The 121,896-nt window shown below is 42.6% G+C and overlaps 3 protein-coding genes across 7 annotated transcripts; 2 read left to right on the forward strand and 1 right to left on the reverse strand.

Moving 5' to 3' along the window:
* Positions 1–10,981: 10,981 nt before the first annotated feature.
* Positions 10,982–29,850, reverse strand: HACD1 (3-hydroxyacyl-CoA dehydratase 1). Of its 3 annotated transcripts, none has more exons than XM_035129587.2 (7): positions 29,694–29,850; positions 27,147–27,264; positions 23,931–23,949; positions 23,760–23,842; positions 17,722–17,843; positions 14,296–14,474; positions 10,982–13,476 (listed from the first exon to the last, which is right to left on the reverse strand). In XM_035129587.2, the coding sequence occupies exons 1-7, from the start codon at positions 29,831–29,833 to the stop codon at positions 13,394–13,396; spliced, it is 744 nt and encodes a 247-aa protein (XP_034985478.1). In that variant the 5' UTR covers positions 29,834–29,850; the 3' UTR covers positions 10,982–13,393. The 3 variants fall into 3 exon arrangements, with proteins under 3 accessions (XP_034985478.1, XP_034985477.1, XP_034985476.1); XM_035129586.2 differs by having other exon boundaries at positions 23,760–23,845; XM_035129585.2 differs by having other exon boundaries at positions 23,760–23,848.
* A 2,453-nt stretch (positions 29,851–32,303) lies between these two features.
* On the forward strand, positions 32,304–55,196 carry STAM (signal transducing adaptor molecule). 3 transcript variants are annotated; one of them, XM_060280792.1, is made up of 15 exons: positions 32,305–32,517; positions 39,987–40,164; positions 40,739–40,823; positions 43,755–43,830; positions 43,927–44,022; positions 45,248–45,394; positions 47,230–47,320; positions 47,608–47,800; positions 48,373–48,467; positions 50,055–50,143; positions 51,491–51,578; positions 51,815–51,869; positions 52,764–52,917; positions 53,503–53,678; positions 53,997–55,196. In XM_060280792.1, exons 3-15 carry the CDS (start codon positions 40,756–40,758, stop codon positions 54,235–54,237), a joined length of 1,569 nt encoding a protein of 522 aa, XP_060136775.1. In that variant the 5' UTR covers positions 32,305–32,517; positions 39,987–40,164; positions 40,739–40,755; the 3' UTR covers positions 54,238–55,196. The 3 variants fall into 3 exon arrangements, with proteins under 3 accessions (XP_034985337.1, XP_060136775.1, XP_060136774.1); XM_035129446.2 differs by lacking the exon at positions 39,987–40,164 and having other exon boundaries at positions 32,304–32,517; XM_060280791.1 differs by having other exon boundaries at positions 39,987–40,823.
* Positions 55,197–65,829: 10,633 nt separating this feature from the next.
* Positions 65,830–121,585, forward strand: LOC118091810 (macrophage mannose receptor 1). The gene is made up of 30 exons (XM_035129236.2): positions 65,830–66,132; positions 74,483–74,884; positions 77,371–77,544; positions 79,324–79,488; positions 80,866–80,979; positions 81,514–81,660; positions 83,409–83,591; positions 87,949–88,106; positions 88,214–88,327; positions 90,529–90,644; positions 93,053–93,201; positions 94,503–94,702; positions 96,843–96,967; positions 97,803–97,890; positions 99,381–99,525; positions 102,323–102,364; positions 103,211–103,374; positions 104,112–104,179; positions 105,092–105,192; positions 105,355–105,497; positions 106,975–107,089; positions 108,135–108,292; positions 108,938–109,040; positions 109,950–110,179; positions 111,549–111,714; positions 114,354–114,503; positions 116,142–116,258; positions 117,811–117,978; positions 119,516–119,557; positions 120,535–121,585. Exons 1-30 carry the CDS (start codon positions 66,072–66,074, stop codon positions 120,783–120,785), a joined length of 4,359 nt encoding a protein of 1,452 aa, XP_034985127.2. The 5' UTR covers positions 65,830–66,071; the 3' UTR covers positions 120,786–121,585.
* Positions 121,586–121,896: the final 311 nt, after the last annotated feature.

Consider the following 121,896-nt stretch of genomic DNA (forward strand, 5'->3'; position numbering starts at 1 on the left):
GCCCAGGGAGGGCATTCCAGAGCTGAGGTGCCACCACTGAGTAGGTATGATCCCTCATCCCCACGAAACTCACCTCAGCTGGTGGGGCACCTCTAAAAGGGTCTCCCCAGATTCACTCAAAATTTTGGGCCAATTAATTCAGGGACATGCAGCACTTCAGACAGCCTGGTTGTAAACCATGTTCAGATTTGTGTAGAGTACTTTGAACTTTTCCCAACAACATATTGGAATCCAGCACTGTATGACTGTTTTGAAACTGGAACAATGTGCTGCTGTTTTGTAGGCTCGCTGAAGTACCCTGCACCCTGAATTTTCTGGGAAATCTTCCAAGGTAGCCCCACACATGGCATAAGGCAGTAGTTGTTCCTGGATAATATTAGAGAATGGCTACCTCTTGAGAGTCCCATGGACTGCAAGAAGATCAAACCTATCCATTCTGAAGGAAATCAGCCCTGAGTGCTCACTGGAAGGACATATCCTGAAGCTGAGGCTCCAATACTTTGACCACCTCATGAGAAGAGAAGACTCCCTGTAAAAGACCCTAATGTTGGGAAAGATGGAGGGCACTAGGAGAAGGGGACGACAGAGGACGAGATGGTTGGACAGTGTTCTCGAAGCCACCAACATGAGTCTGACCAAACTGTGGGAGGCAGTGGAAGACAGGAGTGCCTCGCGTGCTCTGGTTCATGGGGTCATGAAGAGTCGGAAACGACTAAATGACTAAACAATAACAACAACCTCAGGCTACCTCTCTCTGAGAGCTGCTGAAGTTGTGCACCAGCTTAAGCTTACAAAAGGCTTTCATGCCACCAACACCCAGTTCAAAGTAAGGGCTGGATCTAGCAGCACTCCCAAACTGAAAACCTCAGGACTGGACCAAGGAGTGCGCAGCAGCCATCACTGCTACCACGACAGCTGTCACCACCACAGGTGGTGATGCATTCCTTGGAGGCTGAATCTGCTGCCCTTGTGGATCCTGCCACCTGAGGCGATCACCTCGCCTCGCCTCAGGAGTGAGCCAGCCCCTTGTGCAGGCATTGGGAAATAAATCAGGTATTGAGCATTAGGTGAAGACAAACCCCTTCTGAGGTGCACACAGCAATGTAAATACAAGATTTCAAATGCAGAGGAGAGAAAGAACCTCGCTGCATTTTAAGCCAATAATGTATACACAGCTCTAGTCAGGCTACAGTTTATACAGAATCCTTTTCCACCTGATGAAGAAACACGCTGAGATTATATTTGTGAAATATGGTTGGCAGGATAAAACAATCCAAAATGTACTTTGGCCTTTCCCCCTTGTTTCAGATTCTAGTTTAAACCAATTGAGAAAAGGGCCTCAAAAGAAGAGGGGAAATGAAGTGGAAATAAGATAATATTCCCTATGCAACTAAATGGGTTTTATTGTTAATTATGTTGCACTTGTGAGCAATTTGTATTTATGGGTGTGTGGGTGTGTTTCTTTGTTTTTAGTAAATTTTGCACAGAAGAGCAGGCTCGTTTTCTATGGTTATGATGTTTCTCCTGTAAAAGATCCTTTGGGGAATTATTATAAAAGCCCGTTCAATGTTCTGAGGGCATATATCATACATTGTCAATGAAACATTTGCAGTGGCTTCCAAAATCAAATATATTGAAGCAATATTAAGCTTGCATTTTCTCTTTCTCTCAATTTATGACTATCTATTCCAGATTTAAACACACTACATAGGACACCACACTCAAGTTATGTTTATTTTAACTTCTTTCTCCTTGGGGTCCCCTGTTCTTTGACTGATAGAATAGCTATCCAGACCTCAGCATCTATGAGTTCCCAGCAAACTAACTTGTGTTCACCTCCTCCAGCCAACAGTGTGTCCTTTCTCTTGTCCCTTGACACTATCCAAACTGACCCTTCACATTCTTCACAGAAGCTGTTCCATAATCAGACCTCTTCAGAAAATGCTACGTGGATTTTTATCATGTTCTTGACTTATCTTATTGGCTCACCCACTTAGCTTACCTCACTGTGTCATAGCTCATTCAGTAGAGCATGAGCCTCTTAATCTCAGGGGTCATGTGTTTGGGCCTTATGTTGGGCACAAAGATTCCTGCATTGCAGGGGGTTGGACTAGATGACTTGTCGTCCATTCCAACTCTACAATTTTGTGATCTGCACCAGTTGTACTTCTTTAGTTTCCTGTTTCCTAATTGCAATTTAAGCTCCCTACACACACACACACACACACACACACACACACACACACACCATTTCTAAAAAGAGATGGGAAAATGGTACAGAAAACATCACTTCAATGGTTTGTTAGTGATCATCTGGATCCCCTACAAAACATGACTGAGTGAACAAACAGTATCCATTACAGATAAAACAGCTGATGTGGGAGAATAAAATACTATTCATCTCAGTACACACATGGATAGATAGCAAAACACAACAGAAATATTGTGATTGTTCCAAGTCTGGGCTCTCACAGTGGCACCTGACTCAGAAGACAGTTTCCCAGCGTCAACTCATTGAAGAGTTCCAAAATTTCTGCTCATTCTAGAGCACAGATTGAGGGTCACTAATGCAACACCTATGGGTGCTAATGTACCCACCTACGGTGCCCACGAAAGCCTTAGTCAATAGCCCCTAAATACCCAAAGATCCTGTTTGCATTGGCTTGGTCTCTCCTACACTGAGCACTCCCCCTTAAACATGCCCATATTTCATTAGATGCCCACCCCTTCCCTTCCATTCTGAACAAAGGAGAGATGCAAATAGCAATGCTGGCTAACGGGGCCTTTACCCCATTGATGTGAGGAGCTGATGACAGCCATGCCCATGACATTTTATGCCCCTGCCTCTTTTCCTCTTCTTTTACATGGGACCTTCTGCTACGCCTTCATGGCAACCATTTTGCATTATTGTTGTTGTTGTTTAGTCGTTTAGTTGTGTCCGACTCTTCGTGACCCCATGGACCATAGCATGCCAGGCACTCCTGTCTTCCACTGCCTCCCGCAGCATACCTCCATAGCAGTCATTTTGCATTATGCCACAATTCCTTGGTGGTTATTTTGAGACTGGTGCCGATAACGCTTTCTCAAAATGTGTCCACACTGGCTCAAAATATCTGGCAACCCCTGTACCGTGTGGCCATTTCTAGTTCCTCACCCTTGTCTACAAAATGCTTCCCAGAATGCCCCTCCTGTGCATTTGTGTTGGTAAAAACTAAAACAAATTGGGAAACATCATTTGCTGCTTTAATGTGTAACAATTTGCTTTCATTAAAAACAACTTGTTTGTAGCCTCTCTTTATGCAGAGCAAATGCATTAGAATATGCATAACTACATCATACGTTAAGAGCTAGTAATGACAAGACATTAGCAAGATCTCTCAAATTCCGCAAGAGCTCCTCTAATAGGAAGTGCCAGGCTTTCCATTATCATATCTCCAATCTGCTCTGCCAATTTACTTTATTTTTGCCCTCAGCCTTAATAGGCAGAATGAATGAATGAATGAATGCCAGGACAAAAGACAATCGCTGAAAATATTCCAAAAGAAGACTCTGAATTGGTATTCAAGGTCATGATGAGAGCTATTGTGCAATTTATTTCTGACTTGCCTAGTCCGAGGTTAGGGATGGATGATTCTGTCAATGCAGGTTTCTCTGTTTTCCAGTCTTAAGTGCAATTTGTCACATTTCTGCATCAGTTTGCAATTTTCCTTTGAAAAAAGAAAGTCCCAACAAAAATTGGCCAGCATTTTAGTGCACACTGCTCCTGGTGTCCTCATTTTTGTATGCAAGTTTGCCTAATATGCACATTTTTGCATTTTCCCTCTGATATAATGCATTTAAATGCTATTTCCAACAATATGTGCATTTTTATGCCCACTGTCCCCTAAGATGCATGCTTTTGTACATAGTTTTTGGATTGTAGAAATGCTTTGCAAATTTCAGAAAAGGGTGGGATTTCTTTCGGTTCACATATTGTTTTGGGAGGCGTGCATTGGGTAGGTTAGTACTGAAGTGAGAAGCAAACCTATTTCCTCATCCTTCCGGGCCTTCCATTTCTGGTGTGCCAGGAATGGATGCCTCCTTCGACATCGCAGGGAGAGACAGACAGAGATAAACAAACATTGACGGGGGAAACTCATTATTTGAATTCCTCCTTGGGTGGGAGAGGAATGGGCTTCACCCGCAGATTGTCCTACAGTCTGATACCGCTTCCCATGGAATGCCAGAGCAGGCAAAGGCACTGGGCACAAGGAGCACTCCGACTGCCTCAACCCCCCAATCCATTCCTGGAAGCAGAGGTGGTCCTGCTAATTGGATTTTAATTGGATTAAAGCACATGTGTATGCTAGAAATGATGAGACTACAAACTGCAGAACAACAACCCAGCTGCATGGATTTAAAAGTTTGAATTGAGATGGGATTTTATTCGGTGGAGGAGGGAGGGGAGCCCATGGTTTGCTTATCCAAAGTCTTTTTTTCTACATTTATGATATGGCAACCCTCCCCGGAATGCAAGTTAAAAAATCATATGTACAAGTGAGGTTAGAAGAAATTAGATTATTGATATGAAATTTAACAACAAAAATGGAACTGTTTGTGTGAAAAAGGGAAAAAGGGGGAAGCTGTGCTCTGCGAAAGAATTATGCTGAAAACAAAGAGCCAACCTACTATCTACAAAGGGAACTGAAAAAAAAACTTGGAATCTAATCTAACTTGAAGGCTAATTGGTCATAAATCTTCAGCTGTAAGGATGAAAAGATTCTGTGGGCTGTTGAGAAAGTGTGTGGAGGTTTTCTTACAAAATCATCTGCAGTCTGACAGACCACTCTACCTAGGCTGGGGGGGGGGGGAGGGAATTGGAGAGAGCAGCTTATTTACTTCTAGAGTTCCCTGTGCAAAATAACTAAACATGAGACGGAGTGATGGAGATACTCTTGGAAAACAAAGGGACACCCAAGTCATGATGGGTAACAGCAACAATTGGAGGGAAGAAGGACAGAATACCATACATGGACAGTAAGAAACATCATGGACAAAATAATCGCTGCACATAGGAAAAAATAATGATAACACATTTCCTAACTTAATTACTTAATGTAGCAACACGAAGAGAAATCATCAAGATTGCAGCTGTTCTATAAAGGATTATAACTGGAATGTAACCGAAATTAATGAGATTTTGGACCACAGGGAGGAAAATTAGCAAGCCATCAAATCCAGCATGTGGGGGGGCACTTTGGTATTTGATTAATTTATATTAATAATTGTATTATTTGGATATGAATTGGCATTGTTATAATGGGGCTATTATTGGAATAATATTGGAAAACTAATTATTATTTTTTAAAATCCTCATCCTTCCCTATCCTAAACTACAAAGCCCTATTACACCCTGGGACCAGAATACCCAGATCATCACCTCATCCCTTATATACCTAGCTGATGGCTGCACTTTGCAGGAAAAAGCCTCCTACAGATACCATCTCATTAAGAGGCCCATCTCATGCAGAGTTGAGCTGTACATGCAGGAACTGGGCCTTTTGTGTAGTGGCACCTGCCCCTTGAAACTCCCTCCTGTTACACATCAGATAAGTTGCTTTTTGGTACCTACTGATGTCCTCCTTCTTTCAACAAACCTTTTAAGTGGAAGCATATTTCTTCATGTCCCAATCTGTATCAGGATTGGGTTTGAAATTGTTTTTACTGATGAAATTGATTCAATTGGTTTTACATCGGAAGTGGTTTTACATATGCTTTTTATTGTTGTGGTTTCTGTTGTTAAATGGCTTTGAGATATTGACCAGGGGTCCCCAAACTAAGGTCCGGGGGGCGGATGTGGCCCAATCGCCTTCTAAATCTGGCCCACAGAAGGTCTGGGAATCAGCATGTTTTTACATTAGTAGAATGTGTCCTTTTATTTAAAATGCATCTCTGGGTTATTTGTGGGGCCTACCTGGTGTTTTTACATGAATGTGTCCTTCTTTAAAAAAAATGCATCTCTGGGTTATTTGTGGGGCATAGAAATTCATTCATATATTTTTTTTCCAAAATATAGTCCGGCCCCCCACAAGGTCTGAGGGACAGTGGACCGGCCCCCTGCTGAAAAAGTTTGCTGACCCCTGTATAGGAAGCATATACTGAAACTAACTAACCATGAGGGAAGGGAGGGGAGCATTCCATTGCCCCCAGCAGTCCACTTTCTCACGCACAACCTGGTACCTAGCTCATCACTGAAGCGTCTGCTCTGAGAGAGTCTAGAGAGGAAAGGAAGAAAGGTCAAGCAGCTCAGCTTACTGATGAACTGATGCAACGATGTGGGGTGGGGGGGTCAACTCTCTGTGCAGCACTGTACCTCATAGCCCTGCGCTAGCCTTTCTAATGTCGTCTTGCAGAGATGCCGGCAATTAGTGGGATAGGGGAGATGAGCTTGCTCACCCTACAACACTGGGGCCTATCTTGGCAAGATAACAATGTCAACATGAAGCGCTCTTTAACCACAGTAGCTCAGTTATGTGTAAGGCCCTTGTCAGTTCTTCTGGGAAGTGCTGGCATTTTACATCAACCCCAGAAGAATTGCATTAGCTGCCTTTTTGCTTCTGAGACTAATTCAATCCAGTTAGGCTCAGGTAAAAATTAGCAAAAAATAAAATACAAAAATTGAGAGTGCTTCTCCATTTGTATGATCTACCAGAGTCTGCCACCTCTCTGTTCTACCACTTGAGACAGGGATGGTGAACCTGTAGCCATTCAGATGTTGGACTCCAGGTCCCATCTTCCTCAGCCAGCATGGTCAGGGAGGATGGAAGCTGTATTCCAACAACACCTGGAAGAACAATTACATGGCCATTCATCCAGCCTTACTTCCTGCCACACTCCCCATGCCCATGCTCTGCCACTCCAGCTTGAAAACAATAGCCAACTGTCAAGATCCTGGCCGATCTCCTGGAGAGACCTTGGAAAAACTTGGGCTCTCAGGAAGAACCATAGCTGCCAAGTCTCCCGTATTCCCCGGGAAATCCCCGTTTTTCCAGCTGTTCCTAGCTGGAAAAAAATGGATTTTTTTTGTTTTTCCCCGGTTTATTCTGGCGCGGTGGCCATTTTGGAACTGGACGGAGCATGCTCAGAAGTGACTTTTGATGCTGCTCTGCCCAGTTCCAAAATGGCTGCAGTGTGACTTCTGGCGCAGCGGCCATTTTGGAACTGGGCAAAGCAGCATCAAAAGTCACTTCTTAGCATGCTCCGCCCAGTTCCAAAATGGTGGCAGCACTACTTCCGGTCTGCTACTTCCGCCCGGTCCCTTATTTCTCCGACAGCAACTTGGCAGGTATGGGAAGAACCCCTCTCGCTCTGAAGACATAAAGGAACCTGCACCAGCCCAAAGCCACCTTGAAGAGCCCCAGTTCAGAGATGCCTCCCCTGTCCTGAGACCCACCTTGATCCCTGATTCTCCACCATTGTCCCCTCAGGCCTCGGGAGCAAAAGCATTGGTAGTCCTAGTCCTACTACTACTACTACTACATTTTGTTTGATCATGACTTGGGGAGCATTTGATGACAATGTTGTGTACTTGGTGGGCAGGAGAAGATTAAAGGTGAAGAACCACCGGTCGGCAGATTCTTTTAAACGTGTCTGCATTCTCCTCTGTAACCTGCCATCTGCTACATCCTGTAGCTGGTTGCACTGCCTTCAGGACAGGCAAAATGCCATTATGTTGGAATGGCATGAGCGAGAGAAAATTAAGGAGGTTAACTAGGTACAGCATTCCAAGCTGGGAACGTCACAGCAGCTGTGACTTGTACGGCACTGCCTATTTTTAATAGGATGTGTCATTAGACTTAGACTCCTCGTAGAGGATTGCTTTTTGAGATGATTTCTGTAGGTGTGTGGGCCCAAGTGTTTCCTCCTTTGCAGAATAAGCAGAAGTGGATTATCTCAAAGTCACACAGACATATTTTGGTCATTCTGCCAGACCCGCTTCCTACAAAACATCCATGGGATGGTTACCACTTAGCTGGATCACAGTAATGTTAGCGCAGTGTCACCCAGCTGGCCATTTCACTGAAGCGGCTCCCAACTTAGAGTTGGGAGTTTGATAGTTATAGAACTATCAAATAAACCATCAGAAATCTTATAACTGAAGCAGCAATCCCCTGCTCTATAGATCAGAACCTATATGGAAAAAGAACACCCTTCATGACATCAGCACCCCTTCCAAGCTCTGCTGTGAGTTTCAGGAGAATCTGGATTCCAGCCATCCTGGTTTCCTGCTGGCGTAAACACCATGTGACCTCATCTATGTTCTCAGAAATGTAGTCCCTAGCTCCCTTCTCTAAACCCACCTGGGCTCCTTGAGTGACCTCCCAACTGCCACATTAAAGTTCATAGATGACGGTGCTTAAGGTAGGTGCTTGTGGTGGTTCCCCACCTTGCCTGTACTTTGATTCAGAAGGATCTCAAGATGCAGTGTCTTTCCTCCTCCTAGGTACAGTTTTACTCTGAGCTCCAGCCACATCCTTTTGTTACCCCAAGCAGCAGTAGCCCATAACCTGAGGACTGAAGTCTCTCAGCCCCACTCACCACACAGAGTGTTTGTTGTGGGGGAGGAAGGGAAAGGAGAATGTTAGCCGCTTTGAGACTCCTTCGGGTAGTGATAAAGCGGGATATCAAATCCAAAGTCGTCTTCTTCTTCTTCTTCTTCTTCTTCTTCTTCTTCTTCTTCTTCTTCTTCTTCTTCTTCTTCTTCTTCTTGGTGGGAAAGGATTTAGCATGCTCTGTGGCGTAGCACAGGTTCCTGCAGCTGATTTATCGGATTTCAATGTATTCTTTGGGACTCCTACAAGCAAAGGCATCATTCCCAGATGAAACATTGGAAGAACAACTTGAAATGTGAGTTGGATAGAAATCTTACATACTGTACGACTGGAGAGGGATGCAACCTACGTAGAATAAATTATCAAGTATGACTGGATGCATTCTAAGAAATGGGGGAATAGTCACTAGATAAGTGAAGAGAAACTGAGGCCCCAATCCTTTACTCAGTTCCTGAGAGCAAGCCCATTGAACCCAGACATGCATAGGATTATGCTGAGAGAGGCCAAACAGAAAGACTTGGACCTATGTTTAGTTACAAAACAGGAATGGGAGAGAGACAGACTTCAATACATACACAGCAAAATGACTGGTTAAAGACTAATTTACAGATCAAAACACACACGAGAGAGCTTTATTTGAGGAAAGGAAGATAAATATCCATGGCCCATTAAGTGAAGGTTGTATCAAACATGCAAAAGTTACTATTGGAGGAAGGGATCGTTCTTGAGAGCTCCTGAAATCTGTAGCACTGGAATGTGCTTGGTATTTAACACACGACGCAGCAGCACATTGCAGGATCAGACTCATGTGTAAGTCCCTAGGTAGTTAGTAAACAAATAAATGGTTATCAATAAGGTTTAACAAGTTTGTGTGGGTGTTTTTAAAGGCTACACAAATATAAGATCTATTTGCTAAATAAGGTAGTATTTGCATTTAAAGGGGAAGGATATTGCAGGAAGGCTATAAGATGGATATGTGCCAAAAAGTGTGCTGTAATTTATTGCAGTTAGGATTTCAAGGTGAACTTGAGTGTGCAGTAATCCTGGTTATGGAAACATAATATTTGTATCCATGCAATGACTGCTATAACCTTCTGAAAAACTTCAGCTGCATAAACCGACCGGTGCCCTTTGGTCAATGCTTGGTAAAAGCAGACATATCTAAATTAACAGGAAGCACAAATTTTAACTGAATTGTTAAGTTAATTAGCTACAGTACCAGAAACAATATGCTTTAGTTTGCAGGCTAGTATGCAGTCAAATCCCCAAAATGGTGCTATGTAAAAATTGTGAAATTAGCTTGTTTAAAAGTTCGGTTTTTCTGTTTTTCTCAAAAAACAAAACAAAAACCCATTTCGAGAACTGACATTGTACAACAGTATTTGGGGAAATACACCTTGGTGAACTTCAAGTTTATAGACTGAGTTAGGTTTACAGCATGAAATACCTTTACATGAAATGATTGGATTACATCTAAGCAGAAGACCTCTGAAAACAAAAAGGGGAAAATCACTTGTTATCAAGTGAAGGCACAGAATATACTCAATACAGGACACTTAGCATAGGAGCCAACTGAGGTCCCCTCACCCCCCACTCAATAAAGTATCTGAGGGGGGGGAATATGATGGGCATTGCCATTCAAACAGTGGGTGTGCACTGTGTCTTGTGATCGGTTATGCGGGTCGGGGCTTATCTACCCCCCACAATATTTTATTCAGGTTCACACCCCTGCCACTTAACTTGGGGATCTGATTCTCACAGATGGCGAGCAACCACAGCCTAAAGGGATTCTATAAGTAGAGTAAACCCACATACATTCAGTGCTCAGAACTGAGACAATGAGACAGTTATGAGAATAATATTGTGTGAATGCAACCAAACATTGTTTACATTTACCATCTTTTCTTGGTGGGATCTGTTTATTTCCTATTGCCAAAATTAAGCAATATGTTCTATGTAAATGGAACTATTTACAGAGGTTTCCAGATTGTTTAGGATGTATTGAATTCATAATTTCCTAGTCAATCTGGAGACACAAAGTGTTGTTTTTCCTGTATTTTTGTTGGAAGCCGCCCAGAGTGACTGGGGCAACCCAGTCAGATGGGTGGGGTGTTAGAATTATTATTATTATTATTATTATTATTATTATTATTATTATTATGTTTGAAGCTAATAACATATTAGTGGCAGTATCACATCAGTCCTGCACTGAAAAACCTTTATGTTCTGTACATCTGGAAACTGCAGAACTATAAAAACATTTGGATGTGGATTTAATAGTTTATTTGAAGTGCAATTTTGCAGAGTAAAATCACCTTAAAATGTTTTCTTCCTTAAACTATAACCCATGGCTACTACATGGCTCCTCTGCGGAAAATCAGAAATCATGATTGCAAGAAATTGTATTATTTTAATATTGGATGTACAAAATGGTAAAAAAAATACCTACAATATTTCCTTGTTTACTGTATGACAACATCCTCAGGTTTAACAACAGCATACATGAGAACCAAATATTTCTACTTAAAGAACAGCTGCAGAAAATCCAATTTCGATCAGCTAGAATTACAGGATGAGGCACATAATATACTTAGGCATTAAGAAGTTAAAATGCTAGAAAAGGTAACCGTATTAACCATTGAAAAAATAGTAGATCTTCTCACATAGTTCTTCTCCGTACTAATTCAGAAACATGTACCAAAGAGCTGCCTGGATATTTTGTAAGAAATAGTTTGATGTTTTTAAAAGGAAAAAAAATCAGGCTTAAACAGCAACTGCAAAAATATAATTGATGCAACTTGAAACCCTTTAATCTAAACACAGCTGAATGATTTTGTGTGATACTATATTTTAAAGCTTTATATAACATGAAAAATTGTTAGAGCACCTTTGTGGGGTTTTTTAATTGCAGAGGCCCCACCCCCAAAATAAAATTGTTATATTGCCGGAAAAGCACTTACAGTAAAAAGTGTACAGTAAAGAACCTTGCTCAGCTAAAACCTTGCTAATACACAATTTGAAAGGACTAGACACATAAACTCAAGTATATTTGAAGAAAGTTTTCACCACAAGCTATAATCACATCACAGCTTGGATCCAAAGATCCTATAGCACAAGCAGAAAGCAGAAAGGGTTCACACACCCCTATTGGCAGCTTCCCAAGGTCAGGTGCTCTGTAGAATCCCCTGACCATTGAGTCAGATTTCAGAATGTGTGAGACTAGACTGCAGGTGCTGGGTGGAGATATCCATTGTTTTTCTTTCCCTGAATTTCCTTTACTTGTGCTTTATTTATCATGATTTTACATTCTTTTACAATAAGGCACAAAGGTTGGGATCTAAAGATCTGCATAATGCACATGCAATCATTTGACTCCACCCCCCACCAGTTTTTGAGCAGAAAACCTTCTGTTTCAAAACTGGTTTTCTATATTACATAGAGAAAAATAAAAGCCCAAAGGTCCCATGGGTATATTAGTTGTGTGGTTCTTTGGATCCTGTCTACTGAGCAAACTGCTAAACAGTTGTGTAAACCAAAGTGAACCAAAATTTCATGTATCACAGATTGCTAACGTGCAGAGGGCAACCAAATTTCAATACACTTTTCTCTTTTTGATTGTATTTTGGCACATAGACATTTTTTCAAAATGAACAAAAACACCTCTTGTCCTTAAATTATCTGGACAGCTGAATTTTTGATCTGATCTTTTTGTGTAGAACATATTGCAGGTATCAAGTAGTGAATTCCTTTAAATAGGACAACTGCCTTCCAGGAGCTTAACAAAAAAATTATTGCAGCATTTAAGACTGAGCTCATTCCCATCTCCATTTACAATGAACATCCCACGTGGCATCAGTTTCAAGAAGATGCTTCTGAAAACCATTCAGGTTTTGTTTCTTTTTTGCAGCCATTGAAATGGTCTTAAGTTTCTAATTTATTATATGTACACAGATAAAAGGTAAAAGATAACAAATTCTCCTTATAAGATATTAACAGGCGGGAAATCTGATAGGCCTTTTATTATTTTTATTATTTTATACCCCGCCCATCTGGCTGGGTCTCCCCTGCCACTCTAGGTGGCTTCCAACAAATACCAAAATACATTAAAATATCACAATTAAAAACTTCCCTAAACAGGGCTGCTTTTAGGTGTTTTCTAAATGTCAGGTAGTTGTTCATCTCCCTGAACTTCGATGGAAGGGCGTTCCACAGGGCGGGCACCACTACCAAGAAGGCCCTCTGCCTGGTTCCTTGTAGCTTTGCTTCTCACAGTGCGGCAACCGCCAAAAGGCCCTCGGCGCTGGACCTCAGTGTCTGGGCTGAACAATGGGGGTGGAGACGCTCCTTCAGGTATATAGGATCAAGGCCGTTTAGGGCTTTAAAGGTCAGCACCAACACTTTGAATTGTGTTTTAAAGGAAGACACAGGCCAGGCTCCCATGGGATGTGTGTGGTTTTCTACAGCTCCCCTCCCAACAGCATTCCTGCATTCCCCTGAAAAGCTCTCCTAATGGCTAGGAGCCTTCCGCAGAAGAAAGGAACCCCCTCCAAGTACATGCAATGCTTTGAACATATGAAAAGGCTCCTAAAACTGATGAGTGGGGGTGGAGACAGTACCAAAAATTAATGCAGACTTGAAATAGTGAAGTCCGAAAAATATTAGCGTTACTAAATAATATGATCTATGTTGGTTTTGTGCACTGGTTATTTTTGTTCCATGATTTCACACTTGGACTCGTGCAACACGTTCTGGATTTTGGTTTGTTACTCTGAAAAAGCACCATGGTTAAAAAGGGCTTGTTTTTAATCGTCCTTTTCTACAAACACTTCGCCGTGAAGCACTTTTCTTCTTTGACGAAGCATGTGGAAGTACAGTTGTGGAAACACTATTAGGAAAGAAAAGAAAGAGCAAGGATGTGTAACTGTAGCAAACAGGACTGGGTGTTTTATGTCATCCAAACCCCCCACCATGGCTGCAGTAGGGTCACTATTGCCTTGCTGTTCACATTGGTCCGGAAGCAAGGCAAGGAGGGGCCAGGCAAATCAGAGCTGGTGTGGTGATCAGGCCCAAACTGAGCCTGATAGTAGTGGGGCTGGCTCAGTCTGTCCCCACACCTGGAATGCCCAGTTTCAGGGATCCAAAAGCAGCATTTCTTATAGGGACAGAACAGGGAATCACAGAGGCATTGTGGCATCGCTCCATGGGGTGGAGGTGGGTTGGGTGGAGGAACGGCTCCACCCCAGTCAAAGTTTGAATTTCAGCCATATCCTTTTTAAAGGATTCAAGACAGCTTACAAATAATCATACCATAATTTTTAAATGTATACATCAGCCAAGTTCTAAAGCAGCAGTCTTAAAACCTCCACCAGAGAATGGTGGAAACAATTTCTAAAAAGAGCAATCGTAAAAAGAACAGTTCTCAACGAAAATAAGCCGAAAGAACATGTAGCCCAAAGTCGTGTTTCATCCTGAGGAATTCATTGTTTGGAAATTTTGCTAAGCAGGGCACAAGATGAAGGCAAAAAGCACAAGATGGTTAGCGTGATCAAATTTGGAAGAATAGGGATGGCTTGGCTTTATTACATATTACTTTGTTATGGAAAGATGCAAGGTATGGTAGCTGAGTAATAAAAGAAGATAGGATAACCTTTTGAATGACACTTTTAAAAGACAAATGTTTCCACATGCATCTATTGATACCTACGTGGTATGTAGGACGCCATGACGATGAGAAGGAAATAGTAGTAGTCAAAAGAGACATTATACTTGTTGGGAAGCCTCACTGAAAACATCCCCGATCTCTTCACGTAAGGTAAGGCAGCATAAATGGTTAAAAGCTCACCGATGACTCCCGCGGGATATAAGATGATGAAAAAATTGTACCTGGAAGAAACAATATAACTAAACAAATCACACCAACAATTATCTTTCTGATATTCTGCTTTGGATTACAACACTTACCTGGGAGTAAGCTCCCCTAGATGCAATGGAACTTACCATGCATAGGCTTGCTGCCCACGTGTTCTGGTTGAGCAAAATGCTGTAAATTCCTCAAAAGCTCGGGTGAATGAGCCAGCCAATTGAATACACACCTCTGTCAACTGTGGGCAGCCATGGGTCTCCCTACTGTCTTCCTCAATTGTGTTGGCTGTCAGCAATCGCAAGGGACCAATGGAACAACTCCATTTTGGGATGGAGTTTTTAATCCCCATGAAGAATTCCTTGGTGGGGGGTTATTAATATATTGTTATTTCTACCTTTGCAATCAGGTTTACCTAAGCCTGCATTGGGAAAGATGGTCTGATTTGCCTAGTATTTCATTTCATTTGCAGATTCAGAACTTTTATTTATTGAACATGGACATGTTCAATCAAGATATTAATTTAAACTTTGGCCCTGAAGATCAGGCTTAAAATATTTACCCTGAAGATACTAAAAACACGCACATCATCAGCCAACGCACTTGTGTATACAACTGCTGCTGCTGTGTGGACAAAGGAGCACCATTAAAGTAGCAGCAAACAGTGGTGGGATTCAACTGATGTGCTTGTGCTCATGAAAGAACTTTTGATCAAGTAGATGCCAAATGGAAAAGGGGGCAAAGTGATTTTTGCCTATTCCCCCTGCAGTCTTCCAAGCCCCCAGCCACCTTCCACCCTGTTCTGGAGGGTCCTCCAAGTCTCTGGGGCTGGTTTTTGGAAGTCACTGAGGGATGCAAGGGGAAGGGTGAATTGGCAAAAGATCCTCTTGAGAAGGCACCCATTGGATCGAAAGCCCTTCCATGATCCCAAGAGAGCTAACTAGATTCTACCCTTGTACACTCATCTGGGTTGCTTTATAGTTAAAAGTACAACTGTGTTCAAAAAAAGTGAAAAATAATGAAGTCGGGAACCATCCTTTTGAAATATGTGAGTGTACTGTAGACATTGGGCAGAGCCCATGGTCAATTCCGAACTATAAAAAACACTGGTCTTGAAAGCCGCAACTGCTTTATTCAGAGCATTGGGGGGGGGGGAGTATTCACTGGTACAAAATACTGGAACCTCTTTTTTCCTGCTAGCCATGGAAACAATTTTGAGCACTTTTATCAATATATCTGCACCTCATTTTTTACACACACCCAAAAAAAGCACTGGCTTTAATAAACATGATATTATCTTTTGTATATTTGTCACCTTACATGCTGGACACTTCTTTAAAAAAGAAGAAGTTATAAATACTTTGACAGAGTTTTTTGCACAAGGTAAAAGCATACAAATGCAGCCATTCATAAAGAACCAGCCTCTTGAACACGAGCTGGAAAAGGCAAAGATGGTTTGCTCCCAGGGTCAGAAGGAAATGCACAATATGCATTCCATGATCAAAACTGGTGCAGCCAGGGAACCCGAACCCCTCGAAAGAACTCACGGCCCTCGAAAGAGCTCAACTTGAGTAAACTGTATGGGGTGCACAAGAGAACCAAACACATTAGCGGCATGCAAAAAGAAAGAGAGAGAACTCAATAATGCTGTCTAGGCACACCAGAAGCCAATTAATGAAAGGAGAGTTTTCATATAGCTAAGCTGCACATATTCTACTATGCACAAAGCAGCAAAGCTCCTCTGGCAGCAAACACAAGAGGATTAGAAAATCCCAAACTATTACGAAGAAGTACAGCATAATAGTTTGTCACATTTTTTTTAATGCACTGAAAGGCAGGGTGCTAAATGAGTTCCTTTGAATTCTGAAATCTCATTTAAGAGATAATACACAATGGAGTGGGGCGGTGGAATCAGAATATGGTTGTCTGGTTTGCTTTGCAGTGTTTTTGCAGCAGGCCGGGGGGGGGTGTGTGGAGATGCGAAAACTCAGTGATGGAACTCATCATGCTTTGTATGCAAAAAGTCCCAGGTTCAAGCCTTAGCATCTCCACTTTAAAAGTAGTAAGTGATGGGAAGGACCTGTACCGAGACACTGGGGAGTGACTGCTAGTCAAGAGTATATGATGCTGGACTAAAAGGAGAAATATACTGTCCTAACATGAGTTTCTTATGATTTGGCATACACATTGTGTAACATTAAACACGCCACGTATGTAACTGAATGCTCAGTTTAGAAAAGAACTCTAGATCAGTGAAATCTTATCCAGCAGTATTTTTTTTTAAAGGAAAAATATCTATCCTGAGAGAAAAGAGCTGCAGGTGTTGCAATTGCAGAAGCTTTTACCATGTATGTGAATATGACTGGGTCTCTAAACTACCACATGCTCACCACCAGAGTGGAGTTGACAGTGTCTGTTTCAGTTGACGCAAGCTGTTAAACAAAATGGCTACAGCACCAGCCATTGAAACTGCCAATAATATGCATTTACCAGGGAGAAGCCCACTGAACACACACACACACACACACACACACACAAACACACACACATGAACCTTACTTCCAGGTAAATATTTGGGTCAATGTTTACAATACAAGCACATTGACCAACAGCAGCAACATGGCAAAAGGCTAGAACAGCAGTTGCCAACGGGACACTTTCCATATGTTGTTGGATTCCAACTCTCCAGCTCGCATGACCAATGTATCAGGGAGGGAGTTGGCCCAACAATACTTGGAAGGCCACTGGTGTAGGAAGATTTCCGGTTAAGGTTGGAGCTGCCTTCCCCCAAACTTCATCCCTTGCATTTCTTTTACCTAGTCTACTTTTGCATCGAATTCCAGCAGAATTATATCCCCAAATAGACATAACAGAAAGACTCGCACAGGTGTTGCATTTTGCAAGCTTTTGCACTTTCACTTATAAAAGGCCTTGTTTATCTACAGGGAATCCCAAAATAGTATATTATCCAAGCAAAAGCAAACCACCTGTGAACAAACATTTTTTCTATCTTATTCAATATGCAATTTTCAAATGACACACAAGAACTCTCTAGAAATATTAATGGCATTAACACAGGACAGATTAATTTTTAAAAGACAGCAAACTCTGCATTAAAAAACAGATCCAGAAGTGCAAACACAACTTCTCAGCTTTAAAAACAAACCACACACTAAGCTCTCACAGCTGTTTATTTCCTTGCCAATTTAGCATGCATGAAAATTAGCATGCACAGAACAATGAGAAACTAAACTGCAAGGCATTCTCCACCTGGCCCATTTTATGAAGTATGGCATGTGGTTGAGCATATTGAATGTGTAGAAGGAATATCGAGTAATCTCTGTCACAGTCCATACGACCAGAAAAAGAATAACGCTGTCCTCATTCTGGATCTGTAGAAGTATAAAGAACCAACATTTTCTGCATCCTTAAATTGGAAAGAAAGCCTGCAACAGAATGGCAAGGCAGTACACCCAAATCCATGTTTCTTAAGAAGAATGCATGTTATGCTAAATATCCCACAACAAACTGATAGATGGCCTATGGAACAGAGCAATAACTAAATACAGGAAATTCACATATGCACATGGTGCAATTTGTGAAAACTTGCAGTCCCCCCCCCCAAGCAGCCTTTTAAGTTACCTTTCCAAATAATTCTTCTTCGGCCTGATTGCTCTGGGAGCACCCTCTACATGTCTACTCAGAATCCAGCAGGGCTTACTCCTAGGTAAGCTGAAGCCCTAGGAGCTAATGGATGCAATATTGACACAATTTAAATCAAATGTTGCTGAACTACATTTCTGATAACTCCGAACCATTGGCCATGCTGGCTGGGACAGATGGGAGATGGAATCTGACAACATCTGAAGGGGCACAGGTTCCCAACCTTGATTTAAATCACTGACAAAACACATCTGTTTTCAACCCAGCTACTATTTTGCTTGCAGAGCCTTTTTGACCTTCGTGCCTCTTCTAGTATAGGAAAACTTCTAAAGTATAGTCTCTTCTTTACAGTGCTTGATCTAAGAGTTGGGGGGGGGGACCCTTGGGCGACCCTAACCTGAAAGGGGCTGGACATACAAAGTGAGAACTCTCTTAGGCTGCACCCAACCTGCTAGTTCTGTTAGCAATCCAGTTACAGTTAAGCATTTGAGCTTAAGCTCATATGTAGCCATATCCCACAACTCTCTGCACCAGAAAATTAATGGCTTAGCATACAGCATGTAGACCAATATCCTAGCACAATACAAAACATGGCAAAGATGCAGAAATGCAGCTACACTTCTTTTTTTTTATTTTTTATTTTTTTTAAACATACTTTTTATTAATTTTACAGAATACAAAAAAACAAAAAAACAAAAAAAAAACGGTACATACATAAACACCTTTTCCACCTCCTTCCTACCCACCCACATGGGTCCTCCCCTGCCACAGAAGTATCCCATGTATGTGAACAGTCAGAGATGTTCCATTTTATGCTTGGATTTCTGTCCTCCTCCCCCTCCCCTGACCCCAAAGCCCCCCCCCTGCCACCAGGGAGCTCCAGCAAACCAGGGCAGTACGCAGGAGGCCATCCATCCAACCATCTATTATCATACCAAAAAAAAAAGAGAAAAATAGAAATAGGGAAAAAGAAAAAAAAAAGAAAGGGCAAAAAAAGAGAAAAAAAACAATACAAAACAGAAAATTTTTTCTTACATTCATGATTTTAAAACCATATTTTGTGGGCTTCCCCTCCCCCCCCCTTCCCCGGTTTTCATCCCTTTTTTATCATCTGCAACAGTTTCTTACTTTATAGAAATACACCTTTGTATCTTATACAACTTCAAATCACTGAAAAATCAAACTCCCATTTTATCTTCCCGTGCCTAATTTTTTCTCCCTCTATAAGCCTCCATATTTTCACACTTTCCAAAATCCATTCACTTTTAAAACTATAACTATTCTCAATTTAACCTTACATCCCCGATTACCGGCTCCACCCCCCCAATCCAGCAAATTCCATAATCAGCAGACCAGTTATAAACCTGTTAATCCATCCATGTAATCACAACATCACTTTCCCTTCACCCCACCCCCTGTTTACAGTCTTTTGCCATCCAGGCCACCATACAGGGCCCCTGAATTTCTTCTCTTCTCTGCATATTTTTTCCTTCTTCCCTGTGGGCGTTCTGGAGTTCCAATAATACCAATCGTGCCCCCCTCAAAAGCGGGGCACTCCATCCAACTTTTTGTAGAGTAAAGTCATCATTTTTTTCGTGGTGTGCTTCATTTTGTGTTGAATCATCACAGTCCTCATCTTCATCTTTTCCTTCCAAATCACAGTCATCATCATTGTCATTCTCACATTCATCTTTTTCAGTGTCAAAAGCTTCATCTCCTAAAAAATCATATTCTGCCATCACCATCTGAAATTTTTCCTGTAACTCTTGCCGTCGTGTCTCCTCTTGACATAGCTCTATTCTTGTTTCCCACATTAAGGTCAAAACAGACCGCTGGAACTCAGGGGAACACTTTTTTGTTGACATAATTCAATCCTGCCAAGGTCAAAACTTGTCACGTGGGGTGGAATATGATCACAGTTTATTTTCTCGACTCCATTTTAACAAGCTGGCTGCATTCTTCAAGTCTTATTAACAATAAAGTTCGAACTCACATTTCACAAACATTTAAACCAGAAAAGAAATTCCACAAAGTCCAGAAATACAAAATGAAATAAAAATTGACTCATAAATCCTGATCAACTCACTGGGTTGCCTGGGCTGCCGGCTCCCGAGGAAAAGAAAGATTTTTCTCAGTCTTTACCTCTTGCTGCAGGGCAGTCATAAACCACAGTCTCTCTCCCCTTCTCACCCTGCATCAAAGGGGAGATTCTCTTTGATGCCTTTGAGGGATCCTTTGAATTGCAAATCTTCTGTTTATGGCTTCGGGTTTCTATTTACTGTCTCTTTTGTTGCCGTGGGGGGGGGTGGCTTCCTCTTTTCTCCCCTCTCTCCCAAATCCAAATTGTTTTATAATCCAAATCGTGAGGTTACTTACAATCTTTTCCAATCGTTTTATTTTCGGAAGAATCCAGCGCTCTCCGCCTTCGGCTTGAAGCTTCTCCCTGCTAGAATAACGTTGCCGCTCAAAATGGCCCCCGCGACTTCTACCCTCCTCGCTCCGGAGCTCTTATTAGAGCTAACCGAAGAGTTGGGGAGTCCGGATTTGGGCTGTGCCGAGCAAATTGCCCCCGGGACGCCCTTCCCGGGGTTCTAAGGGGCGCAGCGTCGCTCTCGCTGCCCTCCCCACTCCTAGCAGGGACGGGCCGTCTCGGAGACGAGACGAGACCCCGCCGATCGGCGCTGGCGCTGAACCCGGAAGCCCAATGCAGATACACTTCTTTCTACAATCCCAATGTCATCAGCTTATTTTGGATAGACTGGCTGGTTTCCCTCCTGCAAGAGGAAAAATGCAGATCCCTATGAGCAAAAAAGTAGTTTTTGTGCCCTGCCCAACAAGAGACCCCTGCGTTTCGATTAGTGCTAGATGCAGAACGGAATTGCTGTCTTTTATGTTTCATGTCTTTTATGTTGCAGTGAGAGATTTTACTTTCTTGGGCTCCTTGATCACTGCAGATGGTGACAGCAGTCACGAAATTAAAAGACGCCTGCTTCTTGGGAGAAAAGCAATGACAAACCTAGACAGCATCTTAAAAAGCAGAGACATCACCTTGCCGACAAAGGTCCGTATAGTTAAATCTATGGTTTTCCCAGTAGTGATGTATGGAAGTGAGAGCTGGACCATCAAGAAGGCTGATCGCCAAAGAATTGATGCTTTTGAATTATGGTGCTGGAGGAGACTCTTGAGAGTCCCATGGACTGCAAGGAGATCAAACCTATCCATTCTGAAGGAAATCAGCCCTGAGTGCTCACTGGAAGGACAGATCGTGAAGCTGAGGCTCCAATACTTTGGCCACCTCATGAGAAGAGAAGACTCCCTGGAAAAGACCCTGATGCTGGGAAAGATTGAGGGCACTAGGAGAAGGGGACGACAGAGGACGAGATGGTTGGACAGTGTTCTTGAAGCTACGAACATGAGTTTGACAAAACTGCGGGAGGCAGTGCAAGACAGGAGTTCCTGGCGTGCTATGGTCCATGGAGTCACGAAGAGTCGGACACGACTAAACGACTAAACAACAACAACAACAACATGTTGCTCTTGGTAGGGTCAAAAATCCATTTTTACACCTAGCATAATCTAAGTTATTTGCGTTTGAATAACACCTTCCCTCCTTTATTTTAATTATCAGTTGCAGACTGGGACTTATTCATCATACCTAGCAACATTATCATTATTTATCTCTCCTTGTTTTCTTTCTTTCTTTTATGTTAGACCTTATTTGTGGTTTATTTTTGCTTTAAAATCCAGCCTCTTAAGAGCTTAGATCAGGAGTGCGGAAGTAGATTCTGATGCTGTCCATACCTCGAACTTGGCCACCCTCCACAGACCACTCTGACGGGTGGGCTGGGTTGTCCACCTGCCAATCACCTGATGTCATATGACACCAGGTGATTCAAAATTCAAGATGGCTGCAAAGAGCTGAAAAGGGGGATTCTTTGTTTGCATCCCCTGCTGGAGTGCAAGTCACATCTACAAAGGAGAATCCTTTGCATCCCTGGGTTGAGTTCAAATAGGATGTGAGACCGAGGAAGGGTTGGCATGGTTGGCCCCAAATGGCCTGATGGACCAACCTCTGAGTTCCAGCAGACCTTATTCGGTCTGTGGCCTAGAGGTTCCCCACCATGGGTTTAAATCAGGCATCCCCAAAGTTCGGCCCTCCAGATGTTTTGGACTACAATTCCCATCTTCCCCAACCACTGGTCCTGTTAGCTAGGGATCATGGGAGTTGTGGGCCAAAACATCTGGAGGGCCGAAGTTTGGGGATGCCTGGTTTAAATTATCTCAAAGGCTGCTTTTCAGTTGTGCTAGTAAATGTATTACATGACTGTTACTTAGGAGAGAATTCCTACTAGGCAGGGCCTCTTCCCAAACTTGCTGATATATGCCAATGACTGCATGAATCTAGCCCCTCCTTCTCCTCAAATGGTGACATGGCATTTTAGGGGGAAAAAATGGAAAACATTTGTACCAAGGCATAAAAATAAAGAAAAATGAGTTTGAATGTTAAACCTGTTCTATCATTTAAAAACAAGCTGTTGTGGTTTTGAGCAAACTGCACACAGTTTGGGATATCAATTTTTTAAAATACCGTAATAATCAGCCCAAGAGTTCTCACCTGCAAGCATGTTTAAAACAAACATAAAAAAGAATGAAGAAATTATGCCGTTCATGACTATAAGCAGATAATCAAAACTGCCACCTGCTGGTGATACAGTTTAATGGCTGGGCCCTTTTCAGCAAATGAATATAGAAATGAAATTTTAAAAAAAGCTAGGGTTAATTTTGGTTGTAACCATTAAGATATTCAAAACAAAATTGAATTGTGGAGCAACTATCGCAGCCTGAAATTATGAACTATTGTAAAGCACATTCTACACTCCGTGAAAGATAGGGCAGCCAAAACACCACACTTTCCAGGGCAACCCTAAGCAGAAGTTAAGTTTGGTGAGTGCGATTTGCCTTCCTAGTAGGAATGCTTAGGATTCCTGCACAAATGTCCAATGGAAGCACATCCTAAACATTTTCCCCAATGGAAATCAGTATGAAGTTGGTTAGCAGTACTTAACATCAAGCACTAGGGTTTCACATAAAATCACTCTGGTCCAATTTAACTTTGTAATATTCACTTCACCAGCCTCAGCTAATTTTCCCTGAGAGCTTATAAATGGTAGGAGACTTTCCTTATACCTATTATAAGCACTTACTGCACATACCTAAGAACAATGACATTAATGCTAACTAGGAAAACACCTGCACGAAAGATTAATTCACATGCATTTAGCTTAAGGCTTACTTTCACTTAGTCCATTCAACATGTGCTAATTTTAAGTCCTCTCTGAAACAGGAACAGCCCAACAGCTTGGTGAATAGGTTGCCAAAGAGATGTGTCAGCCTTTGATCTTGTTTCATAGAGAGAGCAAACTAGGCAGGAGGCCAACCTGGCTCAGATATCCATCTCCAATGGCCTTTAAGTCCCCATCTCCCAAGCGTAAGGCAGACACAAATGAGGAACTTTTAAGTTCTGTGCTGTTACAAGTCAGCCTCAGCCCTCTGGTGAAGACACATCTCTGCTGACTTTTAGAAGACTGCAAATTGTTACAAAAAACACGCAGAGTTGAAGAGGCAAACAGTTTCATGACACTTACCTGCTTTACACTATGTGTAATAAACCACACCATGAAGATTCTGGAACTCACTTGGACCCCAGTCACAAGCATAGAAGTGTGCACTACTCCTTAAAAAGAGGAAACAGGTCACCTTTGTCTCACAGGGCAGGATTCTGTTTAGTTAACTGAGAAACTGAAACAATGACTCACCAACTGCACAGTGGATTATCTGTAAATTTAAAGAGAGAGAGATGGGGAGGATGAACAATTGAGTATTTCAAAAGCAAAACCGTAACTGGTCTATTAGCATCCTAGTCATGTGAGAAATAAAACACAGGAATGGAACTTCTAGGCTGGGATAGACTTTAACATGGAAAATACAAACTATAGAAGACCCACAGCAATAATGGAGGAATGAGCGTCAGGAGATGACTCTACTGGCAGGTGGACACATGACAGCATGGAGAATATCACCACCCTGTTGCAAAACTAGGCACATCATAAACAGCAAAACAATAAAAAAAATTTTTTTAAAAAATAAGTTGCACATGTAGGGGCAGGAGAGGTAAAACATCTGTCAACTGTTTCAACCACTCCACTGGAAAGCATAAGGCTTGGAATACAATGAGCACCTAAGTGCTAATAGTATAACCCACTTAGAGGTTTCCTTATGATTAAGCAGCATATGCACTCTGTTAAATAAATAAGCATAAAAATAAAATAAAGATACTAGAATTTTTAGCTGCACTTTTTGGGTTGTACAATGTTCTGCTATTTATCTCAATATATTTGTATGACCGCGAACTGGCTGCTGTTAAGTGTACAGTCATGCATCCCTTGACCAGCCATTGCACTAGAACCCAGAAGCCAAATAGCTCACTACATTTGCAATGTTAAAGGGCCTTGTAACTCAATTTCAAATTTTGATTGCTGCCTTAAGTTGCTTAAATTGGGTTGTATATGCAACACAAGTCATATTCTCAATAGAGCCACTGAAATTAATGGTCTGGAGGTTAGGCCTGGAAACAAACTTGCAACCAGTGCAGTTGTTTTAAAGCAGGGGTTATGTGAGATCTAAATGGATCCCCAGCCAGTAATCTGGCTGCTGCATTTTGGACCAGTTGAAATTTCTGGGTCTTCTTCAAGGGCAGCCCCATGCAGAGGATATTACAACAATCCAATTGTAATAATCCAAGTTACCAGAGCAGAGAGTACAGTGGCCAAATCTTCTCTTTCCAACAGGGGCCACATCTGGTAAACCAGCCAGAGCTGGGAAAAAGAACCCCAGGTCACTAAGGCCACTTGAGCCTCTAGTGACAGTACTGAATCCAGGAGGACCTCCAAATTGCAGACCTGCTCTTCCCAAGGAAGTTCAACCCTGTCCAGGGCAGACCACCTTCCTACCTCCTGGCTATGAAAACTTCAGACATACAACACCTCTGTCTTTTCAGGATTCAGCTTCTGTTTGTTGGCCCACATCTAACCCATCACTGCCTCCAAGCTCCTGTCTAACACCTCACCTCTCACCTCTCCTGCTTCAGATGGAAAAGAGATAGAGCTGGATGTCATCTGCATATGGATGACACTTCACCTGAAATCACCTGATGACAGCTTGCAGGGACTTCATATAGATGTTAAATAGCATGGGGGACAAAATGGAACTCTGTGGGACTATTTCAGAATTTTATTTTGGTGTCCTATTTTGGCAATAGGATTTCCAAATGAGAAAGTGAGATTTTTTTTAAAAAAAATAAAATAAAATCTATTGTTTCAAAAACACAGGAGTGTGTCTCTGAAAATAATGGTACTGCTAAATAAACATTGTACATGGGAATGGCTGGTGGGCCACATCTGGGTCTATGAGGTTTCCTAAAAAATTGCCATCCTCCAAGCTCCAGGGAGGTTAGGAGGGCTGGAGCAAGTCTGAGATCAAAAGCATGCAAGCTGTATGACATTCATTGACTGTACTGTACAATGTTGCACATCTAAGGAAGAAAACTGGTTCTGGCCGGTGGGGCAGATTCTTATGTACACACACACACACACACATACACACTGAGAGAGAGACAGAGAGAGAGAGAGAGAGAGAGAGAGAGAGAGAGAGAGAGAGAGAGAGAGAGAGAGAGAGAGCCATGTTTGACAGGTGGGTGGCGTCGCTCACCTGCCAATCATTCATCACAATAATATAAGGTGGCTCCTTCTGTCCTGCACAGTTTGAAATCAATCAATGCAGGCAAAAAACTGTGAGCAGTGCTTTCCAACCAACGATCAGCTGATAGTAGACACTTTGGAAGTGCTGTAATTGGGCTTTGCAGGCAGTGCCAGTCAGCGGTACCTGCAAAGCCCCGCTTTAATTTCCCCACACCTGATGTCATATATAATGTCAGGAGAAGTGCAGGTGGGTGTAGCTACCCACCCCTATTGGAGAGAAATGCCATTGTGTGGTGCACTTTAATTCCCTCCCTCTCAGCTAGCATTGGGCCTGTAAAGCATATTCATGCTCAGGATCATACTATGGGACAGAATCACAGCATGGGGAGACAACTTCAACACCACCATGGGAACTCATAGAGCTGAAGTCACACACAAAGTGTAGGCAACAGATATAGAAAAACAGCAGGGGTTCCATGAATAACTGCCAGCAAACTATATGGAAAAGAGGGTGAGAAACTTAAAATTCAATTTCAAATCAGTGGGAAACTCAAAAGACTGGTGATTTACAAAAAGCCCAAGTTAAAGTGCCTTTCTTCCAAATTCTGCATAGTTTGCAAGCTATTTCACAAAGTGTTCATCATCACTCTAAATTATTTAGACATTTATTATGTTTAAATAATGTTTAGCAAATCTATGCTAGCTTTGTGTCAAGAATAAATCTGTACGACCTGGTTCACACTAGCTGGCAGCCAACCAACCACATTGAGTGCCATCAGAGCATGTTTTAATATCTTAAAACTGTAGGCTGTCTTGGATGTTGTGGCAGAAAAGTGGTGTCAGGGTGTGTGTATGAAATAAATGAATAATAAAGTTGCATAATGATCACAGATCAGAAAAAGGATCACCGCAACCGCAACCATACAAATCATACTCCGTGAGCTACAAATACAGCCTCCATGAGGAGACACCCATTGATACAAATGGCACCTCCATACAGGCCCAGAGTCAGCATGTCACACAGACTGGTAGCTGCCAGGACAGGGGCTGATCCCATCTCTATGTATGGAGCTTCTGACCTCAAACTCAGCAGTCAGAGACAGTTAATTTAGGCTGCCTAATTTATGATAACCATTTCCTCTGGCTGAAGGTATGGGAACTTCTGTTAGCTTGACAACAGACTAAACTTCTTTGGGTCCGTTAATGTTTCATTGAAAGTATTTTCCCAGACCACCACTGTCCCATTAGAAAAAAATGCATTGCTTAAAAACTTACCTCAAGCAAAGCAAAAGTCTGGAAAAATTTAAGTGTCTTTTGAATGTTTTTGTATAAGCCTTTGTGTGTTCCTTTTTCCATGTAAAACCGCACCATGGCAATAGCCAAAACCAGCCACCTAGAAAGAGGAGAAGCAGTATTCTTAATGGAATAATCAATTCATGCAGTTAACTTATTTCTTACCAGACTTCTACCAAGCAGTACTACTTTCCAGTCAGGCCTTTGAGACAGGAGTCTAGCACCCCATTCCAAAGCATGAGCAGAATGGCCTCCCAAACTTTTTGGCTTATCTCATTTTGAAGTAAATGACATAAAATATGTTGCCATCTAAACAGCAGCTCCCCTATAAGTCCACTGAGTTCAGAGCGTAAATTACCTCACTGCACCCTTGACACAATATCTAATCTACCTCGGCTGACATTTAATAGAACTGCTACAATTACAAAAGTTTCCTCACAGATATTTAGGCTCATCCGCATTGGATTGCACTACTGAATGAAAGGTGGGATGCAAATGTATATGTGTGTGTGTATATATTAGAAATTCCTTCCATAGCTGATATAAGACCCCTTAGGTGTTCAAAGGAATGTGTGAGAGCTCAGACTTATGTAGGGGGTTGTACTGGGTCTGCGCTGAACATCTATGTGCATACCAGCCCTGGCCACACCTCTCCTGACCTGTGCTTTGTTGAATATGGTTAGAACCCACCCTTGAATGGGGAACCCTGAATATGCAGAATTCCTGATCCCAATGAGGATTCTAAGCACCTTCAACCCAAAGCATTTTAAATCCCCCTTCAGACCTTCACATGCTAAAAGCAGAGCTAGAACATGTGTGGACATTGAGGGGTGAGGCTTGTGATTATAACTCCCCCGTGTTCATGTGGACAGAGCTACCGTATTTGCCACCATTAAAAAAAGAATTCATTCCACATGTAGGTTTCCTTGTGAAACATCTAGAAACCATGGTCTCAACCCCACTCCAAAGTCCAACCAACCAGGGCTTTTTACTCTAGTTCTGGAATACAAGATGTTGAGGCCAGGGTTTGCTCAAATTCCCATGGCCAATCCAACACAAAGAGCCACTCTTCCAATGCAACTTTCCTATGATAAGCGTGCAATAGGATTTCAAGATCCATCCTGCTAAGGCATCTGTACTTTATCAGGACTGTGGTGTGCATTCAGAAGGTCCATGATCAAAACAAAAAGCAAATACAAGACACCTTGTTCCACAATGATGAATGTCTATGGCACTTCTATACCAACTACCCTGGATTCTGTAGCTCCTGGCCCTGTAGTTCCTCTTCAGGCTGAAATTTCACATATACAGCCCTCTTGGTCTTGTGATCTGCATGTGGGAGGCGCTTCTGAAAATGCTGTTGCTTACTAGCTGACATAGCACAGAAGGACCAGCTCCTACAGACATTGAAGATATTCCAGGCGAAAAGCACCAGCATGTTCCCCTAGTACTCCTGGTTACAAAAGAATGAAAGAAGAGTCCCAACCAGAGACACATCCATCATTCTGGTCTCACAGTGGTCAATCGGATGCCTACAGGAAGCCAAGAAGCAGGACATGAGCGCAAGAGCCCTCCCCCACTTGTGACTCTTGCCAACTGGTTTTCAGGGGCATACTACCTTGGATACTGACGTTGGTCCTTAGCCATCATGACTAGTTGTCAGTGATAGCCTTATCATTCATGAATTTGTCTAATCCCTTTTAAAGCCACCTAAGCTGGTGGCCATCCCTACACCCTCGGTCAGTGAATTCCATAATTTAACTAGGTATTTTACTTCCGGATTGGATTACCCAATGGGAAAGTGAGAGAAAAACTATGTCTATTTTACCGGGGAGGGGGGTGCAACAGAATCCTTAGTGCAGCAGCCACGTCTAGGAAGAAGCTGCCCATAAAATAAGAGAGCTTTGCCGCCGCTCTGCTCTTTGATTTGAGTCCACGTCGAAAGCTCAAGGTGGCACAAGACTCTTCTGTTTTGGAGGGTGGCTGAAGGGTTGGCTTGTGGCGTAACCCGCAGTCTGTCCCCGCTCAGCTTCGGTTCCCGTCTGGCACCGGCGGGCAGGTGTTCTTCGCAGGACCCAGCAGCCTGCGCTCCTGCGGGAGTGGGAGGGGAGCGCGGCTCGCCAGGGGAAGCGAGCGGCCGCCAGTGGCCGAGCGGGGATGTGCCCTGCGCTGCAGCCGCCGTAAATTATGCCGAGGGAAGCAGTCTGCCCCATGCTGCTGCTGCCGCCGCCGCCCCAGTGCACCCCCGCCCGGCATTCCGGGCTCGGGCTATACTTAACCTCTGCGGCGGGTTAGAAGCATGACGTGCTCGCCTCGCTGGAAGGCTGCACCGTATTAGGAAATGCAGGCAAGCCAGGGCTTAGCCCCCCGCCGCCGCCGCCGCCCTTCTGTGCCGCCCGCCGCCCGCCTTGTCCGAGGGCACCCCGGCTGCCCATCTCTCCTCCCCGGGCGAGCAGAGAGCGGCCGGCTACAGAGCCCCAGCCCCGCTGCTCGGCCAGCTTCGCCAGGCGCGCGCTCTCCCTCACTCACCCCGCCGTCATGGTGATGTTGTAGAAGATGAGCCAGGCGGTGGTTACGGAGCCGCGGCGCCGAGGGGCGGCCGCCTTGCCGCTCTCCTTCTCCTCCAGCGAACCGTTGCCGGCTCCGCCGTCCTCTTCGCTGGACGCCATGCTTTCCCTCCCCGCAGGCCAGGCGGAGACAGACGGACACACGTGGGGGGCGGCCGGAGGAGGCGGAGGCGAGGCGGAGTCAGGCGCGCAGGCAGGCAGGCAGCTGGCTCTGGCGCTCGCCCCATCCGTCTTCGCTGAGCCCGTCGGCAGCTGCTGCTTGGACAGCTGCTCCGAGGCTTCGCCCGGCCCCCTCCCGGCCGCGCAGGGGCTCCGGAGGATACCAGAGATCTGGCCGCCTCTGTGAGCCAAGGTGACGAGACTCGCCTCACAAGCTGGGACTCGTCCTCACCCTCCCCGCGCCACGTTGCTCTTTCACTCTAACAGGTGTACCTCTTGGACCATCCTCCTTGACAACGACAAGTGTGGTGGAAATATACATTTATTTTACTTTTAATTATTTTTTAAAATAAAACATATTGTTGCACGTTCCTCCTTGCAATGAGGAACAGCAGAGACTGTGTTGTCTTTAGGATATATGGTTTATTTACACATGTAGCTACAGTATACAACTTGCGATGGTTCACAGCATTAACATCCCAGAAGGTCTTGCTTCTCCCATAGTCACAGCTTTGGATTGAAGCAGAAATCAGGCATGGGCTCTCACTCTCTGGTTTCTGCCTGTCTGTAGCCCAGCTTTCTCACCGATTTCAACTCTGGCTTTTGTCCTTCTCACTACCAGCCACCCATTGACCGTCCAGTATAAAGCAACATCCTTTCTTATATGTACTAAGGACCACTACTTAGGGTGATTAACTCACCAAGAAACTTGCCTGGCTCCTTCAACAATGGAATCTCCCAAATGCACAATATTTATAAATTACTAACCCATATGAAATATCAAGGTTTCTCACATGCATATTGTTGGCCACTGTGAGAATGCAACATATAGGACGGGCCTTTGGTCGGACCAGCAGGACCCTTCTTTTGTTCCTAATGCAACGGTTGCCAAACCATTTCCGCCCATGGGCCTCTTGAAAATCGCTTGGTTCTTCTGCAATCGTAATGTGCTGGGCTAGGTGCTGTATGATTTTTAACTGTATTTTTATTGCTTCTTCTATTTCTTAAACGTTATTGTCTTAGGTTTAGATTCCATAGAATTCAACTGTAATACAATAAAATGCAATATGAGAAATAAAAAAGGAATACAAATACAATTATAAATTAATATAATATCAGCATGCTGCAGCCAACCTAAATTAAGATAAGGGACCACAGCTGGGGAATATATGTGCACCCAGAGAGACTGAACATGTGTCAAATATTCTTTTTTAATGTACAGAGCAATCCTAATATAAAACAGAATCATGAATTTTTGTTTCTGGCTCATCCTAAAGTTCCCTTCCTATAGTATTTCCAGGAGTGAACATTCGGACATCCTAGCTGAAAAATGAAATTGGCACACTTCAGTCTCATTGAACATGTGTTTCTGCCCTTAGGTTTCTGCCCAATAAGAAGGGCAGGTAGCAAATCATTCAGCACACACCTTAATTATGAGAGTATAGGATCCCTAACTACCCCAAAGCCTGAAGAGTGAGTGTGACAATTTGCTACAGTACTCACTGCTAAAGTAAAGAGAAAGAGGGAGAAGAAGAATATACCTGTTCTGTCCTGAGAAAGCTGAACCCAAGTCAGCTGTGACCTCCATGTGAGAGTTATGCCCTCCCTCTCAATATCCTATAACAGCAAGGCTACAGTGTCTCTCACCCGTTCTTTGGTCCATGGTCCAGCAGCACTGTGGGCAACAATGTAAGCTGCTGTCTGGCCACATCCCTGAGGCTCAGGCATGCTGGACAGCTCCCAGAAATGTCAGACGCTGCAGTTTTCAATCTGCTGGCCACTAGCTTGTGCCTGGCCTGGGATGGTGTGTGTGTTGGAGTTTCCATGCTTCCTTCTTGCCTAGCCCAGCCACAGTTTGCTTTGCCCAATAGTGGAATATCATATCATATATTCATTTAGCCCATTTTCTTTGCGAGTGGTGGCTGTCCCTAATGTCTGAGTTTCTCCTGGTTGTTGAGAGAGAGTGTGTGCGCATACAGGTTTGCTATGCATTTACTCGGGTCCCACTTGCCTCGTCCAGGCTCCGCATCCCCACCTGGCAGACCAGGGATTCTTACAGACCTAGAACCCAGGAGATCTCATTGGAGGGGACGCAGCCGGCTTTCCTAAGCGCGCCTGAAGGGCCTTTTACTCCATTAACACATCCACACATTGTCTGGCAATCAGAAGCAGCCACGGAAGGTTGGGAAACTTGGGGGGGGGACGGGGAAGAGAGAGAGAGAAAAAAGACCGCTCTTTCCCAGGCGCTTCCCGTTGGGAAGCCGCGCTGTGTCCGCCTCGTCGTCAGGCAACTGCGGTAGACACCTCTTTTACCCCGCCGATCCCCGTCATGCACCGCGTGCCCGGAAGCGTCGGCGACTGTGGAGAACCAAGTGGACAGAGGGGGCGCGAGGAGGAGGAGGAGGGGGCGGCGGCGAGGGCGAGTGGGGGCGGAGCCTAAGCCTCTGCGGGGCCTCGCTCCGTCAGTCGCTGCTCTGAGGCGTCTGTTGCTGTTTGTTGTTTTCCGCCCAGGAGGGGCGGCAGGGAAGCTCGCCTTGCTCAGCCGCCGCCGCCGCCGCCGCTGCTCTCCCCCCGCAGCCCTGGGAAGATGCCGCTCTTCACCAGCAACCCATTCGACCAGGATGTGGGTGAGTCAGGAAGGAGGCCCGGGCAGTCAGCCGCCTCAGTCTGGGCCCGACCCACAGACTCCTCCTCGCCCTTCTGCCTCCCCCCCCTCCCACCCCATCGCCAGTCCGTCCTTCCTTCCTTCCTTCCTCCGTCGTCGGTACGACCCCCTCCCCATCTCCTCGCGGGGGTCGACCCGCCTCCCACCTGCCTGTTTTATCCCTGCACGAGGGTCCCGCCTCGCCTTTGTCAAGTTCCCTTTCCCATATGTCAGGCGGGGTGGGGCTTAGCTGTTGAAAGGCGCGTCATGTGCCTTTCCATCGCCTTTATTTTCATCTTTTAAAGCTGTTAGGTGCTAAGAGAAGACAAGGGGTCTCTTCCCCACCCCACCCCGCCACACTTTTTTATTTTACAGGGTTTTCTTTTAGGTTAAAATCCGCCCCAGAGCTCAGGAAACGTGTGGGTTGGTTCTCCTTTTATCGCTGCAGCAAATCTTAGGAGGTAGCTTAGGCTGACAGAGTGTGACTTGCCCAAAGAAGTGCAGTACATTAACAAGTTACACGTTCTTTCTTTAAATAAGTTGGTTACACTTGGTAGCTCTCAGCCCTTTCTATCTTTCTATCTTCTCTTCTCCTACTAAAGTACAGTGGTACCTCGGGTTACAGATGCTTCAGGTTTCAGATGCTTCAGGTTACAGACTCCGCTAACCCAGAAATACTACCTCGGGTTAAGAACTTTGCTTCAGGATAGGAACAGAAATCACGCGGCAGCATAGCTGCCAAGTTATCCCTTTTTAAAGGGATTTTCCATTATGCTGAATAGGCTTCCTCGCGAGAAAAGGGAAAACTTGGCAGCTATGCGCGGCAGCGGGAGGCCCCATTAGCTAAAGTGGTGCTTCAGGTTAAGAACGGACCTCCAGAACTAATTAAGTTCTTAACCCGAGGTACCACTGTAATTCCTCATTGAGTGCCTATCCAGTAACTTCTTGTTGTTGGGGCTGCTTCAGAATTCCTGTAAAAAGACGGATGTGATTTTTAGATGGGCTGCATACACATCATTTGTTTAAAGCCCTGACACCCCTCCTGGGAACTGCAGTTTGCTTCATGCACAGGTGCAGTTCTCAGCATCCTCAGCAAACTATGGCTCCCAAGGTTCACCAAAGGGGAAGCCATGGGCTTTAACTGTGTGCGGCTTCCTGTTCCAGTGGTTTGCCAGGCTGCATTTGCAGTTGCACACTGTTTTGTAGAAGGTCTTATGGGTTATAAAATCCTTACCCCCCTGATTAAAATTACTTGTCATAGATAGGGTTGGCTATGCACTTGGAGGTTACAGCCATCTGTGACCTACCAGTGTGTATATATATGGCCAGCTTTCTTTCCCACATACACAGGATCATTGTATGTTATGGTCTCTATGGTACATTCATAATACAATGTCTTCATTGTAGGAATTGTTTAAAATGACTCTGAATTGTTACCCATTCATATTTGGCTTACTTCTAAAATATCTTCTCTTTTTGGTAAGAGAAAGGGGAACTAAAGATCAAGAGGCTTGGGGTAGATAGGGTCAATACTGCACAGAATTTAACACTAATGACATTAATATGTTGGAAGCAGCTATATAATATGGAGAGAGGTAGCAGCTTTCGCAGTCGTAGTTTGATGACAACAGAGCTTTAGCAAGATTTTTTCAGCTGTAAGTTGGAATTCATTCAGCTCATGACTGGCTGACTTCAGTACAGTATTTATGTAGAGTCATCAGTGATTCATAGAAACGTGGATGTTTGTCACAAGGTCACACCTGTTAATGTGGGATAGTCTGAGAGAGCTGAAACAAAGTATGAATGCAACATGCAGCTTTTGTATTATGTCTTTAGATGCAGAAATCCAGGGAAAACTATTGTTTCTGAAGAGACTGAGCATAGAATGTCCAGCAAATAAGAACTTCCTTGTTCTGTCACTCCAAAGAGGGGCCACTGGACAGCTGAACACACAGTCTTATTCAGATGTTATTTTTTTTATCAAGATTTCCCTGGGGAAAGATTGGGAACAGACAAGTTCATATAGCAACTTTCCTGCCTGTCCTACACTTTCTTCCTACAGGGGAAATTAATGTGTCAGCATCAGGGGAGCTCCTGTGTTAAAAGAACTGGAATTTTAAGCTTCAAATGTTTGTTTCTCCCATAGTACAGAGAAGCAGGGAGAGGGAATGAATGTGTTTGCACAAGCCTTGAGACCTTCCAGTTTCGCAGTATGTGTCAAAGGGATGTCCAGACAGGCCCTAGAAGTGGTCAGCCAGATGCTGCTGGGAACCTCAGAAATGAGGTGTGGTGGATGTAATGGCTGATTCATCATGGATCGCAATGAAGGATTGTGCACTACCATAAAATATATTTGATTTGTTTAGTATATCTCATGTAGCTCACTTATGAAGTTGTCCAGCACTCTAGTAATGTTTGAATTGAAGGTAGAAGAAACTGATGACATGCAAAAAACGTTTGTTTTTGTCAGAGCTTACACGGTGCTTCATTGAATTCCTTCTCTCCCTCTGTCCCACACTGTGTAGTGCTGTATGGATGAACTGTAGTGAGTCCAAGCAAAGCATTGGGTCCACAACTTTCATCCATCTCACTTTTCAGAGATTTGGTTCCCTTTCAGATAATTTTTGGTTGTTCCGTTACACATGCTAGAAAACCCAGTTTATGATAAACACTAGTAAGTTCCTAAAACAAGCCAGCTTCAAACCATTGCTTGCTAAGGTGACTTATGTAATTAACCTGTCAGCATTCCTTGTTCAAACAACATGACAAGCCAACATTATTTGAAAAGGATACTTTTTAACATTACTTTGTGAGCACAGTCACTGAACTCAAAAAGCTCACTACAGCACTGTCAAAAGTTGGTCCTTTTGGCTAAACATTTATAGTAAAAGGCTACATCTTGCATTAATAGTAAGTATTTAATTTTGTTTGGGAAGCAACACTGCAGATTCTATTCCTGAGAATGAATTCCATGGAGCAGCTAGACGAGAAGTCATGTAGCTTCAATATGACCGTCTTTTTCTTTCTTCAACTGAAAGAGCATTGTGGTGGTAGCCATAGCTTTCTTACCAGAGAAAGTTGTTGCGTGTCGAGACCCTGTAACCACCCCCTCAAGGAGGAATAAAAACACTAGGACACAGGATAAAAGGTTAATGTTAATGGGCAAATTTAGGCCACAACTTTATTGGTTACAGAATGTGAGCTGAGCGGAATTGGCTTAGGCATTGAGTAGACCAGGCTATATGTGACTCCTGCCTGCTGTGCAGGAAGTCTGGTAGGGTAAACCACCGGTAGGGGGAGCCCCGTCAATGCAAACCAACTTGAGCTCACCCCTGGGTTCCCGGAAGGGTCGTGGCATGGCCCTAGCCCCGCCCCGGGCTTCGGACAAGATCCACACCCCCAGATTCCTTTAACGGAATACACCTACGCATGGAGGGGCAGGCGATGGCCAGGCCTCCCCTCCCCCATCAGAAGGTCACCCAATGCCTAACCGCAAAACCTTACAAAGTTGTCACGATGTTGTTTAGCAAACTGGGCTTAACCAGGAAATCTGATCAGTGAAAAAAATATAGTTGTTTAGGTCAGAAGAGGGCAGAAAGTAAATCAGGATTTGCAATAGATTGGCAAGGATTCCTCACTTGGTTGTTAATTGCAACAACAAAATTTCCACTTATAATAGGCTGCTGGAATAAAAAAAAGTTGACTGGGCTTGGGGTTTCATATGAAAGGACTGGGAGTTCAGTTCTGGTAGTGAAAATTAAGTTCAAAGCCCAAAAGGTATTCAGAAATACATCCTGTTATTTAATTATTACTGTATATATTTTGCATGTGGCACTGCTTGGTAGATCCTTGTGTTGAAGTAAAAAAAACCAGGCCTGAAGTCTTCCCACAAGCCTGTGGGCAGAGTTTGATCCTTTTTAATGTAATTATTTTAATTAAATAAAATAAAGCCTCAAATTAATTTAGTGCTGCTTTGAATAATGTGTTGGTGTACCATAGTATACAGCATTTATAAGTTTTTAAATTAATAATACCAGGGATTATAGAAATAATGCAGTATTACATATTTCTAGTTTTACCACCATTGGGCTTCTGGCCTTTTTTGGTGTTGAAACACTGTGATGGCAGTCAAATGCTATTAAACCCACAAGGCTCACATGTCTTATTCCTGGGTCCTTGAATGCTATCTTACATTTTTTTAAAAAAAAATGTATAGGTTTTAACTTGCAGTTAGAATACTTAAGGTGGCTTTTTATTGCAAGGATTTATTTTGTTACAGATTTGTTTATTGTGGACAGCTGGTGCTTGACCTAATTACTGTTGAATATATATTAGTGTTGGTAGACAGGACAGTGCTTTGTTCTTCCTCTCCTACTAGAGGAGTGAGCCAGTCTGGGCTGATAGCAGTATTAGCATCTTGCAGGTTTACTATAGTCTGGAAGCTTTCAAAGGCAGAAATGCTGTTTTATGTCATTAGTCCTGGTTGAGGGAAGGTAAAGCATTTACTTTAACTTAAGTGGCAATAATGCCTGTCTTTGGGCAAGCCATGATGATATTTGGATGCAAAAGCTGTATTGGATATTAAAGTTATAGAAGACCCTTGCACATAGTACCCTTGCACATAGTACAAAATGGTTTAGTTTAATAATTCATGTACTAATAATTATTTATTTAAAATATTTTTAACTTTGTTGTGTGTGAAATATTATATTAAAAGATTAAGCAAAAAAATGGTAAGCTTGTGAAAGATACATGAGAATGAAAGCATGTGCCCAACTGCCATAGTGCTGAATTGCTGGTTTCCTGGCAGAGCAGGATATGCAGAACGGTCTCAGCTGCCTCAGCAGACTTTAAAGGGAAGGAACAGTAATGATAAGAAAGCAGTCTAATTCGGACTTCTGGTCTGCTGCGGAGGGAATGGCGGCGCACTCCGTGTTGTCCGAGTAAAGGATGACACGGTTCTGGCTGTTAGGGCTCCGGGGATGAGCGCCAGGGCTAGGCGCCCCCCCGAAAACCCCCACGGTTGAGTGGGGACCCCAGGGGTCCAGCAGAGCATTGGAGAATTTGCCGAAACTCCGACCTTCCCGTCACCGCTTTTGCGAGGGGGAAGGGGAAGAGGCTTGAGTCCGCTCACGGCTCCATCACATCCTACAGCCAAAGCCACAAGCTGTCACCATAAGCAGTGGAATTTCCAATTAGAGGTAAAAGCCAAATAAAGCTTTAGAGAAGAAATTAGGCATAAATTAATTGATTTGGCAAAACGGAAGCTAAAAAGGAAGTCAGCTTCTGTTTTCTGCGGACAGGCTCTGCAAGGGGACTTTTTGTGAATGGGAGCAGAGCACAGTAGCAGCAGCTAATGGAGACTTTTTAGCAACTTTGAAATACAAGAGATCTCCCCTCTTTTGGATACATATTGGTTACAATTATGTCTGGTTGCTCTTCAATAGAGTAACATTGACATACAAGCTGACAGTTGGACAGAGATACAATTTGACAGATTGATATCTGGCAGAGCAGCAAAAGACTCCTGTTTAAAAAGAGTTTTGGAAATGCAGGAATTAAAACTTTAAACCCTGGAATTTGGAGGCACAAACCGAAGCTAAGCAGGATAACTCTCTACCTATTTTGGGGGAGGAATTTCCCAGAAAGGAAAGAGAACCTGGAACAACTGGAGTTGGGTAACATGAAAATGATTACAGATGGTATATTACACCTGTAAAAATGGCAAAAATGTACAAAACCGGGTCAAACATATGTTGGAAATGTAAAGAAAAAGAAGGTACTTTATATCATATGTGGTGGGGATGTAGAGAAGTCAAAAAAATTGGGAGATGATATATAATGAATTGAAAAAGATGTTCAAAATGACATTTGTAAAAAAAAAAAACCAGAAGCATTTTTGTTAGGGATTCTAGGACAAGACCTGTCAAGGAAAACAAAGAACGTATTTATGTATGCTACAATAGCGGCAAGAGTCTTGTTAGCACAAAGATGGAAGAATGAGGAAATCCCAACAAAAGAACAGTGGCAAGAAAAACTGATGAGCTATGCGGAGTTGGCAAAGTTGACATATAAACTACGTGAGAAGGAAAACCGTGACTTCAAAGAAGAATGGGAACTTTTTTTTACAAACTATTTAAAAAGACAATAAAAGGATCTGGACTCCTTGGCAGGTTTTGAATAAATATCCACAATTTATTAGTAGAACCCATGATCTTATTGCCACAGAATAAGGCAATGATATGTACGATTTGATAACATGCAGAGAATAATATCTATAAACAACCCAGAGAGGGGAGCTGTCAGGAGACCACCAGGGATCAGTCTAATTCAACCCAGCCCCTGCCAAGACTCTTGTGCCTATATTACTGTTCAATCTGCTCTATATCTTGGAAATAAGGCAGGCTACAAACTGAAATGCATTCTTTTGATTATCAGTCTTGGAAGTTCTAACAGGTCATAAGACAGCTTTCTGACTTATCTTCTTCCCAGATTTTTTTTTTGGGGGGGTGGATGGGGGTGAAGTTTAATTTTTAGTAGAGATCGATGTAGCTTCATCTGGCTGTGTGCTAGTAGAAAGGAATTGATTTGGAAAGGAAAATATTATGTGTGTGCATAGCTGTCAACCAGAGGTTTCTTGAAGAACTAGAGCCATACAAGACTGTGTCCAAGATTGTTTGGAAAGCATTCTAGCCAGCTGACATTACAAAAAAATAAATCTGTCAATGAATTCATAAAAATAGTCTTGCTCATTGCAGAAGCAGCACTAACATTATACTGATGGCAGATCTTTGATTTCTTTGTAGAAAGACATACAAATTTGAGTTTATTATGCAAATCAAACCATTATCATCTTAATTCTGTTTTTAATGTATATTTAGGATTGTATATTGGGTATTTAACAAACTTAGGTTTTACAACTTAACGTTACTCCAGGACATACAGCAAATGGTTTATTTTTGGTAGTTACATTCCACTTGTAGCTATGTTGGATGCAATAGCATATGTATTGCAGAACACCTGAGGAATGCTTAAGGGCTTAAGTTCATTATGTACAGCCAAGTTTTGTGACTTGGAGGAAAACTGTTTTCTTTTTATTCTAGAACTGTATGTATTCAGAGGTTGAATTAGCAAACTGGCCAGCTAATGATAGCATGGGATTATCCAATCAGTTATAAAATGTTGAAACAGCTGGGAGTAGTGATACTACTGAATTTCAGAAACAGGAATGAAACCGTGAACTGAAGGTTTTGCTCATTGCTACTGCCTCTGGGACCAATTCCATTCCCCACTTGCAGAACTGATATGAAAGCATAACTGCCAAGTTATCCCTTATTTTAAGGGATTTTCTCTTATGCTGAATAGGCTTCCTCGCGAGAAAAGGGAAAACTTGGCAGCTATGTATGAAAGATGATTGATTGATCATTCTCCTTCCCCCAAACATATCCTTAGGAAAGAGAATGACAGTATGGAGAACTCCTGGATGTAGAGAGTTTCAAGCCTTGCCTGAAGCCTCCAATGCTGCGAGCTGCTCCCCATTGCTGTCCCTGCTTGTAAGGCAGTGATGGAGACCCTGTGGTCCACCAGATGTTGATGACCTCTTAATTCTCATAAGCCTGAGCCAGAAATGGTAAGAGTCCAACATCTGGAGGGCCACAGGTTCTTCAACTCTGTTGTAAAGGTTAGATCTGGAAAGAAGGAAGGGCTGGTAGCAGCAGAGGTATTACACAGTGGGCGAGGTGGTAAAGCCCAAACTGAATTGGCCTGTCCTAACTTGTTTCAAATTTTCCTAGCCCCACCTTTGGATCTGACTATAAGTCAGAGGAATTGTGTTTTTGAGCTACATTTCAAGGCAAAGTTCAAGCAAGTACATGATAGTGTAGATGATTATGATTGGCTTGCAGGATCTACTGGAGCGGCTGCAACAGAAATGTGTTGACTTGACAAACCAATGTGCTAATGTCTTGAGTAATGAGATGCCGCTATTGAACATGTTCACACCCTCAGAACTACAAGCGTGCTATGTTTTCTTCAGAGTTCATATATTGCTTTGTTTCAACCTGAATTTCATACAATGCTACATTAGTGTCAACATAATTCAGAGTAGAATGACCATATCAGTTTTGATGCATTTATATTTAGAGTTGATACTGAAGTTTCACTTACTTGGTAAAGTTCACCCCAAGCCTTTTTGTGTCATTTAGAAAAAGCTACCAGTGAAATGAATACTGCTGAAGACTGGGGGCTCATCTTAGATATTTGTGATAAAGTTGGACAGTCACGAACTGGGTAAGTATCCACTTCTTGTTTGAAACACTTCATTATTTTATTTGGAAGAAGCAGAAATAAAACTAGATAAGATCAAACTGCACGACACCTGCTGGGAAAACTAAGAAAACCAAATGTGTTAATGCCAAGTTATGTACACTGCAGTCATAGCCCTAGAATTTTCGAAAGGCACTGGAAATTTGGAGAGTGCTTTCAGCAGAATTGCTTATGTGACTAATGCATAGTATTTTCTAAAAAGTTTCATTAGAGACTTTATGTTGTGTTTTGCAGTATTTGTGTAACGCACTGCTGAAATCGGTTTGATATTTATATCTTGTTTCATCACCTTTTTTTGGCAGAAATTAAGCTCTTCTTGAATCTTCTTTCTGAAATGATCAAGCAGTCTACCATCTAAATTTTCCTCTGAGTTATCTAAATATTGTCACCTGTTGAATAAAGTGCTTCTTTTAAAAATAATTTCTCATACCATTTAAAAGCACTTTAGAAAGAGAGCTTAGAGCACACATCTCGTCTTAGCAGAACCATTTGGTTGATTGATGTAATTTATCAACTCAGTTTCCTCTCCCCTGTACCAATGTGTCATAGTATTGGCATGTGTAAGAATGTAGTGCGCTTTACAACTTGGTTCTGAAACTTTTTTTTTGCAGTTCTATATTGTAGGAGTTTTTAAACAAAATGTTTGGGATGTAACTCAAACCCATCATTACTGACATAATTAAATTGTCCTAAATTAATTAATTTTATGTCTAGCATCTGCATTATTCAAAAAAAAAAATGCTGAAAATGAAGGTTGCTTTGCCTAATTCCACCCTTAAAATGCTGTGCTACAGTCTCTCTAAGTGGAGTTTTAGTGAGAATATTACTTATGGTCTGTCTAATTTCCTTTCATCCAATAATTAATAACTTTTTCTTATCTGCAAGTGTTCTGTGGACTTAGTTCTGCTTAGTGCACTTAAACTTGAGCAATTTTAATCAATCTGGGAGTTGGGGGAGAAGGATGGATGTTGATATGAGAATTATCCTTTAGCTTACAGATTGGATAGATGGCAAATAGATCCCTTCAAATCTTGTCACTCCATGAATCAACTTTGCCTTACAGCATGAGAGTTTATTTCATTTAATATATTGTTAGGTTGCCTTTTAGGGTCAAACCTAAGGCAGCTTCAAACATATAAATACAGCCATCTGAGACTCTGGCTGATAATTTGATAAACACTTTAAATATAAGGCCTTGAATGTCATATTATTTTTTATAACTTAAGACTCAACAGGTTTGCTGGCTGCAAGAAAATGAAATATGTGCTGCTTATGGAATAGAGCATATATTTTAATTAAAGTATCACCATGAATGCTAGTTTTTAGTGCTAGCTTAATAGATTGTGATTATAAAGTGCTGGTCTATGGGCCTAATAAACTGATTGATTGATTGATTGATTGTGGTTATATTGATAAGTATTTTAAGTTTTGTTGAAGTTTTTTCCTATTTATTTGCATATGAGTTAATAAATGCAAATTATTCATTTTCCTTCTAATTATTTCTATAGAAAACTTGACAGCTGCTTCTTGGAATAAGACAAGTTCACAGTTTTGTACAGTGTGAAGTGACCATGCTATGTCACAGCATTTTCTATAATTAGTAGTGTTAAGTATGAAGCAGTGGTTTGTAAAACAGACACCACCAAATATAGATTACTCAAAGCTGCAGTGTAACTTAAACTACAGCTTCCTTTATGTGGCAGGGTATCAGTGCTTTATGTTAAAATGAAATCATGAATACACCCCCCAAAAAAGCTGCAAACATTTTTTTTTAAAAAAAGGAATCTCTTAAAGATAGAAATCTAAATGTTAGCTGCTATTTGTCATATTAGTCAATATTGTGCGAAACAGCTACCGGTAAATTTCCTCATTGGAGTTTTTTGAAAAAGCAGATGGGCCACATTTACTCTCCTTTTGCTCACTAAAACATGGCATGTATAATTGCATCTCCATACTTCAATAAATGCAGTATCTATTTCCTTCACATACAAAATATCTCTTGGGAGCAGTTAGTTACACTCTGACAGTAATGCAGTCTGTTAGCTTCTGGTCTTCTACAGTGACCTGTGTCTTCTCATACTTTCTTAGATGCTGAAACCTCTGTAAATAGGCTGCTGTCTGGGATGGCTAGAACATTGGCATTTGTACCTAATGCCTGAATCTTAAGTTTATCCATCCTTCTGTTTGAGTTGTTTGTCATTCAAGCCCTTTGTTGTAGAAGTTGGGCCAGGAAACGACTGATCTCTTGCTATTTTTGTTAGGTAGTGCACTCTGTGTGCTAAGAAACTCCAGATTCTAGCAAAGCCTCCCAAGTTCTACAGGGAGCTAACTTTGATACAGAATTGAACTGTTCATCTTGCCTAGAGAAAATTTGTTATGGAAAGTCAGGCTACAAAAATTCCCTGGACTGAGATGCCATAGGAGGATATACATAGGATAGAAGTACACCAATTTTGGCTTAGTGCATTAAACCAGTCATTATTTGTGGTCTCCACCAACCAAGACTTGCTACTTGCCATTGCCTTTTTCACTGGAATATTCTTGCATCAGAAAGCAAAAAAATCTCATTGAGGGAAATGAATACTGTATTATCTTTGCACAGGTTTTGTTGTTGTTGCAGAAAGCAACATCAGAATCTTGCAAAAGCCCTTGATCATTGCATTGAGGGTGTGCCACAGGAACTCTTGTGGCAAATTGTGTTATGGAGTGCCTCAGTCATTTTCAAACACATTTCCCTTAGCTGCTAGATTGTAAAAGAGGGTTTTGCTACCTCCCAAGTGGCTGAATCAAAAGCTTGCTCTTACTCTCTTGTTGTGTGTGTCCATCCCTTTCACTGTATTGCATATTGTTGTTTATGCCAGTATATTAAAAAAACCTGCTTATCTTATTTATCAGGCCTAAGGACTGTCTTCGGTCTATTATGAAGAGAGTGAACCACAAGGATCCCCATGTTGCTATGCAAGCGCTGACCGTATGTGGCCTTTGAAAAAAATAACTTTGCTTAATTTTCACGTTTTACTATAAAATACTTTAGTTCTAATCTCTCTCTCTCTTTCTCTCTCTCTAGCTTTTAGGAGCATGTGTCTCAAACTGCGGTAAAATATTTCATTTAGAAGTATGTTCAAGAGATTTTGCTAGTGAAGTAAGCAACGTGTTAAATAAGGTATTCTATTTTGAGTCTTTTAAATTTGGTTATGTCAAGTTAAATGAATCCTGAAGTGGGGTAAAATATATTTGGGCAATGGAGTCATAATATGGATGAAAAGAACCTTGTTTGTTGTTACAAAAACAAGAAGCATTTTGTGGCCCTTTAGTCCTCAAAAGCTTGTGCCATAAATTTGTTAAGTCTTTAAGGTACCAGAGGGCTCTTGCTTGTGACTTTAGAGTGGTTTCTGAGATAAAGTTGTTAATTTATAACACTTCCTCTGCCTTCTGATTTAACTTCTTGTTGTCAAATGAAATAGAAGTACTTTATTGTCACTGTACCACTTGTTTACAGTGAGATTAAACGAGCCCCCTCCCCCCATCTCTTAGTCCTTCTCACTCTGTGTGCTGTCGTAAGACCAGCAACCCCTAACATCAGCTGCAATGTTGCTGTCTTCCATTCAGCAGCCTCACGGCCCATGGGTAGAAACTATTCTTTAACCTGTTGGTGCGGCTGGCCCAAACTAGTGTTAGGTGGGTTTGGGTGATCTCCCAGAGACAGAATCTCATACTTGTCAGGACATCTCTCTTTCCTCTTGTCATCTGAATACAGTGTGTAGATGGCTGAGGATTAAGACTACGAGGACTCTCAGATTTTAGGGAAGCAGGTCACACCTATGGCTTGGGAAATCTGAGCCATTTTAGAGCTAGTTTGATCTGTAAATAAATGGAAAGCCTTTCTTAAATCCCGAAAGCTGCTAACTTAAATATATATCCTAGTATTGATTTCACATGGTGGCTCTATTTATATTTTAAAGGAGCGCTTAATGATTTGAAGTGTGTGTGGGGGGGGTAGATTTTAAACTGGTTTGGGGTTGATATGAACAAACATGGCAAACAATTTGTGCTTCTTTTTGAGGGTTATAATAAACAGCACTGAAATCAGTGTGAAAAGTTAGTCATTATGTTACATCAAACTGATTTAAGTGGGACCCAAGTGCAGTTAACATGGGCTAAAGCCAGTTTTGTTGCTATGACTCTGGAAATGGTTTTTTGCTAGTTGAATTTTTTTGGAGGGTTTTTTTTTTAAAAAAAAATTCTGTTCAGATTTTATTACATTATTTTTATACTTGTATTTTATTTGCCTTATTCAGTGGACATAGTCCAGAATGGCTGCTTATAAATAAATGGCTGCTTACAAATAAATATATTTGTAAACTATATTAGCATTATCCTTTTTACAGGGTCATCCAAAAGTCTGTGAAAAATTGAAAGCACTCATGGTGGAATGGACAGACGAATTCAAGAATGATCCCCAGCTTAGTCTGATATCTGCAATGATAAAGAACCTTAAGGAACAGGGTGTTATGTTTCCAGTTATTGGTTCACAGGTAAAGTGCTAATTTGCAAAAACTGTGGTTAATGTGAGATGTAATACTAAGAAGGCCTACGAATTATCAGTCTGCTGTTCTGCTTCCTGAATATAGCTGTTGTTGATTCTTTCCCGTGTCACTGTTCATAGAAATGCACACCAAGTCATTGTTCTCAATGAAGCATCTCTTTCTCATTTTAAAACTCTCATCTTCTGATGCAGACCCTTAACAATGCCAGATTGACTTGGTGGCCATGGAAAAGTTAGAGAAGAAGGTCCAAACATTTTGTCTGCCAAAATGGTGTTGCTAGATTACAGCCTTAATTTACATGAGCGAAGATGAGAGCTTTGATATGTCAACGGCTTTCACTGAAATAAGTTTGAAATCATTAATACAGTGGTACCTCTACTTACGAATTTAATGCGTTCCGAACGCACATTTGTAAGTAGAAAAAAATTGTAAGTCGAATCCCATAGGAATGCATTGGGAGAAAAAATTCATAAGTCGAAGCAACCCTATCTAAACCGCATCCAAGATGGCGGACGGAGCTCCATTCGTAAGTAGAAACATTCGTAAGTAGAGTTATTCGTAAGTAGAGGTACCACTGTATATGGGTGGGCAACATGATTCTGAAAGTGCATATAGTCTCAATTTTTGAGTGGTGGAAATGTCAGCCCTACCCATCATTCTGAAGAACATCCATGTGGCTTCCAAGTTCATATCCTTTGTAATGGTTTAAGTTGTTATCTGAATATGGCTCAAGCCTACATCTTGGAAGGCAATAAGTGCAAATGATGCACGCTACCAGTCCATGTTTTCTTGATTATTTTCATGGCAAGGGGACGTGTGTGTAAAGCAGTGGTAGGCAATTTGTAGCTTTCCGATGTTGTTGGCCTGCAATTCCCATCAACCCCATTCAGTATATCCAATGGTATGGGAGTTGTAGTCTGGCAGTATCTGGGGGACTACAGCTTCTTAAAATAAGTAAGTAAGTAAATAAGTTTGCTCGCTTGCTTGCCAAATAATTAAATTTGGCAAGCCAAGGGCAGTTCACAATATAAAAACACAGAAATAGATAACTGACAAAACAGGTGCCCCCCTCCCAAGTTTAAAAGGCCATGGATTGTTTAATTAGCCACAGGTCTGGGAAAAGAGGAATGTAGAAATAATAATAATAATAATAATAATAATAATAATAATAATAATCATCATCATCATCATCATCATCATCATCATCATCATCTGTCCACTCTGGGCGGCTTCTAGAAGAATATAAAAACATAATAAAATATCAAACATTGAAAACTTCCTGATACAGGGCTGCCTTCAGATGTCTAAAACTTGTGTAGTAAGCTTCTCCATGATTGCCCCCCCTCCACTTCTTCACTGATCAGAGATTACAGCATCTGGGAGCAATGTTTCTAAGAAGAGAGGAGAAAGGGCCACAGAAAAGGCTGGTGAACCAGATGGCAAACCCACAAACCAGAGGTTCCCCATTCCCCAGCAAATACCACCTTGCTAATTTAACAGACCATTCACAAAATGTTCTATGACTTGTCAAGAATACTGTAACAGAAATTTACCCATGATTTCTAGTTGCCAGTTCAGATGTAACATGAGATGAGTTACACAGCTCATTTTGAGGAAGGTTTTTCATTTGCGTGCGCTGAGGTGACCACTAACCATTACTGCGAGATGAACTCTTAAAAGGTCAGCTTCCCCCGCCCCTTTCTCAAAATAAGCTGATTATTCCCCCCCCCCTAATATTTTTCTGATATGGTCACAAATGCTGGATTTAATACATTGCATTGAATTTTCAAATAACATCTACCCTCCCTCTTTGCTCCTGTAAGGCTGCAGAACAAGCAAAAGCAAGCCCAGCTCTAGTAGCCAAAGATCCTGGGATAGTAGCAAACAAGAAGGAGGAAGAGGATCTAGCTAAAGGTTGGTTATTGCTTGATCAGAATCTTCAAATGATCACATCTCATGATCGGGGCTCCAGATTTCAACCCCTCTCCCCACGGGCTGGATCCACATACTGTGAATAGAACAGTACCATTCCGATAGAGACGGAAGAGGGAGGTGATTATAGCAGATTCCCCCTGCCCTTTGAAGCTTCCAGCACCCCCTCAGTGCTGTCCCATAGGCTTCCCTCATGTGAATAAATTCAGAGAGAAATCCTTATTTTGTTTTTCCTGCTCTTAAGTTAGATTTATTACTTTTTTTCCCAGCTATTGAATTGTCACTTAAGGAACAAAGACAGCAACCAACGCCGCTTTCCACTCTTTATCCAAGCACCTCAAGCCTCTTAACTAATCACAAGCATGAGGGCCGAAAGGTTCGGGCTATTTATGACTTTGAAGCTGCTGAAGATAATGAACTAACATTTAAAGCTGGAGAACTTATCACTGTACTTGATGACAGGTAAATCTGCTGGAGTCCACAAATCACATTTGCATAGTAGATATTTGGGGCAGGCAGACTCGTGAAGCTGCAATTCACAGCTGACACTCTTGCAAGCTCCATTTACTAGCGCTTCTATTTTGTCAACCGTACAGGATTGTGATATAAATCTTGAAGCCCTTTTTGCATGCTTACTTCCAAAGAGACCCAGGAGTTTTATATCTTAACTTCATTGGATTGGATCCAGAGTATGTTGTCATTTCCATAAAAGTGAATCCTGTATTGTCTTTCTTTCCATATTGTAATGAACCAGAAGAAAAATCAAAGGCCCAAGTGGCTGCTAGAATGATGAAAGGGCCTCTTGAAATTCGTCCTTCAAGGTGGATAATGTTTTTGACCATTGAAATCTTCCTCTCACATGCATAGAATCATAGACTTGTAGAGTTGGAAGAGACCGTGAAGATCATCTAGTTCAGCCTCCTGCAATCCAGGAATCCTTTTGGCCAATGTGGTGCTCGAACCCACAACCCTGAGATTATGAGGCTGATGTTTTCCAATCTTTTATTTGTAATTCTTTTATTTCTAATCTATAGTGATCCAAACTGGTGGAAAGGTGAAACACATCAAGGGACAGGATTATTTCCTTCCAATTTTGTAACTGCTGATCTTACTGCTGAACCAGAAATGAGTGAGTAATGTAATGTTCACATAGAAAAGTGCATTGCTTTTAGCACGTTAAAGCTTAATACATCAAATGCAAGTCCCTGTTTTACACCCCTCTCTACATAGATTATATAATTTTACAAACAGTCTTAATAGTTATTTCTTGAATTGTTGGCTTTATTATTTGATGGGAACTTTTCATAATTTTGCCCTCTTAGAATAATTTATAATTTCATAATTTAGCCCTCTCAGAAGGACTATCTCATGTAATAGAAAGCTTGATACCCCCCTCTGCATATTTTCAAATATTGTTACAAATGCAGATAAGCAAAGAGGATGCCTTTTGTCTCCAGGAGAATACCCTGGGTAATGCTAGATATGGTCTATTCCCTTCACTGATCCCTTGATGCAGGGGGAAAGAAACATCAAAGAAAAGTATTCTGTAATTTTTTTAATGTGGGAATCTCTGATCGTGTGTGCCATCTTGCAAAGTCAGACAGGTTTTGTAAAAGGCTCCTGCTTCCACCATTCACTTATTCCTATTACGTTAGCATGCTATCCCCAAGACCCAGTCCAAAGGCAAGTTAGGGTTGTATTCAGTATAAGTCTTACTCTGAGTAGACCCATGGAAATTATTACCCACGACAAAATTAAGGCCGGTAATTTCATTTGGTCTACAGTAAGTAGGACTTAGTTGTCTACAACCCTTGGTTTAGAAAGCCTAGATATCCAAAACTTGAGTCCTTCCTAGCCTGAGTATAATATGAATAAAACATGAATGTCTAAACTTATGTGACGATGACCCATTTTATCTTCAATCTTATTTTCCCCCATTGGCTTTACTGGTGTGTGTGTTAGGTGGGTACTTCTACTTATCTTTGCTTAATTCTAAACGTGCATTGAGGCAGTACTGCATGTAATTTCAGTATTGTACAACTATACATGAAATATGTTTTTGAAAACGATTCCCTCATTCTCCCCCCCCCCCATTTTTTTTTGGAAGATTCCAGTTATTGAAAACTTCAATATTAGCATAACGGTGAAGAGGCTTGAGTTATAACTCACTGGTCTGAATCTTAAATCTGCCATGCCCTAGTTGGTTTAACTCAGCACACTCCCTCTGAGCCTGTCTCCCCATCTGCAATGTGGGAGATTGCGATATTGATTAAACTTGTTATAACAATGATAAGAATGCATGTGAAGTGCGATGAATACTTGAAAGTACCTTGCAAATGTTAAGATGGTGATGATCATTTGTTAAAAAAACAGAAACAAAAACAAATATCTATAGACTAGCATCTGGATCCCGAGTGACTCCTGCACTCATGCACAGAGGTCCCACTTATTATACTCCCAAAGTCACACCCACCCAAGCTTTGAGTGGCACCATAAGAGGTGACTGTCAGAAATAAAATTTGTTCTTGCCACCATGTGTGAACAGCAGTGTTTTCCACTTGCTGGTGGTGATGCAGTATCTTGTTCACAGAATCATATTGAGACCAAATACCTTTATGTCATGAACTATAAACAAAATCCCTCGATTACATTTTTTCCCCCTCAGTTTAAAATTTTGTGTTTCTGTTCAGTATTCTGTCAACTTATATTTTCGCAGTGAAAACCGAGAAGAAAACCGTGCAATTTAGTGATGAAGTTCAAGTTGAAACAATTGAACCGGAGCCTGAACCAGCTTTTATTGATGAAGTAAGTACAAAAATGTAGACCAATAAGGGGTGTATGATATTATTTATAAAAAGTTTCAGTTTGAGACTTGGAAGCTTTTTTTTTTCAACTTACGCAAATACTAATGCTTTTCTTCATTTTTAAAATGTGATTAGATTTTTTATAATAACTTCAATTTTTTATAATAACTTCAAATATTTTTATTTTGAAGCAGAATATAATGGCTTTCTTGTGTCTCCCCATCTTTGTGCTTCACTTTCTGTCTTAATTTAAAGAGGTAAAAAACCAGGGGAAAAAAACCCTTGTCATATTCATAAATATTTGCAGTTGCAACACTAGGTGGCAGTGATGCTAGTATAAGTAACATTAACTACTGGCACTCCACTTCAGAAATTCTTATAGAGTGACAGTTGAAAGCAGCTTATGTGTGTGAACTTCTTGCGCAGTGTGTTGTGCACGTGGATGTATTATTATTTACTTGTATATCAAAATACTTGCATATAAAAAGTTGCAAAGAACCATGTTAGTAGATGTGCAGTTTCCAGAGAATGCTATTTCTATTGTATTCCAGTTAACTAATCAATTTAAATTATTTTAGTTTAGAAAAGTCTCCAATTAATTGACTCATTTATTTATTATTGTACGAACTTACAAAAACTGTGGATGAGAGGCAGCATCTTCGAAGAGGGAATGCTTCTTGCAGCACTTTAAAAATAAAGTGTGTGTCCCCCCCCCCCTTCAGAACTATAATGCTGTGCAGTTTAGTGAATTAAGTAATTGAGGTCCGTATAATTTTAGATTATTTGTTTGGGTAACTACAGTATATGCATTACAAAAAATTTAGTTGGAAACTTCCACCAGGTGTGCATTAGGCAAGGCTCTTCATAGAAAGGACATCTTTATTGTTAAGACCCTGAGAGGAAAACATGCCTATTGTCAAACCTGCTTGTAGAATGTATTGTCAGTGCTGGCACTGTTTCTCTCATAGAATGACAGAACATTAACAGTAAATAAACAGTGCATGTAATGCGTTTATTAGAACACTTCAACTGTGCCCGTAGGAAAATGCAAATAGTTTCTCATGCTGAAGTGGACCCTGCACTTAATATTTCCGATTCAGCAGCCACCCATATGCTACATGCCAGACAACTTGTTAGAATTGAAAGTTTCTGATCTTTTGAAAGCACTTTCTGATATGTCATGGAGGTCTCCTGTTGGGAATTTTTTTTTTTTAATGCTGTTGGCTGTGCTGAAGTCATTGCGTGTGCTCAAGTTGCTGGGAGTGCCTAAAGTAATTCTTTGAAACATAAAATTATGGACTGCTCATAGATCTAAACCCAAATAAATAATGTGTGTGTCCTATTCCAGGATAAAATGGACCAACTGTTGCAGATGCTGCAAAGTGCAGATCCAGGTGATGACCAGCCAGACCTCCCAGAGCTGATCCACCTTGAAAGTAAGCTTTCTTTCCCCCTGTTCTGTCCTCATTGTCACAAACAAGTTCCCACCTAAGGACTAACAGGATGCTAACTCCATCATTTCTCTCAAATCTTTACTTGATTATCTCAAGTCATCTTGTTTGTTTTGTTGAAAGTCTTCTCTTTTGTATAATTTTTTTCTTAGCTAGCTTGATGTTCGTTATTAAAAAATTCTTGTGATTTATAGTTTTTTCTATTTACATTGTGTTTCTAGCAATGTGCCATCAAATGGGACCTCTCATTGATGAAAAGCTAGAAGATATTGACAGGTAAGAACAGATATCGAGAGAGAAACACCTGATATTGCAAAGCAGCAATTGTTTTGTTTTAACCACTTATGTGTCTTACTTCTGAACTTTGTAAGCTACTCTTGAATCCTTTTTGGACTAAACAATGGAATAAAAGACCCTTTAAATTAAATAAATAACTTTAAAATGAAATGGGTTTATAGAGATAGGGTAGCTATTTCAAAACAGAAGGTCTTGTGCATTTTCAGTAATGACAGCTAATGCCGCTTTTTTAAAGTTATGGACCAGACATTTGACCAGTATTTGTACATAGACAACTTTCTTTATATCCTGTAGTAATTCTTCATGGTAAGGACCACAATTCCATGCCCCCCCCCATTTGTGGTCATTTTCTCATAGTAGGAGGTATGGATGGCTTCCCTGGCAACTATCTGTTAGTTATCTTTGATTGCCTGTGTACTACTTTAGGCAGGCATTCAATTCTCTGTGTTACCTCCTTTCATGAAGTTTCCATGCCTGGTTCCCTGACATAAATTGAAACATCTGCTGTCTCTGTGTGGCATTTCTGTTCTTTAGGCAGTTGGAGGAAGAGGATGGAAGGTGCCTTAGTTGTTGCTGTCAAAAAGCATGAGAGCTCTCTTTCTCTTTTAAAGACTTGTGACTGCAACTTTACCCTTCCTCCATTTGCAGTAAAATGATGCCTCCTCCAGTGGATAATTCAGGGTTGGGGAGCCTGTGGGCATCCCAATGTTGTTGGGCTACAGTTCCCATCATCCCTGATCATTGCCTAGACTGGGGCTGATGGGAGTTGTATTCCAAAAGCACCTGGAGGTCCAGCCACCCTATGATTAACTATAAAGCTAGTATCTGTTTTGCATAAAATAATGTTCATTGATATTGAAATATTTCACTCAGGAAACATTCTGAGCTGTCAGAGCTCAATGTGAAAGTTATGGAGGCACTCTCATTATATACCAAGTTGATGAATGAGGATCCAATGTATTCAATGTACTCAAAACTACAAAACCAACAATATTATATGGCTCAGTCCGGTGTTTCTGGCTCTCAGGTATGTATTTGGAGGCCGTAAAGATATGAGGTAGATAATTGTGTTGTGCCATTGGTCCAAGAAACTGGTGGATAATGCATATAATTCAAGTGATAAAGCCAGTTATGTATAGTTGAACCCTTCAACATTAACATTTATAAATTAATAACCTGTGAGGCCTATGTTGGGTAATTATTTTCCTTCGTATTGTTGGGAAGCACTTAAACCTTAGTCTGGAGACAGCAGAGGGCTTCTGTACCAAATATGAGGAGGTTATATTATCTAACAGATTTCACAAAACATCATTTACTATGCCTCCCAATTCAAGAGACACAAGAAAATGCAACTTCCGTGCATTCTGGGAGGAACTGATCCAGGCTTGGAGTTTGTAAGGGTGGGGTTAAGCCCAGTGGTGTGGGGATGTTCACAATGGGGGGGGGTGTTAGAGTCATTAGTTAGCACTGTTTACATAAACTAGCTTTTAAAGTGGTGACTATTAAGATGGTTTCGAATCTTGTTTTTATGGCTTTAAGTGGAACAAAATAATAAGCATTAGTTGACATTAGCTTATTCCTGTGTTTATCTCTTCCCAATATGTGTTCTTAGGTTTATCCAGGACAACCTCAAAGCAATGCATATTTGGTGGCAGGAAATGCACAGATGGGTCATGTTCAAGCCTACAGTCTTCCATCAGAGCAACTACCACCTCTGAATCAAGGCACAATTACTCCAGCAGCAAGCTCTGGATTACCTAGTCAGCCAGTTCAGACATCTTACACAAAGTAATTGTGAAACTTCAAATATCCAAATCTTGCATGTAACGTTCGCTAGAAATGCTTAAGGGAAATAATAATTGACAACTTGATCTCTAAAGCTATCTTTGTGACACCTGCAGTATGTTTCGATTGGACATTGTGTTTCAGGTTACAGAAACCTCTGCTTTCCTTAGGTTTGCAAAACAGGATCAAAGCATGCGGTGGGGTGGGGTGGGGAGACCTGTTTGTTTGTTTTTAAATGAAGGGTCCAATTTTCATTTTTTTTGTTTTGTACCTATTATTAGTCTACTTACTCTTTTTTTCCCCTCTCACCCTTACCTCTAGCACAATGGTTGGTTCTGTTCCAGGAAGCACATATTCTAGCCAAGCTTCAGTCTACAGCCCACCCCCAGCTGCTACTGCTGATGTTGCTGCTTACCAGAATTCTGGAACTATATCTCAGGTGCCAAACTATAACTTAGTCGCCTCATCTCTGCCGCAGCCACCAGGCAGCCAACCACCACCACCACAGCAACAACCTCCATCATCACAACAAAATACTTATTCCCAGAAGGCACTACTATAGGATAGAGGACTTCTGATTCCTAATCTACTCTAACCTCTGCTGACGGCAGTTTACAATGTTATGAGTTTATTCCTTTAATATCTTAAACGTGGGTTATCCTCGGCTTAATAGGAATCTTTCTTGGTGAACAAGTATAATGATTCTATTTGCACTGACTTTTTAGGATTATTATTTTTTTAATTTGCAAAGGAATTAAAATACTTAGGACATTTAATTCCTTTAAAAATGCCTAAAATTGGTACAAGGTTATTTATGTCTGCTGAAACTGGCTAGTTTGTGACGAGTCAACTTGGCAAACTGTTGTGGCATATATGTTTATGTACATATAGTGTGTTTGTGTTAGTGGCCGTTTTGAATTACTATGGTGATCATGTGCATATATAACACAGTGTTAAAATAATTTACTGTTTTATTAATCATGAACAGATGGAACATGTTCATGGATTTTATAAGGATGTTTGTTCAAAGTGTAGGAGAAGGCTCTAACCTGCATATCACAAATACTTACTGGCTATGGATATGCTCTTGAAACTGAACTGCCTAGTTTTTTCATTAGTTGTACATTGAATGTGAGTGTGTCCTTCCTTCCCGTAGCCTTTGGGTGCTACTAGATGACACTATCTACCAAAGTAAGGGGTCTAGAACTTCAGGCACTCTGCATTCAGAAAAGATTCTGCTTTTATGAATAATGGTTTCAAAATAATAACTTGCAAGCTGCTAAACATATGGGACCATGAAACACATCTGAACCATTTTATCTTTATTGTTTAAATTATGTAACTTACATTTCCATGCTAGTTTTGTGTCACCTGAATGCTGAATAGTTATATTCTGTGTATGTTGGTGGAGATCACACCAAAGACAGAGAGGGGGCACTTTGGATGTGAGTGAGTGGCGTTTTTAAACTGGAACAAGAAGAAACACTACATTTATTAAAGTCTTGTTAAGGACTGCCATAATTGTCAGATTGCTTCGTTATGTGTATGGTGTTAAAATATTGTGGCCTTTTTATCCTTCGTAGTTTCTGTGTAGTCCCACAGTATGTCTTCTGCACCTAATGCAGATCATCTCCCAAGTACATCCGGAAGTTCTAGCCATGGAAATGGTGTTTATGCCCTCTGCTTTCATGGGGAGACTTCTGGTTAACTGTTCATGCCTTGAGCGGTGGAGCAAGCTTGGTTCTCTCTTCACAGCAGCTTGGGGAACATTTTCTGTAGAATTCATCAGCGAACTTTAGCATTTATCTGAACATAGTATAGTGGGTACCTCTTTCTCTCTTTGTTTTTGTTTTTTTTTAATTCCACTTATTTCTTTCTACCTGCAGGTTTGGCTGTTTTCCTGCAGGTATTTGTCTCTGTCTCTTGCTGCACACTTAGGGCATAGCTTTTTAGAAGTAGTGCCTGATAGGCATTTAAGAATTTCCCACCTTGCAGGAAACAATATTGGGCATTATGAGATCAATCAAACAATGGGTCTTTGATCTGTGAGTACAGAGGAGATAATCTGTTCACTATTGGCTCATTTGGCACCTGTTGTGGTACCCACCACATCTGTTTCTGCTATCCCTTTTGCTGTTGTATCTGCTTCGAGTGCCAGCATAATAGGTGCTTTGGGTTTGGGTTTCTAAGTTTGCCTCAATAAATCAATATCTAATAGGTGATGAATAAAGATTGTGAATGACCTTCTGACTAACCAGGAACCTACACAGAGGATGGAGGACATATACCCCTTTGAATTCCTCTCCAGGACCATAGGATGACCTTGGATCATATGCTCCTCTTGGTCTTCGAGAATGCTGAGAATGCTTCTGCCTTCTCTCAGCCGGAGGCACCTATGTCTCTATTTTGCCCGATATTGTTTAAGTCAGTGGTTCCCAACTCTTCCCCCCCCCACTCTGACCTTTTGAACATTGCTGAGAGTCCTTGCGGATTTTCTGTCTGTTCTAGCAATGAGAATGTGCTGTGCTAAGTGCTGTGTGCTTTTTAATTGTATTTTTATAGACATGCCATGGGACCACCTGAATGAAGCTTGTGGACCACAGTTTGGGAACCTCTGAGCTTTGCCACTCCTCTTAGCTCTTGGGACCACAAATCCAAATTTCAGACACAATTGGAATGCCGAATCAGCATTCAGATCATTCTATCACATCTGCAATGGCATTAGTGGCTTGGGAAGAGCAAGATCCCAGTGGTGCTGACTAGGATTGGTCCTCTGAAGCATTCCTGCTTACCTTGCAGAGATGCAGCATTGAGAATAACGCAACACTGAACTTGAGTTACTTGCCTTTATATAATAGAATTGCATAGTGTTTCTTCCAATTCTGACTGATCCAACAGCTGGCTCTTTCTTGGTATCTACAGTGGGGATTCCAAGGTCACTGTTGACTGCTAGGCTACCCACTTCTTTTGTTCCAAAGCTCTTTACTCCTGCTCTTGATGTGTACCCTCCACTGTGTTGCATGGTCCTAGCGTTGAACAAAGTAGACTGTTACCTTATCCCTCCAAGTGCGATTCTCGTATAAGTGCAGGCCAGGGCTAGCTAACCTATGGCCCTCCAGATGTTAGACTCCAATTCCCATTAGCCTCAGCATGGCCAGTGGTCAGGAATGATGGGAGCTGTGGTTTAGCAGCATCTGGAGGACTGCAGGTTTCCCATTACTAGGTAGAGCTTAAGAGCCTTGCTGGATGAACCAAAGGTCTGTCTAGTCAAATATCCTGTTTCTTATAGTCACAAATTAGATGCCTCTAGGGAAGCAAAAAGAAGTAGAGTGGGAAGGCAAAACCTTCCCCCATTGCTATCCTCTAGCAACTGATATTCAGTAGCATATTCTCTTGCCCCCTGGAGTTTGGATGTAGCTAGCATGGCTCATAGTCATTGGTAAAATGATCCTCCATTAATTTGTCTTGCCTCCTTTTAAACTATTTTAAGCCTAGTGGCCATCATCACATCTAGGGCAATCAGTTCCTTAATTATGTGATGTGCTTTATTTTGTCCATCCTGAATCCTGCCAATTACTTCCAACACTTGGTATTATGAGCAAGGAACAAAAAATTCATGTTCTTCTCACGCAAATAATAATCTCAACCTCTCATGCCTTCCCCACTACCACCCCAGTGTATTTTTCAGAACTGAAAAGCCCCAAACACCAGTTTGGCTTCATCTGGAATCTGCTTCGATCGCATGATCATTCTTGTTGCCTTTTTTTGGTCACATTTTCCAAACACAGTTGTACCATGGATTTCTCTGGGGTCGTTACAATACGGTCTGTTTTATTTTAATAATCTCACAGTTGCTGCCCACTTATTTTCATTGAGCTATTCATCATGACCCCAAGATCTTTCAGACCCTATTAGCCTATACACACAGCCACATGCAGCTTGTTTGCTACAGTATGCATAACTTCATTTATATTTAACTTCACTTGCCTTATTATTGTCCATTTCCCCAGTTTGGAGATGCCCTTTTGGAGCTCTATGCAGTCAGCTTTGTTTTTCACCATTCTAAACTGGTGTCGTGTGCAAGCTTGTCCATTTCCCCCCCTAATTGACTTAGGAACAAATTAATTAGCACTGATTCCAGTACAGAGCTGTAGAAAGTCCATATGTGTCTGTCTTGCATTTCAAAAAGTGTTCACTTACAGTTCCCTGCTTCCTGTTTTTCAATGGATTACTAATGATAAACTTCTAGCTCCATTGTATCAGTTCAGATAGAGCTTTGGAGCTTCCACCAAACTGTTGTCTAACTCATCTTTCCACAGTGATGGTCTATGTTTATATGTGGAACAAGTAAACCCCATGGATTGTCTCTAATCCTCAGAAAAACAGCAGTCATGATCCTTCGTCAATGACATAGTCTTCCTGTGTGTCCAGTCTAACCACAACTTAGCAGTACCCCTACCATCTGCTCTGCTTGAGGTGGGCAAGGACTCTTGGAGGAGAATAGTGACGATGATACCTGCCTCATGACTCTTGGGAGAATATCTACTGAATACAGCAAGATGGAAGACCCATAAATCACTCGCAAACCTTTTTTGCTACGGAACTCAAGTACAAGAGCTAGGAAAGACTTGCACCAGAGACCTCTGAGCCACTGCCACCTGGAGTAGGAAATACTGGTCTTGCATGGTACAAATTGTCAGGACTGACAATTTATTGCAATATATAGTGAAAACATTTTTACTTGGGTTTACTATCGCAGTTTACTAAACAACAACCAATGTCTAAAATGCAAAATGTTAAACACATTTGCAAAACGCTATTGTTATTCTGAAACGGCATAATAAACCTATGGTCAGTATTGATGTTGAGTAGTGATTCAGTGATCTTCAGATGAAGATCAAGCTAGTGGTTTTCAGCAGCATATAAATGGCAATCACCGTATTTTTCGCTCCATAAGACGCACCTAATTTTTGGAGGAGGAAAGGGGGAAAGCCCTGGGTTTTTTTGGGGGGGGGGAGCTCAAAGTTGTGCAGCTTCTTTTGCAAATGGGAAAAACCCAGTTTTTTCGAGCATCAGCTCAAAGTTGTGCAGCTTTTTTGCAAAGGGGGGAAGCTCCATTTTGGGGGGGATCAGCTCAAAGTTGTTGAGCTTACCTTGCAAAGGGAAAAAATTCTCTTTTTATGGGGTTCAACTCACAGTTCTGCAGTTTCTTTAGGAAAGGAAAGGGAGCCATTTCTACAGTTTCCAGACAGATAATCTAATCAGCCAGTCACATGTCAGCTGGGGAAACACAACAATGGAGGCCTGGGCAAGGGGGTGGGGCAGGAAGGGAGCTAGCGTCTCTTATCTCCCTCCCCAATCTCTTGCAATCAGCTGCTGAGCGGGTTCCTTTAAACACCCTCCTTCCCTCTTGTTAACCTTTAGCTCTTTCAAAATAATAATAATAATAAGCATGATCTGCTTTTCGCCCCTGGGCAATTCAGCTCCAGGGACCATGCATTCGCTCCATAAGACGCACAGACATTTCCTCTTTTTAGGAGGAAAAAAGTGCGTCTTAGGGAGCAAAAAACACGGTAGTGGATTAAGTGCTTTAAAGTAGAATTGGATTCAAAATTACATAATTCAGGAGTCCTGTTCTTGAAATAAAACACTCATTTCTTTGTGTACAAATCTTACTTGCATAGTAAAAATACTATGAGTTGGAACCAGATCAAGTTAGTGAACTTGGGTTCCACTAAAATCATTCTCAGAACCATAGAATTATAGAATTGTAGATTTGGAAGGGACCCTAAGGATCATCTTGTCCTACCCTCTGTGATGCAGGAATATGTAGCTGTCCCATGCGGGGATTGAACCTGCAACCTTGGCATTATCAGCACCAACGCTCTAACTAACTGAGCTATCCATAGGTCATGCTATTCACTATTTAAGTTACATTGATTTCTAAGGGTGCAAGTTAGGCACATAGGAAACCAGCCCAGTATTGTCTACTGAATTAGTTCAACTCTAAAGCTGGACAAAAAGCTGGTCTAATTGCGATTCCTGATGTTCAGATGCAAGTCTGTGAATATGAATGCACATTTTTTTTAATTAAAACCTTTTAAAGATGTAGTTGCCACACAATATTAGTCAGTTTCTCTCTTGCAAAGATGGAGCTATTGCGCCATTTCTTTAAAAAATTGAGAACCAGCTATTATGAAATATATTCACAGAACTTCCCCCTTGAAGGAAGTTTTCTAATTTTTTTCTTCCCCCTTGAAGGAAGATTTCTAATTTTTTTCTTTCGGGGATTTGTAAACCGCAGTGACTTTTCATTTCTGATTTAAGTCTCTTAAAATTAAACTGACTCCCTCCTTGTTATCTTTCCACCAGCAGGTGAAGACATTCTTGTTCCAAGAGGCTTTTGAGAACTGACTTATTAAGGAAAGGGCTGGTGCTGTGATATTGCAATGCTTTGTTTGTTGAGATGATAGATAGATAGATAGATAGATAGATAGATAGATAGATAGATAGATAGATAGAGATAGTTTTTAATGATTGCTCCCCCCCCCACCCAGCTGTTTCTATTTTAGCTGCAAGCCACATTGAATCCCTGTCAGGGAAAAAGGTGGAATCTAAGTAAACATAGTAATGATAAAAATAAGTCCTACTGAACTCAATGGGACTTAATTTCTGAGCAAAAATGCTTAGGGTTGTTGTGTAAGGCTGCAATCTTTTTACCCAGTTACATGGGAATAAGTTCCATTAAACTCAGAGAGGCTTGCAGTGTAAGGATCAATTTGCAATAAAGGAATAAACACTCCACATGCTCTGTAAAAAATGCAGGATATTGAACCATTGCAATTAAAGAATTTGAAGTGGATTGGTTACATTTTCCTTTGAAATAAGGGATAAAGTGCTTTGTATTCATCATTGCCTTCATTGGGTGCAGGCATTTGTGTGGCGATGCCCCGAGCCCTCCCCGCGAAAATAAAGACACAAGACACAAGGTATAGGGTTAATGGGCATGAAAGGCCACAACTTTATTGATTACGACTGTAGAGGGGTATTGGCATAGGCATTGGATCTAACCGACTATATCTGACTCCAGCCCGCTCTGCTGGCAGTCTGTGAAGGGTTAGCCACCGTTGGATGAGTCCTGCGATGCACATCAACTAGGAACTCATCCTGGGGCCACCATTAGGGGCGTGCCCTCAGGCCCTCACCTACCACGGCTTCGGACATGGCAACGCCCCGGACTCCTTAGGGGAGTACCCTTCTGCATTTGGGGGAGGTGATGGCAGCAACCTCCCCCCCCCCGCACCTGTACCTTCTTGAGATAATCCAATGCCTACCGCCAAAACCCCAAGTTGTGACGATTTGCATACGTGGCAGGCAAAAAACCACAAGGCCAGAGCCAATTTGCCGAGTGGGAAAAATCCTACCAGGTCCCAGCTGGTGACCAATAAATGTGCGCAGCAACGTCAAGAGCAAACCTGCCTAAAAAGAGGGTGGGTGGGTGGGAAAAGCAGGTCAGGTCCGGAAGAAAGAGGCCGTTTCCCCGCCGCGCGCTCCCTTAAATGCGCGAGCCGCGCCCCCAAGGAGCATCCTGATTGGGTGCGCCATGGGCACGCCGCGGCAGGGAAGGAACCAATGGGCTGGGGGGAATGCTAGCCATTCCCCCCTCACGTGAAGGACTCGTGGGCCCACAACATCTCCTCCCCCCGAAGAGGGAAGAGATTTTTCAGTATAAACATTTTCAGTATAAACAACACGGAAACGTGTTATAAGCAAGCTATACTTCAAAATGCTTATCTTGTGAACTTGTCATTTAAATTGTGCAGTCATAGCAAAGACTCCTATTCCCAAAAAAAAGACAGGACAGTGTGTGTGTGTGTGCGCGCGCACGCCTGACCTCTCCACCAACTTTACGGTAATTGATTTATGTCAGAGATATGGAGGAGAGGGAACAGGAATAAGAAGAAGAAGATAAAGCATATTCCCATGTCTTTCCCAACCACCCCAGCACATGGAAGAAAGGGGTGTTTTTACAATACCTATAAACAATATGTGTATCTAATGTGGGACCCAGGTGGCGCTGTGGGTTAAACCAGAGAGTCTAGGGCTTGCTGATCAGAAGGTCGGCGGTTCGAATCCCTGCAATGGGGTGAGCTCCCGTTGCTCGGTCCCAGCTCCTGCCCACCTAGCAGTTCGAAATTACATCAAAGTGCAAGTAGATAAATAGGGACCGCTCCGGCGGGAAGGTAAACGGTGTTTCCGTGCGCTGCTCTGGTTCGCCAGAAGCAGCTTTGTCATGCTGGCCACATGACCCGGAAGCTGTCTGCGGACAAACGCCGGCTCCCTCGGCCTATAGAGCGAGATGAGTGCCGCAACCCCAGAGTTGGACACAACTGGACCTGATGGTCAGGGGCACCTTTACCTTTTTTTTTAATCTAATGTGAACATGATGCTGCAGCTCCTTCACCACTTGATGGGCTGCTGCAATAACAGGAAACAGGGCAGCAGGCATGCAGCAGAGGAGGAGGCTGGTGGTTTTGAGTGCCCTTTCCATTAGCTACCCCTCTCCCCTGAGAAAGGGAAACAAGAGCGGTGGTTGATTGGCAGGGTGGGGTGGGAGGCAGGAGTGGAAGGGGTGTGTAGTGGACAGAGGTGGATTTAGGACAGTATGACACTTTCTGCCACACTAGTTGCAGGGCATTGCAACTATGATGTAGTGAATTGAGCAGAATGAAAGGCAAGAGGCAGGGGGGCACTGAATTTTGGCCTCACACAGGGCGCCGGTGAAATTTGAAATGCCAAACTCCAGCCATGGAGGAAGGAAGTGAGTGGAAGCAACTTGCTTCATTCTGCTTCATGCAAATGCCAACTAAGACACGATGATTTCTGCTTGCACAATGGAACTTCCCTGCCTCCCTCTGCCCGCATCCTCTTCAAATCTGCTTTGGAGGGTCAGAGGAACACCTAGAACAGATTTAGGGAGCACACAGAGAGGAAAGCCTGTGCACATGGAACATTGGAGACGGGGCTTGTGTGAACTCCCTGTCCATCTACACACAATTGCCTTCTGGATCTGGCCCGTGGACGGTCTGGGAATCGCCACATGGATTGTCAGCATGGGAATTCTTTCTCCCTCCCTCACACAGCGCCTCCTCCTCCTCCTCCTCCTCCCTCCCTCCTCCTGGCTTCTCCCCACCCTGCCTAGAGGAGGAAGGGGGCTGGGCTTTGTTGGTGCCAGCAGCAGCAGCGCTTGAGCGGCCGCCATTTAAAGCAGCCCCTCTCCGGAGCCCTTTAGTGTACCACTCATTGTCCCTTCGCTGCCGCCGCCACCAGCCCCTACCGCTCACAAGACACAGGTAAGCAGCCACCAGGGCTCGTGGTGCTCTTGCATCATTTCCCCCCCAAAAATATAGTCCCGCCCTCCACAAGGTCTGAGGGACAGTGGACCGGCGCCCTGCTGAAAAAGTTTGCTGACCCCTGGCCAGCACAGTTTTAGCCCTGAAGAGGCCTCCCATCACAAGTGGTCTTCTAAATGTTCCACAAATCACCAACAGAACACACACTTGTTTAAAGATCTAAGAGAATGGATGCACAGCCAGAATGTGTACACTGTCACACCAGTGAAGATCTCAAGGACAACTGATAGATGGGAATGAATTTATAGAGGCTTTTTCCTATGTAGCAATGAGTATCATGTTTTGAATGAAAATTAAAAGAGCCTAGATGTCAATATCAACAACTGCACAACACCGACTGGGACACATTGTTTTCAAAATGGGCAAATTTGTTACTGGAAACGGCACCTGTTTTGTACAGTTGTCTGACCTTTAGGGCGTGCAGGCTTCCTTCCAGGGTACAGACGTGGTGTGGCTGGAAAGGTTCATGTTGGCTTTTGTAGGTTTTGATTGGAGGCTTGTGAAAACATTCACTTCTCCATAACTCTGATTCCTGTGAACTCAATAAATCTGCTTTGAAAACTTCCTGAGACTCAGGGATTGCAAAAAGAAGAAGAAGAAGAAGAAGAAGAAGAAGAAGAAGAAGAAGAAGAAGAAGAAGAAGAAGAAGAAGAAGAAGAAGAAGAAGAAGAAGAAGAAGAAGAAGAAGAAGAAGAAGAAGAAGAAGAAGAAGAAGAAGAAGAAGAAGAAGAAGAAGAAGAAGAAGAAGAAGAAGAAGAAGAAGAAGAAGAAGAAGAAGAAGAAGAAGAAGAAGAAGAGTAGTTTGGATTTAATATCACTACCCAAAGGAGTCTCAAAGCGGCTAACATTCTCCTTTCCCTTCCTCCCCCACAATAAACACCCTGGGAGGTGGGTGGGGCCGAGAGACTTCAGAGAAGTGTGACTAGCCCAAGGTCACCCAGCAGCTGCATGTGGAGGAGCGGAGACACGAACCTGGTCCCCCAGATTACGAATCTACCGCTCTTAACCACTACACCACACTGGCTCCCAGTGCTAGATTCCCAAAATGCCAACCCAGATGTAATTACATTTATAAGTAATGTTACAGGTGATATAGTTTCTTATTTAAAAGCTTTCTTTTTAAAAGGAGAAGCAAATGAAATAAATAAATCTCTGCATTTAATTTTTTTAAAAAAGATATTATGTCCTTTAGAGGAGAAATTGTGAATGGTAGAATTTTAAATAGCCACCACCATCCTTGGCTTCACTCAATTTTGTTTATATTATAACACACTTCCATTTTCTTCCAATTGTGAGGGTGGAGGAGGGGCCTCACAAGTGTAGTAGCCTAGGGCCTCTCTTCATTTAAATCCAGCCCTGCAGAACAGTGCAAATAATTTTTGATCTTGAAATAGCTCTGCCTTGCAGCTATTCAAAGCTGTAAACTTCAGAATCCAGATGCACCCCAAAACCTGTACACATGCAACTGCAAAATGCCTGGATGCCTTCTTGCACGTTTGCAACGAATCTATTAAGGCATTTATCCCTCTACTTGGAGCAGATCTTCTTGCAGAGGAAAGAGGTGAAATGGCATTCTTGGTGCAACATCAAAGCCAACTGCCCTCTCATCTGCTCTCCATTGAAGAGCTGGTGGGTGGAGACACAGAGAGCCAGCTGAAATCCTGGAGTGAGTTACAGCTGGCCCTGGGAGGACCAGAATGAGCTGGGCCAAGGTTACGTAAGTGCTTTAAAGGTTTAAACCTGCACTTTGAAAATAGAGCATAGACATACTTTGGCTGTTTGCTGACTGCTACAGGTTTCTTGAGGTGCAATATAAATCCAGGAAGTAAAATGCACCTGAGGAGTGCAGGCTGGCTTTGGTGGCAAAGGGCAGGCCATGTGGTGCACACATAGCTTTGCCTAGTTTCTGCCCCTCAGTGTTTGCCACCTGAGGCAACTACCTCTCTCTGCCTACTAATAGGGCCGGCACCCAGGGGCGTAGCAAGGGGGGAGCGGAGGGAGAGGCCCGCTCCTAGCTCCGTCTTTTGGGGGCAGCACGAGCAGTAGCACTGGCACCCCGCTACATAGTGCGCATGCACAGTGTCGTTACGTAGTGACGCATACATCGTACGTGGCGACGCTGCGCATGTGCACTACGTAGTGACGCCCTGCCCCAGATGCTTGTCATGTTTGCCGCTCCGGATGCCCGGCCGGCTTCCTACGCCAGTGCCAGCACCTGTCTCTCTTGATTTGCATTGATTTGCTGTTCTTGATAGCTCTGGTGTTTTGCTGAGTTGCTGTTATTTGTTTTTAAAGAATATTTATTCCAATCTCCCCCCTTGAAGACAGGAACCACTGAGGGATGTTCAGTATTGCTTTAAACTGTTTTATAATGCTACGTTAAGGGCTGCATCTAGGAATGAGTCAACATAATAAAGTCAATTTTGATGCATTTCTATTTAAATATGTTTTTGTTTTAAATTACATTGTTTTCACATGTTGAAGTTTGGTTTCACATGTTGAAATGCAAGATAGAAATTACAAATGAAAAGTAACAAGTGCAGGCAAAACAATCACAACAAGTAGAAAAGCTATCATAAGACACACACACACACAAATTAAAAAAAATTAAAAAATCTTGGAGACATTTGATGAGCCAATCTGTTTCCCACATGCAACTGAGGCATTCCCAGAAAAAAATATGCTGAGCATTCATCACTTTATCACCTGCCATTCTGTGGAAGCTCTTCCTTCCTTTTTCCTTCAGCAGTGAAATTAGCTTAGGGAAGCAAAGTCTGAACGGCGAATTCCTGTTATTCCACAATGCCCTGTGTGGCAGGGCATTTCCTTATCATTAGGCAACCAGAATGCACTCCCTTAACTATAAGTTCTCAGAAATGAACACGGCTTTCCTCCTTGCGGGCTTCAACAAGATCTGCTACAAAAGGGAACCCCTGCATGGCATATTCTGGCGGAAGGGAAGACAGTAGTAAACTTGCGAAAAATGCCTGTTTCTTTGCTTCTGGTTTTCCTTTCCTTACAACATGGCGTTTCTTCGCTAGTAGGTAAGTTCCAATCAGTTCTTTGCCAAGAACGGGGCTTTCAATATTAAATTGCAAATCTGATTTCTATTTCTGATCAATAAAACTTTCAAATACTGTATATATTTAGTATAGTGACTGGAACTGCATGCTGAGAGTTACGAGAGAGTTGTGATCTGCTTCGGCATGTGCAAACAGCCCAGCTGGGTTTTTCTTTCTGCTTGGTGTTTTGACCCTCCAAATTAGGTTTACTGGGGCTAACTGCAGCTGTCAGTTTTGATATGCAAGTTTTTATACCTGAATTAACGATTGCAAGGTTGAAATAGTCAGAGTTGTTGTTGCTGTGAGTGCAGAATATATTGAATGCTTCTCCATGTTGCCTAATATTCAGATGCAGAGTTGAAAATAAAATTAGCTTGTGGTTTTACCGAATTGTTGTAAATAAATACACACATAAAAATGCAATAAATAAATTAGGACTGAGGATGTAATTTTGGGCATCTGGCAATGTACTGGTTTTACGTACAAGTCTGTCTCTTTGTGGTTTTTTTTTATAGCTTTGAAGGCAAGAATAGTTCATTTTTCATGTGATTAGCTGCTTAGTACATCACAGACACCCTGGCCTATTCACACATTTAGTTGCATACAGTGCACTAATGTGCAGCAGAAGCTGTGGGGCTATACTTCTGACCCTTATCCCAAATTTTTGCATTGATCATGTATTCCTGAAAAGAGAATCTCTGCATTGATTGAGTGATTATTTAATTTCTGTACAGCTTCATAGATTAAAAAATATCTATGGGCAGCGTACAGAAAACTGAAGCAACAGACAACTTTGTTTTTTTAAAAAACTACAAAAATACACAGGTACATATTAAAATGTTACGTTAATACCATGTTACCAATATATAAAAATCAGTATCAATTCATTTTCCTTCTGGCACACCCTCCATCTCAGCCTCCAGGTTCTCACCCAGGATCCAAACAAACTCTCAGCTCATCCACAAAAGCCTTACGAAGAGTAGGGTTCCTGGAAACAGCAGGCATCATCCTAGCCTTTCACCCTAGGCTTGCTTTTTATGGGCAATCCCAAAGTGGATGGTACATTCTCAAGCTGTCCATTCAGCTGTAGTCTCCACACCCAGTTCCAGGTACATCAGGTTTCTTGAGATTCCCAGGGCGTCCAAATGATGGGTAAAGGACACCCTCCACTCAAAGCTCTCAGACCCTCCAAGTGTCCCTATTTTCCAAGGACGTCCTTGATTTAGCGAAGCCATCCCAGTTTCTGATTTGATCCCGGAATGTCCCACTTTTCCTTAGGATGTCCCTATTTTCATTAGAGAAATGTTGGAAGGTATGGAGTTATCTGACCCCCCGAGCCGTCTGAAGGTAATCCTGTATAGCAGTGGTACAGCCAAACTTGGCCCTCCAGCTGTTTTGGGACTACAATTCCCATCAACCCTTACCACTGGTCCTGTTAGCTAGGGATGATGGGAGTTGTAGTCCAAAAACAGCTGGAGGGCCAAGTTAGGCCATCGCTGCTGTATAGGGAGGTTTTTAAAATGTTTAATTTTTAAAATGTTTTTATATATGTTGGAAGCTGTCCAGAGTGGCTGGGGCAACCCAGTAAGATGCGTGGGGTATAAATAGTAAAATTATCATTATTGAATGGGACATCCCTATTTTCATGGGAGAAATGTTGGGGGGTATGGAGTTATCTGACCCCTGAGCTGTCTGAAGGCAATCCTGTATAGGGAAGTTTTTTAAATGTTTAATGTTTTATTATGTTTTATACCGTACTAGTGCCATTCAGCCCGTTTAATAAACGGGCGCTAGAACATTCGGCCTTTTTCGGTGGCAGCGGCGCATGGGGGGCTTTTATTCCTTGTCTAATTGATTGTTCCTCCCCGCATCCCTTTGATCCTTAATTTATCCCTAATTTTCTCCCCCCCCCCCGTTCCCAAACCCCAAGCCAAAGTCCCCCCCTTTTTTACCTTTACAGCCCGGGCTCGGCTGGGGGGTGCGGGGGGTATTTCTTCCTTTACCCCCTCCGAAGCTTGTGTTTGGAGTGCGGATCCCTCCCCACCCTGTTTTTGCGCGCTTTTTGCGCCTGCCGTTTGGTTCCTAATTTTCCCCCGTCAATAGCGCTGCTGCTGCCAGGGCCCAGTGGCCAAATTCTGGCTCCTGGACGGCCCGGGCGGCCGCTCTGGGGTGTACGCCCAGTTTTTCGTGGGGGTGGGGGTGGCTCCCGCTACTTTTGTTGGCCTCCGCGGCTGTTTTTCAGCCGCCTGCTGCGTCCGGGAAGGAGCTTTGCCGTCCGGGGGGCTTGCGCCCACCCCAGTGCTTTCTGAGGGTCCCACGGTTGGCGCTGAGCATTCGGTGGCCTCCCCGCGCCTTTCCTGGCCGTTCTGGCCCAGCGGGGGTCTCCCGGTTGCTTGCGCTGTTTGGGCCTCAATTTCAGGCCTGTTAGTGAGGAGAAGCCGGGGCCTCGATTTTTTGGTCATCCCGGCTTCCTCCTCAGGCCCTTGGGCACGTTGAGAGAGGGCCTGCCCTGCTTAGGGGCCTTGCTGCCTGCTCCTGCCTTCCACTGGTGGCCTGCTTTATCTTGCGCTGCTTGGGCCTCCATTTTGGGCCTGTTGGTAAGGAGAGGCCGGGGCCTCGATTTTTGGTCATCCCGGCTTCCTCCTCAGGCCCTTGGGCACGTTGAGAGAGGGCCTGCCCTGCTTAGGGGCCTTGCTGCCTGCTCCTGCCTTCCACCTGGTGGCCTCTGTTTTAACTGCTTATTGAGCCAGTGCAGGGCAGAGGGGTGGGGGTGGGGAGAGCGTGTGTGTGTGCGTGCGTGCAGTCTCTGCGTCCAATCCCTGTGTCCCTGGGGCACATGCTCAGTAGCGCGGAAAACGGGACACAGGGAATCTGGATGCAGAGACATAGGGACTTTATTATATAGGATATGTTGGAAGCCGCCCGGAGTGGCTGGGGCAACCCAGTAAGATGTGTGTGTGTGGGGGGGGGTTAAATAGTAAAATTATCATTATGGAATGAGACGTCCCTATTTTCATGGGAGAAATGTTGGAGGGTATGAGCTCTTTCTTCACCCTCTAACCTCTCCTCCTCCTCCTCCTCCTCCTCCTCCTCCTCCTCCTCCTCCTCCTCCTCCTCCTCCTCCTCCGCTGCTCCAGATGGGACCCAAAGGATGAGAAAAGTTGCATGGGCAGCCACTCTGTGCAAGCAGGACACCTGGCCAACTAGGTATTCCACTTGCATGGAGCCCCTAGGCATGAGCAGATCCTTGCTAGAAGGATCCCGCCCTTGAAGCTACATGCTCAACACAGGAAGCCCCATGCTCAACAGGGATGCCATATCAGAGACGGGGCCCGAACTTGTGAGACTATTCTGGCTGCTATAGTACCCTACTTGCCTTAAATTTTGTAGGGATTTCAAACTATGACGCAGTCCTGTTGCATTATTTTAGTAGCTGCTTCTGCAGCAAGATACTGTGTTGGGATTGGTAGTTTGCTGTTTTGTATCCTTTAGAATGGGCTCTCCAGATGTTGTTGGACTCCAACGCCCATCACCCCCAGCCAGCATGGCTAAGGAACAGGAATTATGGGAGCTGTAGTTCAGCAACATTGGTAGGCTTGCTGGTTCCCCATCCCTGCTTTATATGCTGCTGCTCATTCCTGTCCAGAGTTGTTTCCTTTCTCTGTGTTTCTCATTACAGTGGTACCTCTACTTACGAATAACTCTACTTACGAATGTTTCTACTTACGAACGGAGCTCCGTCCACCATCTTGGATGCGGTTTAGATAGGATTTTTTCTACTTACGAATTTTTAGATAGGGTTTTTTCTCCCAATGCATTCCTATGAGATTCGACTTACAAATGTGCGTTCGGAACGCATTAAATTCGTAAGTAGAGGTACCACTGTATTTCTGTTTTCCAGCTTGTGATTATTTTTTACAAGAAGTCCTCATGAAAATTCAACATTTTTGTGTTTATTTCCTCTAATAACTTGTGTGTGCGGTTTTGCCTAATGTACATATTTTAGCAAAGCATATTTCCCTAACATTTATATTTCCCCCCAATATAACACATTTTTAATGTTGCTTTCACTAATACTTGTGTTTTGTGCCGTTTACGTACATTTTCGCAAACATTAAACGGCCAAAGAACTGCATTGCAACATTCAGAGAAATTTGTGAATTTCAAAGTATGGCTGTGTTTCAATTCACATATTATTTATTTCATAAATTTTATACTCCGATTGACTGTAAAATATATCTGAAAGAGCATCTCCACCCCCATCGTCCAGCCCGGACACTGAGGTCTAGCTCCAAGGGCCTTCTGGTGGTTCCCTCACTGTGAGAAGTGAAGCTACAGGAAACCAGGCAGAGGGCCTTCTTGGCAATGGTGCCCACCCTGTGGAACAGCCCTCCATTAGATGTCAAGGAGATAAACAGCTACGTGATTTTTTAAAAAAACAGCCAACTCAAGGCAGCCTTGTTCAGCATTTAGTGTTTAGTGTTTGATGTATTGTGTTTTTACTATTTTTTGCTGGGAGCTGCCCAGAGTGGCAACCCAGTCAGATGGACGGCATACAATGACTCCTCCCCACATCAAATGGGGGGCGACTTTTGCGTGGTCGCACGCAGCCCCCTGATCCCAGGTCGGCCCCCTGGTAGTTCAGAGCTGGCTCCACCTTCCCGGGCAAGATGCCTGGGGTCTCCGCCTACCCCAGCCAATTGACCAATTCAGCCCGCAGAGGTGTAGGCAGGGGACTGGCCAGGTTTAGGGGAGGGACTACCCAGAGCACACAATAGTGTTTGAATCTTACACGAGAAGCAGCATTCGGCTCCAGAGCTTCTCCCACCCTCCACACCCTCATTGAAGTTTTTCTTTTGCAGGTTAACCTCTTTTCCACAGGTGAAGTTTTCTTTAGCAGGTTAACTTCTTTTCCACAGGTACGCAGGCGCTGCTACGTCAAGGCCGCTGTTGAAGGGCCGGAAAGGAATTTTCCTGCATTGGCAGGTTTTGCCTTTGCCGTAGCAATACGTCACAAATTTGGCGGTTTCAGGCCTTGGGCGGAATCCTTTAGGCTAATTTCCTGAAGGGAGGGGCGTGATGCGGTGACCTCACCTCCTTGGCGGCAACAAGATCGGGGTTCCCCGTAATAGGGGTACTGGGGGAGGGCATTGACCATACACCGAGTGGTTGTCATTGCTCTCCCCCTCCATGACGGCGAATGGGGGCGGGCTCTCTCTGCTTGAACATATGTTCTCCAGAGCCAGCCCAACCCCCATACATTCTGGATAACCCCGAAGCCATCCAGAACCCCGGCAGGGGTCTGGGAAGGAGAATGCCCAGTGCCTAAGCTAAAGTCTCCCTACATCTGAATCTTAATAAAGTTCTGGCCAATTTCAATCCTATACCACGTTGTCTTGAGTCGTTATTCTGCCTGGGGTGTGGGGGACTCCTCCTGTCCACGCAAATAATAAATTATTAACATAATCATTTTTACAAAATAATAAAAAGCGATTTACAAAGATTATTTCAAAAAGTGAGAATTCATCTTTAAATGTGAACTGAAATGTATTCCCTACGTCTACGCATTTTGCTTCTTATTTTTCCTCGCATCTCTAGTTCCAGCTCCTTAAACAGATGAAGGACAGAGTCAAGCAAAATAAAGGAACAGAACAGAGATGGGGGAAGTTATGGCTCTCCCAAAGGTGTCCAACTCCCATGAGCCCCAGTCAGCATGGCCAATGGGCAGGGATTGTGGGAGCTGTCATTCAACAACAGCTGGAGGGCCACATGTTCTTCCACCCCTGGAATATGGCATACAGCAGACAGAGTTGTAGCTATCCTGTTGTTGGATTATAGCTCCCAGCAGGAAAAAAAGGAGAAGTCTGATGCTCACTGGGACAATCTTAAACATAGCTTGGTTTGTTGAGGATTACAAATGATCCTTCTTCAGAAGCTATAAACAATGGACAACATAAACACATTGAAAAATGGCATTAGTTACATTCAAACTTCAATGCACATGCATGATAAATCCTAATCTCAAAACCACATTTGAATCATATGCTTAAAAATCTCTTCACATATTTGTGTTGGGACCATAGAAAACTTCAAATATCTGTTTCAACAATATATAAAAAATACAACTGCAGGTATGCAGCCTAGATACAAATGTATAAATACATTTGTAAGCATGTGGTTCAAATATTCTGTCTTAGTTCCAGCAACTGTGGAAAAGTTTTACACTTTTTTTAATAATAAAAAAGACAATGTTTCAATTAGTAGTAGCCATTTTAATTTTTTCCCCCACTTTGTGCTCGACTTCCCCTAAAAGTATTTAGGAAGAATTTGCAAGCATTGCACATACTAGTTTACAAAAACGCGGAGCAATTGTTAGTACAACAATATAGTAAAAGACTTTATCACTGTTGGTGATAATTATACATTTCCTTGTATTGTCTGCAAGGAAAACTGACTGATAAACTGCAAGGGTTTGTGTCTCCAGTACTCATCAACTTTATGCTGCTTCCTAATGGGTTGGAAGCCAAGGAGGACAAGAGGAAGAAACCAGCTTCTAGATAAGTGTAGGTCAGGTTTTTCACTGAAACAACAAAAAACCCCATTCATTTCCAGTTTGCAGAAGAGCTAGCCATTGCATCTCAAAAATAAAACACAGTACAAATTATTGTGGAGCCATGTATTTGGCATATATATATATATATATATAATCTCACAAATTTATTTATTTTTACATATTAAAATTTACAAATCTGGACTTCGCTCTTCCCCCTCTGTGGGTCCTGTTATTAAATATTTATTAAAGTTAAGCGATGTGTTGTGATTTGGAAGTTAATTTTCATTCTTTTTTCTTTTTTTAACAGTAGATGTATAGTTGTGTGTTCTATATTATTATCACTATTATTATTATTCCTTTGTTCGTTTTTTTCTTTTTTGTATTGTATTTTAAATGACTGAAATAAAGATCGTTTTTAAAATTAAAAAAAATATCTATTAAACTGGATCTGTCATTCTTTCTGGTAGGGAACTTAGTCTTCTTTCCATCTCTGGGCTAGCAGCATCTGCACAGCTGTTGTTGCATACATAAACAATTTTTTCTGTTCCCTTGAGATATTGGCACCTAGAATTCCTAATAGAAAAGCTTCTGGGTTTTTTTTTTTGTACAAGTTATTTTAAACATTTTTTCCAGTTCATTATATATCATTTCCCAGAATGCTTTTATTTCCTTACATGTCCACCACATATGATAAAAGGTGCCTACAGATATTTGTACCTGTCTTATACATTTTTGCTAACTTAAAAAGGTAAAGGTAAAGGGGTAAAGGGACCCCTGACCATTAGGTCCAGTCGCGGATGACTCTGGGGTTGCAGCACTCATTTCGCTTTATTGGCCGAGGGAGCCAGCATACAGCTTCCGGGTCATGTGGCCAGCATGACTAAGTCGCTTCTGGCGAACCAGAGCAGCGCACAGAAACGCCGTTTACCTTCCCGCCAGAGCAGTACCTATTTATCTACTTGCACTTTGATGTGCTTTTGAACTGCTAAGTGGGCAGGAGCTGGGACTGAGCAATGGGAGCTCACCCCGTCACAGGGATTCGAACTGCCGACCTTCTGATTGGCAAGCCCTAGGTTCTGTGGTTTAGACCACAGGGAGTTAAATACCAATGGTATTTATATAATTTTCCTTCAATGTACATTGAATGAAAACTATTTGGCAAATATATATAGTACAAACCAACAGAACATTTTTCAACTCTTGGACTTTCCAGTTAGGGCTGAGAAAGACCACCCCTATAGGCCCATGGTGTAAGAGAGCTTGTGTTATGAAATGCCAGAATGGTTTTCTTTGATAGTTAAGACTTGACTATTAAGTATCCATAATTTTTCATAATAGAAAGTCAGTCTGTGTATTTTTCTAGGTCATACACATGTGCTAATTGCACCTCGCTTTTCAAATTGCAAGTGTTGAATAAGGAGCCGCTAGTGCAGTTATTACTGACCATTGGTAATCAGTTTTTTTAAATAGTTTACCACAGTCTACTAACCAACTGTTAATAGCCGTTTCACAGTGTTTAATTTTATTATGTTGGCTAGCCCTGTAAAACGTTACTAGGGTCAAGTTCAGCATTTCTCTCTCTCTCCTTTAATCACTTTCATAGAGCTTCAACAGATTTGTTGAAGACATCACTCTGAGCCCTAATAGCAGCCTTTTGTGTTCACTGCATTTTACTGTGCAAATCTGGTTCAAGGGCTTCTTGAACCAGATTTCTGCTTGTGATGCACATGACTAGTTGGTCTTCTGTGCCATATATCTTACTTTCTTTCTTTTTTACAGATAACAGCAAATTTTTAATATATAACGATCTCCACAAGCTTTGTATTCATGTACAGTCTGCAAGCTTTGTCACTACCAGTGCTTGCAACCCTGAAAGCGATGAACAAAAATTTAGATGGATTTCCAGCCACCAGCTGATGAGCGTGTCTTTGAAGTTATGTTTGGGAGTATCTTCAAAGGTTGACTGGACACCAGTTACTCTGTACCCATGTGACTCAACAAGCGATCTCCAGCAATGGGAATGCAAAAACGACACACTTTTCGCCATCCAAGGAGCAGACCTGCATTTCAACTATGGCAACAAAAATGAAAAAAGAATTATGCTGTACAAGGGATCTGGCGGGTGGAGTCGGTGGAAGGTCTATGGAACCAGAGACGATTTGTGCTCCCGGGGCTATGAAGGTAAATCTTCCTGGTGGTTCTTTTTCTTTTGAGTTAATATACTTGGCTACTTGAATCTTTAGTCATGTTGTTCTATAACCCAACAACCCAGCCAGGTGAGTGGGGTATAAAGAATAAATTCTTATTCTTATTATAATGCCCAGAACTAAGAGCCCATACAAATAATGTAACTTACCCCTTTAGAGGTTTGTCATCCTAGGATAGGGCTGCTATACATTAAGTCAATCAAAAAATTAGGGGTTTTGTTGGCTCAAAAAGAGCTCAAAAACTTTCAGTGGCTTCCTTAAAAAAGCTCAACAACTAGGATAGCTTAATTGTCTGAATCGTCCCAATAGGCAAGGTGAATTTTGCCACACATCAAATGCCTAAGTATAATGAAATGCCAAGCTGTAAGATCATTTCTGTCAGAATAAGCAACAAGTGGTCACAGCAGGGGTTAGCCAACATGGTGACCTCCAGATATTGCTAGACTACAACTCCCATCTGCCATAGTCAACCTAATGGGTTGATGGCCAGTGGCCAGCTAAGATGAGAGTTGTGGTCGAGCAACACCTGAAGTGTGGCTACCCCTGAATTAGAGCATGACTCAATTGCCATGTCCAATTGTATGAACAGTAGATAACATCTAGGGTAAAACAGAACCAACGTGCAAATATTCAGTTGTGGAGATGTTCAAAATGTTATTCATTCCTTTTTTTAAAAAAAGCAAAGCAAAGCACAGGTGGATAGCTGTCTGTCATGGATGCTTTAGCTGAGGTTACTGCATTGGACTAGATGACCCTTAGGGTCCCTTCCCACTCTACAATTCTATGATTCTATGAAACCTCTACTCAAATTAATATTTGCAAGTGATGGCAGGTTTGCACTTGGATGTGTCATTGAGGGGAAGTGCTCATACGGTTCCTCCACTTTGTGACTTCTCAGTGTCAACCCCACCATTTTTGAACCAGGGCATACCAGTCAGTAACCATGGCAACACTGAGACAGGAAGAGCATACAAGCCACATTCAGTCATTCTCTCTCTCTCCCGCCCCGCTGCCCCCTCTTCATGTGATTATGAACTTCTAGCCTAGCTCCCTCCCACACATCCCCATCAATGGTCCTGTATCCTGTGGAAAGCCCTCCCATCAGATGTCAAAGAGATAAACCACTATCTGACGTTTAGAAGACATCCGAAGGAAGCCCTGTTTAGGGAAGTTTTTAATGACTGGTGTTTTCATGTATTTTTAATCTTTGTTGGAAGCCGCCCAGAGCGGCTGGGGAAACCCAGCCAGATGAGCAGGGTACAAATAATATATTATTATTATTATTATTATTATTATTATTATTATTATTATTATTATCCCCACATGTTGATAGGCTAATGCTGAAGGTGAACCAAGGTGGGTGAACTGGGATGCTTGGTCTTATACAGTATGATGGCATTGATATATAGAGGGTATAACAGAAACCTGGTGGAATTGAGAGAACCACTGTTATCTCTCGATATAAGCTCTATGGAAAGGACAGGGAGGAATGTACTGGAGGCAGTGTTGCTGTGTACATCAAAGAGGGCCTTGAGTAAGCCCCACAGAATTCCTTGGGTACTGAGCATTCCTTAAGTATGTACACGATTGCAATCTGAACTGGTTAGTCTTAATGGTACCATACTGGGCCCCCATAAACTTCTAGCCCTAGGGGAGAAGATTATTCCCCTCCCAGCTTATTCACTTCTATACCTTTTTCCAGAATGTGGAATAAAGCGAAGGGATATAAGCATAGATAAAGAGCAAACAAGCAAACAAGCAAACAAATAAACAAATGAAAATGAAAATGAAATGTCTCCCTCCAGCCTGCCTGTCTCTGGTTTTAAACCAAGGCAAGGAGGCAGGTTTGAAATCATAAAAAAACTCTAAAAATAAAAAGAAATAAGAATATTGAACACAGATAGAATATTCAGGCCTACAAGGATTGGGCTTAATGTGGTTCCGCAGTATGGTTGTTTGCTGGTTGGGTTGCATATATAGACTGCCAGCCTTACATACTGTATGAGCTTTGCACTCTTTGTTCTAAACCACTTCTGGCACTATCCCACTTTTGTGGAATAGCTTTTTACATTTGCCAAAGTGTTTTAGAGTATTTTATCCTCGTGACAATGCTCTCACGATACAATTTGAGCCAAACAACAAAAAGAACAGCACTAGTATCAAAGACTATGGTATTAAGGGATTAAAGATGAACACATTTATTATGGCAAAAGTGGGTTTTTTTTTTAAGCTATAGTCTTCTTCATCAGGTGCATCATTTTGATAGTCCACAAAAGCTTATGGAATAATGCATCTGCTAGCCACTAAAGTCTTACACGATTATTGTTCCGTGTCTGCTGTAAGCCATGGCTAGTTGGCTAACACTTTGTCTTGAAGTATACCAGAGTAATGGTATACTTGATTACTTGATTACTGGGTCTTTTATTGCTTTTATACTTTTCTCTCCCTCTTTCTTTCCAGACATGTTCACTCTGAAAGGCAATGCCAATGGGGCACCATGTGTATTTCCTTTCCAATATGATGGTAACTGGTACGCAGAGTGTACAAATGCTGGCAGGTCCGATGGCTGGCTGTGGTGTTCAACCACTAGACACTATGAAACAGACAGGAAATATGGCTTTTGCCCACTGAAATGTAAGTTCTGTAGTTGTTTCTTAAGCCTGGATCACGAAATGTCACTATCTAAGGCTTTGTACACACCATATATTTAAAGTACAGTCGCACCTTGGAATCCATTCTGGAAGTCCGTTAGGCTTCCGAAAACATTAGAAAACCAAGTCACGGCTTCCAATTGGCTGCAGGAGCTTCCTGCACTCAAATGGAAGCTGCAGAGGCCGTGTCAGACTTTCGGCTTCCAAAGAACATTCGCAAACCAGAACACTTACTTCCAGGTTTGCTGCGTTCGGGAGCCAAAACATTTGAATCACAAGGCGTTCGGGATCCAAGGTACATTGTTTCTCCCAAAGAATCCTGAGAACTGTTGTTTACATCATAGAGCTGCGATTCCCAGCACCATTAACAAACTCTAGTTCCATGATTTCTTGGTGGACGTTTTGTGCCTTAAATATATGGCTAAATGTGGATGGCTAAAACTATTTTAATTGACCATTTAATCAATAAAACATATATAAATGTGCATATTATCAAACTGTGAAGATAGGCAACTTTACTGAAAAGGGCAGGGATGTAATGATTTAACAAACATTTAACTGCTTGTTTCTGAGCACAATTCAAAGTGTTGGTGCTGACCTTTAAAGCCCTAAACGGCCTTGGTCCTGTATACCTGAAGGAGCGTCTCCACCCCCACCGTTCAGCCCGGACACTGAGGTCCAGCGCTGAGGGCCTTCTGGCGGTTCCCTCACTGCAAGAAGCAAAGCTACAGGGAACCAGGCAGAGGGCCTTCTCGGTAGTGGCACCCACCCTGTGGAATGCCCTCCCACCAGATGTCAAAGAGAAAAACAATTACCAGACCTTTAGAAGGCATCTTAAGGCAGCCCTGTTTAGGGAAGCTTTTAATGTTTGATGGATTTCTGTATTTTAATATTTTGTTGGAAGCCGCCCAGAGTGGCTGGGGGAACCTGGCCAGATGGGCGGGGTATAAATAATAATTATTATTATTATTATTATTATTATTATTATTATTATTATTATTCCTACCGGGTGTCCTCATGCCTGTTATCTGCAATTGGAGAAAAGCTTCCATTGTGGATAGCAAGGGTGGGGGGAATGTGGCAATTTCTATTAGGACCATGGTGTGGGCAAAGGGTTAAAAGTCACCGCACTTAACAAAAAGAAAAGAAAAGAAACACATGATGGCAAAATCAAAGAAGATCACATGTAGTCTAATGTCTGACTGTCAAAACAATGTCAAAACTTTGTATTTTTCTACAGAGCCCAAAAAGAACTCAGGAGGGATTTTCCTACAAATTTTAGGACTATATTATTACAGTCCCACTGCTTGGGGTCGCATTATAGCTTGTCATTGCATTAAAAACAAAAATCTTTATTGATGTTTAAAGCAGAAAAATAGCAGCTAAAACTAACAGGAGTGGCCAAACCTATAGATCCAGCCAGCTCAGTAAGCAGTTTGTGGTAATTCACAATCTGTCTGGCTCAATAGAGACCACAGGAGGTGAAGATTTGACAGGAACATCCAGACAGAAACAGGAAAATATTATTATATGCTTTAGATATCCATTGTTTGAGAGGGCATGTCCAAGCTACCTTAGAATAAACAAAGCAGAAGTCACCTTCCACAAATGGTATATTTCTTAGGTCCCTTAGTTCAGTTCAGAAAATAGTTATAAGTCTGTGTTAATTTCAGGACTATGGATTTAGACTCTTTAACTAAATAATGCTTCTTTCGTTTTGTCGTAATGAACATTGGAAGCCTGTCTTTATTTCCCCCTATAGCTGACGGAATGGACAAGCTGTGGAATACAGACCATTTGACCAATGTTCAGTACCAGATAAACTCAAACGCTGCTCTAACTTGGTACCAAGCTAGTAAAAGTTGTCGGCAACAAGGTGCATGTTTGTTGGGAGTTACTGAGTTACATGAGCAAATGTATCTAACAGGTAAGTTATCCATGTGCATGGGTATTTTGTAACACATCATATGTTGTTGTTTAGTCATCTTAGTCCTGTTCGGCTCTTCGTGACCCCACGAACCAGAGCATGCCTTGGAAACTTTCACTTCCTTCTCAAAGCTTCTCCTTTTTTATGTCCATGGAGTTTTCATAGCAAAATACTGGAGTGGGTTGCCAGTTCCTTCTCCAAACACATCATATATTATATCCCAAATAATATATGTGAAAGACTTGAAAGTTGCACAACAGAACTTGCATTATCCCCATTCCTGATCTCTCTGCATTAACAGGTGCATAGATCTTATGTTTCTACTATGCCTGCATATTTGTCTTTATGACTGGGAACTCTGAAGAAGCAGGATTCCCAATCGCACGGAAAGAAGGGTAGCCATATAGTTTGGTTGGTTAGAGTGTGGTGCTGATAATGCCAAGGTTGCCGGTTCGATCCCCGTATGGGACAGCTGCGTTTTCCCACATTGCAGAGGGTTGGACTAGATGATCCTCAGGGTCCCTTCCAACCCTACAATTCTATGATTCTATATAATATCTAGGCACGAACACAATAAGCTGAATGTGTGAAGGCTGAGAGTGGGAATGGCACTCATGAGTATTCTGTGTACAAGGTAACATTTGAAAAGTGATCTTGTAGCTGTGCTTCATAAATATCAAAAACAAGCTCTCCTGCTTAAGAATCCTACTTTTGCACTGTCTTATCACAGCAATGAATAAATTTAAACTCATGTACTCATACTACAGAGTCTTGTTTGTTGCTTGACTCTCTTGCACATACTGAGCAATAGATTTCCATTCACCAGGAACTATTTGCTTAATCCTCTTTTCACAATTTCATTTTCGATGTGAAATGATCAGATTTATTGTTTAATCTCTGAAAACAGATGCCCCAGTCCAACCTGCCAATGTTTCATACTCTCTACTGTGGAAGTCACACTTCCTGACACCAGATATGTGTGTACTTTGCACATTTTAAATTTTATTTGATCACCACGATCCAGGAGAGTGGGTGCATGAGACTGATCGCAAATGCTTATTTTCTGCAAGTCTTAAACTTCAGACTGGTAGAATTTGGCTCTGTCTTGTTTGGTTCTTCTTTTCGCAAGCATGAAGGGCAGGTATGGAGGTAGACTTACCAAATTCAGCAAGGTGCTGTTGTGTCCACAAAGGAAACTTTCGGCAGATGGTGCTTCATAATGCTGCAATGGTAAAATAAGTTTTCGATTGTTGAAATTCTCCTTCGCTCTACAACTGTGATGCTCATCCTTTCCCAGTTACCTGTAATTGCTACTGCCTGCTGTGTAGTCCGCATTCCTGAGACTGATGCCTTGCTGTGTTTTGCATGCTCATTTAGGGCTAACTTCCACTTTGACTACTGAACTCTGGTTTGGTCTTAACAGTTTGGACTCCAACCGTGGATGGCAATGGAGTGGTGGCCATCCTTTCAGATTCCTAAACTGGGCACCAGGTAACCACTGTTGTTTGGGAGTTTCTATATTCTAAATGTACTTGTCTTTTCAATTTTCCTCATATCTGTTAGTTTTTCCTCTTCAGTAGAGAACAAAAACACACAAAATTTCAAATGTCCCTTCCCCACTAAAAGTTTTTCATGATGCCCCATTTCATCTTCTCATCTTGAATTTTTTGTTGAGATTTCCAAAACATGTGTTCTTGGGTCCAATATGCTATGGCCTTCCAGATATGTTTGGCTATACACACCACCATCCATATAGTTGACCATGATGACTTGTGAGGAATCATTTGTATGTTCATTACAAATATAGGTTGAAGGCCTGAAATCTTGAGGAAAGACACTCAACCCAGTGCTTTAGCCATGAGCAGAATTGCGGCCTGGATCAATTCAATGTGCTGATCTGATTACTGAGTTGACTTTATGCAGTAAACGCCTCTTACATGCCCATTGGCTACAATAGAATTTCGTAACGAAGACCTTGAACTCTGTAAAGTGAATACCCTTCTTATTTGTGCCCGATTCTTAAAGGGAGCCCTTCTCCAGAGCCTGGAAAAACCTGTGGAACATTTAATCCCAGTAAAAATGGCAAATGGGAAACTCTAGAATGCAGTCAGAAACTTGGTTACATTTGTAAAAAAGGGAATTCCAGTCTGAACTCCATCACTATTTCTTCAGGTAGGTTGATGAATATACAACAGTGTGTACTTAAGAAGCTGGCAGTAGGCTGATGCAAAAAGGGAAAGCTCTCTTATGTATACTTCACATGTAATTTGGAGCTCTTTCAAAAAGCTCTGTGAAGAGGAGTCTTCAAAACATCCAGTTCTGGAAGAGGGTAGTATTGTTTTCTGTTGTTTCAAAAGGGTCTATTGGCTGCTTGACACAGGAGTCAGCACAGTCAGCATCCCTAGTATGTGGAAGCATCTCAGCTATAGCTTTGACAGCTCCTGCAGCCATCCATGAAAAACCTTATTCTGCCCTTTCAACAGTAGCAGCTGCTTCCACTTTCAATAATCCATTCTCCTTCTTCAGTAGTGCCTCCTTCTCTGTGCCAAAGGCTTCTGCATGCATGCTCAAAGTCTTCTTTATGAACTGGCCCATGGCTTCGGGTTTATTTATTGCTGTAAGGGGGACTCCCTACAGGGAGCCAGCCCCCATCATCCTAACGTCCACCTCATCAAGTACAGAGAGCACCAGTGGTTCTGAAGCAGCCAGAGGGGGGGCGGAGAAAATCAGAGGGGGAGATAAATCAGAGTGAGGAACAATGGGAAAGCTTGGAGGCGGAGGGATGCAGGCAGATGCTTGGGGATACTGCAGAGCCAGGGAACCGACTGCTGAAGGAGGAAACTGAGAGGGCATCGCTCCTTCCCGCGCCAAAAATGAGGAGAGCACCATAACGCAGGTCAAGGGGGCGGTGTTTTGGGGTGCCCAGACTACTTTGCTGACGTAGGAACATTGCCGGATTCCGATTCGGGATGAGAGGTCATGTTTTAAGCTGTCTCTACACTGTAAATAGATAGCACAATAAACTTCTATGAAGACAAACTTCACTCAGGCGGAGTTACTCTAGAGTAGCCACGACAACCCTCTGACAATTGGTGTATTATCCAAAGAGAACATGAGAGGAAACAGAATGCAAAGTATTTTATTTTGAAGGAGTCTGCTATTGATGAGACAATTCTGCCCCCCCCCTTTATGGTAGAGCCCGTAAGAACGTGTATGTCCTCGGCATCAGAAGTTTGAATTTAAAGCATTGTATTTACATTTCAATGTGAGAAGGAAGCATCCAGATTCTAGACAGCTATGGCAGCAAATTCCATTATCTGTAACAGAGACGCTGACACTGAGAGACAGGAAAACACCACTTTGCTCTTAAAAGCACATTCTGATAAATATCCCGGTGTGCTACGCCAAAGCGTTGTCACAGTTTCCTTCCATTCCCTTTCAGCATTCTACGCAAACATGCCCAGGTGTTTCCTAAATGCATTTCTAGGTTGTTTAAAAGATTTAGCAACACAACCATTCTATTTATTAATTAAGTCAAAATGAAGTCTTTGGAGGACCAACTTTCCAGGTCATGTGGCCAGCATGACTAAATCGCTTCTGACGCAACAGGGCACAGTGGCAGAACCCAGAGCACATGGAAATGCCATTTACCTTCCCGCTGCAGCAGTACCTATTTATCTACTTGCACTGGTGTGCTTTCGAACTGCTAGGTTGGCAGGCGCTGGGACAGAGCAATGGGAGCTCACCCCGTCATGGGGATTTGAACTTCTGACCTTCTGACCAGCAAGCCCAAGAGACTCAATGGTTTAGACCACAGTGCCACCCACTGTGCATGTCCATGCCCCTAACATTATGTGGAACCTACAGCATTGTGTGCATAGGTGCTACTTGATCATTGGTTGTGGCTGTTGTTTTCCCAGAAACAAATGTGAATATTAAGTGTCCTGAGGGATGGCTATCATATGCAGGCCACTGTTACAAGATTCACAGAACAACAGCCTTGTGGAATGACGCCTTAGCATCATGCAGAAAGGAAGGTGGAGATCTGGCGAGTATACACAACGTCGAAGAGTACAGCTTTACAATTTCCCAGCTTGGGTACAGTGAGTATTTGTACATGGTATCTTAAAAATTGGCATGTTTGTGTAGCAGCAGTAGTTTACATACCTGGCACCAGCTTGATAGACCTGCTTCATCCCATCTAGGATTAATAAATATTATGACAGTACTGTATCAATAATTTTAGTGGCTATTTCGCAGCATTTTCCAGCTCGGTAAAGCTTTCTTCTCTATTGTGCCTCCTTTTGTCTTTGATTGCATATGTGCCAGCCTAGCAATTTCTCATGCTTGTGGGAATTAAGATGCATCTGTGGAGAGGCTGTTCTGCTTGAGGTAGGACAATAGATGTAAAGCACTAAATGGCCTCGACTCAGTATACCTGAAGGAGCGTCTCCACCCCCATCGTTCAGCCCAGACACTGAGATCCAGCACTGAGGGCCTTCTGGCAGTTCCCTCACTGTGAGAAGTGAGGGTACAGGGAACCAGGCAGAGGGCCTTCTTGGTAGTGGCACCCGCCCTGTGGAACACCCTCCCATCATATGTCAAGGAAATAAACAACTACCGTACCTGACTTTTAAACGACATCTCAAGGCAGCCCTGTTTAGGGAAGTTTTTCATGTTTGATGTTTTATCGTGTTTTTAATATTCTGTTGGGAGCCGCCCATATGGGCGGGGTATAGATAATAAATTATTATTATTATTATTATTATTATTATTATTATTATTATTATTATTATTATTATCTGTAGTGACCTAATGAAATGTCTATGCTAAGCCAGTGGGAGAAAGACAAGGCATTGGCTCAGAAGGCTCCAAGGACTAACAGCTTTGACTAGGCTTTGCCAGTACTATGATTTGGTTCAAGGGCAGAAAATGCAGAGCAGGCAGTACAGTTGGGAGAGAAGGCTTGGCAGTGAAGGGCCACCATTCTGTGGCAGAGTCCATGCTTTGCATACAAATCATTCCAGGTTTAATCCTGGCATCTCCAAGTATGGAGATGTCCAATGTCTTCTGTCTGAAACCATAAAAGAGCTCTTATAACCCTCCAGATGTTGTTGGACTCCCACTCCCATCAACCCCAGCCAGCATGACTGATGGGAGTTGTAGTCCAACAACATCTGGAGAGCCACAAGTTCCTCACCTCTGGTGCAGATAATACAGAGCCAGATAGATAGACCAATGGTGTGACTCAATATGAGGCCGCCTTTCTATCTAGCTCAGCTGTAGAGAAAACACTTTGCTTGAAAAAGGCGCCAGCTTGGTATCGTCATCAACAAAAAGAAGGTATCGGGTGCTGAGGAAGACAACTTCATTTGATCTGGGAGAGCTGCTACAAGTCAGTGAGGATAATACTGGGCTAGAAAGGCCAGCAGTCTGACCTGGTATAAGATAGCTTGCTAGAAGGGATTGCTGAATAAGATATCATGGTCAGGGGTGGGACATCAGAAACCCTGAACGGCTTCTTAGCCTTCTTCGTGGGTATAATAACAGAACAAAACAGAATACAACATTTAAAATTTGGGTAGTTTGCACAGATCACAAAATACATCTTTTCTTGCTGCAGAATTGGGATTATTTTGATAAAGACCTTTTGGATTTTTAAAAAGTAGATACTAGTCAATACTGTGTGTTCTCAAACTTGGTTCTCAAATTTAATCCATTCCAGGAGTCCGTTCGACTTCCGAAACCATTCGAAAACCAAGGTGCGGCTTCCGATTGGCTGCAGGAGCTTCCTGCACTCAAGCGGAAGCCGCGTCAGACTTTCAGCTTAAAAAAAAAAAGTTCGCAAACTGGAACACTGACTTCTGGGTTTGTGGCGTTCAGGAGGCGATTTGTTCTGCAACTAAGCCATTCGAGAACCATGGCGCGACTGTATTGAGTCTGTCAATGAACTCTGCTTTGGCAGGGCAGGACAAATGTGCACAGTCTAGAACAGGCATCCCCAAACTGCGGCCCTCCAGATGTTTTGGCCTACAACTCCCATGATTCCTAGCTAACAGGACCAGTGGTCGGGGAAGATGGGAATTGTAGTCCAAAACATATGGAGGGCCAAAGTTTGGGGATGCCTGGTCTAGAAAGTTGTTTCAGTGAGAGGTGATGCTTTGAGGATTCTGCCATAACTTTCTGCGCTAGCTGGCTGGATCCTGTGTCTTGCAGCATAATGCAGATGTGATGTGGGGAAAAACGAGGGAGAAGACCTTGTTGCGGGAACAAACAGGGGAAAAAACCCCATTATGTAAGTGTCAGGAATGCAGGACCAGGAGCAATGGAAAATCTCATTTAAAAGCAATATCTCTGTCATGAAGCAGAGGTTATAATGACAGTAAGTGCCAGAAAAACCAAACATCATACTGCATTCTGCTTGAATGTTGAATTAGTCAGAGGAAGTCCTGTGTACACATCTTGGCAGCAGCATCTTGTTCTTAGTGATTCAGGTCAGTGGTAAGGAAACACCTGTGATGTTTTGGCTCGGGTTCAGTATTCCGCCTCAGTGGTGACATCTCTTACAGTTAAGGACAAGAAACTCCATGAACACACTCTAGCTATTAACTTGCCACTGGTTCTTTTAAAAATATATGGTGACAATTGAATATTGCTGGATGCAGCCTTTTAAAAAAAAGAATATTGGGAAACTATAATTGAAGAGCAATCCATCCAGCCTATGACTGATGTATTAGTGCCCATGAGTGGAAGATTCCTATCAGTTCCATCAATTCCTGCTTCATTCCTCCTCCTCTGCCTGTGGGTATGAATGGATATATGCACAGAGAAGCTGAGAGATCATTGCAGGAAATCAGCGGTCTCTGCATGTCTCTCGTCCAGCCCATTCAGTGTTCCTCCATCCCTCTGTGCAAATTTTCATGTCTCAGAGCATTGTCTCCCCTTCCTTATAATTTCCCTTTCCTTGTTGCTACTGCTCAGTGGCATGCGGTGAAATTTTTCATAGGGGAACAGCTAGGGCCAGAGACACCAGCTTGCAAGGGCAATTTTGTGTGTGTGTGTGTGTGCACGCGCACTGATGTCATGCCCGTGAGCACCGTGCCTCCTTCCTTAAGTTGGGCAGAAGCTTCCTGGGCTTTGGGAAGAAGGCATCAGCTGGGCTTTGGGAGGGAGATGCCAGGGGAACATTTAGGGGACTAGCCTAGTCTCCCTAGTCCAATGGCCACACGCCACAGCTACTGCTTTTGAAATCTATCTTCTTCCTGGTTTATGCATTAACTCAAGACAGCTTTCAGAGTTAAAGAACAATGCCACCACACAAAAGTACTATCAATAATAGGTTTCAGATACAGCAGACACTTTATGTCTAGTGTCCCCAAAGCTAGCTCAGTTGGTTACAGCGTGGTGCTGATAAGGCCAAGGCTGTGGGTTCGATTCCCCATACGGGTCATCTGCATGTAACCCTTGGGTCCCTTTCAACGCTACAATTTTATGTGCAGTTGTTCTTCAAAATTTATTCATGCAGATTCTGCTTTCATTGCTGGCACTTCTGGCCGTACAAAGCAATTCTTGCCCACTTCCATTGGATTCCAATCCAAGCACAAATCCTTGAAGCTCTAAATGATCTTGGTCAGGCATATGTCTCTGAGTACAAGAAGTAGTAGCACCAATTGCTGGAAATGACATTGGATAGTCAAGCTGCTACAGGACCATTCCGGCAAATGGGATGTATTGCCGTTCTGCCCCGCTTGTGGGCTTCCCAGAGGTATCTGATTTGGCCACTGTGGTGGTGGTGGGGGGGGGAGAGAGATTCTGAACTGAATTGGTCTGCTCTTGCATTCTTATGTACTTAACATGCCCAGATGTTAAAGTCTGTAAGAGAGGCTCTGCTTTGAATCCCATGGGATGTTCGTAGGAAGCTTGGTCCAAAGAGAACAAATAATTCAAAGGGTAAGAACAGTAGTACGGTGATTACCAAATCCAAATTGCATTTCTGCTCAGTTTGCTTGCTTTCCCAATGCCCATCAGCTCCAGCCAGCACATCAAGTTGGTGAAAGCTGCCATAAAGGATATTTCTTTTCCCCCCATTTCCACCCCTTTTGTTATTTAAAGAAGAACCTTGATGTCCCTTTTCACTATTAAAGAAAGCTTTTCCTTTTGGGGAGAGTTGGAGTAGTTTACAGGAAATAGTTCAGAACAGCAAGCTAAAAAAGGGGGGGGGCAGATTTGAATTCATGTGTGGGTAGAGGAAACTGAGATCCCATTGAATTCCATAGTAATATTCATTGCCAACAGGCCTTGGAGAAAATAGTTCTTCTTAAACATACAATGGCTGATGTGGTACTGTACTGCTTCAATAGGAAAATGCCTGGACCTTAAACATTCTGTACAGAAATTACATTTCCGCTTGCTCATCTGCATCCAATGGAGTGTCATTTTTGCCCTTGTTCATTGCGTTAGGCTCATCTGATGAATTGTGGATTGGGCTGAATGACCTCAAGGTTCAAATGTACTTTGAATGGACAGATGGGACTCCTGTAACATACACTAACTGGCTGCCTGGAGAGCCAACACATGCGAACAGCAGACAAGAAGACTGTGTGGTTATGAAAGGAAAGGTAAAGTAAAGCAAATGCCTCATTCGATGTGCATTTATTATCCCAAGTATATTCCTGTCTAAATACTTCACAAATCTTATCCAAGCAACTCCTTTTGTCCAATGCAGCAAGGGTTCTGGGCAGATCAACCTTGCGATGTGAAACATGGATACATTTGCAAAAGCAAACCACTAAAAGAATCTCCGGGAGATGCAGATGTAGTCGAAGAAGGCTGCCAGAAAGTAAGTAGATCAGTACAGAAGTACCCGGTGGCTCTTTTGCCCACTTCCCCCAAGTGGTTGTTGCTCACATTCAATGAGCAGCATGTACAATGCAACAAGGGATAAAACCTCGTTCCTGTGTCCTCTGCAGGTTGCTTACCTAACACTTGGGTGGTCATCTGCTGTTGCCACCAGTCAGTGCTCATAAGGTAAAGGTAAAGGGACCCCTGACCATTAGGTCCAGTCGTGACCGACTCTGGGGTTGCAGCGCTCATCTCGCGTTATTGGCCGAGGGAGCCGGCATACAGCTTCCAGGTCATGTGGCCAGCATGACAAAGCCACTTCTGGCGAACCAGAGCAGCACACAGAAACGCCGTTTACCTTCCTGCCGTAGCGGTACCTATTTATCTACTTGCACTTTGACGTGCTTTCAAACTGCTAGGTTGGCAGGAGCTGGGACCAAGCAATGGAAGCTCACCCCGTCGCGGGGATTCGAACCGCCAACCTTCTGATCGGCAAGCCCCAGGCTCTTTGGTTTAACCCACAGCGCCACCCACATCAGTGCTCATAATAACTAGTTATTCTGGAAACCTTGCAGCTACATGGTGGTTATTCATTTGATAAAATCCCCTAGGCTCCCCTTTCTCTCCAGGTTCTCTTACAACCACCTCCGCTATGCTCTGCAGAAGTGGCCAGCCTATCTTTTAAAAAAGCTGTCACTCACTGATTGGTTAGTTAGAGTATGCAAATGAAGGATTGAAAATTGTCACTCACTGATTTGTTAGTTAGTTGGAAGTTGTTACTGTTACAAGTTACTTAGTATTATATAAAGCAGCCAGCTAGGCTGCAGTGAGTCAAACTCAAGGAGCAGTTCTAATTGCTGTAATAAAGAGCTGTGAATCTAACAGAGCTGTGTCCTTCGTCCATCTTTCCCACTATTTAGCACATATCACAGCCAATATGCAACAAATATGCACAGCATCCTCCTGCCTGATACTTGCTCAGGTCCATATTCCTGGCCTCTATCCTTACAGATATTTGTCAAGAGTAAAAATGGTTTTATTCATCCAGGCTTTTAATGTTTGGTCTATGGTGGTGGTTGTTTGGCTGCAGTTTTGGAATCAGAGACCTTTAAATGTCTTGATGTTATCTGCCTGCTGTCCTTTTTTAAAGTTATGTGTTTTTATGTGCCATTTTATCTCACTTGCTTTGTAATTGTAAGCCTTCTTTAAAAAATTTTTTAGATGTGGTGGAATTAAACCAATCATCTCACTGTAAGTTTTGTATTTTGGCCATGGAAGCATTAATTTAGGAAAATGCAGATTGAATTAGTGGTATTCTGTAAACTTGTTTTATGTGCCAGGCATTTGCCAGGATCCTAACCTTTTCTCTCTCTTTTTTTGGTCTTTTTCACTCTTGCACATAGTTTTTTCTCTCAGCTATTTTATTGGAAGAGAAATAGTAAAACACAGAAATAAACAGTTGTTATTCACTTGTCATAATTAAATAAAAACAAGTTCTTAACCCGGTTGCTATTTGCTCTGATTTAAGGGTAAAACACGGGTTTTCCCGGGGATAGTGGCATAGCTGCCAAGTTTTCCCTTTTCTCGCGAGGAAGCCTATTCAGCATAAGGGAAAATCCCTTAAAAAAAGGGATAACTTGGCAGCTATGGATAGTGGTGGGGCAAAAAAACCAAAATTCTCTCAGGCACAGACCAGGAAATCCTGGATGTGTGCCTAGAAACGCTGCACAGAAGGCAGTCTGGATGAACCCTTAATCTGGGAAAATAAAGTCTTGATTAGCTGGAACTGACCATCTTCCAACATCAACAGTAGACAATTGCCAGATCCACCAAAAAATAATTCAACAGAATTCATGCTTAGAAAGTGAAAAAAAAATGTCATTGCACAAGGGAGCAGAGCAAATACAATAATATGTTATATTGGTTTAATATCCCTATAAAACAATAGGCTCTTAATGAAACGGATATCCCTACAGGAAAGTGCCTTTTTACTGATTAAACATTCCTAATATCCTATTTCATTTAAGGAAGTATTTTAGCTGTATTACTTTCTGCACCCATCCAGTTTTTGTTCCTTTCATTCTGTTTTTGTCTCTTCTACCTTCATCAGTCTTCAACAGAGTTTTTAAAAGGTTATAATATGCACACTTGACCTCACCCAGGCTGTCTGTAAAGTACATTATTCTTCCTCCCAAACAGGGCTGGAAAAGGCATGGTTTATACTGCTATATGATTGGAAATGTATTTTCAACATTCGCAGAAGCAAATCAAACATGTATAAAGGACAATGCTCATTTGGCTTCTGTTGCAGACAGGTAATTATTATTTTTAAAAATTGTCTGAAGTAAAAATATGACATTTTTGTTAAGGTAAGGCCTGGTGCCATCATGCAGAAATCCCAGGATTCTTTCTTCCTTAAAATGTCTTCTATCTAAGGCAGGATAAAAAAACTCTTTCAGGTGGACGGCCAAATCATTCTGTTGGAAAGCTGCCAGTGGCTACATGCCAATAGTGGGTGGGGCTAGACCTAAAAGTGGGAGGAGCCAGATTTATACACCACCCCTCAATATTATGCAACAAAGCTATTTCTCATGGAAACAGAGGCATTGATTTATTAGTAACTCCACTCAAGTTGCACATTCCATCTTTTACATCATTTTTTTTATAGGTTATAAAATGAAAAAGCACTCCTCTGCCCCTTATCTGTCCTGACTGTGCAAAAGGCAAAAATAATTCCGTAACCCCAGCAGAAATATGTACATAGCATAAATGCACAGCTCAACTGCATTTTGAGCTTTTGAAAAAAGAAAAGAAAACTTCAAAACGCAAAATTGCATTGCAAAAATCATATGCATGTACGCAACTGCAAAATGCATTGATGACTTTTTTGCATATTTGCAAGGAACACCCATCTATGCTGAAATATTTTCTCTGTGCTCTGGTCTTCTTGAAGCGAGACCTTCTTGCAGAGGAAGGAGCTGCAATTGTACCCTTTGCACAACATCACAGCTCTTTTCCCCCTTGGCTACTCTCCTTTGAAAACCTGTTGGTTGGGAGGGGACCCCGGAGCAGGGGCGTACCCAGGATCAAAACTAGGGGGGGGCAAGGGGCGGGGCCAAGGCACGGGAGGGGAGGGGCCACAAAGTGGGAATGTGGGCGGGGCTACAGAGCCCAGGTGAAATCAAAATAAACCTGAAGCGACGGCGGCGAAGGGGAGAAAACCAGCGGCCGCCTAGAGGAGAAGAGGGAAGTCTGGGGGTGGGCGGGGGGGGGGGGGAGAGAAGGGAACCAGGCTTGGATCGGGGCCTCCGCGGAGGTCTGGAGCAAAGCCCCGGCCTCCGCGAAGCTATCCGAGGCTCCGTTGCTGCAGCGGTCTCAGGCGCTGAACGACTCCCGACGTTCGGGAGACCTTTGAGCACAGCCGCGCTGTGCGCATGCGCCCTGCACGGCGGCCGCCGGAGTCCACAGCCGCGCTGTGCGCATGCGCCCCGCTTTGCGCATGCGCAAAGGTCTCCCGAACGTCGGGAGCGTCAGCCCTTGCCCCCTCCCACACAGCGCGGCTGTGTGGACTCCGCACGGCTCGGGCGCAAGAGACTGCTGCGGGCGCCGAACTCGCGCTCCGCTGGGCTGTCCTCCGCCTCTGCCCACCAGCCCCGCCGGCAGCGCCACTCTTGCCCGCAGCTGCCCGACCGGCCCTGCCTCTAGAGTAGGGCAGCGGCCCCTCCCTGCCCCGCGGTGGGTACGCCCTTGCCCCGGAGGGCTCTATGGGCAGGACATGGTCCAGAGAGCTGTATCTAGTCCGCAGGCCAGGGGTTGCTCGCCCTGTTATATCATAGATAAAAAATGGTAGTTGTGGTGTCCATTAATCAAAGTTTAGAGCAGTAGCAGCATAAACCTTGGCTATTGTTGAGGCCAGGAAGAGAAAGGTAGGTGGGAATATGCCAGGGAAGGGTTAGGAAGGTGGGAGCATGGAATTTAGGAGTGTTTAACTGCATCCACTCAAAGTGATATTGTTACGTTGTTTTACTTAGGAAGTTGTTGGTATACAACTTGCACATTTGACTTCAAACTTAGAGAATCCATACCTTGGATTGGGAGAACCCAGCCAGATGGGCGGGGTACAAATAAATAATAATAATAATAATAATAATAATAATAATAATAATAATAATAATTTAAAATTGCTCCTCCATTCTTGTAATTTCTGCCAATTCCCTCTTCCATAGGGCCCCTGCCCCCACACCACATTCAGTTCTCTAACCCCCAGGAGAACATTTTTAAGCGGTATGGGGTGGGGTGGGGGGGCTTCAAAGGGAAAGGATATGTGGGAAAGGCCCATTCCATAAATGTGAACTCTTCAATTCACAAATGGAAATTTAGGATCCAAGCCCTGTATGTTTAGATTGTTAGTATAGAGAGGCTTAGGGTAGAGCACGCCCCCAGGATCCAGACTTATTTCTGAACATTAATTCTGCAATGTCTGAACAGGTCCTCCTCTGGTCCCTTGAAACTTTTTTGGTGTTGTAATATTTTCCTCCTGAAAAAGACATTATTTTATTCCCATAGGGATGAATGTGCCATCTCAGTGGAGCCAACACTTTTAATTGTACAGTTGATGGATATACGAGCCCATGCTACTTCATGGCTACATTTGCAGGGATTTTGTTACAAAACATTTCATAGAAATGAAATGCTACTTTTGCCTTTTATTCCTTTTCTGCAGATACGAACAAGCATATTTTACTAGTTTGATTGGGCTCAGGCCAGAACAATATTTCTGGATCGGTCTTTCTGACATACAAGAAAGAGGAACATTCATGTGGGCCAGTGGGGAAACTGTCGAATATACCCACTGGAATGTAGAAATGCCTGGTATGTAGACTTATTCTATAGAGATACTGTGAAGTGCCTGGATTTTCCGCAGAAAGGCAAAATTCTCACTACGTTCCTTATTACACAGAATGTTCTGTCTGTTATGTAGACAGAACTGCTCACAGACATAAAAACAAATATATGCTGAAATATTTGTTCTTTGGAATTTACCTTGCCCCATTGAAACTTCCCATACTGATTCTGCTTGCTCAAGATATAAGTAAGATGCTTTTTAAGTTTTTGCAGACCTGGTTAGATATGAAAATATATTACTTTTGAAAGCCCCTTGCTTAAACCTCAGCTTTGTTGCAGTATAGGAAAAAAAATATTTATTTTTTTCATAAATACGTAACCAGAGGGTTATGTAAATGGAGGTACGATTGTATATTTAAAATTACAGCATTACAAATTCTGAATTTTAAATAGTTGTAGCCCACTCTGGGATCTGCTCATGAAGGGTAAACTGGGCATGTCCGTTCCTCTCTAATGTTCAACGAAACCGCTTGACTGATAGCGTTGAAATTTGGACACAACGCCACATGCGAATACGAGAGTAACCCAAGACACTTTCCGTACACAGATGTCACCACACCTGGGCCACATGGAGCCCTGAGTGGTGGGTGGGGGGAGGAGGGGCCTGAATAGGTCATGGCTTGAGCCAGGGTGGGGGGAGTCACAGGGATGACCCGGGGTGGGGGGAGGGGGGACAGGATACCTCATGGGTCGTGACAGGTGGGAGGAATCACAGGGATGAGACACAACAACGGGGCGGGGGGACATACTCCATGGGGACGGACGAACGGACACATCCTCCCCCTTTCCTGGGAAACAAGAACCCTGAGTCAGGCACAGCAGCATGTGCCCGGGCCAGCTAGTAATAATAATAAATAACAGCAATAGTAATAATAATAATTATTCTATATTTAATCTATCGAAATAAAATAATGAAACCACATTAAAATTGAAAGAGGCTCACGCAAGACCCTCAATATTTATTGAACCCTTCTCAAAGATTGCAAGGAATGAGGCCTGCCGAACCTCTTAAAAGGCAGAGTCCCACAACTGGAGCCACAAAACAAGCACCTTCACAGGTGGGCACCTCTTAGCAACCCCTCCAGCACAGATCTCAAGAAAAAAACCCTGTGTTGATTGTACAATTTGTTTCCCCCCCCCAACCCTTGAGATTTTATGCTAAAACAAATCTAGGGGTTAGGTTGCTAATTGGCAGTGACGGTGTTTCTCCCTTTCCTTTTTCGTGTCAATTACATGGGCCTATGTCTCTCTCTTAATGTCCCACAAAGGAAGGAAAGCAGGCTGTGTTGCCATGAGGACTGGAATCTCAGGCGGCTTATGGGATCTTCTGAAATGTGAGACTAAGGCAAAATTTCTCTGCAAGCGCTTTGCTGATGGAGTGACTCCTCCGCCCATACCCACAACAACTGCTGCCCCCAGATGCCCTGACAACTGGAGTCCAAGTGACAGCAGGAACTTATGCTTCAAAGTATGACATTCAATCACAAGTTTTTTATGAACCTTGCCAAATACGTACTGCTGTTTGTTTATATCTATTTGTAGTTGTTGTTAGCACAGGGAACGTTTGTTAAAAACATATTGTCATCCCTCATCATTATGTTCTTCCTACTTTTCCAAGCAGTGGGAGAGACCAGAGATACAGCACTTAGCAAAGAGGTCATTGAAGGCTTATTGCCATCTTGTAAGAATTGTGTTCATTTACAGATATACACAGCACCCATAGTTTCCCTAACAAAAGGTTGTGTCTGGCAAATTTGTTGTTGTTGTTGTTGTTGTTGTTGTTGTTTTGTTGTTTAGTCGTGTCCGACTCTTCGTGACCCCATGGACCATAGCACGCCAGGCACTCCTGTCTTCCACTGCCTCCTGCAGTTTGGTCAGACTCATGTTGGTAGCTTTGAGAACACTGTCCAACCATCTCGTCCTCTGTCGCCACCTTCTCCTTCTGCCCTCAATCTTTCCCAAGAAATAAAGATAAAGAACGTATGTTCTTTACTAAAGATAAAGAACGTATGTAGTCATAAGCAACATTAGCCCTCTCTTGACCACCCAGTCTTTTAACAATATGTTGGAAAGTGTCTATGCTCGCATTCATGCCTGCCTAATTAAAATAGCTTTTTTTTTTATTAAAAAAAAAGCCTTTGCCCTTGTCCGTACTAACTGACAGCCGTACTAACTTTCTGAAAGATTATCAGGCTTGTTACTGATTTACAATACACACAGCACAATGGAAGCTGAGCACACAGCCTTCCATTAGCACGTGTATGTTGATAAATGATGCCAGTGATTTGGTCTCTCCACAAACAATGGGCATTCTTTCTCTCGATGTTGTATGATGGGAAAGGACCATATCATTGATACGACCCTTACGGCAAAAGTGGCATGTGGCCATCACAGAGAAATGCTTCCAAGGCTGCTGTAGATGTCATTTGGCCAACGTTTCTTGGCAATTATGTAGAGGTCAGGAAGTCCACTAGGGAAAGCCTCTTTGCCCAAGTCAAACTCCTCAGTGACTCCTTGAGTGGCTTTGCCTGAACCCTGAAATATGCCATTGAACTCTGATAATGTGAGTGTGTTCAGAAAGTAGCCTAACTGCAAGAAGGTAACATTTACATGAAGTGCTTCAACCCACTTTGGCATCTGGTTCCATTCACCAAAGGCTTGTAGCCCCAGAACACTGCGCAGCAAGGAATACTGCCCTCAAGTTGAAAAAAAGTTATCCACCCTTTTTACCTATGAACATTATGGGAATGATCTGTGACATTTCAAAAATGAGAGGGTTCATTTCATCTGGCCAAGAAACGTATTTCTCTAACATAAGTGGCATAGCTCAGTTAGTAGACTCTTAATCTCAGGGTCGTGGGTTCAAGTCCTACCTTGAGGGACAACATTCCTGCATCGCAGGGGGTTGGACTAGATGACACTTGTGGTCCCTTCCAGCTCCACAATTCTTTGATTCTATGAGCATTTCTAACATGATCCAGGATGTCACTAGAGTCGGAGACGTGGCTTAGTGCTGAATGTTCAAGTCAATCTTGACAGCGATGTCGCCTACTGAAATTTATGCTCCAGACACAGTTGCCACTGAATTCTGCTTAGAAGAAAAGCCCGGATATAATTTGGAGGAAATAATACCTGAGAAATTGCAAGTGAAGTTTGGACTAGCTCAATAACACAGGTGGTTCCCCTTTCTCACTCCAGATATAGCTGAAGGACCATAGATAACTTGGTGCTGGAGCATCTGTTCTGCATGCACAAGGTTCTAGCTTCAATCCCCAGCCTCTCTGTTGAAAAAGGAGCTCAAGGATTAGATGAGGGAAAGAGACTTGTCTGAGGTCTTGGAAAGCAGCAGCCAGCTGGAATAGATAATAATAGGCTAGGTGAACCAGTGGTCTGACTCGGTTTAAGAGAGATGATGATAACAATACATTAGCTGAACTCAGTGTTTCTTTTTCTGGGGGCACTCAAGGGGACACAATATCAGCACCATTACATTTATTTTGTTATAGTGAACATAATTTATAACCTCCCTTATTATGAAACAATGTTTCTTACTTTTATCATGTGCAGAGCTTATTGTGCCTAACTGTTAAATAATATATCATCATTAGGCTTTCGTGAGGAGTGATGATAAAAAATCGTGGGCGGATTCTCAGAGTTTTTGTAGAGCCATGGGAGGTGAGCTGGCCTCCATTAGTAGCTCAAAAGAGGAACGTTCACTGCAGCGCTATTTGTCGTGAGTAAATTGATTTATCCATGTGATCAAAGTTATTTCACACCCACATTTAAAGCATTCTTGTACCACTTTAACAGTCGTGGCTCCCCCCCCCCCACGAATCCTGGGAAATGCAGTTTGCTAAGGGTGCTGATGCTTGTAGTCCTGTGAGGGGTAAACTACTGTTCCCAGGATTCTTTGCGGGGAAGACATGACTACTAAAGTGGCAGAGGAGTGCATCCATGGTGTGGATGTTACCTATAAGAAGATGGAAACAGCCATTTAGTCCCTTGTGCAGTACCGTTTTGTGTGAATCCACAAATGAGGGAAGTCCTTCCAATTAGCTGGTTTTGGGTGCCATGAAAGGGCAGTGAATTGTTAGTTATTCAATGTAACTATAACTGTAGATTTGCATCAAGGAGGGGAGATTTGTGTTTGTGGGATTTTCTGCATCAAGGTGCCAAAACAATGTGACTCATCTTGGGCATTATGCACCTCGATTTGGGCAGGGAGCAGGCAGGGGGAAATACTTGTGGCTCTGTCTCAGATGGGAAATGTATTGATCTGACAGAAATAAGGCCAGCAGATGACTTGACTATACTGGAAAAAAAGCAAAGATCACACTCTGTAACAAATATCGTATGTCATAATAAGGAGATGGTCTTTGAGGCAGAATACTGAGATGCATAAAGTGAATCTTATTTCAAAGACAAGCCAAGAAGCTTAGTTGGAAACTAAGCATTAAAATTACAAGCTAACATAGTTGGGTGCAAGCATTTAATGTTAGATTAAAAGTAATTTCATAAAGCAACATGTCTATTTACCCAAGTCTCCTTTTGTTTGTGTGATATCTTAGGGACCAAGGATTCAGCTCTTCACATTTCTGGCTAGGCTTAAGTTTACAAAGTCCAACTGAAGGATTTTCGTGGAGTGATGGCTCTCCAGTGAGTGACTTGCACTGTTTTTAAAAGAGTGTGGTACAAATTTTACTACTTACATGCCAAAAACCAAGAGAAGCAAATTAACATACGAAGCCTGAAAATTATGCTAAAAATAAAGCTTTAAAACCAAATACTGCAAAATGCTAAATGCCCAAAGGAGTGTCTCCACTCCCCACCAGTTGTTCAGCGCGGACACCGAGATCCAGCTCCAAGGGCCTTCTGGTGGTTCCCTCATTATGAGAAGTTTGCAAGGCGTTACAGGGAACTAGGCAGAGGGACTTCTTGGTAGTGGCACCTGCCCTGTGGAACGCCCTGCTGACAGATGTCAAGGGACTCATCTATACTCGTGGTTTTTAATGATAATTATGATAATCATATAGCTATATGACATTATTTTAAGACATCAACAATGCATTATTAAGTTGTTACACCAGAGGACGCTGCAGAGTTCTCCCCGTGAAATAAGAGGGTAGACCTTGTGGAAAAGGAAGAGTTTAACCAGATGTATTTATGTTTTAGAATGATATCAAAAACATCATTCTAGAATGTTTGAAGAGTGAGTATAAATCCAGCCAAGGAGATAAGCAACTATACAACTTTTAGAAGACATCTGAAGGCAGCCCTTTAGCGGAAGTTTTTATTGTTTGATGTTTTTATGTGTTGGAAGATGCCCAGAGTAGCTGGGGCAACTCAGCCAGATGGGTGGAATAATAATAATAATAATAATAATAATAATAATAATAATAATAAGTATTTTTACATGGCACTTTATTGCAGACTTAGTGCTGTTTATGTTATGCAGGTTCTGCACAGCATTTTAGCACACCCTCCACGGCCAAAACCGGGCTCAGAGTGGCTAACATCAATTATATAACACATCAAGATAAAAGCAATCAATCAATTAAAATACATCCTAGAATCAAATCAGAATCAGAGTAAAATCTAATCAGATGGCAACCTGCAGATTAGGGTTGGGGACCTTAAATGCTCACCAGGCCCAGCTGTTTGTGCTGAACTTACATGAGCCTGTGAGAAAAGTTGGGAGGCGACTTTCATGCAAGTTCTTACGGGGGAAAGGGGAGTCAGACTGAACCCAACCAAAGGCCCTATGGAACAGGTCCGTCTTGAAGGCTCTGCGGAAAGATGTCAAATCCCGCAGGGCCCTGATCTCTTGTGACAGAGTGTTCCATCAGGCTGGGGCCACGGCTGAAAAGGCCTTGACCCTGGTCGAGGCCAGCCTAATCTCCTTGAGGCCCGGGACCTCCAAGATGTTATTATTTCCGGACTGTATGGTCCTCTGTGGGGCATACCAGGAGAGGCGGTCCTGTAGGTACGAGGGTCCTAGGCCATAGATGGCATTTTGATGAGGACAATGCAGTGTTGACCCGGCAAAAGAATTTGCATGGATGATCAGTGCTGAGTGTGCGATAACTTGCTGTGAGAAGGCACCCTTATTTCCAGACAAGCAAAGTAAGAAACTTATTTCTCCTCAGCTTGGATATACAAACTGGGAGTATGGAGAGCCCAATAACTACAATGAAATTGAGCACTGCGGAGAGTTGAATGCAAATTATCGCATGCGCTGGAATGATATACACTGTGACGACTTGTACAACTGGATTTGTCAGATTAAAAAAGGTAAGATTTCTTGCCTTCTTAAGCTGTAATGTCACCTGAAGATTGCTTGTGATAGTACTATTTTTTTAAAAAAAAACTAAAAATGTTTTTTAAAACAAACAGCTTTCTGATTAATTCAACACACATATATATCAAAGATGTGAATTGACAATAATAACTCTGTGGCTGCTGTCAGAGGTTCTTGCGGCTACTCTTGAGTAACGATGCTCCACACCTGCTTGTCTTTAAGGTGTTTTTTTTATTGTGCATTCTATTTACAGTGCAAAGTCTCTGGAAAACATGTCTGCTTAGTCTGAGTCAGAACCTCGCAATGGCTTCTTTCTGTTTCGTGCCCAACACAACAGCTTGGGAACTCCAAAGCGACTCCCCCTTGTCCTAGGGGGTGCTGTGTGCCTCAATTCTGGCGTCGGGGGGAAGGGCCGTCCTTCTGACTGCTCTCCCATCATTTCCTCCCCAGCTGCCTCCCTCTCTACTCGGTGTTGAGGCTCTTTGATGCTGCTAGAGCCTTGTCCCTCCCTCTCTGCTTCCTGACTCCTGTAATCTGATCCGCTACTGGACTTACTGCTCTGAGAGGAACTCGACCTGATGAGGGGGGGGCTTTTCCCTATAAGCCTTCCCCCTTACAGCTGTTTATGGTGTGAAAGCTGCCATAAGTACTTTCTACCAGGCGTCAGCAGAGTTGAAACACAGTCGGCAGCAAAGCGACCCTGAGACTTGATTGATCAGAGACAAAAGAAATATTGCTTACATTGCTAGTGAATAACCTTTGGATAATTTTTCTCCCAGGAATGCCCTAATTATATTGAAATCCTTTATATTAAAATAGTGTTGGCCATGTTGCGTATCTGGTGGTAGTCCTGCTCAGCTGAGGTAGTCAAAAGTTTCTTTCCCCCTTTTGTTGGAATCCTCTTGAATTTTGCAGTTAGAAGCCAAACTCTAAATTCACAATTTTGATTGGAATTCTGTCAACTTTCGCAGACTTCAATTTTAGTGCTAGTAAGTTTGCTTGCTTTTTTCTTCCGTGTTGTTGTTGTTGTAAGTGTATTTCCAGACAGCTGCTATTTTCATTTGGGATTCAGTCACATAACAGCAAATTCACATTGGGTGATTTACAGTTAATTGGGAGGTCTCAAGCAAATTGTCCAGAAGATCAAACTTTTTGAGATATGTAAAGGAATGGGGAAATGCACTGGAAGGTAACACTTAATTTGATGCAACCTTAAGCAACAAAAAAATGCGTATGAAATAGCCAATATCATCCAATCTTCCTGCAAATAAATCTCAATAAAAAGACCACCTGGAAGCATCCTTAGACCACTGTTCCAAACCTGAGGAAGGTAAAGGCATTAGGGAGGAATTAAGTGTAAGTGGATGTGCTAAAAAAAATTGCAAAAGAAAAAAAACCCAATAGTTTGACCACAACCTTAGAATATGATCACCAGTTTTCACATTTTCAGTTATTGTATGCAATCTATCAGAGCCTAGGGCTTGCCGATCAGAAGGTCGGCAGTTTGAATCCCCGCGACGGGGTGAGCTCCTGTTGCTCGGTCCCAGCTCCTGCCAACCTAGCAGTTCGAAAGCACGTCAAAGTGCAAGTAGATAAATAGGTACCGCTACAGCGGGAAGGTAAATGGTGTTTCCGTGTGCTGCTCTGGTTCACCAGAAGCGACTTTGTCATGCTGGCCAAATGACCTGGGAGCTGTACGCCGGCTCCCTTTGCCAATAGAGTGAGATGAGCGCTGCAACCCCAGAGTTGATCACGACTGGACCTAATGGTCAGGGGTCCCTTTACCTTTTATGCAATCTATCAAACCTATCAAGTCCTCCACCCCGCCCGAACATATTATGTAGCCACCTTCACAGGGAACGCTGTGAATTTCAATTTTTAATACAAAATAGTTATGCCAATTTTTTTTCTTTGGCACCATTCATCAAATTCAAAATCCATTGTGAAGAGTCATTCTGTTATTATTTCTGTTACAAAATGAGATCCTTTTCAAATATGAGTGACACAGAAATCCAAATTCCACTTAATTATATTAAAATACCACTTGGAAATAATGTGGGAGTTGGGCAGAGCAATCCTAACCCCCAATTCAACATGCTGGATGATATTGTTGAACTTCCCAATTGCCCAAAATATACCAAACAAATTCAAATATATGCTGGGGGTATAAGGAAATGGAAGGAACAATGTACCATATGTGGTAGGGTTGTGATAAAATTAAAAGGGGGGTATTGTCTATGATGAATTAAATTAAATTGTGTGAATATTTGGAATTAGCAAAAAATGACAGAGGTGATCAGGAATCAACCAAACCAAAGCTTTAAAACAGAGTGGGACTGCTTCAAAGAGTACTTGGGAAAGCGTTGTTCTCAAACAAAATCTTTGATGTGTTTCGACTACATTTTGCAAAGTAAATAATAGATAGATAATGTATATATTATGTAAGAGAAGTGAACCAAGGACAAACAACACAGTTAAAAAGATAACGGAGAAGTAAGGAGCCGCAATGAGGTGGAGGGAAGTCACATGTGAAGAAATACTGATTTATTTTGGTTTACATTTGTGAATGAGATAACATGTTTTGAAGAACAAATGGAATATGTGTAGAAATAATTAAATTAAAAACTCAGAAAACAATATATATTTTTTAAAAAGATATTGTTGAACTTCCCCTTCACCAGACTCCACCAGCACAGGGGCTCCTGCTGCCTTGTGACCTTGAGGCATTACTTATCTTAATTATTGGTTTTAATAGGATAATACATGTGTGGATCACATTTTTCCCCCCAGGAGAAGACCCAAAGCCTGAACCAACCGACCCACCTCTACCAAGTAAGTTTGCATTGCTTCCTTTGAAGAAATCATGTCATGTCAATAACTAGGGATTGCCATTTCCACCCAGGCAGATGGAGGTTTCCAATTTCTTTGAGAGCTGCCACTGCAGGAATAAGGTTATCAAGCACAGCTTCTCTCACATCAGTTGCTCAGAGTCCAAAACTAGACGCGATGGGGCAAGGATCTGTGTATCTGACCTACTCTGATAATTTTTACACACCCCTTCATTGCTCTACCCTACTGGGCCCTATTGCAGGCACGTCCAACAGGTAGATCGTGATCTACCGGTAGATCACTGGACGTCCTTGGTAGATCTCTGGTAGATCACTGGCTCCCCCCAAAGAAGCTCAACAACTTTGGCTCCGCCCCAAAAGGCTCAAAATTTTAGCTCTTCACCCCCCCCCAAATGGGGATTTCCACCTGCCTCACAAAAGCTCAACAACTTTGACCTGAACCCCTAAAGGGGGGGGGTAGATTACTGCCAGTTTTTAACTCTGTGAGTAGCATAGCTGTCAAGTTTTCCCTTTTCTCGCGAGGAAGCCTATTCAGCATAAGGGGATTTCCCTTTAAAAAAGGGGAGAACTTGACAGCTATGGTGAGTAGATCGCAGTCTCTTGGGAGTTGGCCCATAGCTGTCAAGTTCTCCCTTTTTTTAAAGGGAAATTCCCTTATGCTGAATAGGCTTCCTCGTGAGAAAAGGGAAAACTTGACAGCTATGAGTTGGCCACCCCTGCCCTATTGCTTTAAGAAGTTTATTCACAGCCCAGATTTGATGCAGGAAGTGACTCAGGTGGGTGGGGGTTTAGCAATGCACCCCCCTAATCCACACCACCTCTCTCGCAGAATTTCAATATAGCAACGATGGATGGCTCATCAACGGAGACAAGCAGTATTATTTCAGCACTTACACTGCTCCTATGGAAACAGGACGTGAGTTTTGCAAGAAGAACTTTGGAGATCTTACAGTCATTGAAAGCAACACAGAAAGAAGATTCTTAACAAAATATGTAAGGCGCTAGTTTATTATTTCCTCAAATAAATACTTCAGAGTAGTGAACATTCTTTGTTATAAAAGACTATGCCTTTTCGAAAATTTCATTTTGTGAAACACATGCTCTAGTATTTTGGCATACCTTTTGTTCCCTTTCACGCTGTTATCCCCGAGTAACAGCAATTTAAATTACACACATTTATTTTATTTTATGTATTTATTTATTTTGTAAGATTCATGCACCGCTTGATTTGTAAGAAAGCTCAAAGCAGTTTATGAAAGATAAAACAGTAACATCAAGAAAAAATCACAACTGTACTTTCAAACGTACAAAAGTTTAAATACTTAAAACAGATTAAAATTCCGTCAGCTTTCTAATTATTTGGGTAGGCTTGTCTAAAAAAGAATGTTTTTAGCAAGCACTGAAAAGAGAACAGTGAAGGTACTCGCTTGATCTCTCTGTCTAAAAAAAACAAACATATTAGGAGATATTTTACGAGGCCCCCCCCCTGAGGTTTTGATTGCCTAGGGGCCTCCACAGGGTTTAATCCAGCACTAGAAGGAGACCTGGAACAACAAATTTATTTTATTTTCAGTGTTTTAAATAAGTTTCAGAAGCCCCAGTTAACTGGGTGGCTAGCGACTTTAGTTATTCTCAATGTGTTTTTGAAGGGATTACATTTACAATGGTCGTTTGTTGTTGAAAAACTTATCGTTTGCCTCAGACATAGCATTTTCATCTTCATGCTTTAGATCTCAAAAAAGGACTGGACCAATGCTTACTATATTGGTTTAAAACTGAGCCTTGATAAAGACGTCAGGTAAGTAAACAGAAAACATTGGAGCTTATTATGTGACTGCCTAATTATGTGACTGCCAATTTATTAATACTAGACAAATATACATAGTACTATATAGAGAATCAAGCCCAATACAGTATATTCTTTAACTTCTCTGTGCTTATTATTATTTATACCCTGCCCATCTGGCCGGGTCTCCCCCGCCACTCTGCGCGGCTTCCAACACACATCAAAATACATTAAAATATCACAGACTAAAAACTTCCCTAAACAGGGCTGCCTTTAGGTATTTTCTAAATGTTAGGTAGTTGTTTATCTCTCTGACCTCTGATGGGAGGGCGTTCCACAGGGCGGGTGCCACTACCGAGAAGGCCCTCTGCCTGGTTCCCTGTAGCTTTGCTTCTCACAGTGAGGGAACCGTCAGAAGGCCCTCGGCGCTGGATCTCAGTGTCCGGGCTGAACGATGGGGGGTGGAGACGCTCCTTCAGGTATACTGGACCGAGGCCGAGATACAACATGCAGGGCTTTCTAGTTTTGAAAAGGGCATGAAATTGAGGAAGTGCATGATCAAGGTTTATAAAATTATGTATGGTGTAGAAAAAAAGTAAAGAAGTCTTTCTCCCTCTCTTTTTATAATACTAGAACTAGGGTTCTAGTTCCAGGCAGAGGAAGGATTCACATCCACACCAACCCCTGAGCATCCTTCACAGGACTCAGCAATCCTGCTTTATATTTCGACAAGGAATCTTCATCAAACACGGGGCATTTCCTTCATATCTAGTTCCGCTCTAAGGGCCACAGCTTAGATTTTTTAGATGCAGTAATAATTGGGAAGCTGGTATTGGTTCCCCCCCTAAAGATTACCTTCAATTTCCCTTGCACCTTAAGCCACGTTGAAAACAAAGCAAGATAACCGAATAATTTGTCTTTAAGCTGGATGGACGGAACCCCCGTGCAGTATTTAGCCTGGGCACCGCATGAACCCAACTTTGCAAACAACGATGAAAACTGTGTGGTCATTTACAGAAGGACAGGTGGGTGGTCTGCCGATTGTCGACATTTTATTTTTGTGGCGACACATCATGCACATGAAATTTACAGGAAAAAGGCATCTTATTTGTACAGGGTGAACGGTGTTCCTAAATGCAATGCACGGTTTATCTTTAATGGCAGATCACTTATTCTTTCCTGTTTAGGACTTTGGAATGATGTAAACTGTGGCTACCCCAATCCTTTCATATGTGAAAGACACAACAGTTCAATCAATTCAACCGTTGCTCCTACAGCCCCTCCTGTTCCAGGAGGATGTCCAGAATCATGGCTTTCGTTTGAAAACAAGGTACCATTATAATGTTCTTGTTTCAAAGGAACACTGGGAAACAGCTATAAAGATGTACATTACTGTCCCACATGGCTTTGTCTGGTTTTTTTTTATATTCAAAATGTGTATTGGCAGACACACACACCCCAGATCATAATGCAGCTCTGCTCATGCAGTGGGTCACTAGCAAAAGGAGCATGGATCTCATTTATCTGGTACTTTGCATTCTGCACTGTGCATCATTTGTGTAGGGCACTTCCAGACTGGTGTTGTGGGTGTGTCTCCAACATGTTATTGACACTATAATTGTGCACGAGTGGTGGCTTCATTCTGCTTCAGTTGTTTCTGTGCTGCTTCCCCAGCGCTACCACATTATTGTTGCCAGGAGTTGCAATAGAATTAGAGAAGTGGGACAGAAATAAAGCAGGACATGGGCTTGCTGATCAGAAGGTCGGTGGTTCAAATCCCTGTGACAGGGTGAGCTCCTGTTGCTCGGTCCCAGCTTCTGCCAACCTAGAAGTTCGAAAGCACACCAGTGCAAGTAGATAAATAGGTACTCCTCTGGCAGGAAGGTAAACGGCGTTTCCGTGCGCTGCTCTGGTTTCGGTGTTCTGTTGCACCAGAAGTGGCTTAGTCATGCTGGCCACATGACCCAGAAAAACTGTCTGCAGGCAAATGCCAGCTCCCTCGGCCTGTAAAGCGAGATGAGCGCCGCAACCCCAGAGTCGTCTACAACCGGAATTAACTGTCAGGGGTCCTTTACAAAAGAAATCAGAGGTGAATTTGCTGACTTATTGTGTCCAGGAAAACAGCCTAGCAGACGAAGAGCTGGGATTCTTAAATCTCTGAAGCTGACATAGTATTTGCATGCTTGAGCTAAAATGAGTCTATATATATGAGGTTCAATAACTTATCACAAATAGTTTAAGGTAGCCACAATTGTGGTACAATTAACTTAATTCCACCAATTATTTTGAAAAAGAAAATGCTTAATAAAAAGTTTAATAAAAACAAATTCCATATTGAGTTTTGGGAAGGTTCTTCTTATAAATATTTCTGGATGTTTTCAGATCTTACTTCTCCAGCAGTAATGTAAACATACCCTTAATTCAGATGATTCTAATGCTGGTTTGTTGGGGCAAGTTTGCTGATTTGGAAGTAATGGCAAACGATGGTTGGCTGAGACCAGAAAATTACAAATGGAAGGATGGAGCATGTGGACAGAGCGCCTATTCATGTGCCAGGGAGTGGCTTGGCATGGTATCTGAACCAACCCTTATGGTTGGTTCACTAGCTTGAGGGGGAGGGGAGGAAAGCAACTGCAAGCATTTCAAAATGTTCATATTTCAAGTGCAAAAAAAGGACACAGCTTTAAAGTAAAGGGAGAATTAAAGGCCAATGTCTGTTTTCTGGGTTTGAAGATGACAATCCTACCTAGACCTAGATTATACTCAGATTTCTTTCTTTTTTAATCATTCTCTCTTCAATTTTTTAGTGCTACAAAGTATTTGGGTTGACAGATGAAGACCGAAATAACTGGGATTCGGCACGAACAGTTTGCAAGGGCTTACGAGGAAACTTGGCTACTATATCTAATGAAAGGGTTCAAGGTACTCCACATTTGCATCTATAGATGCAAGCGCAAGTAATACTTGCAAAATATTACTTCAGTTTTCTATTTTCTGGAACTAATGTGCCATCAATCTGCACACCCATCTCTTTCAGTATGCTGTTATTTTATACCACAGGGGAGCAATGAAAGGCTGTAATAGTCATATTATGGTATACTGATACTCTGTTGATTAAAAAACAAAATGTGAATTGTATAATGCAACAATGATACAATACTTTTTTGGGCAGCATGGGCACCTGCCTATTACTTCATTTGGACATAATGGCAAACCATACTTTGCCTATGAGCTTGGATCCCAAATTGCTTGATCCTGCTTTAAGATCTTGAGGCAAATATTGTTTGTACAAACATTGTAAACACTGTTGTTTGCAGGGACCTGGGGATGAAAAGCAACAATTTCTACAAGCCAAAAATGGAAACTTAAAAGCTTCTCTCTTCATGTAGGGATGGGGACACCTGGGAAGGGGAGCGGGCTGGAATTGAAAATTAGGAGGGAGGAAACCATGAGTTTTCCCCAGGTGTGTTTGGGGGGACACTTCCCCCAATTGTTTCTGAGAAGTTAGAAATCCAAAAAAACGGGAGGATGGGGTTTTCCACATTTTTTCCATTGGAAAGGAGTGGAAGGACCTTCACATCTTTAGATGTGGAAACCAAATATATATGCATGTAAGCTTGAGTCTGCCTGTGTTCAAAATACCATCTGAATACAATTGATGCCTGAGTGTGTGATAATGCTCAATATTTGAAGTTATGAAACACTGAATATCAATTTATATTTTTAAAAAATTCTCCCTTCACTCTCAAGCTTAAAACTCTAAAACTTACAGTTGTGGTTTTAACATTTCTCATAGTCCTCTCAGTTTTCTAAAAAATAATAATATATAGATTTAATTTTCAAGGTATTCCCCTTTCCATTCATTCATTCCAAAACTCAGCGTTTTTCAAGGCTGTTTGGTTTTGAATAGTGTCTCAGTTTTTGGAGATGTCAGCTTTTCCTTCCACTTTCCCTTTCCCTTCCTTAGCTTTCCTTACTTCCCAGTTGAACAATTTCCCAACGGATGCATGGATAGGATTCAATGATATCAATTCAGAAGAGATGTACCTCTGGACAGATGGAAGCAGAGTCAGTTACACAAACTGGGCAAAAGGCTTCCCATCACCTAATTACGGTGCAGAGAGGGTAGGTATTTGATGAATGCACAAGATGGCGAATGTTAATTGGAAGACTGTTCCAGATCATCCCCACAACACTTCCTTTTCCACGAGCTTCTCCTGTATGTGGCCTCAAGTCAGAACCATTCAGTGTGGAAAAAAAGAGGAGCAAAAAGTAAGTTAATGGGAACAGCAAAACTGCCAGCAATACTGAATTGGAAAAATATAATACTGAAAATCAGTATTTTTCAGATACTTTTTGCCATAAAACCAGGCCCTACGCACCACAGACCGCAAGCTGTATTTTGAACTTGAGGCAGGAGTTTCAACAAGCAATTGTGCCCTAGGGGAAGTAGGGAAACAAGATCCAATGGTAGCTGATAGGAAGGCAAGGGCAATTCTGACACTTGGCCAGGCAAAGCCCAAGCCTGAACCAGAAGCCTGATGATATTAAGGAAAATGAATAGGTTGTTGGGTTAGTGGAATCCCCCTGGAGCATGGGAGTAAATAAGAGGTTTCATAAGGGGCAACAGCCTACAGAAATGTCCCGAGTCTCCCGACTTTACTCCTGGTGGCTCTCTGAATTAAATTTATATAGCTGGGGAAGAAATCAAAGATGGTCTGAATATTCCACTACTATTTCTAGCATTTGTTTCTTCTTCTTCTTTCATAGGAAGATTGTGTCGCAATGAAAAACAGGCCTCTTCAAGAATCGGGGAAATGGAGACATTTTCACTGTTCTGATAAAAAAGGCTACATATGCCAGACAGATACAGGTGGGTACTTCTGCTAATTTGTTTCCCCTATTTACATTAAAAGAAAATATCATGCAAGCCCTGATTAAGTTTTCATGGTTTCCTCTAAACTTCAGTAAAGGGCATTGCAGAGGGTAATCTACAATTTGATGATTTTAAAGTGGCCCAGATAGCAAGGTGGCCTTTGGACACACAGAACAGTTTTAGAGCACTTTTTGCCACGTTGAGTTCAGATCTTGAAGGTTGCCAAGGTATATATAGTTCAAGGCATGGTGATGGACATTTTCTGCACCTCTTGTTCAGTGATACAGTATACTGTATAATATGTGTACAGAAAAATATTATGGGCATCCTATTTCAAGGTCGCAGGTGGTGGTCTTTCTTGCAATGCTCAGCTGCCTGAGATCTTTAAACTGGAGGTACCAGGGACTGAACCTGGGACCTTCTGTGTTTGAGTCATCTTTACCGCTGAGCTGTGGCCTTTCCTTACATACATTTCTGCATATGATATCCTAGTTCAAAGGTGTGGCCGCTGCAGTCCATTCCATCCCATTACCTCCATGCAATGACTATCTAGCTTATCCAATCTACATCTCGTCACAAATGTATGGGCAGCATCCAACTGACGTACTCTGTTAGTGCATGTATTTCCATTTGCGCACTGGATTCTGTCCCCTCCCCTCTCTCCACATGTACCTCACATCCTCCCCAAATTTGCACTGGAGGGTTGGTGGAACCCCCAGAATAGATTTAGAGGCCGCATGGGGGAAGAGAGGGGGGCATTCTGTTGCACGAGTGGAAAACTGCATTGATGGAGCAAGTTAGTTGGATAGTGCCCCATGTCTATAAAGTTATTTTTCTCCTTTATCTTTTTCTCCTTTTAATTAAAGTAACACTGCATTGGATTTGATTTTCCTCTTGCTTTTGCAGACCCCAAAACTCCTGTTCTTCCAACACCCACACCAGTTTATCATATCCGTTATAATAACAATACCTACTTCTTCCTTGAAAGCAAAATGGCATGGAAAGATGCTCAGAAAAGTTGTGAACAACAAAGCTTTAACCTTGCTAGCATTTTAGACCCTTTCACCCACTCATTCCTCTGGCTGCAGCTGCTGAAGTATAAAAGCCCAGTGTGGATTGGCCTCAATACTAATGTGGTAAGTGTATCACGTATTTATCTAGAAGGGGCCTTAATATGGATGCTTCTATTTGTTTCTAGTTATTTGTTTATCTCAGGTCATTCAATCAGCATGCAATTAAAATGTCAAGTCTGCTTTCTAACTTGCTTAAAATGGTAAAGGGATGCCTACCGTTAAGCCCAGTCACGGACAACTTGGGGGTTGCGGCGCTCATCTCGCTCTATAGGCCGAGGGAGCCGGCGTTTGTCCACAGACAGCTTCCAGGTCATGTGGCCAGCATGACTAAGCTGCTTCCAGAGCAGAGCACGGAAGCCCATGGCCTGGAAGCGGCCCATGGAGGCCATTTAACCGGCCCATGAGCTGCCCCCGAACCAAGTTGCCCACTCAGTGAGTCCCTGCTCGCTGCGCTAAACCAGCACAGCGCAGCATGGGGTCTCTCTTCTGTGGCTCCAGAAATCACTTCTGCGCATGCCCAGACGCTGGAAATCATGTCTGTGCATGTCCGCGGCGCTGGAAATCGCTTCTGCACATGCCCAGATGCTGAAAAATGCTTCTGCGCAGGCGTGATTTCCAGCGTCTGGGCATGCGCAGACGCGATTTCCGGCATCGCGCTGTGCCCCCCACAGGGGATCTCCACGGGAGTGATCCGACCCATGCCCGGTAAGCCTTGCCGACCCCTGTCTTAGAGCGATGAATGGCACTATTTAGCGGGAATAAACTCCAATGAAAATCCTTGCTATTACATACGGTATTTTTACATGGCTGTTTATTTGTATATGTTTTAAAATTATATATATGGATGTTTTATGATGGCCTATATTTGTAATGTCTAATATAGGTTTGGCAAAGTAAGTAAATTCAATCCAAATGAAGCCTAGATGAAGGAGATTAAATTCACTTTCCAATATACTGAGTCAGTTAAATTTTCCTGTCCTGTGCTACAAGGACAAAAGCCCTGTTCAGAATATCACATGCAGAGAACAGGGTTTGTTGATACCAAACTATCTGTTATGTTCCACTGAATTACAATACATCAAGATACTCAATGCTATCAGTTGTGGGATGAATTGACACAATGTATTTATATCATACTACCGTACTGTACATGCGTTAAGTGGCTTACCAATGCCAGGAGTTCTATGTTATCAGTCACTGGGGATTTTTCTGTGAACAGTCATTGTTAAAAAGGTCGTTATCACTGTACCTTTGCATGTCCTCTGACCTCACTGTTTACAATCTCTCATCTTCTCCTTCTATATATAAAACGTACAACCAGAACAAACCTAGAGACTGTACTTCAGATGGCAATGACTCTTGACCCCATTGTAATGGTCTGCATCTCAGCCTGTATACTCAATGCATTTTGCTAATGTGCTAATTTTTTCAGACCGATGGACAATATACATGGATTGACAAGTTCAAAATGAAGTTCACAAAATGGGCTCCAGGGGAACCAAAACAAAATTTTGGTTGTGTTTACCTGGATTTGGATGGAACCTGGAAGACAGGATCATGCAATGAACATTATTTCCCACTCTGTAAACACTCTGACGGTAAGCAAATGAAGAACAATGCTTCCCATTCACTACTTGCCTTTCAGGTTGAAGCATTGCCTCACAGGCAAGATAATTTAGCCTTTTTGCAATGAACCTTTTGCATTTCACAGAGGTTTCAAAATACATTTATATATGCAAAAACATTTTGAAAGGTCCACCCCCTGTGTAACTTGAGCCATTTTTCAAAGGACTCAATTTGTAGCATTTTTCTACCTGCTAATTCCTTAAGATTATCCCACTTAACCATTAGGGACCTCGTGAAGCCCTTATATCCCAGCTTGATCACTGAGATCCATTTGCAGGAGCATCACATGCCATTCCCTAAACTGGCGAGGTTTATTTGACAACAACAAGTAATGGCGCCATCCTTAAGTGTCACCAGCCCAGTATGGTGGAACACTCCACCAATAGAGATTCAGCAGGCGCCTCCCGTTTCAACTTTTAAACACTTGCTGAAAACTTTTTTATTCCACAAGGTCTATACAGGAGATTAAGAATACATCTTTCCACAGTAGTTAACTGATGCATGTTTTTAAGCTTCTTATATGGTTTTAATTGCGTGGTTTTAAGTACTGTCATTGTAATCCACTTTGATATTTTTTTATGAATGGTGTTATGTAAATACTTTTATAAATTAATAATGCCCTTCCACCTCACTCAGTGGGGCACAACCCACCACCTCCATAAAACCTTGGCCCAATCTAGGCCTGGTATGGGGAAAATTCCTGCATGATCTAACAAAAGTCTGATGGCCAGGAAGTTCCCACATTAAACCAAGGGTGAAGGTTGGTTGAATGTGGTTGGACAGGGTAGGGGAAGCGAGTGCCCAGTCTTTCCACATGGTGGAAAGCAGCCTGTCATATCTTGGCTCATGACCATGAGCCAAAAGGGAAAATATCACAACACATTCAAAGAGGACATAGAAAGGAGCTGAGTGAGTGGGTGCCTTTTCTATTCTCACTCTGAATGTTTCCAGATTGGGTTGGGGTTTTTTGTACTGTATATATATATATATATATATATATATATATATATATATATATATATATAGCATTGCCCAGTCATTGGTCTCCCATTGTAAGCTGTGTAGGGACACGGGTGGCGCTGTGGTCTAAACTACTTGCCAATCAGGAGGTAGGTGGTTTGAATCCCCGTGGCGGGGTGAGCTTCTGTTGCTCTGTCCTAACTTCTGCCAACCTAGCAGTTTGAAAGCACGCCAGTGCAAGTAGATAAATAGATACCACTACGGCAGGAAGGTAAACGCCGTTTCCATGCATTCTGGTTTCCATCACGGTGTTCTGTTGTGCCAGAAGCTGTAACGGATTGACACAGTTTTGAAATATTTATTCCTACCTGGCTGGAAAAGAGTTAATCCACCTCCAGCCTGACTGACATAACATTCTGATGGGGGCGGGACTGTTCCCAGTTTAAAAGGAGAGAGGAGCGGTTTGGTCAGTTAGGTGGTTGGCAGTTGACAGTTGGGAGTTAGGGAGTTGGTAGATAGTAGAGTGTTAAAGAGGGATGCAGGAGCTGTATGAAGAAAACTGTGTTAAATAAAAAAGAAGATATGTGCTTTTAAGAACCAAAGAAACTCATGTTTATAAGTTAAATAATAAAGTTAAATGTGCTTAAACGTTCACTGACTCGGCAGTGTCTCAGTACCTTCAGAGGTGTGACAAAGAGGGGAGAACAAAGCTTTCCTGGGGAAGAGGAAACTGTTTGCTGTTTCTCCTGTCATACAAAGGGCTGGTTAGCGAAGCCGAAGGAGCCACATAGTTGCCTAAGGGAGAGGCACACTGTAGCAGTAGGGATCCCAGGGAGGGAGACCCCACTGGTGGCAATAGGTTTCGAACACAGAGCCTGAGGTACTCTGGAGACAAGTCCAATTTGGACTCTGGAGGTTTTTTTCTCCTGTTTGTGGAGAAGCACAGGGAGAGCCTCTGAGGTTAAAGCAGTGAGGTGGGGGATCCATCACAGAAGCGGTTTAGTCATGTTGGCCACATGACCCAGAAAGCTGTCTGTGGACAAACACCGGCTCACTTGGCCTGAAAGTGAGATGAGCGCCGCAACCCCTTAGTTGCCTTTGACTGGACCTAACCGTCCAGGGGTCCTTTACCTTTACCTTACTGTAAGCTGCATTGTTTTCTACACTTCGGCAGGTACATCCCCTATTCAATATCATGGCAATCTCTCCTCACTTTTTACAAGGCAAAGAGTGATAATTCCACATTAAAACACAGGAAGTACCCTAAAAATTTTTTTTGGGGGAGGGGGGTTGTCAGGTAATTTCTCTTTTCAGAATCTAATTTCAGCTACCTTTAAGTCTACTATCCCACACAGAGTATAGATATTAAAATGCAATGTTAGTTGCCTCTATGACATTTTTGAATCACCGTTTTTGGATTTTCCAGTTCACTGAATAACTACAGTAGTAATTCTTTGGTACCTGTACACTATGAACGGTTTAATTTAAAAATGGCATTTTGATAACCAGTTATAGGAATGTCTCAGTTGTGCCAGCAGACTTTCTATTAAGTTCCTCATGCAAGAAACATATCTGTGCATATAGCATAGAGAATCTGGTGGAAAATTAATTGAATTACAAGTTGCTGTCTCTCCCCCCCCCAAAAAAATAGTGAAAGCGCCTACCGAGCCACCTCAACTACCTGGAAAGTGCCCAGAATCACTGGAGACCCCGTGGATTCCTTTCCGTGGCCACTGCTACCACTTTGAGACGTCATCTAAAAAATCTTGGCCTCAGGCTTCTTTAGCTTGTTTGCAATTAGGTAAGTACCTTTTCATTTAGATGCAAGATGCAAGACGTCACATCTTGTTTAGTTACACAATAATTTCCCCCTTTCCATTAGGAGTAAGTTCGCTTTTAGCAGCAAAGGGCATATGCAAAATGCAAGATTAGTAGCAAATCATACACTAAACCAGGGGTTGGCAACCTAAGGCCCGTGGGCTGGATGCGGCCCAATCGCCCTTTCAATCCGGCCCACGGACGGTCCGGGAATCAGCATGTTTTTACATGAGTAGAATGTGTGTTTTTATTTAAAATGCACCTCTGGGTTATTTGTGAGGCCTGCCTGATGTTTTTACATGAGTAGAACGTGTGCTTTTATTTAAAATGCATCTCCGGGTTATTTGTGGGGCATAGGAATTTGTTCATCCCCCCCCCAAAAAAAATATAGTCCAGTCCACCACATGGTCTGAGGGATGGTGGACTGGCCCACGGCTGAAAAAGGTTGCTGACCCCTGCACTAAACTGTAGCATCTTAGAAAGCTTCAGTCTGTTGATCAGAGAGAGAAGGAGAGAGAGATCCAGTACATACAGAAGCTTCAACCTAAGGTGGGACTTAGTATATCTTGACCTGAGAAATACGTACCTGGGTATCCAAAAACCTTGGATCAGTGGACTAGGGGGACTAGGCTAGTCCTCTAAATCAGTGTTTCCCAACCTTGTGCCTCCAGCTGTTTTCAGACTACAATTCCCATCATTCCTGACCACTGGTCTTGCTAGCTAGGAATGATGGGAGTTGTAGTCCCAAAACATCTGGAGGCACAAGGTTGGGAAACACTGCTCTAAATGTTCCCAGTAAAGTAGATTATTAAAGTCTGGCACCTCCTTCCCAAAGCCTGGGAAGCTTCTGCCTGGTTTAGGGTGGGAGGCGCAATGCTCATGTGTGTGACGTCTCCCCCCCCCCAGCCCCAATTGCCCTCACAAGCTGGCACCTCTGACCCTAACTGTTCTCTAGCAGCTGTCTAAGGCCCGTTCCGTAATTCCAAAGACCATTGTAAAGGCTGAGTCCCAACAAACAGCAATAGTGAGAAGTAGAGAGAAAGACGACAGAGGAAGTTTGGGATAGCTGAAAAATGATGAGTGCAGACTCTAAAGCGGAAGTGCTTTCTGCATATGAATAGCAGGTGCTGGGTGAATATTTCAGTGTATATATGTGGCATCTTTCAAAGCTTTGTAGTTAATTTGCCATCCTTTCCCATCCTTACGTTTATGACAGTTTTCCCCAGAGACAAGTGATGGAGGTACTGTAAACCTCAGCTCAGTGAAGGAGAGTATGTCTTGCATACAAGAGGTTAACATATGGAAAAGCGGTTTGTGAATATACGTAACTCTATGGAAAACACAGTGAGTGGGTTAATAAAAATACTTCAGTGGCGTGTGTGGAATCTGCCATGGTCAACCCATCTTGAAGTCAGCAAGTGTTTGAAAAATAAATAATATCAGACATAGTGAAGGAGATGATCTTTTCCCCTTACATGTCAAAATATTATCTAGTGTTCTGAATTGCAAAAAAAATAATTTTGCGCGAGTAACTGTTAGTCTTCAGAGCATGATAATTAGAAATTAGCCATTCTAATCACCTAAATTATGTTCTCTTTGTTTTCTTACTCATGTTTTGCAGGTGGTGGTCTGGTTTCAGTAGTTGATGCAGTTGAATCACATTTTCTGGCAGAAAATGTGGAACCCCTTGAAAGTAAAGTGCGATCGTTTTGGACAGGAATGTTCAGAAACATACATGGTACCTTTTTTGTTTAATCTTTAGTGTATGCTTATGTAATCGGTGGATTTTTATTATTATATACACTTAAATAATCTAAATGTTAATCATATCTGGCCAAATTCAAAAGACGGAGAGTTAACTCTACCGTCTTAAAAACTCCACTTTTTTCACCAGCACTTCATCCTTTGTAAGTGAAAGATAAGGAAACCAGGGTGAGATGACCCTGTTTGCATTCATCCTGGTCACAGCCCAGAATGTAAGCTTTTCTTTTTAAAAAACAGATTCTACAAATTGCACTGCTTTAATGCTGAACCAGTTAAAAAATTCAAGTCTTAAGTATATCCTGCTTAGCTAACTGACAATTTAACCAGATAGGAAGTTATTAAGAAAGATGAACAAGTAGACAATTTACAATTTAATAAGTCTTTTATTGACTGTACCACCAATTATGATAGGATCTCTGAAGGCCTGTACCAGCTGGGAGAACCTCCAGACTGTGGGCCTAATGAGCCTCCATATGCCTCCCCATTTAGCCCATGAGGCCATTTTAGAAAAGGTGCGCCCATCTTCCCTATACCTGATGACATATATGTCACCAAATATGGAACAGGTAAAAACCTGACTCAGCTGAAATGATGTTTACAGACATCCTGGAAAGGGCTGCTCTTCAGGAGCCGCTTTCAAAGCGTTGCACAAAATAATGCTTTGAAAAGACCACCTAATGTGATTGTGACATCAGGTGATTGGCAGGTGGATGGCTTACTGTGCAAGTTACAGTGATGGAGCTTCATGCTCCAGCACCGGGGGCAGAGAGCAGGTGGGGGCGGGGCTGGCGTGCGTGCGTCCCGGGGGCGTGGCGTGCCGCCCACAGGGTGGTGTGCATTCTGGGGGTGGAGCACCCAGCGTGGGTGGGGGGCAGCCACGATGGCACCCCACCGGGATCGCGCTGCCGGGTGTGGTGCGCTCCCATCGCCCTCCCTCTTCCTACGCCCCTGGCAAGATATGGAAAAGAAAGATAATCTCACCTGCTGAGCCAAAAATGTTCCCCACCCCTACCCTATACCAATGAGATCATGACCATCTTGTCCCAACATCTTTACTGACAAGTAACTCGGCCGAGAGAAGAAGCAAATCAAAATTGTGCACAGTTTCCTTTTAGATTTGCTTAGTTGTCCACTGAGCAATTCTGTAGAAAGAGGCTCCAAAGTGATTTTTTTTGGGGAGGGGGGGGGAAGCTGCTGGATTTGCCACACTGATATAAAAATCTGCAAAATCTGGTGGCCAGCCCAAGGACTGCATCATGCATGATGTTCTCCAGGCACAGATATGCACAAGGCCAGGAAATCACCTCCTCCCATGTTTTAGTCTCATATTTGAAAATCACACACCCACTTATTTCAGTGTATTGACATGCATTAAGAATCACGTTCGCAATGAGCATGCCCAGCGGTTCTGATATATTATACACAGTGAAAATTCCACATCCTCGTTCAGAAAGCTCTGCTCAACATATACTAGCAGCAGTCCTGCTAGAGCTCTTTCTCTCATTTATGTTCTAACTTAACCGTAGGCAATTGGTTATGGCTCGACAACAGCGTCGTGGATTTTGTTAACTGGAACGAGGGAGAGCCCTCTCCTCAAACTAATGAAGACTGTGTGGAAATGTATTCTTCATCTGGGACTTGGAATAATCTTTACTGCAGATCCTACCAGGCGTATATTTGCAAAAGACCTAAAAGTATGTAATACAGTAATTATACTTTACTTTGTTTAGTAGTTCCTGGGGAATATTCATTACATTGCAAAAAGCGATGCCAGTGAACCTTAGCCTTGGCCGAAATTCTTTTCAATCTTGAATGAAATCCAATCTGGTGAAAGATTCACAGCTTGCCCCCCACCCCACCCGCAGCCCATTTACCTTCTCTTAAAAACCAAGTGGAGGTGGTGGCAAGAATCTACAGGGAAAAGTGAGGGGAGTTCACTGCATGCCTGAAACCCCATTATGAAGTTGAAGTGTCTAGCTTCCTCAAGAGGATGCTTGCTTGGGCTTGAGATTTGCCTGTTACTGGAGGTTTTTTACTGGCCATAATGCAGTCTAAAGGAGTGACATCTCCATTGCAGTAGGCCTTGGGGGAAATTCCATTTCCCAAGGAACTGCTGGGACCTTTCTCCTTGGGGAACAGGGGGTGGGCTTTCCTCCTTCCCTATCTTTACAGGGGAACTAGTGCCCCCACTGCCCCCCATAGCTGGCTCAGCCAGTATGTAGAGCCAGTATGTAAGAGTCTTAAGGAAGAAGGAGGAAGCTCCAGACCACAGACCAATCTTGGCCTACCAGCAGTCTCTGTTTGGCCCACAAGGTGTTTTCCCCAAATATGTCCACTCACCCCACACCTGCTGTCATATATTATGTCAGTGGTGGGGTCATAGCTGCCAAGTTATCCCTTTTTTACAGGGATTTTCCCTTATGCTGAATAGGCTTCCTCGCGAGAAAAGCGAAAACTTGGCAGCTATGGGTGGGGTGTGTACTGGTGTGGCATTAAAGGAACAACCAAGAGCCTGTGGCGAGCTTTCTGTTGTTTCTTTGCTGGAACAAGGCATGCTCCTCCACCCATCAGTTGATGGTTGTACCTCGTTGCACGAGAGGGAAATGGTTTTCATTGAAACTGCTTCCTCCCATTTTAACAGTAGTTTCAGTGGAAGGCACTTACCCCCTCCTGGAGCAAGCTTCAAAGAATAGTGTGGAGCTGGTTGACACTGGCTTTCAACGTTTAAAGAGCAGCATGGGGCACTTTGCAAAAGTGCTTTCAAACAGCCCCGCACTGTTCCTTTGACCCCAGAAAACCAAAGGCTCAAAGAGTAGTGCCAGGAGATTGGCAGGTGGGGAAATCTACCATCTCTCCAATTTGGCTCACCGGGTTCATGGAGATAAGGATCTGGCCCATTGGCCACAAGAGGGTCCCCATCACTAGTTTAAGGGGAAGGGAAAGGAAGTTGAGGAAATGTTGGGGGCTTTCTGAGGTGAGGGTGAGGAGTGGTGGGAGTTAACAGGCAATTTCTGAACTTCAGAGTGATTCCAGAAATAAACTATATCAAACTTGGATGAATTTTTTAAATGCTTTGAACCAATGCTTTAAATCCAGAGGGAGTCTCCCATACCCTTACAAAACATTGCCCAAGATCATTTCAGACCCTGCTGAATAATTCAGTTTAATCAGAATACGCAATAAAAAGGTTTTTGACACATGGTCATTTGGTTTTTCTCTTCCAATTTTTAGTTATTGAAATTGTGTCTACTGAGAAGGTTCCAGAAAATAAAGGTAAGGTTTTGAAATAAAATCAAAATAAAGAAAAAATAAAATGAGAAATACCATGGTGAAATTTATCTTTTGAGTATCTTATGTACAAAGCCAATTTGTTTCCCGCAGAATACAACATTTTCATTTCAGCCTCCCTTCATCCACTTCTACTTGTTGTTTAAAATTTAAATATCTTACAAGCGATAGTTAGATTGACATTTGGTATTGGGGTTTTTTTTTTGTCTCAAAAAAGAAAAAAAGAAATGCCAAAAATATATGGTGGTCTTTTATACCATCTTATATTCTGGAGATAGAAAATGACCTGAGTAAATAACATTTGGTCCCCTAGTGTTTCCTACACCTAATGACCCTCTAATGCAGAGGTGGGGGGGGGGGCTGGGCTTTATAAATGTTGTTGAGCTAACTTACCAGAAGAATAAGAAAACAAGATAACTGGTTTCTCTTTAAGGTTTCCAGACTCAAAGGAGAGCAGGGCAATGAAAGGCACAGAAGTCCTGCCCACTATTGAGACTGGCAGCCCTATTCAGAGAATCTTCTTTCTACAGCCCCCTCTCACAGCAGTGTTTATAACATCTTACTGGCTCCCAGCCACCTTCCTGTGCTCCCTGTGTTCATCACAGGGAACTCAAGCACACAAATGGAGTTTGTGACCAAAGCTAACCAACCACATGAGAGCTTACTAGAGAACATACTACTGTAGGATTGGCTATTTAACCAATCAAAACTCAAAGGCCTTTCTGTAAACTTCCATGGCAATATGTTTAAACATTCCCATTTCAGCAAATTTAAACACGATGCTCATAGGTGACATTTGGTCTCAGTGTAACCTACGTCACAGGGTTGTTGTAAAGTTTACATGGGGAGGGGAGGACCTGGAATGCCACACAGAGCTCCTGGGAAGATGGCCGGGTTCAAAATACAATAGTAATAATAATTTCCACCAATCTGTTGTTATAACTGCTCTGCGTTAATTACAGAACCGAGAAAGACAGACGACACTCCTGCGCCTTCCAATAGGAGAGTTACCGCTGCGATTGTCGTGACTCTCCTGATTGTGATGGTAGCGGCTATTGCATGTTACTATTTCTACAAGAAAAGGAGCCGGCACATCCTCACAGAAGACAACTTCGAGAACTCTCTCTATTTCAATAGCAGCTCCACCCCTGAAACGAGCGACACAAAGGACCTGGTGATGAACATGGAGCGCAATGAGCACGCTGCCATTTAGTCCAGGATAATGCAAACTGTCCCTCATTCGGGAAAACGACACCAACACCACATATTGAAAGCCACAAGCATTCTACCCAAACCTGGTCTTTCCTTTGCAAAATAGTTGCCCAAACCCCACCTGATTCAGAACTTCTGTTTGCATGCTAGAAGCAGCAATAGTTTCGTTGGGTATTTGTGGCAATTCAGCAGCTTTGTATTCAAAATAGGCAAAGCTAGTATTTTGCCCAGTGGCCGCGCTGAGTTGACGACTGAGCTGATGGATAGAACAAATAAATGCTGAATTAATCATGGAGAAATGGCTATGCTTATTTGTGTATCTGCATATTCACAAATTGGGGGAAGCCATGACTTTTCAAAGTGGTATAGCACTGCTTTACATGTCTAGTGCAGACGGAGCTTAAGGGCCGGTGTTCTCATGGCGTGGTGATATTCTTTCAGTGCATGGAGGTTTGAAAAGTTTCAAATAGGTACAGAAATTTCTTTCACAGGTGTGTGGTTGATTTGGCAGCATCCAGGAAGTATGTTATCATTAGCAATGTTCTTTCTCCTCTGTTCACAAGATACTTAGCAAGTATCTCTAGCCCAACATTCAGGTTCCAGTCCAGGTACTTAGCAATAAAAAGTTCTTGGGTCTCTCCAGTACTGCATTTGCTTTGTTGTTTAGGTGCACAGCATCCTATTTTAGCTCTCTCTTTTTTAGCTATTTCCACATGTTCACCACTGCCTCTTCTGGTCCAAGTGTTGAGGGAAATGAAGGAGAAGTCTCAGGTGGAATCTACACACATGTTAAAAATGGTGTGAAAATGCTTTTTCTTTTCAATCGTTTTGAAAATTGCATTGAATTTTCGCCTTCGCCTTCTAGTATCACAATTGTATATTGCACTTTACAACACGTTCAAAATGTTATATAGCCGAGTCTCCACTCCTTTCTATGAATCTCAGGTCTTCCTGCCTTCAGCCACTAGGGGGAAGCCAAACCCCACTTGATGATCTTCATATACCCAAAGAGAAATACAGTACAGTACTCCTCAGATAACAGCAATTGTTCTATTTCATTACTGGCCTGAGGACTTGCAACTGACAGTGGTGTGTGTGTGGTTTGAGCAAGT

Source organism: Zootoca vivipara, chromosome 12 (genome assembly GCF_963506605.1).
Source record: "Zootoca vivipara chromosome 12, rZooViv1.1, whole genome shotgun sequence".
Lineage (NCBI taxonomy): Eukaryota > Metazoa > Chordata > Lepidosauria > Squamata > Lacertidae > Zootoca > Zootoca vivipara.

What these genes read in the sequence shown, in the direction of transcription:
- LOC118091810 (XM_035129236.2), top strand. Translation starts at nt 66,072, where the DNA reads ATGCCTGTTTCTTTGCTTCTGGTTTTCCTTTCCTTACAACATGGCGTT. An exon ending in TTGGCTTCTGTTGCAGACAG is followed by an intron (nt 90,645 to 93,052) that starts GTAATTATTATT and finishes CCTTTTCTGCAG; the next exon opens with ATACGAACAAGCATATTTTA. An exon ending in CATATGCCAGACAGATACAG is followed by an intron (nt 109,041 to 109,949) that starts GTGGGTACTTCT and finishes TTGCTTTTGCAG; the next exon opens with ACCCCAAAACTCCTGTTCTT.
- HACD1 (XM_035129585.2), bottom strand. Translation starts at nt 29,833, where the DNA reads ATGGCGTCCAGCGAAGAGGACGGCGGAGCCGGCAACGGTTCGCTGGAG. An exon ending in AACATCACCATGACGGCGGG is followed by an intron (nt 27,265 to 29,693) that starts GTGAGTGAGGGA and finishes TCCTCTTTCTAG; the next exon opens with GTGGCTGGTTTTGGCTATTG. An exon ending in CATGGCGTCCTACATACCAC is followed by an intron (nt 13,477 to 14,295) that starts GTAGGTATCAAT and finishes CTTTCCTAATAG; the next exon opens with TGTTTCCACAACTGTACTTC.
- STAM (XM_035129446.2), top strand. Translation starts at nt 32,478, where the DNA reads ATGCCGCTCTTCACCAGCAACCCATTCGACCAGGATGTGG. An exon ending in TTCCAGTTATTGGTTCACAG is followed by an intron (nt 45,395 to 47,229) that starts GTAAAGTGCTAA and finishes TGCTCCTGTAAG; the next exon opens with GCTGCAGAACAAGCAAAAGC. An exon ending in AACCAGCTTTTATTGATGAA is followed by an intron (nt 50,144 to 51,490) that starts GTAAGTACAAAA and finishes GTCCTATTCCAG; the next exon opens with GATAAAATGGACCAACTGTT.